The sequence below is a fragment of the Rhipicephalus microplus genome, chromosome 10 (assembly GCF_043290135.1).
Source record: "Rhipicephalus microplus isolate Deutch F79 chromosome 10, USDA_Rmic, whole genome shotgun sequence".
Classification (NCBI taxonomy): domain Eukaryota; kingdom Metazoa; phylum Arthropoda; class Arachnida; order Ixodida; family Ixodidae; genus Rhipicephalus; species Rhipicephalus microplus.
Genome location: NC_134709.1, coordinates 45563977 through 45708155, shown reverse-complemented (window position 1 = coordinate 45708155; position 144179 = coordinate 45563977). Strand labels below are relative to the sequence as shown.

Here is a 144179-nt window from a genome sequence, read left to right as displayed (position 1 = left end):
ACTATCTTCCCTTAAGTGTCATCAATAATTCCAACACAGATAAGTTTAGGAATACCATAGAATCGTTGTGTTATTAACGCTATATTGTTTGAACGCACCCTCATGTAAAGCAATCTGTGGAGGGCCGCTGAGGTATATAAATAAATTAATAAATAAATAAATAAATAAATAAAAAGAAAACCAGAAAACATGGGTGTGGAGAAGACAAGTGACGAAAATCATTGTCTGTGTTCGTGACCGATGCGGCAAATGCTTTGTTCAGGAAGTATGCAAGCAAAGCTTTCATGGTGAGCCCTGCTTAGTCTTCCATTACCTATACATACGTCTTCGGCTGTCATTTAAACGCATCCTTGGTCTAAGCAGACAGCGACGAAGTCGTTCAATGAAATCTTCTTTCTTTTGTCTGTGTTTGCATGCCTTGCATACCAACACGCCCAATTGGCAGTCATCCTGCATGCCTTAGCTTCCTTTGTGACCACTTATTGCATGTTTTATTGAACAATTGTCTCAACGAAGACCGAGTGAAGGTTCTTTCGCAGTAAGAAAAAAAATCTACGAATCTCTGCCACGCCAACCGACGCGAGCCATGTAAAAGTTACGAAAGGCTCGCGCTTCTGTATCGTGGGTGCCGCAATCAGCTTTGCACGTTAGTTCTGGCAATCGAGTTCGGACATTTTTGCGTGGTCTGCGACAGGTTGTTGCTCGACTCTGACTGGTCTACGCCAAGGAAGGACCTAGAATCATCCAAAAGGGCCACGTCAAGCCCTTAAAATTGACGAGCTTCGCTGTTTCATAAGATTTATAATAAAAGCTTCTCTCTCATATTTCTTAATTTTGTTTGATGAGATCGAGGCAAGAAAACGAGAGAGAAAAGTCAAGAAACGGTCGGGAGGTTAACCAGAGATCGAGGCAGTGAATTGAGTGGACTCTGTCTTCTAGGTCAGTGAGCAACTTTTTAGTCTCGCTTATTGTCTGTAAGTGTAGATAGATAGATAGATAGATAGATAGATAGATAGATAGATAGATAGATAGATAGATAGATAGATAGATAGATAGATAGATAGATAGATAGATAGATAGATAGATAGATAGATAGATAGATAGATAGATAGATAGATGGATGGATGGATAGATAGATAGATAGATAGATAGATAGATAGATAGATAGATAGATAGATAGATAGATAGATAGATAGATAGATAGATAGATAGATAGATAGATAGATAGATAGATAGATAGATAGATAGATAGATAGATAGATAGATAGATAGATAGATAGATAGATAGATAGATAGATAGATAGATAGATAGATAGATAGATAGATAGACAGACAGACAGACAGACAGACAGACAGACAGACAGACAGACAGATAGATAGATAGATAGATAGATAGATAGATAGATAGATAGATAGATAGATAGATAGATAGATAGATAGATAGATAGATAGATAGATAGATAGATAGATAGACAGACAGACAGATAGATAGATAGATAGATAGATAGACAGATAGATAGATAGATAGATAGATAGATAGATAGATAGATAGATAGATAGATAGATAGATAGATAGATAGATAGATAGATAGATAGATAGATAGATAGATAGATAGATAGATAGATAGATAGATAGATAGATAGATAGATAGATAGATAGATAGATAGATAGATAGATAGATAGATAGATAGATAGATAGATAGATAGATAGCAGAAATTTTGACTAGGTATGCAGTTCTATTTCAGTCCTCAGCGCTGAAGCGGGGAAGTGTGGTTTAAAAAGCACTGCTCATTTGCAGGGAAACAGATAGCTGGGTGAGTTGGCATATATCTATAATATAACATTTTTAGAGCACACAAATTACAGAACAAGAAAGAGACAAACGAGCGCTAACACTCTCAACTAATTTATTTATTCCTTGGTTACACACACCACGCACGCACGCACAAACACACGCGCGCGCGCGCGTGCGCGTGAACAACTGATTGACATAGTGTTTTCGGTAAGCTCAAACTAGTGTTTATTTGAGGAGCAAATAAATGTTCACAGAAAAACAACAAGAGTGCTAGAAAACTCGGTATAAGTGCATCGCGAGATGCTTCATAAATCTGATTTTCTTAATGTTACAGTCACCTGTCTTCTTTTTCCATGTGTACACATTTTCATTTTCGCTGGGCTTCAATAAGCTTTTTTTCTTTTTTAAAAATGACTAATGATCACGCTCGCCCTTATTTTTTTACACTTCCGAAGCAATGGCTATACCAACGGAAGCCCTTGGTAGCCTTACAAGCGCAAATAAATAAGCGATCGCGTGGGTATTTCAAAGTATTGAAGTAAGCAAGTGAATCCACGGGGTAATAAAACAATGTAACGCTGCCCGTCCGAACTTCTAAAAAAAAAGAATGGCCCGTTGAACGTGCCCCAAGTGAAAAAAAAGGGTGACCTGCCTTCATGCCAAGGCCTTCGACACCATTGTCGTACACGTACACAACACAACCCCAAAAAATTATTGAGTTTCTGGGTTCTGTTTTATTTCGTTGTCAGGCCTGGCCACCTATAGCTGTGAAAAGCGAGAGGGGCGGCGGCACCGTGCGGAGAAGCCCAACTGATGCAGGTCGTCCCGGATGCAGTTGCAAGGGTTTCTCGGAACCGGCTGGAGCTCACGGGCGGGGGGTTGTACGTCCGCGAAGCCGTACAGGACTCGCGCCGCAGCGACGGGTCCCGGCGTCGACGGCGTTTGCTACGATTGCCGGCGGAGGTCGCCAGTAGTGCCCCGCTATACGGCTCCAGCACTTCCTGAACGGGGAGGCTGCTTCGCGCCAATGCGGGTTTGTTTGCTTAGTGCGAGGCCGGGAGAATGACCCTCCCCGTGTCCACCATCAGTTCCAGCTGCTCGCACGACGGGTGGCTACGTTACGTACAAGCGAGCGTGGTGGGGAAGCCCGGACGCTTCGTCTACCATCTACACTGCACAAAAGTACACCGCTAGAAATGCAAATGGTGGGGCGGATCGAAAACGACGCCTCGGCCATGTCACTCAAAGTTTATGTGCGACGAGCGGTATCTGGCTAGAACTTGATCCAGAAATGATTTTTGCCCCGCAAACAAGCAGTGGAATCGTAACGTGTATGAGTGTACAAACAGGGGCAAGTGAAGAAACGTAAAACGCCAGAGCTGCATTACAGTATTTGCCGTGAAACACGTCGGAACGGCCCTGCTTGAAGTCTTAATGCATTTCTTAGCGAATCTAAGGCACTTTCTATCTATCTATCTATCTATCTATCTATCTATCTATTTATATGTCTATCTAATCTGGTCTTCCCTTTTCCCAAATACAAACCACGCAACATATAACGCAGCGTCCCCAAGAGTTGCGCCAAAGGGAAACGTGCAAAATCTCCTTCTGTCTTCCTTTTATAATTCTTCTCTTTCTAGTAGCAATTGCTGAATTTATCTCTTCGAAACTTGCATTTCAAACATATCTGAACCTACATAGCAGTTTAGTTGCAGGGCCGTCGATACTAAAAGTTGCTTACTTACAAACTATTCGTCACGGCCTGCACCATTATACCTACGTCGATGCCCTTTCCATCTGATGCCCGTATGTGGATGCGAACAAGCCACCCTCTTCTGTCGATTGTGGCATTTGTGTTGCTAACGTAACAAGAGCTTTGTGGTAGCGTTCCGTACATTGGGTTACGACATTTTTTTTTCTGTTTTCTCGTCACTAGCATGACAGAAGAGAAAGCTCCCTCCCACGCCCGCTCCCGTTTTTATCCTCGCCCGAGTAACGTTAGAAAGAGCGCCGCAGTTGGTGACGGAGAACAGAGCAAAGACTTCGTGTGACCTTCCAGTCCTTTCATTACAAAGGTTAAATGTAGGTCCACGTGGGAACTGAAGGGACCCTGCTACTCGACACCGACCATGTGAAGGTGGTATTGTGTTTTCCATTTCGTGACGCCTCGTTTATTCCTCGAAATCTGTGGTCAACCCAATCCACCACACACGAGGCGAAAAATGGTACAGCATTGCGCACCATAAAAGCCACGGTGTCACTGATCGCGAACCGCCAGCATTTCGTACTGTTCTTGCTTTTCATTGATATCGTTTGCGCTACCGCGCGAAATATTGTCTGTTTCGGCGCAGACTTTGTTTAATTAAGGCCGCAATTCATTAAAATGAAGCTTTCATTCGCGCTGCTGCGGCTGTTGTTGAGACAGCGCGTCGTCACTGCGCAGGGCGAAGCTCTTGGACGAAGTTCTCAAAACACGTCGTCTATAGCTTAAGGCCTGACCACACGAACGCGTCAGCGCGCGTCTTCTTGACACGGCACCTCTCCTTCGCACAGTTTCGCGTAGCCGCCGCACCCTCTCTGTGCATCAGGACAGCACGCCGGGCCAGAAAGCCACTCTCTGACACGCTGCGACGCGTACATGTAGTCGGGCCTTAACGACCCTGTCACCCTTGTTGGAGTAGCCGGTTGTCACGGCTACTACCACGTGGGTTACACTCACTCACTCGTTGGATTAAAGAACACCCTCTAAAACTCTAGGTGGCGTACGAGCCACAAGCCACCTGCGCACCCGCTGCAGCGTAGACACTTGTCACGCGTTCGAAAAGTGTTGTCAGAGAGCCGCCACAGTAGTCTAGTGGCGGCTGCTCACCCGAAAGCGGCAGGTTCAATGCCGACCACGATTGTCGCACTTGGACGTAGTCGACGTGGTAGAGGCTCGTGCACTGTGCGATTTCAGTGCGCGTTAGGAGAACCCAGATGGCCTGAATACAAACCAACCAACCAACCATACTAGGTTGCTATTTCACAGTGTCAGTGATTGTTTCACGAATCATAGAAAATATTCACTTCAGCAACCACAAGCTCACATCGAGCCTTCCATTTATGTGAACCGACAAGTCATTTCTGGAAGCGGCCCTTCGACGCTTTTTCAGCGTGGTCAGAAAAGGCTGCCAATCGGCAGTCGAATCGCCCAAGAAGACGTCGGCCAAACCCCAAACATTGTGGGGCAACACGTGTCCTGGAATTTCCAGTTCCCAAAGTGAGCTAGAAATTGTTCACTTTTCTCCCGACAAATCATGCCATAAGCCTATAGGCGACGGTACCATAAACCCAATTTCCACGGCCATCGGCTTATTTTAGCAGTGCGAGCTGCATATTTATCCCGGCCAGCGTGAGATGCCGCCACTTACCCGCACGTGCACTTGTGATCACACCGGAAGCCGCACACTCCAGAGGAGAGAGAAAGCACTTAAATTGTGCGGTAAATTCCCACAACTCCGCTCGTGGTTGACGGGTTCTAAAAATTTTTGTGGGTTCCAAGAACGGGGTTTGTGGGCAATATATCCCTTCGTTATGAAGCTATTTGATGATTACTTTGAAAAGTATTACAGGGCCTTTTTGAAAATTTGAAAGTTTGAAAGTTTGAAAATCTATTGCACAAAAGTTCGCTGATTGAACACGTAGAGCTCTCTTTAAAGATTGTTCTTTGAACACGTAGACAGAACTATAGTTTCACCTCGATACAGCTTTGTCGGTGAAATTGGCCATTTGCTTCTTTATATAGAAGACGCTTATCTTCGCGCCATTTTTCCGCGATATTTTGTTTTGCCCTTAGATTACGGTAGCAAACCGAAAGCTTCATTTCCGTCTAAGCTCTCTTCCTATTCCTCCTTCACTCTCTGTCGAAGCAACAGGTCACCCTGTTCAGCAATAATTTGCTGTTCAACACTGTGTGTAGGCTACATTTTACCCCATTGCTATCCAGCCAGAAATGAACCATCACGTAACGTTTTTTTTTTTTCTTATATACCATCTAGTAAATATCGGCGGCTATATTAGCAGCCTTGTTGCTTTGTTTTAGATAGTTCGTGCACTCATTAGTAGCACACGGCAGTCCATGCATACTCGACTGTACGTTTGTCTCGAAGATAAGCGGCACAGCCGACAAGGACAGCGTGTAAGCTGGACGGCGGTCATGTCATATCGTGGTCCGTAAAAAAGAAGAGGCGAGAGAGGTCCGACAAAACACGTTTTCTCTCTTTACGAGCGCGCCGCGGTCAACGCGCGGACGGCGGCGAGACGACCTCTATACAGGACGGGGTGTGGGAAGGGACCCAAAATTAAAGCGCCCGCAGAACCAATACGACATACGCCCGTCGCCGGAACGCTCCAGCGTAGGCACTCCTGGTGACATCAGTGTCGAAGCCAATTGCAGAAGTTGTGGCATGATTGAAGGGGAGAAAGCGACTGCGAAAAATCGCCTCGCGTGCGCGAGGTTGTAAACATTTACGACCTATTCATCTGGCAGGGTTGGCAAAGGCTGACAGCTTGGCGCCAAGTCGATCCTGGCTCTCCATTTCGCTTCTCGTCCAGAGCCATAGCGTTGCTGCGTATGCTGTGAAGGGGAGAGGGGCCACGAGAGGAATGAAGTGGGGGGAGGGAAAGTTTGTAGACGGGGAGTTTGATCTATACGGCGCGTAATATAAGCCACTCGCTTGACTGGCGTAGGTGTTAGCTTATGGCCCTGGAGTCTATATAAGGAAACGCTGTATGGATTGGCGTTTATAACCCGCGCTGTGGTCCGAGAGCCTCGTTCGCTCGATGATGAGCTACTGTAAACCTAATTGGGCGTATACCGGAATATTGCGATAGCTGGCTGCCTCGAGGGGTGGTCTAACTCCCAATATCGCGTTCAAACGCCTAATCTGCACGGTGGTTGCGCCGTGCGACGCGAAGTTTGTGAGGGGACGTATAATGACGCAAATGCGTCTCGTGTTGGCGTGTGATGACATTTGCGGGTGTAGATGCAGGCAACCCAACAAGTCTGGGCAATATAGTACAAAAACTAACGTGGCAACTGCGTTTATTACATGGTAATGTTTCCTATGTGAAACGCAGTTTAAAATATTTGTTCCATTGCATAGTACCGGCAGGTTGCAACCGATCTACTTACACAGAGGAGCGTTTTGAGTGGCATGATCGGTTGTGTGCTTGCTTTGTCTCTCAACTATAGGCAACGCCTCTTTTTCAGAGGGGGGTGAGGTTAAGTGATATTTTCCTATATATACACATTACCACGGTAGGATTATGAAGGATGCCTTAGAGGGTGTCTTCGGAAACTTTCACTATTTAGTAAATTCTTAACGTGCACTGATAGCGCACTCTAAACGAGCCTTTAGCGTTTAGCATCTATCAAAATGTGACTATTGTAGCTGGTAACGAAACCGCGGCCTTCAGGTGCGCAGCCAAATACCATAACCCCTGCACCACCCAGGGAGACAAAACTCCAGTACTGGACTACACTTGTAAACCACGTGTGATCGCTAGTAGACCCGCTGATATTAACCAAGTGGATTCAACGAGCAGTTAAGTGCCTTGGTATTGAGTCGTGCCCACTGCGAGTTTTTTTTTGTATTTGTAGTAGTCGTCCCGAGATTCGGTATTTACAGATGGTATGGAAACGACGTCGTGGTATCTCTTAAGCCGGAGCATCATAGCGCTAAACGTTGAAACGGGGCTGAAATTTTTACCCTCAGTGTGATCTCTGCAGTCGGCACAAGTGAGAACTTCGAAACTGAATAATCATGTGGTATAAGCTTCGTTAAGTAAAAAATTCGTTACTTTGCTTCAACATTTTACTTTTTTTTGTCATAAACGCGAACTCTCCGCCTTTTTAAATCAGGGGGAACATTTCATACTTGCGATTTAGCGTAAGTTAGTTAGCTGCTGGCCATGTGAGCAAAACCACAGCTAGGAACCAGGTTAATTATAATCATGGTTTAGTGAACATTCATAGTTTATTGCAGAAATAAAAGGAAGGAGTATATACAGTAAGAAAGTTATACGGCGCAAACCATATAGGAGAAGAATAAACGAAAAGAAAGAGCGTCAACTGCATGCCTCATTGGGGGCACGCCCACGCTCACTTTCTTCTGCTCGGCAGATCTGTCCAAGGCTATTAACTGCTGTCTGCTGAGCGTAAGTTCAAAACTATACTTTATGAAGGATCTTGGTCATGGGGCTGGGAAGGACTGCACCTCCAAGAATGGTGACTGCGTTGTCGTCGCTGCTTTTTCGTGGTTGTTTGGGTAGCGCGAGCTTGTTGCGTTGCCACAAGTGTTCCGAAGTCTGACCTTCTAGCTTCTTATAGCGGGTAAGCTTTTTGGCGTCTTTATTATGTATTTTTACTTAAAAAATTAGACCATCTCCCGCTAAAAAGAACCATGTGATGAGAAGCCGCGGGCGCTAACGCTTACACCGGCGGTGACGTTGACGCTGGCGCTAATCGCGGCATTTCGCTGGAGAGAAACCTGGGGAGCCGCAAAGCATGCAGTGATGAATCGGCGTTTCCTACTGGAACATGCCTATCGCTACTAATGGGCAATGAGAGACAGAAGACTCCGATTGAACACAAAGACTCACGGTCTGCTTTTAGTTAACGCGCACGCTGCGAATTTTTATTGTTCAGCAACGCACAGGAGAAACTTCCCACCAGCACTACTTTGGAGGGGAAGATCCACTGCCTATATGTATACGGTATGGCCAGTGAACTGTTGCGCAGCGCGAGTAGTTGGTTTTCTTAGTAAAGAAACTCGCTAGCAGACGCTGCCAGCGTCGGCGACGCGAGGTGAGAGAGGGGGAGCGAGCGCAGGAAAAGAGAGAGAGGGGCACGTGGGGGCACGCATGCGAAGTGAGGGTGGTCACGCCGCACACCGGATTTCGACCATACGAAGCTTCGCATCTAAAACAAAACAAGACAGTATGCCAATTGTACACCATGTCAGGGTTGCATAATTCGGTGTCACAACTTTATTGTCTCGCCGTAAAATCCCCTTCTTTTTTTTCTCAAGTTTTTTTCAACGTTTGGCGGTTAGTCACTTCTGGAGGTTCGCGCCGACTCTGTTGAGGTTCCGGACGCACTGGGCGAGGCAGGCGCTATGCACGCTGCGGCATTTAGCGTAGCTGGACTTGTTGTCCGAAGTGCGGCCGCACTCGAACACCAGGGGCACGCAGGTTTCCACGTAGCAGCCTGCAGCGAACGATAACGAAGGAGGTGCTCAAATGATGTATGAATAATAATAACAATAATAATAATAATAATAATAATAATAATAATAATAATAATAATAATAATAATAATATAATAGGCAGTTTCCAAATAGGGGCCCCCCAAAGCCCTTTGCGTGTGCTCTATTAGGGTCAAGCTCAGTAAGTACAAAGCTTACTAAGCACAAGAGAGTACTAGCAAGTAATGTTTACTCTCACATCAGATGGCATTGCTTGGATTGTCGCTGCTCCCCGTTGTTCCCTGAAAATGAAATACTTTCTAGTCACAGGGATCAAGTGACCCGAGAATTCATCGAAGCATTCTACATAGCTAAAAGAAAAAAATACCTGCAATAGCAAATCATCTATTAGTTTAGGCGATTGTGAAGTGTACTTTTGGGAAGATATGCTGTAACTTGATCGTCATCAAAACGCGTGGTACACTACCATGTTGCATATTAACCATGTTCTTTCCGCAAAATAAACTAGTTGCGAACGCAGCGGTGTCCCTTTCGTTCATTTTGTGCTTGTCTTCATGCGTTGCTTCATCAGTAAACATGAACTATCACCAACTTGCCCAACTTTCAACGTTACTCAAGTAATCTGTTATTGCGACGATGATCCACTTGCTTCCCGAGTAAGACAAAGGAAATGACCCATGGAGGTCCACCCCAACTTGGTCAAATGGCTTGCGCGGTGGATCGATGGGTTGTAGGAGGCCTGCAGGCTTTAATGGTGGTGCTGACTTACGACGCTGACTTTTGCGGCCTCCTTTCACGTAGCTCTCGACACAATCTCCCAATTTAGTCAACAAATATAGCTGTCCCACCCGGTCGGGATTCCGTGACTATAGCCCAGGTGGCCAGATGTCGGCTCGTCGTGGCAGGTTCATAGGATGTCATCGCGAAGGTTTTGAGGAACGACTAGAAGATGAGATCTGCAGCTGACACCGGTGTTTGTCTTGCATGTTATGCCGCCTCGTAAGCAAAATGATGGCAAAGTACGCGAAAGTAGACAAGGAATCGACGCGGTGCTGGCTTCTAAATGATCGGTGATGGGCCTTAACTCGGGGTCCGTTCGCCGTTTACAGATTAGGTCAGCCCCACTGAGAGTCCCCAGGAAGGTACTGTCGTCTTGGACAGCTGTACGGTCGGACCCCCAGAGGTTCTTGTGATAGCGGGTTGGCGTTTACATGCTTCCCGCCTGGTGTTGTGAGCCGGCAAGCCTTGGCCAGCCAAAAAGGGCGAAGAGTACAATGACAAAGTGTCGGCTTGCACTTCTTTTTGGCTGGCCACAGCTTTCCGGCTCACAACACCAGGTGGGAATATAATTTTCACAAGATAAACGAATATTTCAGCTGAAGTTTCTCAATTTCCATAACAAGCAAGACATTGCAACACAATAAAAAAACGAAAATTGCAGAAATGAGGGGCTAGGCTGCTATTAACGTATCATTGCAGCCAGAGACAACTTAATCGTTAAAGAAATCACGTTATATGCCGAGATGTTTCTTTTTCTAAATATTTATTGTGCTATCCGCTAAATCAGTGAAGTGCCAGGATGTCTACGTATTACTGCTTTTTTTTCGGCTGTAGTCTGAGGTCTGCACGCGATGACTGGCTTCACGCTTTTTTTGGAATCCGTGGGAAGCCTGCGTTGTTTTTAAGGGGCCAATCAGCTGTTTGACACACTTGTCCGTATTGATCGTCGACAACTGTGCACACGCCGTACTTACCAGCCGCAGAAACCACAAGGGCGCAGAGAGGTAGATCCAGTTCGAAGCTGGGCTCTGCCGACGCCATCAAATGCAGTCACGGTGGCAGCGGGAAAAAGGGACACACATCATGAATCATCTCTAAAATCACCTCAAAATGCATCTCAGACAATTTATTAACAACAGCTCTACTAACTTTTTATTATGCTGAAAACCCCAGATGAACTATCGTAACTTCATTGAGTTCCCTTCTGTATTAATTAATAATGTGTTATTTTATCACCACGGGTCAGCTCAGTCATATCAAGCGTTATCTTATCACGAATGCTACGTTGTGTTTGACACCTCATACGTATTATTCGAGTGGAGATAACCGAATGTGTGGTCGAGTTATAATAACGCTTTTTGATGTTGAGGCGTGATCGTTTCGTACAGGCAGAAAACCTGTTCAATAAATTGTTAAAATACAAATCAACTTCAACTCATAAAACAGTACATTGTTCTGGTGTGTACGATTTTCTTTCGGGAGGGGGGGGGGCAAAAATCGTACTCTAAAGTGTTTTGTTGGCCTTAATTGATGTAAAATAGTGTTGGGCGTCGAATGATTCAGAGATACCTTTAGAAAGAGAAGGCGAATCAGAGAATGAAAATGTCAGCTAGAACGAATAATAAACGGTTTGTCATTCGTTGCTGTTGCGGGAAGCGGGGCTACAGCCTAAACAGTGCAAGGAAAAATAACAAGAGAAGTTAGGCGCACATACAGTGTTATGCATACGAAAGAGATTGGCTTACGAATAGCTTCTAAAAAGCCTGGCCATTTTCACTAGTACGAGTACGTAGCAAACTACTTGCTGACCTTGTCTCTGTTAGATTATTAAGAAAGAACTCCCACGTGCTCTTTAATATCAAAATATTGATTTGGTTATGGAGGGTGTCGTGGTAGTAAGCCCCGCACTGATTTCTGACCGACTTGGCATTTTTCCGTGTGGTACCGGGGCACCGTTTTTCACCATCTTTCCACAACATCCCCGTGAAACTAAACATGGCCGCCACGGCCGGTATGAAATCCATGACCTACTGCACAGGAACGCATTGCCAGTAATCGGTAAGAAATCCCACAGTGGATAACGAAGTCCTCAAAGTTTGCGAAAATGACTTCGCTTGGATGTCGTGTTAACATTTCGTAGCTGCTATTAACCCTGTGAACATTGCGTCAGACACTTTGTACGGTTAATTATGACGCCATTCCCGTCTCCTTGAGGAATCATGTTACCTGTATTCGTCTTTAAAAGCCGCACAATGGCTTCTTCTATGCGACAAACTACGCCCTGCGCCTTCAACTGGGATCCCTCCTCGCTACTGTCCTGCTATTTGATCCTAATTGACTAATTGTTGCAAAAGCACAGATACAAGTGGGATGAGATGTGTCATTCTTGCTTGCGACTTGACTTTTTCGCAGCATATTATGCGTCTTTTTCAGCATGCTCTGTAATTCATTTTTATCCAGACTAATTAACGTATTGTAGCGAGAGAGAATCGGTGTATGGTTCCCTGTATGTCTTGGACAGATGATAAACGCATTTTCGACCGCCCCTTCTAATTCCGCCTCCACATTCAACGAAGCTATTTTACGCCGTGTAATTCTTTCTTTTCTTTTTGTCCACTGTCGCTAGTCACCTGTTTCTAGTGACCTACGGGTGTTTTATTTAAATCTCTTGGGATTTCCTGCTAAGCCAAGTGCGTTTTTTTTTTTTGCGGCAACACAATAAACTTGATCGTTATATGAACCGTAAATTCAAATGAATAAATTGTGAATATTTGTGCGTCTAAACCGCGATATGATAAACACGTGGTTCAGTGAGAGGGTTCCTTAATAAAATTTGAACACTGGAAGTGACCAGGTGCGCCTAAACTAGACGTCATCATTATCACCGTCAGCCTCATTACCCCCCACTTCAGGGCAAAGGCCTCTCCCGTGTCCCGCCGATCAACCTGGTTCCGTGCTTTCCGCATCTATGTTATTATAGTTGCAGACTTCTCGATTTAATTTTCTGTCTCCTACTTACGTGTTTTCTTTTTCTGGGAATCCATTCAGTTACCCCTAATAACCCGCGGTAATCCTCCCTAAACTAAACATGCCCACACCTAAATTGTGCACCTATATGTAAGCCCGGCAGCGCATGCTCGCGGTTCTTTGTCATCGAAATGTCATTCGGAGCTGGAATTGAACCATTTACCTCGCGCTGTACCAGCACTGTGCCATTTACGTTGTGCCGCCACTGCACAAGCAAGCAGCGCATGCGTGGGAGAGATCTGTCTTGTATTTACGGTGTTTTCTATTGTTCTTTTTTTTTCTTGAATCTGTGACAAATGCGTTTTGCCAAGCAAGAACCACTAGCTGACACCAGGCATGACTTTAAACTCTCCTATAAACACGCACTTACTTTCACGCAACGATTCGACAGATTACCAAGCCAACAGAATTATTTGACGTTAGCGAAATCAGTAACCTTAGCCAACACCCTTACTCAAAGCCTGTTGTACGCTAGACCGCACCTTTTTTTTTTTCTGGTGTGATCAAACATAATAACAAGGTCACGCTCCTAGTATTTGTATGGGAACATAGAGGACGAGGACTTTTCTTGTTAACCATGAGACTGCGTGGAATCGAAAGAGCCATTTACCATTGTTCCTCTTACCAGCGTCCTTCGCATTGGCTCGCTTGGACCACCACGCTGAAAAAAAAGCAGGAAATGTTATTAAAAATAAGCAACATAATAGCGTATTTTCTGCTTCGTGCGTGACATAAACAAGCCCCAAAGTTTTCTTTATTTTTTCACTTTTTGAGCGCACTTGCTTACACGTATTTCACACTTTGAGCACTTTATGAATTATGATGTTATCTAGGAAGCCGCAAAGATAGTAGACTTCAGCGATAATGTCGGCGCTAGTAAGCTCGTATGCTGTGACAGCAGCATTGTTGCATGGTGACGACCTCCCCACTAAGTTTAGCACGTGTGCTCGAAGTGAGACATTGCAAGAGAAAAGATCTGGGCATTCACCTGCCAGTGTCCAGACCCTCTTGATTGCGCAAATTTCACTTGCCTGCCCGTTGCGTTCATCGAATAATTGCTCTCGCCAACCTCTATTTCCTAGAACTTTCAGTCGCGGAGAGAAAAAAGATGGGAGACAGGAAATAGCGCTTTGTGGTCTCGCTTCTTTTTATTTATTTTTTCTGATTATGCAGCAAGTCAAGTTTTCAAGTATGAACTAACCAGTCTGCCAAAAAAGTGTTTCACCAGGAAACTTTCGTCCCGCTAGGCATTCTTTTCGTCGCCCCATGGAGACGTCGGACTTCGTGGACGGGTCTTCTTTGAAAATACAGGACGCAATTCTTTCATCCCATATTTTCTTCCGTTTCTATTGTTTTTATTACGTTTTGTGCCGCGATTGTAATACGAGCGTAATACGAGAGCCGCGCGTAACATTGGCGTCGCATGGCCACTTGCGATCGCTATTCAGCTCGATTCAGTTGAATACTACAAAACTCTAGTTGACTACCTTATATGCCTAATGAATGAGCTCAACGTGACGGGAAAATGTTATCCTTAACTTGCTCAATAGGGATCAAAATCGCAAAAATATTTTCATGCCTGTGAATCGGAAAAACTGTGGAAAAGAAGACGATGCTAATTTGTGACCGACTTTAAATATATATCTCACTGGTTCAACGAGTCGATGCACTTTGCTTCATGATTAAATATCAAGAACGTAAGCATAAAATCGAGGCTTCTAAGCGTAACTGGAGCAACTAGGTTTTGCTCGTATTTTCATTTAAAAAAATTGAAATAAAGCGAAAAATAAAGCAACGCCAGTACTCTGAAGAGCGAGCGCTGCTCATATATGCGGGTGGTGAATGGCTTTCCCGCAAGGCTTTTGATCCCAAGATGGCGTACCTTGGCGCAACTCTGCTACCCAAAGGCACCGTATACAGTGACTCTAGGTATCAGCTTCGACGAACCTTCCCACCCGCCCCTCCCCCTGACGGGAAACCCTACGCACATCTGTGCTCTACAATACAAGTGTTTCGCAGACTCAAGGCGAGTAATTAACAGACATGGCCGATTACTCACTGTTTCGTTTCTCGGGTTCCTTCCACGTGGAACCGGAGGAAGAGAGGGCCGCCATTTCGTCCTCCAGAAGAGCTGCGAAAGATTTTTTTTTTCTCTATTTCAGATGCTCATTGGCGGTTGCATTTGTTTGGTTGATCGTGTTTTGTTTCGCCTAGAAGGTTCTTTTTATCGCGTTTTTGCTCGCCTATGTGTTAGTTTGCTCTTTCGTAATTTCTTTCTTGCATCTTTTTTTTTTCTTCTAGCAATTATATTAGACAAAAAATAGAAACACATTAAAATGAGACGGGAATGTGGAATTCCTTTCATGCATCTCTTTTTTTTCTCATAATGAACCAAGTAACTCACCAATCAAGCCTTGCTTGTTTAAAACATACAAATAGAACGTCGATAAGGTCTGGTGCCTAAGTAAGACTGTGGCCACAATATATTCAATACAAGACTCGTTCGTAACGCATAGCACTGAAGCTTCATAGAACTGGGTCAACGACTTAAGTGCTGACGTTTTACAACTCGAAAACACGATAAGAGCCCCGCCGCGGTGGTCTAGTGGCTAAGGTACTCGGCTGCTGACCCGTAGGTCGCGGGATCGAATCCCGGCTGCGGCGGCTGCATTTCCGATGGTAGCGGTAATGGTGTATGCCCGTGTGCTCAGCTTTGGGCGCACGTTAAAAAAACACCAGGTGGTCAAATTTTCCGGAGCCCTCTACTACGGCGTCTCTCATAATCATATGGTAGTTTTGGGACGTGAAACCGCACATATCAATCAATCAAACCACGATAAGATTATGAGGCAAGCCTTTAAGGAAGGCTTCAGAAATTCGGACTACCTGGGGTAACATGCACCAAAATTCAAGTACGTGGGGCCTCTAGAATTTAACCTCCACCTAATGTCACCGCAGTATGTGGGATTGAACCTGCGACCTTTTGATTCTGCCGGCGAGCACTGTAAGCACTGCACCAACGCGGCCGCCTTGTAATAGTTCGACCTGTACGCGCCTTCTTAGCCTATAGCCTCTGAAGTTTTCCATCATTACTACTAACTCTATACTCTTTAGATGTGCGGGTAGTGCTGCTTCGTTCTATTAAAGACGATAGTCTTTCTTGGGGACCTTCGACGCAAAAATTTTGGTCTGTCTGTCTGTCTGTCTGTCTGTATGTATGTATGTATGTATGTATGTATGTATGTATGTATGTATGTATGTATGTATGTATGTATGTATGTATGTATGTATGTATGTATGTATGTATGTATGTATGTATGTACGTACGTACGTATGTATGTATGTATAAATGTATGTATGTATGTATGTATGTATGTACATTTGTCTGCTCGTCCACTCTTAATGGCATCCGCAGCGCCCACCTATGTTGCTCAAGATTGAGCGTTCATGCTTGTGCAATTGTCAATTAAAAAGCAATTATTGCGCATGTCTGGGGCACCATAACAACACGTATATATTTTGCATGTGCGCATCTTACTAGAAAAGGCATACATGGGTAATTTTAAGGACCGTAGCGCTTATCACGCTGCGCTCACCATGCAACGCTTGCACGGAAAGGCGAGTGTTTCCAACGCTTTGCTAAAACGAAACGGTGGTGGCACCTACCCGTCGCCTTGCGTTCTACACCTTATCACCTCTGAGATGGGCGCGCACACCCGTTTCAGAGCCACGCGTTTTCTTTTTTTAAGACAACTGCCAGATCGCACTTATGTCTCACGTGTGACGTGACTCGATGCGCTCGTTCGCCTCCGCTGCACGCTCGAGGCACTCTAACGCAGCGCCTCCAGAATACCATTCACCTATTTTCTTGCGCAGAACATCAAATAAATGTCTTGTTTACTTTCTCGACACGCAAGGCTATCGTCTTTCGACGACATTTTCAGATTACATGCAGATACGGGGCCAATTTATTATTATTATTATTATTATTATTATTATTATTATTATTATTATTATTATTATTATTATTATTATTATTATTATTATTATTATTATTATTATTATTGCGGCAGGCTATTACCATTGGCTAGGATGAATTCCAGGGCCATCAGCACCACGGTCATCGCCTGCAGAGTTTTTCGGCCATTGGCAGGCAGCTGGACGTTTCCCATCGTAGTGGTGGCACCTTCAATAATGCACGAGTACACATAAACAAGCAAACTCCCAACCATTTCCCCGAGGGGGAACATGGTTAAGTGCGAATACACGGGGTGATGCTATGAGGGGTATTTGTTAATTCGCACTATTATATTTATTAATCACACTATGGTGCCTCTATGGTGTAATGGTTCCTCGGAATCGCAATTTGATCACACGGGGGAGTTTACGTTAACTCACTGGCGAATGCCAACGGATTTTAACTTTACTCCCCCTCACGACCCGCTCTCGACGGGAGACTGAGAGAGAAGGCGGGCGCGCGAGAGAGAGGGGTGCGCGCGCAGCTGCAGCGAGCGAGGAGAGCGGAGGAGCGAGCGAAGGGGGAGGGGGTATTATGCGCGTTACTGACACCGATATCAGCGTCGCGTCCGTGGCTTATTCGGTAGAGCGTCGCGCTGGGGCCCGCCAAGTCCTCTTTCTTTTAAAGATAGAGAGAAGACTGCGGACGCCGCCGACGGCGGTGGATGGTTTGGGGTCGCTTATAAAGTGTATTTCACACTTTAAAAATGTATGCGGTTGCGTCCCATATTAAATCTGCAGGAAGTATGGAGCAGCATTTCGCCTGCCCTTCGGCGACGCTCGCGTTCACGAGCAACCAAGCGCTGGAATTCTTAACGTGCATCTGCGTGGCGTCCATGGAAGGAAAGGGAACCTTCATTTGTGACCTGGTAGAGCACTCTCCCCTCCTCCTCTCTTATCTCGCCTCACACCCGCTTCCCTTTGTACCCTTTGTTATACTGTACTGTGTAAGCGTGCGTCATGCTTTACCCTTCCCCTTGTATTCGAATGATTGCGCAGAAAAGGCCGAGCTTGGGAGGGTTGGAGATAATTTTAAAAGTGGAAATTATTAGATATCAAGATTGATGCCTACAATTGTGCAGCGAGTTGTCAAATCGTTTTCTGTTGTGTTAGACGATAATTGGCAAATTACTTAGGAGTGCAATTGACCACAAATATTCGCATCACTAGACTTAACCAAACACGTTACGCGCACCTCTTACAATATTTATCTGAAGCATATCACGCTCCAGTTGAACCCACAAATTTTCTTATTTGTCTTCTAACCTTTGTTCCCCGCTGATCGGCCCTGGCGTGGGCTGTTATTTCCTCGGCTCTCACTTTATTGTTTTTAGGGATTTGGCTCCCGCCTATCCTACATTTATGCGAGGAGACTCACACTTATAACGCTTAGTCTAAATTGTAGTGTTACTTTAACACATATAGCAAGCCCGTGCTGTGTGATAATGACTCTTCTGTAACTTGCCTTTCATCGTTGATAACTTTTTTTTGTGTTTGAATCTTACGGGTCATCACACAGTACTTCTATTTATTTTTTTATTTATGGATTGATTGATTGATTGATTGATTGATTGATTGATTGATTGATTGATTGATTGATTGATTGATTGATTGATTGATTGATTGGAAAATGACATTATGTGTAACTCATTTTGTAGCATAATGTATTAATGCGCGGGAACTGGGGGTCATTTTCGCCACCGATAAGTTGCAAGAGAGATTCTTCCTTTTTTCGTCGAGGTTTATTAGTCTTCGTCGTTATCTGAATTATTTTAGCTTTGCATTCGCCAATTAACCACCAAGTTTAGTCTTGCACGTAGTTAAAACGAGGATCAGTGCATAAAAAACGTATGCAAGTGTTGCAATTTGGGTGCGTGGTCGGCCGTAGAAAAAATTTATGTAACACAAAACGCAATTACTGATCTCTGTGCGTATCATAATTTCCGTGTGAGTCATCGAAAGCCCTGCCATAAATCTAGCTTGGAAATCTAAAACGAAGTCTGAATTTTAAAGTCTGAAATCTGAATGGAATTTGCAGCTTTATGCCCGGTTACATTCAAGCCATACGCCGAACACTAGCGCAGCGTTCTTATAACGCCGCCAACGCTAAACCAGCGCTATCGCTCGGAGTCTGAAGGATGCGATTTATTACAAACGCGGCCTCCGAGATAGTTTACGGCTCGCAGAATCGCGCCTCGGAAAAAAGCGCACGAATTATGAATAAGGTTGGCGGGAACTTATGAGGAGAAAGCAAGCCGAGAGCAAGAATAAATTTGTTAAACAGTGCCTGAGGGTGATAGGCATTTTCTAACGGCGAAGCTTCATGAATTAATCGAGAGTTCGAATGTTTTATGGGACACCTGCTGGTAAAAATGCCTGATATTATCGTTGCCTGATAATCACTGATCGAACACGCCCTGCCTACTTTACTGTATGGGTTGGCAGCATTTACCAGCATTAACGATAAGTGTGAAGAAGTGGTGAAACTCTCAGCTTCAGCAAGGCGTTTGGGCACGGTCCTTACCACGCTGCCGATGATGACGCATAAAGTGCAAGTATCCTTTTAAAACTGTCTATTTTTCATTTGAAAGTCTGGTGTTAACATGTAATTGAAGCAAGAGCTAGTCTGTCTATTCAATCCTGAATATTACGTTACAGCATTACGCCAAACATGATTGCTATGCAGCAGCGCACCTCCTAAATCAGTGCGAAATGGACACGCCACGTAATCTGTCAAAACTATGGCTCTGTACTTCAGAAAGATGAAAGCCATTCACTACATCTTGCATAGCCCAGCCTTGTACTCTACCACGCAAAGTCAACTATAAACCTTTAACGACTTGTGCACCACCCCCTCCTACGCGTACGAACATTACGGCGAGACGCTAATGTCAGGCTGTGATGGTATGCAGCATTTCATTATCATAATTCTCATGCTCGCAAATACCCCTTGCAACAGTTTACCGTTTACTACAGGTCGGCTAATAGTTCGGCATTTCTAAACAAGGCCTTCCCTTTTCCACATACGGCCCATCAACACGCACCACAAAACGACAACGCCTGAAACCTTAAGAAAGGCCAAAATCTCAATATGCCTACACTCTTATCACTTGCTTCTGTGTAGCTTGAAGCAAAATCGTGCACCCGAGGATCTTAAAGCCTAACGTTATATATAACTAAGGCTGTGCAAACTCACCGAAGTGTTTCCCACGAACCTCCCTGAAAGCGGAGACCAGACCTCGCCGCACTTCGACGTCAACTCGTGCAGCTGGTCGACGAGGTTCGTCACACGTTTCTCAAACTACTGTCTGGCCGACCAGAAACCTCGCACCTTATATAACTGTCTTTCGTGAAGCCCTGCTCCCCTCTCTTCTCTCCTATCTGTCTCATCCACGGCGTCCATCCACCTACAGACGGTGACCCTTACGGGATTCCTGGTAAGCTGTATACCAAGAATCAAGAGGCGTATCCAAATCAGCAATGCAGCTCGTTACTCATTCAAGCAGACATCACGCAAGAGAAACAAAGCCGCCATGGCCCCGCGCTATAAAGTCGGACCTTGGCTACTATGCATTGGCGCGACTCCGACTAAGCCGAGCAACGGTCAGCGATAGGCTTAGCGGAGCTTAGGAATGCCTCAACCGTTTCGTGCCCGATACAACAGGACAGCCAAGTGGCTCTTCTACTACGGGGATTGGCGGGCGAAGGGGTCACGAGTTCAGCGCGAAAATGTAGTGCACTGGCGACTTCTGCGTGACACCTTGCAACAACAGCGGTCTAAGCCCTTTTCGTGGGCGTACGCAAAGTGAGTTCGAGCTCGTGGTTTGGTTTCTTTCGGCCCGCGTGAAAGAATGCGTCTGGAGTTGATTCCAAACAGGAGTTTATCTTGTTGGAAGATGCAACGCAACAGACGGGGACAGTCCCCGTCGGTGCCTGGCTTTGAGGTCCCGTGATAAAAGTACTCTTTTAATTGGCTGTGTTGCCCAGTGGCCTACCATGGAACACTTCTAATAGTGTTATAATTAGGAACGTGATTAGACTTCTATCTGAGGGCTATCTTAAGCAACCTCGCCGTAACAGAAGTCTTTCGAAAAAAAAAAGAAAAATGCATCGGAAATAAGTTTCATATGTCAGACACCTGAAAACTGACGGAGGGTGTACACATGTAGATTTTCTTTTATTTGAAACGCTACCCACAGCGACTATACTGACATTATCGCAGGGGGAGAGCGGGGGAGAAATATTATTAAGATGAATCCGCAGTCTTGCAGCCGACCAAGTGTAATGGTGACGAATTCCGTTCGGAAATCACTTTTTTGGGGAGAGTCCTTCGGGTTAACGGCTGAACTTTATTAAATGTTTTCTTCAATGAATGATAATCTGAAGCATTCATTCCAGGCTTCTTATTGTAAATTGAATAAAAAGTTCCACTTTACGGATTCATTCCTGCGTTCGATCGAAGTTCGTCACATTTCGCCTCTCCATGCCTCGAGACAATCATACAAGCTCACAGCGTCCGCATAACGTTCGATATAACTGGTATCTCAAAGGAGAGCCGGAAAGTTTTTTGTGAATGCAACATAGTAAATTTGGCCAACGCCCATATTTTTGCTCTTCTTCTTTTTTCTTAGTTACGCCTGTTGAAAACATTCTACCGCATTCTCAGGCTCACGCAATCACGCTTTTACTCTCACAAAGTTTACCTGGTGCAGTGTTACCCTATTTTTCTCTGTCTCGCCTTTTCTATCTTCCCTTCACATGACGGGTCCTCGGTAAACTTAACACCAGCTTGCCTACTTAAGTAACAAGTTTGACGGAGCCCTAGCTCCTGTTCACATCTGCATCCGACACCTCTAAAAGTTCATTATGTAAGAATGGCAGTAAACTTACTTGTAATGCTCTTATCGGTGACAATTGTTACTCTGCGAACTTTCTATGCATAAAATGTCGCGCTTATGAAGTACGCAAGCGAACTGTAACTATTTTCGGTCTGTTGCTTCGGATAAGAACACCGGTGTCGAGAACCTCAAAGAGAGTATCGTCACAGGTGAGTGCTCGGGAAGGAAGGGGGATTCGAGCAGCCGTCCCCCCCCCCCCCCCCCCCCACTCACCTAAGAATATTCAGCGTGAATTCTGCCCGGTACACTAACTTAGGGAAACGGGGGCGGGGGGGAGCTGATGAATTTCCGCCTCCCCCTCCTCCTGAAGGGTAACCCTGCACACGCTTATGAGTATCACGGTGTCTCGTAATCCATTGAGCATATTTTTTGTAATACTGCTTTTCAAAAAAAAAAAACAGTGGATCTCCACGAAGTCAAGTGTATACGAGTGGGCGAAGCACTGGGGAGTTAAACCACTCGCGCATGTAAATGAATGGCAAGGCGCGCGTACAGTGTACACAATGTCAATAATAATGTCCGGGGTTTCACGTGCCCCAAACTAGCATATGATTATGAGAGACGCCGTAGCGGAGGGCTCCCTAAGTTTTGACTATCTGGTGTCCTTTAACGTGCACCCAAATCTAAGCACACGGGTCTCAAGCGTTTCCGCCTTCACTGAAGATGCGGCCCCCACGGCCGGGATTCGATCCCGCGACCTTCGTGTCGGCAATCGAGCACCGTAACAATTAGACTACAGTGACAGTGTTTTATTGGTTGTAATTCGTATGTCGGATCGAAGTTCTGCATCCCTGCATTCATTATTACTGCTCTGTAGTCCATGAAATGTAAATTTTTTTTGCGGTGGGATCTAGTTGAAGTGTGCAAAGGCGAGGCGTATGCACGTTTTCTCTTTATTTAGGAGTTTCTAAAGAAGTGGGTCTTCTAGGTACTTTAACAATGCGTGAATGTTTCGTTTCCTGACCAGGCCGGACTTGGCAGCTTTAGGCAGAAGTGGCAGCTTTTAGATGCGGAGCATCTAATACTCGAGGCTTGTAGTGCGGCGCCGTCCGCAAGCTTCCTCCTCCTTCTTCCACCATCTGTGCATCCCTTCCTCCTCTACACACCGCGCGCGCTTCACTCCTCCACCATCTGTGCACCCTTCCTCCTCTACACACCGCGTGCGCTTCTCCTCTTCACGAACATTCGCTAGCTGTATAATGTAGCGCGCATGTGCCGTCACGCTTCGAGAACATCGGCAGCTGACGCGCGCGCATGTGCCGTTGCGCTTCTCCCCCTTCTCGAACATTCGACAGCTGACAGTGCATGCGCCGTCGCGCTGTATATATACTCAAGGCCGGCGCTCGCTCGCTCAGTTGCCGCTCGTCGGTTGGTTTGTACGGCGCGTCGACGTCCAAGGTCGCGGTGAAATGAATTCCAACGAATCCACAAACACAATGATGACGTATCTTAGACCAGCGCCGCCCTTTCGCATACGTGTGTACGGGTTCACTCATTTAACACCCCCTCCTACAACCACGTTAACCAATTTAGCCATCGACCCAAGTAAGTCGCAATTTAACACCCCATTTCACAACCACGTTAACCAATTTAGCCATCGACCCAAGTAAGTCGCACTTTAACACCCCGTTAACCAATTATATGCTCCGCCTCCTCCTCAGTGTTCCCCCGAGGGAAGCTGCGGGCAATTTTTTTTTTTTTCGGAGGACGCCGCTTTGCCACTGTTTCCTCAAATCTCGCCTCCGGGCTTTAGTTTGTTTACGGCGTCGGCGTTGCCTTCCGTGGATAAGAGCGCGTTAAAGTTCGTTTTCGCCCGTTGCAGAAGGAGGAATGTGTAGTCTGAAACGCGCTTATTTTTTCTCGTCATTAGCCACAGGCAACAGAACGAACAAACTGTACATAGTGGGCCGATCACCCTTTGTGGGCGAGTGCCAGCAAAGCAAGAAGCTCATCATCATCATTATTACAGATGTGTAGTGAAAACCTCGCTTATGAGCAAAATTATGAATGGCGTAGTCACTTAATGGGTACTTTCCTACTTCACGAAAAGAGAGAGAATAAGTGGTAGAGAAGAGAAGGTGGGGATTTTAACCAGTCCAAGATAACCAGCTTGCTATCCTACGTGTGGGAACGGTATCGGGGAAATTAAAAGAAAGATAGGAAAGAAAGGAAAAAGACGGAAAGTTATCACATCACACAACACGTGCACAAGCGCCGGTGAGATCCCATCAATCTAATGTGGAACGTGCCGCTTTCAAGTCTGTCTTTCGCAACAACTACATACCTACCTAGGTCGCCTTCAGGTGCAATGTCCTTTTTCGACGACATGCAGGACCAGATTCGACTGACATCTGTATATTGTCATGGCGTCCTATAAAGGACGCCAGTGATTGTCTCTGAACATTGTAGAGCAAACAGTCTAAAAGTAGGTGGCCTAGCAATGGCAGCGTATCTGCATGGTTCGCTGCAGATGTCGAAAGGCAATAGTCTTCTCTCTGGAGGCGCTTATTGAGATGTGGACGACATCTGGCCGTAATGTTGGGATACAGAAGCCTGTACAGAACCCAGGTCCACCGGCAGCTGGCAGCACCAGGTCGTCGGAAGTAGAGTCAAATTCCAGTGACTCTAGTCGGCAGTAAAGTCGGCAGAGCGCTTTTTCGCGCATAGTGTCGTATATTCAGGGAAGCGTAAAAAAACACGAGCTTTTTAGGGGCGAAGCTCTTTAAGCCGTGGGTCGTGTGTTCGCGATGTATATGTAGTAGTAGCTATACTAGTCACCATAGTAGTAGTAGGTATCCACCTCTCGTGTAGTCCTTGGAATGTCCGCTTGATGGCAGTACATAATAAATGTATGATGAAAAGATGCGAGATGGCTGTACTTGGAGTGTTCACTAGATGGACGCACGGGTGGACAGACAGACAAGCAGACGCACGGACGAACGCAAGGACGGACGCATGTGCGGACGCACGGTTGGACGCATGGACGGACAAATGGACGCACGGAGATTTGCATGGACGGACGGATGGAAGCAAGAACGAACGAACGGACAGAAGTGCGGATGGACTGATGGACGCTTCACCCCACTAATCATCATTCACTTCGCGGATATGCTGTTATTTTGTGTGTGCGTGTGTGTGTGTAGCGCCACATTTTCAGCGCAGCGTAAAAAAACATTAGAGTCTTTAGAATTGCGTATATATGTTCTTTCTCGTAAAAGAACGCACCGCCTAATTCTTACAAATTTATGTTGTGCCACAGATATGCGGAATGTTTGCTTTTTGATCGGCAATGTTCACAAGTGTCGACGCAGCCACACAGATCGCCATGGCTGGGCGCTGAGGAAGTGCTTAAACTTTCGCTGGAGGCTTGAATCACGTGACAGACAGACAGACAGACAGACAGACAGACAGACAGACAGACAGACAGACAGACAGACAGACAGACAGACAGACAGACAGACAGACAGACAGACAGACAGATATTTCTGCGTTCAAGTATCTCAACAATGGCTATCGTCTTTAAAATCAGTCTCGCCGCAAGAGCGAAGCATTCCAAGTGGTTTCTGATAGCAACCACTTGGAATTTTATTCGAAGTAGGCTAGCAGTTAGTGGTAGGTCGGTTAGGTCGTGGGATCCAAACTCGAGCAACTGAACGAATACAGCTGCTCCTGGATGCGAAAGGGCGAGTGCACAGAAGGTACACGAGCCGTCAACTGATGCTCGTAGAGATAGTACTCGCGCCAGCGCCCTTAGGATGTAAGCTCGCTATACTCGGTGACAACTTTTCCTGACACTGAAGGTAAAGCTATGGAGGCGGAGCTTCTGGACACGCAGCACTACGAGAAGTAGTGCGTTTTGGCGCGCGTCTCGTAACGCTGTGGAAAGTGACGGGGGCGCACCATCAGCGTTTTATGTAGACGCAGACGCCGCTCAGCGTTTGAGGCGCACGTAAGAAGGCGGGACTTTTTCACGCGTTCAGAAACGCGAAGTCACAACAGATAAAATAAATACAAATATCTTACAGGTATGAACTGCGTCCTGTCTCAAATAGCTCCACGTGGAAAATAAAGGAACATTTATATTTCACGTAGAAAATACGGGCGATACTTTTGAACTACCTTCACTGGCGGTAGAGGATGCAGGTGATTTGGCTTCGTAGCTTTCCCTTCAGTGCTAAGAAAAGTTGTCGCCGAGTATATAACAAGGAGATTTAAAAGAAATTACTGGAGTGGAAGCTCCCGCAATGCTTTGCCAGCAGTAGTGAAGCCAGCTTTTGCCCTACAGAGATCTCAGAAACATGCTATTAAATGCGAAGCATTTCTTAGTGAACTTCGGCGACTTTGAGCGTGTCTATCTATCTATCTATCTATCTATCTATCTATCTATCTATCTATCTATCTATCTATCTATCTATCTATCTATCTATCTATCTATCTATCTAGCCGCCTACGACTTTTAGCTCTCCTGGCCGTTTCGATTATGGTATCGATACCAAACTCGGTATGGTATATCATGACTGTATTAAGAATATAGCTAACGTGGTTGCTTGGACGAGTCGGTACGACATGATTCACATATATTTGACTAGTGATAACATGCAAATCATGACATCTATGTCATGATTTACAATTCATGGTCCTGCAGCTGTTGCGGTGGTTTTGTTCACATGGCATGTTGCAAAACTAGTGTGGTATGACATCATTGCATGGCGAACACAAGCGCCAGACCCTAACATGAAAATCATGACATGCGTGTAATGTAACAACATTACTACATGCCACGCCCATGATTCGCTCGTGGCCATTTCGCTGGCGTCACATTTACCAAATTTGGTATTACGGTAAGCGCACGGATGACGACGTTATGTGACTGGTGCAAACATGTTAATCATGAGATGCGTGTCATGTGACAACATGACTACATGCCACGCTCATGATGCGCTGGCGGCCGTTTCGCTAGCTTCACTTATACCAAATTTGGCATTACGGGATGTGAGTGGATGACGAAGGTATGATACTGGTGCAAACATGATAAACATCATATGCGTGCCATGTAACAACATGACCACATGCTACGCTCATGATGTGCTCGCGGCTGTTTCGCTAGTTTCACGTGTACCATACTCGGTATTACGCAGCGCGAACGAACGATATAGGTAAATGACACATACAAACATAATAATCATGACATGCGTGTCGTGTAACAGCATGACTGCATGCCACACTCATTATGCGCTCGCGGCCATGTCGCTAGCTTCACATAGGCTAAATTTGGTATTACGTGACGTCAATGTATGACGAAGGTATGATACTGGTGCAAACATGATAAACATGACATGCGTGTCATGTAACAACATGACTACATGTCACACCGATTATGCGCTCGTAGCCGTTTCGCTAGCCTCACATATGCCAAATTTGGTGTTACGTGACGCCAATGAATGGCGAAGGTATGTAATTGTTGCCAACAAGATACTCATGAGATGCGTGTCATGTGAAAACATGACTACATGCCGCAGTCAAGGCGCCAATACAATTCGTCGTGACGCGGTGTGCGTGCTCGCCGGCGTTCATTTCGGTGCGTCACGCCGTCGTTGCCACGCCAGGCACCGGTCCTGCCATATACTCGCGGGCGCGTTGCGTTGCTTTGACGCATGCGCGTTTGAGCGCATCTGGCGTCCCTCCGTCACGAAAAGAGGTAGACGCAGTGTTGTCTAGCTAACGCATCGGCACGAAATGCAGCATGCCGCATTTTGCACCGGTTGCCGTCGGGCCGCGCTTACGGACGCTGGTCGCGCCTGGCGTCAAACTATAGAGTGCTCGCGTTTTGCTAACGTAGCGTCGCTGTGCCCGGCGTGCGCGCGCGTCAACGCTACATTGGAGTATATCGGGTCCTTCGTGATGCGCTGGCGGCCGTTTTGCTAGCTCCACATATACCATGTTACATGACGTCAATGCATGACGAAATATATGATTGGTGCAAACATGATAATCCTGACATGCATGTGATGTAAGAACAGGAAAACATACCACGCTCATGGCGTGCTCGTGGGCGTTTTGCTAACTCCCATATGCCAAATTTGATTTCACATGCCGTAAATAGATGACGAAGGTAAACGACACGTCCAAACATGATAATCATGACACGGAAGTCATGTACGGCATAATTTACCTCTACCTTGTAACTTTGTGCTGATTTTAAAGTGACATATCAGCATTTCTCATTCGTGCTTCGCATATCATCAATTCCGACTGTACATGGGATCTGCCATTTTTTTTTTCTGGGGGTGCCCACCCAACAATGAAGTGGCTCTGATCTGTTGGTTTGAAGGCTACGTTAATTATAAATTAAAAGGTAGTTCTTTCCGAAGAAATAATCCGCGGATATTAGTACCAATGACCTACTATCCAATGAAATGTGCCTTGAATTTCAGGCTTACAAAAGAACACTAGTAACACAAGGACACACTTTGAGCACTATCCGATTCTAAAAGGTTGCCATGGTAAACTCGTTGAACGTTGACTAAAACGCTCCGTCCCAATCGTCGAACGTCAACAGTTCACCAATCCCCTAGTAAGATGGTGTCACACAGGTCCCGTTAATTAGGGAGGCGATCGCCGGGCTAATTCCAAGGGCCAAAGTATTGGCCCCCCGAACCGCACCACGAAAGCGTGGACAATTTAGAAGTGGTCCTTTTTGGCGCGCCAGCGGACGCCGGCTGTGGCCCAAAGAACAAGTCAGAGCCGAGAGTTGATAAACAAAACAAATATTATATTCTCAAAAATGGCAGACCGAAAACAATACACAAGAATGCACACTCCACAATAGTTACATACAATACGTCACCAATCAAACAACGTACTACACAGTACAATCAGCCACACTCAAAACAACGGACACAGACAACGATACGCACTACAATGCAGTCACATGCATTGAACCACCAAGACACTTAAAGACTAAAGAGATAGAAAACCTATCCAGTCCAAAGTTCTTGGAACAAAAGTCTGGATGATACTCTTCCGAGAATCACTCACTCAAAGTCCAGCGTTGTTGTCGTTCCGCGCCCTCGAAGTTTCTCTTCCAGGAAACCTTGCGTCTTCAATTGGCCACTCTCCAAGCTTCAAACTTCTTCGCCCGAACACGTCGGCTTCACACACGCAGCTGTCGCCACGCGTCTTCGCTCGATAGCGGTAAACACACACTCTTGCCTGTAGCTCGAGTCGTCACCCCTCAGGTAAAAATCCTGTTCCTCTCCTGCTTCGTCTCTACGGACAAAACCGTCGCCGACTACACGGCGGTATACCCTACGCGCTCTGGCGCTAACTTCCGTCTTCTCCTCATCTCTCGTCTCCGCTGCTCGGTTAAATACCTTCCGCACGACATTCCAGAAAGTTCTCGTCACTTCGTCGGCGCGATACGCAGCGAAGGCTGGGTAGGGGGTGAGACGGTTCGAATGCCCTCCGCGATGGATGAGTCAACACGGCGTGACCACGCCTCTTTCGTTCTAGAATTCTCGCGGGCTTGCTCGGCCGCCGATGTGGGGTGAGGAGGTTCGTCGGCGAAGCCACGCTTCCGAGGGGAGAGCGCGCGCCCGGGGAGCCTTTAGATGTTTGTTTTCTTTTTCTTTTGACCTCGCGGCGACACTCCGGCGTTTCGTCGCGACAATTTGGCGGCGCGCCCATTTTTAGCGCTCGTTCTGTGACACTGCCCCCCACTTTAAGAATATTATCTTATAATATTCAAAACCACACAAACGAGCGCGAACAGTCACCACACACTCTCACAGATTGTAACACAATCCGTCGCTCATGACACTTCACCTTCGCAATAGATCGCTCAATACAATCGTACATTGTAGTTCAATTCCACAACACATGAAATATAGCCACAGGTACATGACTACAACACTTCATCACACATTCCAAACAATACAAACGTACAAAGTTCTCTCATCACAACAATTATACAACACTATACATCACAGCACAGACACTTCGACACTTGTGACACAGGAAAACAAGAACATTAACACAACATATGTCACTCAGCACTGCCAAACACATTCAGATTCGACCTCGACACCTTTCCGGTGCATTCCGAGCGGCGCTTGCGCCCTTTCTTGCGGTGCTCGCTCAATCTCTTCTTGTGTTTCCACGTTCTTTTTCGGCGAGCCCTTTCCAACGACGATATCTGAGGCGTCGTCTCAGCCATCGTTGTCACTTCCGACACCATTAACGGGTCATACATTCGACGGGTCCTGTCTGTTTATTTACCAGCTTGATCATGTCCCTACATTTTGCCCGGCTGGCCAACTCCGTCTCCTTTACACTGTCGGTCGGTTGAGGTCGTGCCGACGTAAGTCCAGTTGCTCGGCCCGTGAACTCATTCAACACGATCATCTTCTCATTCGCTGTCTCTTGGGCCGCGGCTTCACCTTGGGCTCTAGTGAGATCCGTCACGGGCTGCTCCTCCACTGTATCTCGCGGTCGCTGGGTTGGCGAGGGCTCTGTCTTAGGGTCTTGTCCCAAACATTCCGGATCATTCGGTCCTCGCGCCCCGTCGATGTTTCCGATGACAAGGTCGTAAAGGGGGGTCGTTATGCATAAAGCAGTAACCTTCGCGCTGAAGTACGGGGTTTCCACCTCAATCTCTGCTTCGGGAAGCATCCGAACCGTACGGTCAATTAGGCAAACCGGTTTCGTTCTGCCTGTCATCTCACTTTCCCGTACCAAATTTCTCCGCACGATAACCGTGGAGCTGCCGGTATCTCTTAACACCGTAATCTCTTTGTCTGCAACTTTTCCAGGCAGCGTTGGCATTCCCTTCGAAACACCGGTTGGCTGTTTTGCCATTACCGCACCCACAATAGGAATTTTCTCCCCACTTTTCAACTCTACGAATCCATCTGTGACGGCGTTATCATCGGATTTCGGTGCTGCTAGCACACAGGACACCTGGTGAGTTTGATTCGCTCCGTTTCGACATGCGTCTGCTTTGTGCCCAGTCTGACCACACTTGAAACATATTTCAACCGTAGGGCTCGTAAAGATCGTTCGACAGTTTTTCGCGCGATGACCCAGTCGGTTACACAGAAAACATCGCGGAATGTTCTTGGTGCACGCTTCTTTTCTTCGGGAGCCAATTTCTTCGACTCCTCGGGACAATCCTTCTTGACCTTGGCCAAATTAGTGCCACCTTGCGCTTCCAAGAATTGATCAGCCAATTCAAGCATGTCTTCAAGTGAGTTAGCTCTCCTCTCTTTTAAGTACAGCGACAGGCAACTAGTAAGAAACTGTTCTCTAATTAGGAGCTCTCTAAGTTCATCGTACTCCTGCGCTGTCCCTGAAAGTTCAATCCATCTGTCGAAATAATGGCTAAGTCGGGCGGCATACTGCGTAGCCGTCTCCCCATCAGCTGGCTTTCCTGTCCGAAATCTGTCCCGGAATCCTTCCACAGTAAATCTAAATCGCTTCAGCAAAGCAGCTTTCACCTTTGCATAGTTGGCTGCATCGGTCGGCGTCAGCCTACCGTACACACTGAGCGCTTCACCACTCAAGCAAGTACTCAAAGCAGTTGCCCATTGATGTTCCGGCCAATTCTGGCTCTTCGCAATCGTCTCGAATCGGTGAAGGTACGCGTCAAGGTCGTCCTTCCTTTCATCAAACGCCACGAGCAGCTTGCTTGGGTTCAAGCGGAAGCCATGATCTTCCCGTTCGCTGCTTTCAACTCTAGGTTGGACGGGAGGTTCACTTTGCTGTTGCAAACGGAGCCGCTCGAATTCCATCTCGTGCTGCCGCTGCCGTTCCCTTTCAGCCATCTCCGCTTCTCTTTCTTCTTTCAGCTGTCGCTCCCTCGCTTCTCTTTCTTCTCTCGCCCTTTCTGCTGCTAACTTCTCTCTCTCCAACTCCAACTTCAATTGTTGCTCTCTTTCTTCCTTCGCCCTTTCAGCGGCCAGCCTTTCTCTCTCCAACTCAGCTGCTTTTTCTTCCCTGGCCCTCTCAGCTGCCAACCTCTCTCGTTCCACCGCCTCTTTCTCCTTCTGGCTTACCCACTTCCGTAGTTCGGCGCCAGAAAGACCCATCTTCTCACCAAGAGCTACTAACTTTTCGAGATCCATTTTGTCTCGCAAATAAAACCTTGCCGTGTGTAAAAGGTATCTGCCTAAATCACTCTATCGGAACACTCCCCTGCACTGGGTCACGAGAACACTGAACAACACACAAAATCTTTCCGATAGCACTATCACAACTCGAGGCTCTTTCTTACTACTTTGGACACACTGTGCACCAAAAGGTCCTGTCGCGGACGCCAGATTAATTGTCACACAGGTCCCGTTAATTAGGGAGGCGATCGCCGGGATAATTCCAAGGGCCGAAGTATTGGCCCCCCGAACCGCACCACGAAAGCGTGGACAATTTAGAAGTGGTCCTTTTTGGCGCGCCAGCGGACGCCGGCTGTGGCCCAAAGAACAAGTCAGAGCCGAGAGTTGATAAACAAAACAAATATTATATTCTCAAAAATGGCAGACCGAAAACAATACACAAGAATGCACACTCCACAATAGTTACATACAATACGTCACCAATCAAACAACGTACTACACAGTACAATCAGCCACACTCAAAACAACGGACACAGACAACGATACGCACTACAATGCAGTCGCATGCATTGAACCACCAAGACACTTAAAGACTGAAGAGATAGAAAACCTATCCAGTCCAAAGTTCTTGGAACAAAAGTCTGGATGATACTCTTCCGAGAATCACTCACTGAAAGTCCAGGGTTGTTGTCGTTCCGCGCCCTCGAAGTTTCTCTTCCAGGAAACCTCGCGTCTTCAATTGGCCACTCTCCAAGCTTCAAACTTCTTCGCCCGAACACGTCGGCTTCACACACGCAGCTGTCGCCACGCGTCTTCGCTCGATAGCGGTAAACACACACTCTTGCCTGTAGCTCGAGTCGTCACCCCTCAGGTAAAAATCCTCTTCCTCTCCTGCTTCGTCTCTACGGACAAAACCTTCGCCGACTACGCGGCGGTATACCCTACGCGCTCTGGCGCTAACTTCCGTCTTCTCCTCATCTCTCGTCTCCGCTGCTCGGTTAAATACCTTCCGCACGACATTCCAGAAAGTTCTCGTCACTTCGTCGGCGCGATACGCAGCGAAGGCTGGGTAGAAGGTGAGACGGTTCGAATGCCCTCCGCGATGGATGAGTCAACACGGCGTGACCACGCCTCTTTCGTTCTAGAATTCTCGCGGGCTTGCTCGGCCGCCCATGTGGGGTGAGGAGGTTCGTCGGCGAAGCCACGCTTTCGAGGGGAGAGCGCGCGCCCGGGGAGCCTTTAGATGTTTGTTCTCTTTTTCTTTTGACCTCGCGGCGTCACTCCGGCGTTTCGTCGCGACAATTTGGCGGCGCGCCCATTTTTAGCGCTCGTTCTGTGACAGATGGCTACCATGGCCGCCGTCTTGCCGTTGGCATGGTTTCACTTGTGGGCGAGAATTTCCCCCTCTTGGCCGTAGATAATCGAGAGACGCCACTCTCTCCCTACACCTTCACCTCCCCAACAGGGGCCCTTTCAAGTTTTTAGATGCGGAGCATCTAATACTCGAGGCTTGTAGTGCGGCGCCGTCCGCAAGCTTCCGCCTCCTTCTTCCACCATCTGTGCATCCCTTCCTCCTCTACACACCGCGCGCGCTTTACTCCTCCACCATCTGTGCACCCTTCCTCCTCTACACACCGCGTGCGCTTCTCCTCTTCACGAACATTCGCTAGCTGTATAATGTAGCGCGCATGCGCCGTCACGCTTCGAGAACATCGGCAGCTGACGCGCGCGCATGCGCCGTCGCGCTTCGAGAACATCGGCAGCTGACGCGCGCGCATGCGCCGTTGCGCTTCTCCCCCTTCTCGAACATTCGACAGCTGACAGTGCATGCGCCGTCGCGCTGTATATATACTCAAGGTCGGCGCTCGCTCGCTCAGTTGCCGCTCGTCGGTTGGTTTGTACGGCGCGTCGACGTCCAAGGTCGCGGTGAAATGAATTCCAACGAATGCACAAACACAAGGATCGACGTCCCTTCGACCAGCGCCGCCCTTTCGCATACGTGTGTACGTGTTCACTCATTTAACACCCCCTCTTACAACCACGTTAACCAATTTAGCCATCGACCCAAGTAAGTCGCAATTTAACACCCCATTTCACAACCACGTTAACCAATTTAGCCATCGACCCAAGTAAGTCGCACTTTAACACCCCGTTAACCAATTATATGCTCCGCATCCTCCTCAGTGTTCCCCCGAGGGAAGCTGCGGGCAATTTTTTTCCCATTGGCCGACAAACGATTGAAAGATCTGTTCAAAAGATCGCTCCACAGTGGATGTCACTCAGTACAACGTAAGTCTTATATAGTTTTCTAATATTAAATTTTAGCTTAAAGAATATGAAGGCTGGTCAAAAACCATCATTCCTCAAATTTATATTGTTATTTATTGTAAGGGCAACAATCTATGTGAGAAGAAAAAATGCACTGTCTTACCAGAGCAAACATGGCGTTCTTTAGATATGTCAGAATTAAACAGTTTGAACTTGTCTTGTTCCCAAGGCAGGCAATGTACGAAACATTCATCTGACTACTGCAGGAGTGGTTTCCTATGCTTCACAGAGACGGCACACAGCTATCCCATAGTAGAGCATCTAGTGTTCTAAATCGTTTACTTTTTCTAAACACACAAATCTGTACCGCTTTATGCTCTGTTGTAGAAGAGTATCAGGTATTCGAAATGGTTAACCACTTTTTCTAAGCTCAAAGCGTAAAGAAACTTTTCTATACGTTTGTACATGCATGCCACGTCTGTCATGTATATTGGAGTAATGATGTGTTCACTACAACAAAGGGATGTTCGTCATAGAACATAGATCAGCCGATGTCTTTGTACCCTTGTTACTAGAATGTTATAGAATTTGTTTGTACATAGTGGGAATAAACTTTTTCTAAACATTTCTGTGTGTAGGGGCGCCATTCTGTCAAACCACCACACTTTCGTGGTTGGGCTGGGACTCCTTTCTGCTCTCTCCTAGTAGAGTACCAAGAACTTAAAATAGTTCAACACTTTCTGAACACACATATTGTCTCCTTTGTGGAAGTGCGACAGCCTAATTCTCTCCCATAGGAGAGTACATTGTAATCTAAATCGTCGAACGTTTGTTCTAAAAACGTCGTAGGCGGTTAGATATATCGACAGACAGACAGACAGACAGACAGACAGACAGACAGACAGACAGACAGACAGACAGACAGACAGATAGATAGATAGATAGATAGATAGATAGATAGATAGATAGATAGATAGATAGATAGATAGATAGATAGATAGACAGACAGACAGACAGACAGACAGACAGACAGACAGACAGACAGACAGACAGACAGACAGACAGATAGATAGATAGATAGATAGATAGATAGATAGATAGATAGATAGATAGATAGATAGATAGATAGATAGATAGATAGATAGATAGATAGATAGATAGATAGATAGACAGACAGACAGACAGACAGACAGACAGACAGACAGACAGACAGACAGACAGACAGACAGACAGACAGATAGATAGATAGATAGATAGATAGATAGATAGATAGATAGATAGATAGATAGATAGATAGATAGATAGATAGATAGATAGATAGATAGATAGATAGATAGATAGATAGATAGATAGATAGACAGATAGACAGACAGACAGACAGACAGACAGACAGACAGATAGATAGATAGATAGATAGATAGATAGATAGACAGACAGATAGATAGATAGATAGATAGATAGATAGATAGATAGATAGATAGATAGATAGATAGATAGATAGATAGATAGATAGATAGATAGATAGATAGATAGATAGATAGATAGATAGATAGATAGATAGATAGATAGATAGATAGATAGATAGATAGATAGATAGATAGATAGATAGATAGATAGATAGATAGATAGATAGATAGATAGATAGATAGATAGATAGATAGATAGATAGATAGATAGATAGATAGATAGATAGATAGATAGATAGATAGATAGATAGATAGATAGATAGATAGATAGATAGATAGATAGATAGATAGATAGATAGATAGATAGATAGATAGATAGATAGATAGATAGATAGATAGATAGATAGATAGATACGTTCACAGTCGCTGAAGTTCGCTAAGAAATACTTCGCATTTAAAACACAGATTACTGTGCTCTGTCGTTCAAGTTTACGACATTAGGCCTCGCCGCTTCTCGAGAAAATCGTGCCGGTTCGAGGGTGCACGTGTTCCACACATTTGAATCAAACTGGTGTCTAACTAGAAAGCCGGACATTTTACCGTGAAGGTAACATGGTAAATTTCACCTCCGCGCATCGTTTTGCCCTTTATCTTTTTTTGGTTACGCCTGCTGAAAACGCTAAGAAATCGAAAACTGTCCCTTTTGAGGTGCCCCAAATTCGTGCCAGTACGGCTTCGATTTACGCAATCTTAGCATTACTGATCTTCATGGGGTGCTAGGTTTGGTTCAATTTGGTAGGTGCATTAAGTTTTTGTTTCAGTTAACTGGCGCAACAACATATACAGTTTTCGCATTTCCAGACAAGAAAAAGCACAAAATATATGCTTGGAAGAGTCTACCACCCTAAATAAATTAACCTTGGCGTCATGGGGAAGTAGCAGCATTTATACCAACACTGCACATGTGACCAGTATACATATACGAAGTGTAAACAATCTATGTCAGACAAGTAGAGGGGGGATTGGCAGCGTATCTGTGAGCTTCGCTGCAAATGTCGAAAGGCGATGTAGTCTTCTGTCTGCATTCGGAATGGCCGTGAAACATTTGTAATCAGAATTCTTTTTATCTGCAACGAATATAAAGTCGCACACCCACATGCTGCAAACAATGAGCGCGACAGTGGTTCATCGCACCGCGACGTTATGCTTTTTAGTTGATTGACGATGTCACAAACATTTGAAGCGTTTGTTTCACTAGGAGCGACTGGAGAGTAGGCCGCTTCCAGTGTCCCGACCCTTTCGTTTAAACTCTTGATTTCAAGGTCAGTCGCAACCTGTTTTTCCTTTACGCCCTGAAGTTCCCGCAGTATAGCGCTCTGACCTTCCTCGATTCTGCGAACTGTTTCCCGAAACGAAGCCATGGAGCGCGAAAGATCGGCAATAGCGGGACCTGCGTTCTGCTCTACGTCTCCAGCGACTAAAAGTAGCAGATCAACTATACTAGAATACGTCAAGGCAGGAAGGAACAACAATTTCTCAGTGACGTCAAAAACATGAGGTGGGCACGACACCGCAATGAAGTAACGGTCAGAGGTCCTAACGCAGTAGGCATGATTCAAATAACGAACCTGCGTTAGCAGTACCGGTAAGTGAACCATCGTGGCAGCGGTGTCGTGCCCAACTGCGAGAGTCAGGGGTAGGTGGTTATATCCCACGTCGTTATCTTCGATGATGGCCGTTGTCGACCCACGTGACCAAGCCTGATCAGAAAGACCAGCAGCGCCAAGCGAGATAATGCCCACCGAGGCAGACAGTGTCGACCCGTACAGCTGAGTGCAGGAATGGCTCGCGGAAAGCCCCGATCCAGATCCGAGAAGGAATGTAACCTGCGTTAGCAGTACCGGTAAGTGAACCATCGTGGCAGCGGTGTCGTGCCCAACTGCGAGAGTCAGGGGTAGGTGGTTATATCCCACGTCGTTATCTTCGATGATGGCCGTTGTCGACCCACGTGACCAAGCCTGATCACAAAGACCAGCAGCGCCAAGCGAGATAATGCCCACCGAGGCAGACATTGTCGACCCGTACAGCTGAGTGCAGGAATGGCGCGCGGAAAGCCATGATCCAGATCCGAAAAGGAATGCAACCTGCGTTAGCAGTACCGGTAAGTGAACCATCGTGGCAGCGGTGTCGTGCCTGTGTTTCTCCCTTAATAACTGTGTTCACGCGTGGTGATTTACTGAGCATGCGCGCTCTCCGTGCGCATGCGCCACGGCTTGGCTTGGTCCAATGGCGGCCGTGACGGCAGCGCCGCTCCTCACCGTGCAACTCCTTTTACGTCGTAAGCACCTTAGAATTGAGCCGGGCTGGATAATAGTATACGTACTTTGAGGGTTGGTGTCCATGAGCATCAGGCTACTCGACTACGTACCGCAAAGTGATCTACTCCATGCTTCGTAATCCAGCTTCGATTCTCTTCCGCTAGGCTGCGCCACAGGATGGTTTTGTTACGTTTCAGTACGATTCAAAAATATAAATCCTACTCGCAATGCAAAAAGAATGCTTGAATATGCGACTATATTTTATGCTCTTTCCGTATTTTATAGGACCGAATCACAACTTCTGGCCAGTTGTCGGTCCCTCTATATTCGATAAACCGTGAATCCTCCATACGCCCGCTCTCTTATCATTCAAGGGCGTGACAAGGGAAGCCTGTCGACGAGCCCGTGCTGCTTCGGCTGCACTAGCCCTCGCCGCTGTTGCCGCATGGGTGCTGGTGCTAGATTTTGCGTGCAGCTGGCGCTGGCATCTCGTTTCTGTCTCACGAGCTCTCACCGCAAGGTATGGACGGCGAGCCCAAGCTGCAGCCGTATTGCGATCCCTCCGCACCACTGCCTTGGCTTATTCGGTGTTCATAGTGGAAGCTAAGTAGCAGTATCGAAGCGCACTAAGTGATGACCGGCAAGTGAAATAGGAAGCACTCCGAGAGCGTGCGCTATATATAGCCGTGACCCTCTAGTGGTGTCTTATCAAACTAGAGCACGCACCGAGAGTGGAACTGGACTGCCGCCTGAGCACCACCGCGCGATCTAGTGAGCACTCTTGAAATCAACGGATAGCACAGCAGCAGATCTACCGATATCAATGAGAACTATAGCGTACTCGGTGCAACGGTGAGAGACAACACCCCAGCATAAAGAGAAATCTCATGAAATTGGGTTCTTTGTTCACCATCGACGGCAGGCCTCGCACACGGTGTAGTGACATCACATTTTGTGAGATAGAGATGGCCGACTTGTCTCATCACTGCGTCACCCGCGTCCTCGGCACTCGCACTATTTTACTAGCACGTAAAACACACAATGCGCTAGGCAATCTTACTTATTTGAACCTCGTACAGAACAAGACTGCTAAGTGACAGAAACACACCGCGAGTGTCCATACGATTGCGGTCTCAATAAGAAAAACGCCAGGCCTGCGCCCAAGGCGCAGCACAGTCACATCCAAAGCTAGAATAGTGGCCTTTGAGAGCCTTTTCTAAGCACTCATTAACTTCTGCATGGGTAACTTCCGCAAGAACACTTATTGGGTACCCACCATGGCGTTAATAATCATAATTTCTGGGCAATGAAGCCAGCATTCACTATACTATCCTTCGTCATTCTTGTGAGAAGCGCAGTGTCCCCTAAACACTTGCAAGCAATTTTGTGCCAATCGTTCATGCAGTGGCTGACGACGATGAGGAATTATGCCTGATGTGAGTATGTGCCAAAGTTAATAGGTGATCAAGAACAAGCTTTTGTAATGGGTTGGAGTATTGGACGACCTACTTGTTACGCTATTCGCAATGTGTGACGCCTGGTTGTTCCTTTGCTGATGTAAAACGGTTTATTACTCATTATAACGCGATTCATTTTCCGACATCAAGCCTGCCTAAGGCAAGTTTGCGAGCGAGCCGCTAGCACCGGTCAGTGGCACGCAGTGAACCCAGGTTCGAGCCCCACTGCGCCGTTATTGTACTACTTACGGACACCAGCGGCGACGACCGACAACTATATACGGCGCCGCGCCGGACCCACGTTCTGATCTCATAACAGCCACTGTGAAAAATACGCGCCTCTCCATGAAGTGAATCATAGTGAGGGGGTGAGGTACCAGAACAGCAGCTTGTTTTCGGAGGTTGCCACTTTTCTGCTGTTTCCCGAACTCTCCTCCGGACGAGCTTGTTTTCTGCGTGGGCGTTCCCTGTCGTGGGTGAAAGTGCATTCACGTTCGTTTTTCATCCGGGACAAAAAGGAAATCTGGGGTCAGTAAGGCTCTTATTCTTCATCGTCATCTGCCACAGCTCAAGCAATGTGCGCATATTAATGTCTTACAGACGTGTAGCGGTTAGTTACCTCGCTTATCAGCAGAATGACGAGTGGCATAGTGGCCTACTTCATGAAAGTTACGGTGGGCGTGTTGTGGGTACCTTACATGCACTGTGTTGGACAACGGACAACACACAACGGACAAGCCTCTGCTGACTCGCAAGTGGCGGGTTCGAATCCCGGCTGCGGAGGCTGTATTTCCGATGGAGGCGGAAATGCTGTGCGCCCATGTGCTAAGATTTGGGTGCACGTTGAAAAACCCCCGGTGGTCGAAATTTCCGGAGCCCTCCACTATGGCGTCTCTCATAACCATGTGGTAGCTTTGTGACGTTAAGCCCTACATATCAATCAAATCAACAACGGACAAGCCTAGAGCCCAATGCGCTTCACCCCTAAAACGAAACCGTGGGAAAGCAAGTGCACAATACGGAAAGAAAAGCGAAACACAGATTCATCTTATTAACAAAAAAATGGCAGATCCCACGTATTGTGAGAATCGATGATATGCGAAGCACGAATGAAAAAAGTCATGTCATGATTATCATGTTTGGATGTGTCGCTTACCTTCGTCATCTATTCACGTCACGTGATACCAAATGTAGTATATGTGGAGCTAGCGAAATGGCCGCGAGCATGCTATGAGCGTAGTATGTTGTCATGTTCTTAAATGACACGCTTGTCAGCATTATCATGTTTGCACCAGTCATATACTTTCGTCATTCATTGACGTCACGTAACACCGAATTTGGTATATGTGGAGTTAGCTGGGCACAGCGACGCTACGTTAGCAAAACGCGAGCACGCTATATATCCTGACGCCAGGCGTGACCGGCGCAACCATGCAGCGACCGTCCGCGTGGCCCGACGGCAACCGGCGCTAAATTCAACATGCTGCATTTTGCGCTGGTGCGTTACCTAGACAACACTGCGTCTCCCTCTTTTCATGACGGGGGTACGCCGGACGCCCTGAAACGCGCATGCGTCAAAGCAACGCAGCGCGGCGCGGGCCTGCGAGTATATGGCAAGACCGGCGCCTGGCGTGGCAACGCCGGCATGACGCGACGAAATGAACGCTGACGAGTTCACACACCGCATCACCGCATCACGTCGGTCAGCTGCGATCACACGACTTCTGACATTTGCCCCCCCCCCCCCTTTCTTTTTGGAACTCATGGCTTAGTACACAAGAACACAGGGTTTTCGGTAGAAGGTCACGAAGTTTTGGTGTTATTGTTAGCGAAAATATAAATTTGCTCCGCTTCTTGTCTTTTTGGAGTTTTAAACGCTCACGTAAATGTCTCACGTTTTATTTATTTATTTTTCACCATCTCCGTCCAATTGCGACCTCCATGGGGCAGTCAACAATACTGGTGGCAAAATCAAAGTTATGAAAACTTATAAAAGTAAACATTTAAAAGTTTATATTTCCGAGTCGAGTAAAAGAACAGCTTGATCCGGCCACCCCGATTTCCCGTGTGACCCGACTCAGGCGATTCCCGCAAAAAATGGCCTCCCACAGCTCGTAATAGTCTTAAATGCGGTGCACTTTTTAGCCGCACGGTGTCACGCTTCGGCGTCGACGACGGCGCCGTCCACATCCCACTGCTCATGCTCGCGTCTCGTGCCGGCACAGCAAGACACCCGCGAAACTGTCGCTCCCCTCCCCCCTTTTTCGCCTCGCAAGGCCGACGAAGGCTGCGTCTGCTAGTAAATAAACCGACTGCTCACGCTGCACAACCGTTCCCTGGCCACCCCGTATATGTAGGCACTGTATCGCGCGTTCAAAATTCAGTCAAGAAAGTATTTACTTGGCTTTCGCTTGACGTTGAAGGCAACGCTTCTCTTTTATTCAATAAACAAGAATAAAACTACGAAATAACAATCAAGCATTCCCAAATCATATCCAATTACGCAACATTCACGCAGTACCCCCCCCCCCCCCCTCTGCATCGCATTCACTTAAGTTTGCCCCGTGGGAAGATGATTGTACGGTATCTGCCATGAAAAGTAACAAAAAATGGGGGGAGGGGGGGGTATCATATAGTCATATAGTTTGATCCGAGGCATTAACTCAACCGAATTCTGTTGATATTGTTGATGAATTTCACAAAAAGCATGTTATCTACTATGCCCGTCGCAAACGGAAAAGTTACAATAATGCCTAATTGCAGTGTTGTCAAAATGACGCAGTACTCACATAAGTTGGTGAATATTTTAGTTCATTTATGCTATTTTATTACGCTGATTGCCTCGAGTACCAGCTTTCAGATTCGAAGTTACCTAAACTGCACATCTAAGCTAAATTATCGGATTATTTTTTCCGGTGACGCTTGCCAACATTGTAATCGTTGGCTCCACAAACAGTTCACAGAAGTTATTAATCATTTAAAACAACCATAATTGTCCCATTATAGAAGTTTGTGTATGCGTCAGCAACTTATCTCAGTGACTACGCGTTAATGTGCAATATTAAACTGTGGTACATTCACAGGCACTGTGAGTGAGTAACCAACTCTCGCACGGTTGGAGCCAATGCTTAAATATTGTAATTTTTACACTTGTAATACTTTTATAACATATTTCCTTTAGACCGGGGCCAGTGAGACTATCTAAAAGAAAGAAAATAATTCAGAATTACATACGTGATGAGAGGTGTACGAAACATCACTGTGGCTGAGCCTTTTTTTTTGTTCTGTGCAAAAGGTTTATCGATGATATCAAGAAAAATAATGAAAGATATGACCAAGCATACGAAATACACAAGTTAAATAATGATTCTTTTAATGTGCAGTGTAAATATGCTTTGCCGACTTAAAACAAAAGCAGTAAATAAGCAAAAAGAGTTTATATATGCAGTCATCATATTGTTTCAGCTGATTTGAATTCTTTGCCCGAATAATCGCGTCGCAAGCCAATGCTGGAACTTCAGTGCCTAAATTACGCATTATTTGATCACGTATCTTTAGAGAGTTGTACGAATATAAGCGACAAAAGGCCTAACCATTACTCTTGTAACAGTGTTTATTTTGTCCGAAATACTTTGTAACTTGTAATGCTTAAATTTCTTCACAAATATGGTCTAGTATAACTAATGTCTGTTTTTGCAAGAGTTCTTCAGCATCCCAAATAAAGCTTATGTAAAGATGCATTTAGCTGATTTAGTCACTGACAAGCATATCTTGGCTATTTCAGATATCTTGACCTCAGTCAAATTTTATCCATGTAGACAGCTAGATCACACTTATCAACATTACCAGTGATATTATTCATATTAACGGCAATATGCTGTGACGAATTGGCTGATTACGCGAACGGCTACCACGTAAACCTCCCAGCAACCATTATCATTTAATTAGGCACAAGCGCATAACTTAGACAGACAACGATACACGCTCGTCACCCGAGCACCTTCCACTGTTCGAGTCTGTCCAACTTTATACCGCGCATGCGCGCTGCCAGAGAAGCCGACGGCCCCATCTTGGTGACGTCATCAGCGGGAGTGCTTGCAACGCTGCCAGTGTCGCCGCCAGGGGCGTTCCTTGGCGCTCATGGCGCGGATGGTGCGGCACAGCGTGCATCCGCTGCCGGCCTTTGTGGCCTCGTTCAGCGCCACGCTGGACTCGTGCGTGGACGAGTAATAGCTGCTGGACACGACGTCCGAGTCTTCCGTGATGCGGCGTGGCTGACGGCGCTGGGTGGAGGAAACGCAGCCGCACTGCTGCCTGCGGATGGCGCCTTCCCTCACGCTGTCCTGCACGACAGGCCAGCGGTGTCCAGACAAAACCCGCAAGGTCCCCTTACACAATTGCCGATGACGACACGATGGTAAAATTCATGATGGCAGCACAGGCTAAGCACAAGGATATAAGTAAAGGACGTACTGTTTGTTTTTCGCATGAATTGGACAGTCTATAGGTGTTCCCTTCAATGCAGAAACATGGAGGCATACAAAGAGTATATGGCTTTAATTGAGGATGACCCAGTGCGCGATGGAAAGGAAAATCATAGGTGTGACCTTATGAGACAGGAACAGGGCGCTGTGGGTCAGGGAACAAACGCAGGTTAAGTTTATCGTAGTTGAACTCAAGAAGAACAAATGAACGTGATCCGGGCGCCTAGGCGGATAACAGCAAGTCGTTTAATGTAACTGACTGGATTCCAAAAGAAGACAAACGCGTGAGCGAAGTGAGGAAGAACAACGAAAGAGAAGGCAGGGAGGTTAACCAGGCAAACGTCAGGTTTGTTACCCTACAATGAGGGAAGGGGAAAGGGGAGTATATATATGAAAGAGGGAGAGGAAATAGAAAGAAAAGAGACAGAACGATTTCTTTCCAGTTAATTGGCTGACTCGTTTGCAGCGGTGACACTACACAAAAAGTTAAAGGCGTTCACAAAGGCCTGTAGTCCTCAAAAAGCGCAAGAGAGCTTTGAAGAGAGAGATATTGGGGTAGGCAGGTGAGATTGAGAAATTCGTAGTTATAGACGGCTGCAAACGCACAGGAGTGGTTTTTTTTTTTCAATCAATCTGATGTTTATTGACAAACCAAAGAAAAAATTACAAGATATCTGGACCGTTAGCCTACATTGGCTAGTGATCGGTTCATATCGGAGTACATAAAAGCAGCTTAGCAGAGCATATTTGGCAATAAACACATATATACACAATTATTTATACATATAACTATTCACATATGCACATACATGCTACATACATAAACGCGTGTACATATATGCATTTTCACAACATACCCTTATATAGTTTGTTTCATCATCATCGTCATATATAAGTGACTGGCTAAAAGCACTAATTACCGCAGTAGAAAGTGAGAAAAAAACCCTATTTATATGTCTTGATGCTGCAAGCAAAATAATTTCACACTGTGCTTAAAATTTCTTGCCACTTTAACTTCTAAGGGTAGTCGGTTCCAAATTTTAGTCCCACGAAATTCCAATAAGCGTTTTCCAATAAGCTTGTAGGTAAGTTAAAATTGCCATTCGATGCGTGTCTAGTGTTTCGCGATGGTATTGTAAATAGAGTGGAGGAGAGGGGAAAGCTAGTGCCTATAAATTTCTGAACAAAAAGGGCAACCTTAAAATCGTGAAGTGCTCAAACTGATAAGATTTGTTGTTCCTGAAATGTAGTTTTATATGAATTTCCATGGTTTCCACCTATTATGCTTAGGGCTCTCTTTTGTAGACGTAGTAATGTCTCTAGGTATGTCGTATACGTTACACCCCATGATTCAATACAGTAGCTAATATGTAAATGACAGAAGGAAAAATACAATGTTCGAAGCACGCTGGGGGGAAAGCATTCGCGTGCTTTATTAAGGTATAACAACCGTAAGCCACCTTTCTACAAACACTATGAATTTGTTCTTCCCAGTGAAGGTGCTGGTCAAAAAACACTCCTAAATATTTAAAAGAAACTACTTGTTCGATAGGACTGTTGTTCCGGTAAAGTTGCATAGACGCCGTGTCAATATCCTTTCGCCTTGATCGAAAAACAACATACTTCGTTTTCCCCGAATGTAGTGTCAATTTATTCTGTATAAACCAGTTGCTTACGTGTGTCAATTCAGACATTATGTTGGCTTGCAGTGTTGCGAGACTATCTCCTATGAATACTATAGCGGTATCGTCCGCGTACATTAATGCTTTAGAGTACACTAGTGTTTTGGGGAAATCATTTATGTAGAGAGAAAAAAGTACCGGGCCTAATACGGATCCCTGGGGCACTCCACACACTATTGTGCTGTATGCAGATTCGTTATTGTTAATCACCACTTTTTGTTTGCGCGAGGACAAGTAGCCTGAGAAGAACTGGAGTGAACTGTCACTGAAGCCATATCTTTCAAGGTTTTGTAATAGTATGTCGTGGGGAACTGTATCGAATGCCTTTTTAATATCTAGGAAGACTGCTATTGCGATTTCACCGTTGTGGAGCGCGGTGATTATATTGGGCGAGAGGGTTAGAATGGCTGATGCAGTAGACCTAGCGGGAACGAATCCGTGCTGTTGTGGGCATATGTTGTCGTTGTCAACCAAAAAGCGTTTTAATTGAAGGACAATTATCTTCTCGAAAAGTGTATTAAGACAGCTTAGAACCGAGATCGGTCTGTAGTTTTTATGGTTGTTTGAGTCCCCTGATTTGTATACAGGAACTACTTTGGCGGTTTTTAAGCTAGATGGATATATACGACAGGTAAATGCGTGGTTGAAAATATGACATATCGGAATGCAAAGAAGGTTAATGTTATCTTTAATAACCTTAACTGGTATTCTATCATCGCCAGTGGCCTTATTGACCGGCATCTTAGCCACGACAGATTTGATTTCATCTGTTGTGACAGCTGCAAGGTTGAAATCATTATCAATTATTTGGGGAGAGAAGGAGCAGATATCGACGAGCAAAACTTTGAAGCAAAGTTAGCGCCAATACTAGTGAAATATGCATTGAAATCTTCTGCAACCTTTCAGGAGATGTTATCTGGAAGAATGCGTTTTGTCTGGCCTATGCCTGTAACATATCTGACTACTTGCCACACCTTCTTTGCATTGCTCCCGTTCCATGTAATACTGTTCGTATAATACTCCCTCTTCAATTTACGTTTCATAGTAACTGATTTATTCCTATAGAACTTGAAGCTTTCGCGGTAATATCTGTTGCTTCTATTGTTTTTACACTGATTATAATATGAATCCTTTAATTTCAATATTTCTGAGAGGTCGTTAGTCATCCATGGACAAATGGCGTGATTGTGTAGTTACGACGCGTACGTTCATGTGTCAACCGCCTAATCAAATTGCTTATCGACTCCAGAAAGTTTGCACATCCCTTTTCTATGTCATTATCATATATGCTCTCAAAGTCAACATCCTGAAGCTATCGCTTCAATTGAACATAATCCACATATGCCGAACGCTGCAATCGTGATGCACCGACCTTCGATAGGTATTTACATGGAATAAACAGAAATGTTGGGTTATGATCGGTAACGCTTACGTCATAAACCCCAGCACTCACGTCCCATTCGGCGTGACATAACATGTGATCAATAATGGATTCAGATTGGTCAGTGACACGAGTAGCAGTTGAAATGACATTTTTAAGGTTAAGTGACTCGACTAAAAATAAATAATCAGATCTATCTTTCAGCAAATTAATATTGAAGTCCCCGCATGCAACAACTGGAACTTGAGAGGCTATCAGAGATGTCATCAGATATTCCATAGCGCAGATAAATTCATTGACCGCAGACGAAGGTGGGCGATAGACGACGCCCACTGTGATTTTAATCTGAACAAATATCGTTTCGGCTCAGGGAGTCGATTCAGAGTTTTTAGGAAGAATGTCAAAATCAATTTCATTTTTAATAAACAGCGCAACGCCTCCGCCACGGGATGAACTCGGGCGAGGCATAGATGCCACAGTGTAACCAGGTAAAGTAGCGGTCTCGCCTTCTTTCAACCATGTTTCCGTTACGGCTATTATATCGTATGTGAATTTGTGTTGGGTCAAATATACTGGTAGGTTATCAAAGTTCTTTCTAATGCTACGAAGATTGCAATGTAAAATTGAGAAATTATCTTGCTCTTGCCATGCCGTTTCAACTTGGGGGATAGTCAGAGCCATTGTAAATAATTAGGTAGTGCGTGGTTGAGGTCACTCAACAATATTTTAGATAACTTTAGCAAGGTCATTAGCGCACGTGATATGGATTACGCGCGAGTTCTCTGTCTTTCTCATCAAAATTTTTTCCTGTGACACCCAAGTGTACTTCCACTTTTTTTCACGTTTATTCTTCAGTGCGTATCCCAGAAGTACCTTGTTGGCAGGGCTTAGGTGCTCATTGATGTAAACTCGGCTGTTTTCGCCTTCAAAACCCAACACAGAAGTGTTAAGTCTCAATTTTCTTGCCGCCTTCAAGACATTCTCCCTTACAGTCCTTGTAGCAAATTTCACTACTATAATCTGCGTCTGCTCACGTCTTGAAGGTACGCGGTGAATGACATCAATGTCCGATTCTTTTACGTCTACTTTTACACAGCTACATATTGTTTTCATTGTTGAAACTAGGTTTTCTGATGAGGTCATCGGGATTCCCTTCATTTCAAGGTTATTACGTCGACTGTACTGTTCTAACGTAATCAGTTCCTTTTTCACCTCGTTTAACTCCTTTGAGAGGCGGTCATTATAATTTTTTATCTCAGTATTCTCAGCCCTCACAGTGGTAAGTTCCTTCTTCACTGTTAGTAGCTCGGTGTTGAATTCCTCGAACCTCTTATTTATAAAATCCATTCCCTATTTGACAGGTTCAATTTCCTGCTCAATTATTTTCTTCGGGTCCTTCTTTAGATCGTCATGGTTGTCACTAATTCTAGCACTTAAATCAGCAAGAGCCCTTGCCAGTTCCTGCACAGTCGAAGGCTGTTTTTCGGACATGTTAAAAATGATCACACTTCTTCACAGAGCAGTCTAGGAGCCTAATTTTAAAAATTCAAAGTGGCCAAGGCCAGAGCAGGTTGACAGGTGGAAGGTGCGAGAGTCCATTGCCCTGCAGTAAGTGTAGTCGGGCTGATTATGATGATAACGTGTCACTCGACACTATTCGTGTTGATGTATAACGTGGCTCTTTGCGAGGCAATCGTAGACCGTGTGCGTGTATACGAATGCGGACCGAAGACGCGGAGGTGGTTCCGAGTTGGGAAACAGTCTTAGTGCGTGTCGTGTTCTTTGGCGATGTTACCTCGTGGCTGTCGTGCATTTTCTAGCATCTCTACTCACTCTTCGGCTTCATGATCTGGCCAACACAAACATCACACTGACAAAAAAGTTTGCGACTGCGACATACTGGATTATGATACCTTTTCATGAAGGTACTAAATATAGATGTTGAGAATATTCAAACGTACGTCGTTATTCTTTCCTGGTGTTATGCTAATGGAGCCAAAGCACTTTTCGCCTTGCATGCACCTACGTATTACGATTGGCATCAACATTTTAGAGACCACTAGGTCTGAGAAAGCTTTGAATTTCCTAGAAATTCGTGGTAGCACTCGATCTAATCTTTCAGGGCAACTGGAAATTGAGTGCTTCTAAATTCAAGGCTGCCTGCTGAAGCAGTGGGTACATTCTGCTTTTTATTGTCTCGTGGCCCATGAACTTTTGACGATGTATGTATGTATGTATGTATGTATGTATGTATGTATGTATGTATGTATGTATGTATGTATGTATGTATGTATGTATGTATGTATGTATGTATGTATGTATGTATGTATGTATGTATGTATGTATGTATGTATGTATGTATGTATGTATGTATGTATGTATGTATGTATGTATGTATGTATGTATGTATGTATGTATGTATGTATCTAAACCTCTGCATGTCTTGTTCTGACGCATCCTGGTGCGAATCTGTCAGCGTAACTCACAGCATCAGCTGCGGTGCCGTCTTCGTCAGCCTTCCGAGTGACGTCCACCTGATGCGGGCGACGGGTGGGGCGTTCGCAGGAGCCACCGCTGCCCTTCTTCCGCGCTGGCAGCGCGCGGCTCGAACCCTGCCTCTCTTCCTGACTGGCGCTAGAACCTTGCTGCAGTATGCAGCGCAGCTCCGTGTTCAAGCGCGAGTCGGTGAACACGATGCGCACGGTGTTGTCCGCTCCTTCATCTCCTCCGCGGTCGCCAGGCGTCTCCTCCAAGGCGCTGTCTGCGGATGATGCCTGCAAGGAGGTTCCGTGCGTTCCACCTTGTAAGGGTTCAGTCTTTTGTTTTGGGCTACATGTATTATTTGTTCGATAAAGAAGTAGCAATGTAGCGAAAAAACACTAAGCAGCCCTTGCCCTATGGGGAAAATGGGGGCAAGCAAAGCTTGGCGAGTGAGTGCAGGAATTAATAGTTCTTTTTATTTATTTATTTATTTATTTATTTATTTATTTATTTCACATTTCTCAATGCTTCCTTCTAAGTGCTTTTTCATCCATGCTATAAACTGGCCTTCATTCACGTGCTTATGAGCTCGACACTTCAGTTTTAATACAGACAAAAACTACGGACATGTCTTTATATCCAGGCCACAATGCAATGTGGCAATGTGCAATGACAAGTCAACTGAATAACAGATCAGATTGCCATATAGAAAACGTCTGATCCCTAATTACCTCGCGATTGAGAACATAACAATTAAGAGAAAACGGTGCATACTAACCGGGTTGATTGGCGAATCATGGGAGAGGTCTTTGTCCTGCAGTGGACGTAGTCAGGCTGATAATGATGGTGATTACGAATGCTGTAATCATTCTAGTGGCGAACGACATGGAAAGTACACACAACGCCAGTCTTCAACTGAACTGTTCAATTAAAATAGACATACAGCTCAAGTCTGGCATTATGTATCTTCTTCCTACGCTATCCATGTCTCTCTGCACCAGTGGAACGTGTCGGCACAGTTGGCGCACTCGCTGGAACTACGTTTCGCGTACAATGCCGGAATATGCCGGTTACAAAAGCTTGGCTTAAAAATTCTGACGCCACCCTGGCTTGTCAACGTGCCAAGGTCCCGCGGCACGCAAATTCTAAAACTTATCATTTTACCGTGGCGACACGTCAGGCAGCCTGTTAAGCTTTTTGTGTGCCCAAAGCAGCTATGGCAGAAAAGGCTCACCATCAGTACTCATGAACAGCACAGCCGTTTAAAAGTAACCTTTAGACGCTTCGCGCAGTGAATGTCACCTTGCCTTGCTCGATCGCTTCGTCCTTCTCTGGGCCGAGGACCTCTTCTGGCCAGTGCCACTGGCGTAGTCGCCGGACTTGACCTTGGGTATGGTCAGCCGCAGCTCCCGTTGCCTGCTGGGGCCACCGCCCGCAATCTCCTCACGGCCCGCTGCTCGACTGTGCCATGAGCTCTTGGCGACGGCTGGTCGCACCACAACTTCTTCCGTGCCCTTCTCCTTGCTGTACGTGACGTCATTGGCATCGTCGTCTTCGCTCGAATCGCTACTGGAGGACGAGCACGGATGTAGGGCCTTCGAAGGTGCCAAGATGTCTTGGCGAACGTGAGGCACCTTCAGCCGCCGCGTGTGCCTGAGGGAGGAGGAGCACGACGCGTTTAGTGCATAACAACTACATTAACGCGAACAGCTCAGCCTAAGTCTTAACTCTTTCTTGAGCTCAGTTTGTGTGCTGCTTATGAGTAATTATCAAACCACTAGCCCAGCCTTTACCAGCCCAATCTCGGTAATCAATGTGCAGAAATCACTATATGGGAATATGCACATTGAATGAAAGAAAAATAATATGTTTTTATATGGTCCACACCACCTTAGATTTGAGATTACCGTGAGAAGAAACAACTCAAGCTGTTCTTTATAAATATAACAAATGTATTTAAGTTTGATGTAAACGACGGGGTTGGCGCTACAGCGGACAACGTACATTAGTCAGTACTGTCACTTATGCGGCCAATCACAATACTACCTGGCGTTTACCAATAGCAGGCCAGACAGGCTTAGCCAACGCCGCCAATAGTGCGTCCATGTTCACTATACTTGATTCTTGCTGATGAGACATTGAGATCGTGAAAAGAGGATAATGCGGTGAAGCACAGTCTCTCGTAGCTCTACAATATTCTGGCGTAAGAGAATGTGGCCGCTCCAGGCAGCGAAGGAGTACCTGTGCTGTCTCTCACATCAATGTGAAATAAGCGATGACAATACGGCACGTGCTAGGCTAGCAGCCGTCAACTAATGTCTGTCCAGAAAACTCGCGTGCGCGTTACCATGGCTTTTCGGTCAAAGTTCACAGTTGCTGCTCGAGTGACGCCCCCTCCCCCCCCCTACTCTGTATCGGCACCCATTCGTGCCCCATCACTCGACGGAACTGATTGGCACGTTTCATTATCTTTGCGCTACGCTCGTCGGGAGCCCCCGCAAGCTTTCAAACTCGCAGTTGGGACGCATGCAGCTCTGTCATCAGTTTTGATTTTATACAGAACATGACGCCGACGGCAAAAGTGCACCTCGAGTGACAATATCGGTCCTATAGTACAATATCGGTCCTATATCGGTCCTATAGTCTTATAAAAGCATACATGTAAAATCTAAGCATCAGCTTGGCCGAGGTCTTCCCTTAGAACATATTTAGCAAACAATATCCTCGGCAAAACTAGCCACCATATACATTACGCGATCATTCGCCCACCTCTGCCGACGGCCTATGGTTCAACATTCGTGGCGCAACACCAGCTCCAGCGGACGTAATTTGAACGCGACCTAAAGCAGCGGTGGGGAACTAACCTGACGTAACTATGCTTGCGGCGAATTCTGGGAACGTCGGGTATGGTTCCTTCGCAGCGAGCACCTTTCTTATCGATCGGACGTTTCTCGCGATCGCGTTCTGCACAGACTTGCTTGTAATCGTCCAGGTGACGCGACTTGCAGCGCTCCTCCTGGACCAGGCAACTAGAACTTCGGATCACGTGCTCCACTGTCAACTTGTGGGGCTCCGGCAGCGAGACCAGAACCACCTGTGAAAGGGAAAAAATGCACCCTGCTAGAAGCTCGGGTTGTAGTGACATTTTATCAAAATTACGTGGTCGAAAGTTCCGGAGTCTTATGTTACGTAAAAGTGTGGTGGCTTGAGCAATTGGGTGTGTCATGGTTGTTATAGCGTGAATTCCGGATACGGAAAAAAGACACATGAAGACGAGCGCTAACTTCCATCTAGGTTTATTGTGCAGAACACAAAAATAATATAGGTGACAAACTCGTGACAAAGGATGGTGTGTGTGTGTGTGTGTGTGTGTGTGTGTGTGTGTGTGTGTGTGTGTGTGTGTGTGTGTGTGTGTGTGTGTGTGTGTGTGTGTGTGTGTGTGTGTGCGTGCGTGCGTGCGTGCGTGCCAGCTACTCAGTGCTCAAGCAGAATCCTGTAAAGCGTGCTCTGCCTTTCGTTGTGTAACAGTGAGGCAAAGTAAAAAGCGCAGGAGTAGAAAGAGGTGGTTAGATTGGTCAGCGAGTGACTGCAGTGGAGAAAAAGATTCCCCTAACGAGTGCACAAAAATTACGGCGGAAATTCACCGACATCAATTATAATTTTAGATGCGAACATCCCCCACTTTGTCAGCGTTGTTAAAAGCCAAGCGTCAAAGTGCTGGCACTTTCACGAACGAAATTCGTGAGGAAGCCTTCGGCGTCGTGGAAGACGCTCCAGGAAGCCTATATGTAAGCATTTTGTCACAAAACAGAGGCGTTAGTGGAACGAAACGTCACGAGGAGACGACGAAGAGCTCCGCAGAATTGGGCGAAGCTTGTCTGTCAGTCAGTGGGAGAATAGCGACCAGAAACGGCAGTGCTGTCAATCATTTTGGCACGAAATGGACCAAATTTGCCAGGTTTTACAACTTTCTGGCTAAGTTTTGAGGCTTGTGGCGGTAAAAAATATTATTTTCGATAACTGCCTATACTTTTTGGCTACTCTGTTGTTCCTTCGATTGGAACCAACAGATTTGGGCGCACGTTAAGGAACCCGAGGTGGTCAACATTTCCGGGGCCCTCCACTACAGCGTCTCTCATACTCATGCGGTGGTTATGGGACGTTAAACCCCACATATCAATCAATCAAGCGATTGGTACCTAACTAGGGTAACCAATTTATCAATAGCTGGTGACACCTCAGCCTCTCTAATTCGAGTATACGGCGTCAAAACATGGCATGTAATGTATTTTTCCAGCACGCAGAACTGAATTTGGCACTAAAATTACACGAACAACATTACTTTTGGTTATGTTCTTCCATACTCTGGGAAAACTGTTGGATGGCAACTCCCTTTGAGGACAACTTGCAGAACGCGGATTTAAAACTGCAATTGGAAGTGAACGGGACACTCGAAAGCGCACAGCATCCAGGGTACTCTGCGCTCATCGATATAAGAAATCGGCTATCTCGTAAACCACTCCTGTCATTTCTTAGGATCAGCTGCAATCTACGACTGATGCCTTTAAACTTCTCGCAATTCATCCCGCAATAAATGGTTGAGAAAGTAATACAATTTATTCTTAAATACCGAAACCTGTAATTTTGAGACTGCTCAGTATAGCATGCCGCACTCGTTTTTAATGTTGTCACAATGCTGGCACTTCTAATTCTTTAAAGGAAAGTGACGCTGAACGCGTGAAGGTGGTGCCATTTGCGTAAGCGCAAGAAACCATCACCATACATAAAGTTATCGCTTATGTCAAGAGCTTATGCTTGAACCTCAGCATAACTAATACCGAAGGCGTTATGTTGTACATATTTACATTTTAAATTGCGAGAAGGTTTTTGCATTTCGTCATTAAATAAAAATGCCACACTTGTTTTCTTACAAGCATTAATTTTTGTCTACATTTAGTGCCCTTGCCCCAAGTTTGTCTCTTTTTGTCAAGCTTTTCTAAATTTCTGACTATTTTCGGTCATTTTGGCCCGGAAACTTTGAAACAGACAAAGAATTGACGGAAGCCCCGTTCTGTTCAACAGAACGGACACAAAACGGTCTCCACACGACTTGTACTGGATCGAAATGTAAGCTCCGGGGCCGGAAAGTCGAATTAGTCCGTGTCTAGCTTACCCAATCCCGCGCCAATAGTTCGCGAAAATCGTAATTTGTCCGTAGCGATGCACGTAGCCTGTCAAGTGCAGTTTTCTAGATCCATACTTCCAGTAAAATAGCGCCAGTTGATGGTGAACGCGCCATGTGTCGCATTTTTTTTTTTTTACTACTATAGGCAAATTAGAAGAGATAAGTTTTGCGCTAAGCGCTTAACTCGGTCTGGTAATGACTCAGAGTGCCCACGCTAATGGCTGGGTGGGATTTTGTGCAATAGAAGGAACCGTTTGACATTTGAGATTTGAGCTTTTGTTCATTTCACAATGATCGATACGTAATTATCTGTAAAATTTAACAAAGGTTGATTAGAAAAACGAAAAAGTATTATTCGTGGTGAGGATATATTAAGGTAAAAGCAGCAATATCTGCAGCTTGACAAGCCCCGCCACCCCGACACAATGGCAGCAACGTGCGGTACAGAGAGAGGTTTACTTGAGGCGAACATTTGAACTGCTGAAGATTCCACAGCCTTACCTGACTGTCTCCCTGTAGCTCGCAAGTCTGGCCCAGCCTCATGCGATGCACGAAGCGCTCGGCGTTGGCGTCGTTCTTCTCCTCGTCATCGTCGTCCTCGTTGTCGTCCTCGACTTCCTTATCCTCCACATTGTCCTCGCAAGGACAGTGTAGCTTCAGGAGGTTCGATATGCTTCGCATCAGCGGCGAAGCCGGGAAGTTGAGCTCCAGGACGTGCTTCTCGACGGTTGATTCGACGGGCCCGTCGATGCAGCGCCTCTGGGAGTTGCTGCGGCTCCTGGTTCGGCTAGAGTGGACTTCTTGTCCGTGGCGCGCAGGAGAGGATGACCCCCTCGTCTGCGTGAAGGTGAACGTCCTCGAGCCGTCGCCCTCGTGCTTGCAGCTCGCGATGGCGACCTGTTCACCGCAGTCGTCTTCCGAAGACGACGACGAAGACGTGGAGCTGCCCGTCTCCGCCGAGCGGTAATTGGTGCGGTACCGGCTGAAGACGTTACCGCACTTGTCGCCTCGCTTCGTAGCGCCGCTATCGCCGAGAGTGTCGCCCCTCCTGCCACTTTTGCGGCGGGTTTGTTTGGCTCCGTTTTCTCTTTGGTCACCGACCTCATCTGGGCGCGCAACCTGGTGATCGTCGCCGCCTGAGGCGCGCTTCGTGGGTGCCTGGAATTAAAATTGCTAATGTCGCTTTACAGAAATACAAACCAGAAGAAGAAATTTTGTTGGCTGTGGTAAAAAGAGCACAGGCTGACGTTATTGCATTGGCAGTGCGTTAAGAGGGGTCATGCCTATTTGCCACAGCCACGAGGGTATTATGGCAGTTCCAAGCGAACCTTCTGTGAAAAAAAAAGTGTAAACACATCTACAGTGATAGCTCTACACCTCCCGGTACAAAGCCAGGTAACGGCTCTGCGCATGTGTTTCGCGCGGAAGCTCAGCCAATGTCAATTTCCTCCTCGCGTGTACGTCGTCATAGCACTTATCAATTGATAAGTTGCTTAGTAACAGGACGTCGTATCAAGGCAGAAACCTCAGACGTCTGATCAAACGACGTCATTGACCGGCATTGATGACCCCACATGACATCATCAATTGGCCAAGTGTCGGTTGATCCCGAAGGAACGTGAGGTGCCGGAAGCTTGGAACACTTCCGATCTTGGAGGCAGTGCTCCAAGCTCCAACATTAGGTTACAGAGCTTTCGGAAGGGGGGGGGGGGGGCAGATTCACTGAGAATAAAAAGAATATAGATTTCACCTTCGAGTCGTCTTAGGCTAATGCATGAAGAACCTAGTGGTCTTTCTTTCTTTCTTTTTACAATATTATGGCAATTTAAGCCTACGTCAACTGCGAGTTGCTTAAGTGAGGCGAAGGGTTTGTCACGCTGGACATGTTTCCAGTAACAATCTTTCGCGCAACCTGTTCCATCAGCCACTGGTAATGAGGCCTAACGGTGACGTAGGCGTGTTACGCAGCTCCCTCACCCTAAAAAAGCAGCAGTCACTGGCCGCCGCACTTCGGCAGCAGTGCCTGGGTTTTTGAGGAGCCGTGGGCGGAGTCTGGACACAGCCATCGCTGAAATCGCCGTCGCGCATCCGTCGCTGATGCCTGTAGTGGTGGTGCCTCTGACGGCGATGAGCGATTGGCGCTTCTTGCGGGTGCTTGTGAGCCTCCGAACGCGCCCCACCGCGCGACTGCCGGGCGGCCGACGAGGCGGAGCAGTGACGTCGACGGTGACAGCTGCTCGACCGAGACTTGGAGGTGCAGCGTCCGTCATCGTGAACCCTACCTGCTGCCCTCTGCGTGTAGTGAGTGATAGAGGGGGATAGTTCTTTGAACGGTTGAGAGCGTGGACCGTGGAGAAATGAAAATCTTTATAAAAGCAAAAAAAAATACACACACAACTGGAACACATACACACTAGTATAGTGCTAAAGCTATGGAAACAGCAGATGCGGTGGGCTACTACCTCCACTGACCCTTGCATCCCTTTCTCAGACTTTTTTATACTATACGAGCTATACAAGACTATAAGCTATGCTTTACCCTTTCGCTCGCCTCACCCTCGATTCCTTTTGAAGGTGTTCCTTGCTAGGACGTAACAAGCTTTACCCTCTTCCATCTTTGTTTCCTTCCTCCTCACATTTGCGTTCCTATCCCATACTTCGCTATACTACGCTGAGCATGGCCAGGTGCGTAGCCAGAAATGTTTTTTTTTCTGGGGGGGGGGGGGCACCACCTTGATTTCGGGAGGGGCACCCCTTTAAACCAGCCATTTCTCACTTTCTATGCCATGGCGAAAAAAAATTTCCGAAGGAGGGAGGTGGGGCAAGGCATTCATATCCCAGACTTCGCTATACTATGCTGCGCATGGCCAGGTGCGTAGCCAGAAATGTTTTTTTTGGGGGGGGGGGGCACCACTTTGATTTCGGGAGGGGCACCCCCTTAAACCAGCCATTTCTCGCTTTCTATGCCATGGCGAAAAAAAATTTCTGAAGGAGGGAGGCGGGCCAAGGCATTCATATCCCAGACTTCGCTATACTACGCTGCGCATGGCCAGGTGCGTAGCCAGAAATGTTTTTTTTTTGGGGGGGGGGAGGGGCGGGCACCACCTTGATTTTGCGAGGGGCACCCCCTTAAACCAGCCATTTCTCGCTTTCTATGCGATGGCGAAAAAAAATTTCTGAAGGAGGGAGGCGGAGCAAGGCATTCATATCCCAGACTTCGCTATACTACGCTGCGCATGGCCAGGTGCGTAGCCAGAAATGTTTTTTTTTTTGGGGGGGGGGCACCACTTTGATTTCGGGAGGGGCACCCCCTTAAACCAGCCATTTCTCGCTTTCTATGCCATGGCGAAAAAAAATTTCTGAAGGAGGGAGGCGGGGCAAGGCATTCATATCCCAGTCTTCGCTATACTACGTTGCGCATGGCCAGGTGCGTAGCCAGAAATGTTTTTTTTTTTTTGGGGGGGGGCACCACTTTGATTTCGGGAGGGGCACCCCCTTAAACCAGCCATTTCTCGCTTTCTATGCCATGGCGAAAAAAATTTCTGAAGGAGGGAGGCGGGGCAAGGCATTCATATCCCAGTCTTCGCTATACTACGCTGCGCATGGCCAGGTGCGTAGCCAGAAATGTTTTTTTTGGGGGGGGGGGGCACCACTTTGATTTCGGGAGGGGCACCCCCTTAAACCAGCCATTTCTCGCTTTCTATGCCATGGCGAAAAAAAATTTCTGAAGGAGGGAGGCGGGGCAAGGCATTCATATCCCAGTCTTCGCTATACTACGCTGCGCATGGCCAGGTGCGTAGCCAGAAATGTTTTTTTTTTGGGGGGGGGGGGGCACCACTTTGATTTCGGGAGGGGCACCCCCTTAAACCAGCCATTTCTCGCTTTCTATGCCATGGCGAAAAAAAATTCTGAAGGAGGGAGGCGGGGCAAGGCATTCATATCCCAGTCTTCGCTATACTACGCTGCGCATGGCCAGGTGCGTAGCCAGAAATGTTTTTTTTTGGGGGGGGGGGGGCACCACTTTGATTTCGGGAGGGGCACCCCCTTAAACCAGCCATTTCTCGCTTTCTATGCCATGGCGAAAAAAAATTTCTGAAGGAGGGAGGCGGGGCAAGGCATTCATATCCCAGTCTTCGCTCTACTACGCTGCGCATGGCCAGGTGCGTAGCCAGAAATGTTTTTTTTTGGGGGGGGGGGGGCACCACTTTGATTTCGGGAGGGGCACCCCCTTAAACCAGCCATTTCTCGCTTTCTATGCCATGGCGAAAAAAAATTTCTGAAGGAGGGAGGCGGGGCAAGGCATTCATATCCCAGTCTTCGCTATACTACGCTGCGCATGGCCAGGTGCGTAGCCAGAAATGTTTTTTTTTTGGGGGGGGGGGGGGGCACCACTTTGATTTCGGGAGGGGCACCCCCTTAAACCAGCCATTTCTCGCTTTCTATGCCATGGCGAAAAAAAATTTCTGAAGGAGGGAGGCGGGGCAAGGCATTCATATCCCAGTCTTCGCTATACTACGCTGCGCATGGCCAGGTGCGTAGCCAGAAATGTTTTTTTTTGGGAGGGGGGGGGGCACCACTTTGATTTCGGGAGGGGCACCCCCTTAAACCAGCCATTTCTCGCTTTCTATGCCATGGCGAAAAAAATTTCTGAAGGAGGGAGGCGGGGCAAGTGTTTGGGGGGCCACCCCCTGGCTACGCCGCTGCGCATGGCTATGCTACAATTCTCCCTATTACCTCCTCCTTTTCCTCTTCCTCACCCTTGCATCACATCACTCTTTCTTGGCTTTGCGTGCCTAGACCACGCCTTTAATACGCATAGCTCGGCTCGTATACTCAGCAAGTTCATGATATGGGACAAGCAAGTTTTTTCCCAAGCTTAAATACCTCCGCTGTAGATGAAAACCTACTGCGCGTGAGTTATTCAATCGTACTAGTTTCCGAACTGCGTTGCAAAAGCCGTCACGCAAATGGCCGATCTTACGGGGGGTTAGCAGACTGTCGCGCCATCTGAGGGAGACAACGCAAAACGTAAAACCTTGCGTTTACTAGTTCGTTTCTTAGTCGACAAGAGGAGCGACAATTTGCACACTCCCGCTACTTCGGCCAATGGCGCGTCCGGATTTTGATACCTGTAGCCTATAGGAAATTTTTCGCAACTCGCACGATTAAATAACTCATACTGCACCCTTAATAATCAATAGATTAACATATACAATCTAGTTTCAGACTTTCTGCAACAAATCACGAGCTGCTATGTGGGAGACGCTCACTAAAGCATTGAAGAATCGGCAATTGTGCTAGTTTGGGCGACTTGAAAAAATGATGAGAAAATAAATATGGCAGCCTGTTGGTGTGGAGTCCGAAGGAAGTGCGATCGCTGAACAGCCTTCCTTGTTTCTTTTCAGTTTTTCTCTCTCTTTTTTTTCTTCTTCCTCGTTTTTTTTCTGTCTGTTTTTTTTTTTTTTTTTTACTTTTGTGAACCATTCCAGGCTTCGAATACAAACTGCTCCCACGCTCCCTATTCGCAGCGTGCGCTGTCGCGCGTGTGACTTCATACTCGCCGCAGATTTAAATGTTTCGATTACGAACGTTTCACGGCGTTTTCCCGCGCTACCGGTCCATGATTAGACACTGTGACCGGTAAGCTTTCTGTAGCGCCAAAAAAAAATAAAATAGAAATATCTGGGTTGTTACGTCCCAAAAGTACGATATGATCATGAGTCACGTCGTAGTGGAGAGCTTCGGAAATGTTCTACCATCTCGCGTTTTTTAACGTGTAGTGACATATATTCCATGAACACGGGCCTCTGCCATTGTGCCTCCATTTAAATGTGACCATTGCGGCCGGGGGTCAAATCCGTAGCGCTAAATGAAAAAAAAAGTGTCATAAAAATTGGTTGTTGGTCTAGCCGAGCTTTCCACGATTATTGTGTATCTCCTGCGATTTCCCTTACACGATGTGTTCAACACTGTGCTCTGAAACAACGTTCAACTGTTGCGAGCTTCAACGTAAGATGTCTGTAGAATATTCAGAGCTATACGTGGTCAACCACCTTGTTTCTGCACTGCTTCTTCCGGCAGCCGCAATGACCGTGTCCTGCAGTGCTTCGACTCTTGGCCGCAGCAGCCGGTGGCGCCGAGATTTGGAACTTGAGCAACCTGTTGGACTCCTCCTTGCCGCCTTTCTCGCCATTGTTGGGTGCCACCTGGGTGTTGTTTTTGTTGTTTTTTTTTTCGTTACTGACACGTTATCATTGTATAATGATGCATGGTCAGAGAGTGACAAGATCGTGTCTGCTGCATCCCTCGATAAGCGCACCACGTTGTCACTGCATAGACTCTGTAAACTTCCCTAATGTGTCATTTCATTGTACCTGCTTAAAACCTAAGACTAAAATATCAGGTCCACTCACAGGGCCCCGGGGCCGGCCCTTCACCTGTGAAGTATACATTCGGGCTAACTGGGTTCCGTTCAAACTGTTAGTACTTTTCTTGGTTAATATAAACACTACGCATATTAAGAACTAAAGCGCGGGAGTGTATTGTGTACGTTAGACTATAAGGTAAGTTGCAGGCTGGGCAAGATGGCGCGTCTTGATATTGTACTGCCATAGCGCAGCTCGACTTGAAAATGTAGAAAGCACTAACGGAAAGGTTTGGACCACCTCCACAAACCTGTCTGCGCCAGTGTCCTGTTTTTGCACATTAAACCAAGTACGGCAATCATTATTTTTTAATCATTATAACGCTCCAATCAGCGAAGTCGTAGCAAACAAAAAAATTCCCAGTAATCAAGGTTCCGCCATTCAACAGTAAGTAACAATATTATTTATCCGCACATGTTTCATGTTGGGCTTAACACAACCTAGAAGCGTTATTTTGTTTGCGTTTCGTTGGTTTATTAGTTTGATATAAAGCCCGCATAGGACAAGACGCCGAGCTGAGCTCACCTCGGCCGCCTTGTCGCCACCGATGTCCTTGGCGTCGTCCTCCAGCATGTTCTTTCGACCACCGGACTGCTCGAAAGACTTTTCAATATTCCTCAGCTCCTGAAAAAGTGGGACACGAAAATACCAAACTCGCGCACGCTGAATATGGCGTGCAGTTTACGGTTGCCTATGTAACTACCTGATAAGTTGGTCACCGTGGTTTGTTTTGGGCTAGTTGGTTATATGCCTCAAAATTTGTAAGTGATTGTTTATCTTCAAAAGTAACAGTATTGTAGCATTGATATATGACACAGGAAGGAGCGCCAGTGAAAGAAGAGAAGGAAGAGTGTTGTTGTTGTTGCTCGCGCCCCTTTGTGGGTGTGCGCCAGAGTAACAAGGATCATCATCATCTCCATCATCATCATCATCATCATCATCTCGCTTCGCTTGACAGCTGGTTGGCTTTACCTCTGCGTTTGCCCCAATAAACATGTCTTCGGCTCACTGCTAAAGGCGCCCTAACAAGTGGTGGGGAGTGCTGGATCCATTTCCCATCCTGGAACTCCGCAACCGAACTCTACCTCAGTCACCGTCAACAATGTCCACCGGTGTTGCACAGCAGACCATTCTTACATCCCCACCTGCCCGCTGTCCCGTCGTCCCGAGAGAGCGAGACCCAGTCACCTTCAGCGGCACCGATGAGCAGGACGTCGAGGACTGGCTCTCTTCGTACAGGACGTCGAGGACTGGCTCTAGAAAGTAAGCGTCAATAATAGGAGGGACGAAAACGACAAACTTGGCCGCGTCCACTTTTACCTCAGAGCAGTAGCGGAGTTCTGGTTAAACAACAATAAAGCTGAGCTTACTGACTGGGCCGCTTTCATGACCACCTTCGTGGACGTGTTTGGCCGACCAACAGTGTGCAAGCGCCGCGCAGAACAGCGCTTGCGAGATCACGCCCAACTGTCTGGAGAGCGTTTCACGTCCTACATCGAGGACGTTGTGGGCCTCTGCCGTCGCTACAATCTCGACATGTCCCAAACAGCCAAGGTGAAACATATTACGAAGGGCATCGAAGACGATGCCTTCCACATGCTGGTGGCGAAAGACCAGCGAACAGTTGCGGAAGCTATTCAACACTGCCAAAACTCGCGTTTCTTCATCTGCTCCTGGTCTTTCCACCAAGCTACTGCCGAAGTACGAAGGCCCCTACCGAGTCCTACGTCAGTCCTCACCGGTTAACTATATTGTCGAGACTGTTCATGACGATCAATTGAAACCACCCTTCATAGATCGCCAGGATGGCTCCTTTTCTGGGGGGGGGGGGGGGGGTGATTTGTAGCATTGATATATGGCACAGGCAGGAGCGCCAGTGAAAGAAGAGAAGGAAAAGTTTGTTGCTGCTCGCACTCGTTCCGCTTGAAAGCTGGTCGGCTTGACCTCTGCGTTTCCCCCAACAAACGTGTCTTCGGCTCAGTGCTAAAGGCGCACTAAATTTATAAATAGATCCGTACACAAAATGTCCTGTCGGTATGGAGTGCAAAATGGGCATATGCCCCCCTTAAGCCCCACTAGCATCTACCCAACCAGCATTTGCCCCACCCAAGACAAGCTGTACCAATGCCCCCCCCCCCCCCTCCCCGTCTCACAGCCATGGTGCAACAGGGTCATGCACCCCCTTAAACAAAATCCTGTCGACGTCTATATACGTACATACATATCCATACGCTGAGTGCATGGAGCGTACCTTAAAAAACTCCTCGCTCACAGACGACGTCGAGAAGCCGCCAGAGGCCACAGGACGCGCGCCGATCAGAGTGGGACGCAAGTCGTCTTCGTTTTCGCGCTTCGAGTCGCCCGCCTCCTGTTTCTGCGACGTCTGATACTTCGCTGCCGTTGCGTAGGTCGAACCGTCACTGTCTTGGTTCATGGCCGCAATCCACTACGGAGTGTCAAAGGCATCGGCGACGTCCTGGTAGCTCCCATTGGTTTCGAGAGGCACTGTACACAGCTACGGAACCTAGTGAGAGACCTGATGCGGCACCCTCGTACACTATGCCATGAATTTGGGCCGAAAGGCTCGATTCCCAGGTCCGGACCCTGAGCTTCGCACAGCCCAGGGTCGTCGTCTTCCTTCTTCTCTGGCTGTGAGGCGCCAGAGAGAAAGAGAGGTCTACTTGCAGAGAGGCAGATCAACATATACAGATGGGTCGGCCTTAGGTACAAGTTGCTTTGGCAATTGTCAGTCGTTGAAACAAAAACAGTGAAAAGCTACATGCTCTGACGATAACGGGGTCCTAAAGCAATCACGAGGGTTAATACCTCTTGCATATTTTGGGCTATTAGAGATAGATGGTTGCACAACTTGTAGCGCACCTGAACATTATGAAAATCAGTTTCACTGCGAGAGCTTTGATTGATTGGATTGATTGATCGATCGATCGATCGATCGATTGATTGATTGATTGATTGATTGATTGATTGATTGATTGATTGATTGATTGATTGATTGATTGATTGATTGATTGATTGGTCTATGAGGTTTAACGTCCCAAAACCACCGTATGATTGTGAGGGACGCCGTAGAGGAGGGCTCAGGAAATTTCGACCACCTGGGGTTCTTTAACGTGCACCCAAATCTGAGCACACGGGCCTAGAGCATTTTCACCTCCATCAAAAGTGTAGCCACCGCAACCGGGATTCGACCCCGTGACCTGTGGGTCAGCAGCTGAGTACCTTAGCCACTAGACCCACGCGGCGGGGCACTGCGAGAGCTCACCAATGAATGGGAGAGCAACAAATATACAAAATAATTCTGATCTAGCCGTGAGTCTGAGTGAGAAATATTTTGGCGAGTTCGAGAACAAGTGAGTCTGATTGAGAAAAAAAAAATTTAGTGAACGTGACCCCGAGTGAGTCCTAAGCGCGACGTATATTTCATGCCCAGTAAGCCTGAGTGAACTCCGCATTGTTTTGCCCGCCTCTCGGTCTATGCCGACTAAGCTTCAGCAATACAATCACGTTATGTCAGATCACGTTTACACCAATTATGTCTATTCACACATCAACGCCGTAGCGTTAATACGCCAGCTCAATATTAATTGAACTGATGCGTGTGAGTATACAGAGCTGCCTTGACCCTCTCCTTCTTTCTTTCTCGAAAAGAAGTTTTTGCTAAAAAAAACATCTCGTGTCAGTCGTCACTTCGAATAAAAATGTCCTTAGTAGATTGCAAGCACTGATAACTCGTATTTTAAAAATGCGAGTTCAAAGGCGCCATTTAGGCCACCGATTATGCGAAATTTGGGTGTTAAAAAGCATTGACACCTTCGGTAAAATAGCTAATAGCTCGCTAACGGACTCGCGAGTCGACTCACCTTGACTCAGAACCGTGAGTCTGAGTCTGAGTTAGACGAAGGGAGTGAGTCGAATGTTTTGGGGAGCTAAAGTGTGAGTGAGTCCGATCGAGGAAGACATCGGTGAGTGTTAGTCCGAGTGAGCCGTAAGTGGGGAGGTATGTTTCTAGCCATTATTGTCAAATAGCTAGAATTCCAATTATTTGAACCTTCAAATACTACAGTTATTCGAAAGTCGAGTCGAATTAGGTCGTTAGACATTATTCAATTCGAGTATGGAACTCGAACATTGTCACATCTCTATTTGTTTTTAATTGCTAAAAACTGTTTTATAATTATATTTTAATGTACATCTCATCATGCACAAAAAAGTTTCCTGTACAATTTTATCACATTGCTACTCTATAAATGACCCTAATGTGTGTTTTATGAAGATTTATGAAAACACCCCATTCTTGGCCAACCCCCCGCAGTGGGCATGAGCCACAGAAGGTAAACAAGAACAAGATCAGGTCCCGTGGTCCATGCACATGGTCCGTGGCTCACAGTTCATGGCTCTCGGCTGACTGACGTGTGCAGACGTTCGGCGCAGAAGAAGAAAAAGAAGCGGGTCGAGAAGCAACTTTTGTTCAGAATCAGAAACAATATAGCACTATTTTTTATCATGTCGCCGATGCAAATTGCTCGGGAAAACACTCTTAGTCCTCCCATTCGCTAGCCTGGGGCTGAACTTCACTATAGAAAATACACTTTCCTTCGGTGCTCCCGATCTGGGCTTCAGCCACGAGAACGTTTTCTGTGCTGTTTGCAAGTATTTTAATGAAAGTAAAAGAATTAAGCTTTTAATTGCGTGATTATTATTCCTGCAAAAATATTCTAACATACACGAGAGCTTTGTTTAACCATGCTGACTCCTATTCAAGGTAATGAATGATTGTCTGATCTGAACGAGTGACAGACAACTATTGTACTCCTTTCATTCTGCCTAGGGTGTGTTTTCTTTTTTTTTCTTTTTTCTCAGGAGGGTGGTTTCGATATTGAATTTAAAAAATCTTACTGAATTAAGTCATCGATTCTTGGCCGATCCCCCTGAGTGTGTACGAGCCATGGCTGTGGAATCATCATCATCATCATTATCATCATCATCATCAGTAATTTTTGAAATGTAGATAAATCTGAGACATACATACCAAATTAATTGGGTTTGACAAACTCAGCTGTCTGTTCGGCTCCCAAAATCCAGGTATAGTTATTATATAAGTGTTTGCATTCTTGTTGTTTTTACTCTCACTCTCTTAATCTTTGTTTTTTTTTTCTTTTCTTCAATATACTGTCTTCCTTTACCTTTTTTTTTTTTTGTAAGCAATAGTGCAGTTATCGTCCATACGAGACTATATGTTTTCTTGGCCAATCCTCCAGAGTGGGTATGAGCCGCAGATTCTAGGTTACAAACAAACAATTTGGAGCAGGGACACGTCGACTAAGCGAACAAGAACAAAGAAAAACGTCTGGTAGTTCCCTGCTTCTATGTCGCCTCTAGTTTGTCCCATTCACTGCGTCCTTAATTGCATCTTGCGCGCACTGAAATTTTGCGACGCATCCTGTGAGAGCTGCAGCTGACCACTGCTACGATGTGAGGGTCCCCGAGCCTACGCTCGGCCTTCGTAACGTGAAAACGGCTCATTTCTCGTAGGTGGACGTCACGTTTTTATCTTTTCGGTTGGGTTTCCGCGAGACGTTTCGAGTTTTGACATGTTGGCAGTGATCACGGGGATATTATGTGTTTCCGTTACCTTATCTTATGCCCAAGTCGTGGTTTGTGCACACTTTTGGCTTGGATAACGAAACCCGGCCAGCCCTTCTGAGCGAAACGCTCGAAAGGTAACGTTCAAGTTTCCTGCCTTCAGTACTGCAGATCTCGAGATCGCTTCTAAAAAGTTATTAAAGTTCATATAAGTACTTATCTGGAATTCCCGAAATTTCATTCAATTGTGTTGCAAATTATAGCAGGCCGAAACTGGGTTAGTCACAAAAAAGGGGGGTAAAAAAATTTGTTTGAATTTTGCGCTGCAACTCAACGTCACTCAACGTCACAATCTTGTTTTTTTTTTTATTTTAATTGCTCGTACACAGTTTGTTCGCCTTTGAACAAAATGTAAAAAGTTTTTCAACAAAAATGTTATGTAGCTTGTAGTACACAACAGTAAAATTAACAGTAAAAATAGTAACTGACGTAGGAACTTAAAAGTGACGTCAACTCTTGTTTTTATTGCACTTGGTAATTGATTTAAACGTGTATAATTATTTTTTAGTTGTATGGTTGATTTTCTTGACAAAATTAAGCAAGAATTTTAAAACGGGGGTTGTTTGGGTAATACGAAACTGACGTGGTTGAGCTTGAGAGAAGCAGTGGCCAATACTCATTCATCCACAACCCAAGAGAAAGATGGCGGCAACGCCGTACCGGCTGCGATGCTCCTTGCTGGGTCATTCGATGGACGTGAGGGCTGTTGCGGCCGCGCACAAACCCGAAGGTGCCATCGTCACTGGCTCGCGAGACCGGACGACGCGGATATGGCTGCCAAACGAGTGCGTACCCACCAACGTCATTGACAACGATACGAACTCGCCGTCGTTGCCGGCTCCTGGGAGCTTTGTAAACCGGCGGCGACAGTTTTTCGCTCTTTTTTAACGTGTTCGCGCAACTGTACTAGTTTACTTTTTAGTTTACGCGGATACTGCAATAAAAAAGACAGACATGTAGTTTATCGCAATCGCCTTTGTTTTGGTTCGTTTATCCATCTTACTACTAGTCATTCGTACTTAATCGTTGCTGACGTCTGAGCGCGAGTAGCCACGAAAAACTCTATAATTGGTCAAAAACTCCGGCCAGTTCCGCCTATGATATCGAAGCTTATGTTCTTGCGAAAGCGAGTGGCTACATATTCTAGCCATGCTTCGTTAAGGACGATTAGATTTCACGTTCTAAGCGGTGTAGCGGGGTACGAGTTTTTTTTAACACCCCCAGGGGAAAGTTTATAATAGGTGCCGTTCGCGTAAGAAACACCTAAAATGACCCAAACTCTCGGGGTGTCATGTGTAAAGTAGGTGTTAAAAGGCTCCTCTGACATGCGCGAACCATGCCATTCCACGCAGCGCGTCGGTTTTTATCGACTTTCGCATTCTATTCCTGGCGGAGCCCAGATCCGTCGGCCTTGATGACGGCCGTGAGCGCATTGACCCACTATTGAATGTCGGGTTGCTCTTGAGCTAGAAAACACGCCTTCTTTGCAAATGCTGGCGCACAGTCCCGAAAAAAAAAAAAAAAACTTAGGAGACTGGTAGAAAACGTATATTAAAAAAACTAGCGTGGCAATCATCATTCCTTTGAAAACCGTCCTTTATTTTGCCCGAGCTTGCCGTCTCTTGTTTACTCTAGCAGTGATCAACAACACATCGATTTTTCATAGCCAGTTTTGTTCTTTTGCATTGAACAGTATTGCTTCAATGGCATTGGATGTTCTTTGTTTTTGCACGGTCACAGTTGACTCAGTTTTCTGGGGAACACGAGTTGTCCAACTGATTTGGAGTAAGTGGCTGCACCAAATGATGCAACAAAAAGTATATATATATATATATATATATATATATATATACTGCGCAATTCACATTAAGTCACGGTACTGAGGGAGGCGGCGAAAATACTGTAGGCCCCTGTGCTCAGATTTGAGTGCACGTTAAAGAACCCGTTGTGGTCGAAATTTCCGGAGCCCTTCACCACGGCGTCTCTCATAATCATATGGTGGTTTTGGGGCCCCACATATCAATCAATCAAATTTTAGTCATGGTACGACATTTCCTGATATGATGCATTGTGGCATATCCTTCAGCTGTTGACAGCCTTAGCTTCGACAGCCTGAGAAATTTAAACTAAAATTTTATCATTCATTCAGTCTGTTCGGAGATTTTTTGCACTGCTATGTTCCGAGTGGCTGTGTGTGAAATGCTCGCGATATAGAATTCAAAACGTTAATGTTGTGACGACAGTTATAGCGCGAAAGCAGAACGATAACAAAGGGACAAGAAGGGCTATCGACATGTCATAGCAACTAGCCCGAACCACCACACTGCTAATGTTGTATTACAAAGAACATTTCTTTGTAGAGAACTCCATTGTACTCTGGAATGTGTGTATTCGGCTCTATGCTCACATTATTGGTATGACCACTTTGTCTCCGTGTGAGATGGGGAATATCGAAAGCAAATAAAAAATATCTACGCATTTTGTGTAGGGCTGGATGTTTGAAATCACTGTGGCAGCTAAACGGCTGAGGTGCTGTGCAGCTAAGCTTGAGGATTCGGTTTCGATTCCCGGTCGCGTCAGCCATGTTTCAATGTCCACTAATGCGTGCCTCGTAATACTGTGCTTTCGTTTCATAGAATTTCTCTTATTGCAAATTTTCCGGCACTGTGGCCTGCATGAAATATGTGCTGCCTATTATTGTGCAAGACAGCTTTGCGGATCTCAGCACACAGACACAGGAAATGCACGAGACAACAGACCATGTGTGCATTTCCTGCACGCAGGTGCCTGTTGCATTGTCCTTGTTGCGTATCGTAACCAGATTGCCAAGCTAGATGCCTATGTCCCACTCCAGTCATAACAACAGATGTTGTGAGCACTAGGCTACTACTATACATGAATTATACATTACAGTTGATAGTTATGCACTTGCTAGCTAGCCTTTGGATTGATATCAAAATTCACTCTGGGTTGGGGATTACATATTGCTTGGCTTTTGTATTACATGCAACCGGCTTCAGCAGTCAAATAAATTCTCACTTCAAAAGTGTTTGTTTAAAATAGTTGCGAATTCGGTGCTCATGTGCACACGGTTTTGTGTACTCACATAGCCAGCACTGTTTACATAACAATCGCTCTCATAAAAATTACATTAAAAAACACGGCATCACTAGGCTCTCTGTTCAAGTGCTCCAATGAATGGAAAAACATCTTCATATATGACTGGTTTCGAGCTTCTATTCTGCACCCCTGTTGATCCTTTGGTAAATACAACTTATGCAAGCAGAACACATTTTACCGTTTGCTATGGTGGATCAGGGGTTACAGTAATCGGCTGCCAACTCAAAGGTCACGGGCTCGATCTCACTATTGCGGTTGCGTGTCAGATGAGGCGACATGGTATTGGCCCATATAGTGTGCATTGTCAGTGTACTATCAGTGTCAAATGAAACCCGAATAGCGACAAGTCTTCACGATGGTACAGTGCACACCGTCCAGTTAACACTATTGACAGGGACACGCATCCCGTTTGGCAGCTCTGCACATATATGCGTATTTGTCCATGGTGATAAGTGGATGGCACGGACTATACCATCGCGAAGGCTTGCCGCTGTTTGAGTTTCATTTGACGCCGATAGTACATACCGAGGATGCAGTGTACACTCGAGCTCATAATCGTATCATGGTTTTTGGACCAATTATTATTATTAGCCTTTACAAAATTTGAAAACCATCAGGGTACTTTTAAGTGTGTGTGTAAGCAAATGCCTGTCCATGTTGCCTAGTTAGGTCAGGGGCATAGCTGGCATCTCCGCACTAAGGTATGAAAGATGTCAGATATATAAAACATTTCATTCAGCCAATGCGCTGTGTTCTACGTCAAGTGATTTTACTTAATTCATACGATCTTCTTTAACTTCATCGCCCCACCAAACTATCGGCCAATATTTACTGCTTTTTTTTTCATACCCTGGTAACCATTTCGTTGCTCAGATTAACCATAGGTTGTCTCCTACATACTACGTGTTTGGCCCAGGTTCTTTTTTTTTTTCTGCTTAATGTGAATCCGCTACTGCTGTTTGTTCTCTGGCCCATTCTACTGCCTTTCAGTTGTAGTTAATGAAACTCGTCAAGGCGAGACACTGAAGGCCATGTTTCGCTTGATGATCTTTGTAGCAAACTCCTTGGCCAAGCCTAGTTGCACCGAGAGTATTGTGGTTGGCTCGTTCAGAGTTGCGCAAACACTGTGAACCAGCCGTACGAGACTGTCAGGGGCTCTATTTTCTCGCAGGGGCCGCTACGACTATTACGAAAGCCAGTGCCTGATGGGGCCGAGCAATTTTGTGTCCAGCGTGTGCACGGTGCCACCCTCGGACCAATACCCGTCCGGCCTCATCTTGGTGGGCAGCAATGACTGCGGCATCTACTGTTTTAGCCCCGATTCCCCGCAGCCCTTGTACAAGCTGCTGGGACATAGCGGAGCTGGTATGTAGTTTAGGCCTCCGTTACCCCATATCCTAAAAGGCCGCTAAGCCACGGTTGCGTATAATTAACTAGAGGGGATGCTAGCATTAGGATCGTTCAGCGACCATGAGAATGCTCGGTAGTGCATGCATTTGCCTAGTTTTCGTGCTTGCGGGCTGTGAACACACTTGTGGCTTTGTTTATTGCAGTGTTTTGGTATTGTTTCGAGCAAGACAAACTATTTTGAACTTCCCGACTCAATTCGAATTGGTGAGCGTGAAAGGTTAAGGTGGCGAGCAATTGCTAAACATTTGTCAATTGTCGTCTTGTGACAAAGCAGCTCCAAGACACGCAAAGCCAAACTGAGCCGGAAGTACAAAGATTAGACAAATCCACGTACTACCCATTATTCTCATGCTCGCCTAAGTACCGTGCGTTGCAGCTCCCATAGAAACTAGCGCCAGGGTTCCATCTAGTATATTTCTAGAAAATTATGCACTAAACTACACAGAGTACAAAGGCGACAGATTAGATTGTCTCACCTTAGCTATCGATCCCACAAGTGCTATTTTCTCCTCCCCACTTATTTCTCAGAAAACACGCGGAATGCCAGCGGTAAGCGTTTAGCCAGTTGTGATTTTGCGCTCTTCGACTGCATGCTGCCATTTACGCTTGCACAGTTGCAAACGCAGAAAATGAAGTGAATCGGCTTATCGCTCGTGATGGTCATGCGAGACGACGCAGAACGGGCGTGCAACTAGATGGTAGAACCAGGTAGGCAGTAATTCACAACAAATATCTCTCGTATATCAATCAATCGAGAGCTTATTTCATCCTGACGCCGGGTGAACAAGCAGCCGACATCGCGAATTTCGCTGCAAAGATGGGAGGTGCTGGGAGAGAATAATGCACTTGTTCTACGTATTAACAGAGGCTGTTTATGGGCCCTCTAAATTTTTTGTGCCTTGCATGCCCCCGTATATTAAATGCCATATTTAAAGTGCTTGCATCAGACTGTTACTGAGAGTGCATGCATATACATCTTCTTTTGTTTGTCGCGCTATGTTTTGTGGCACATGGTCTTTTATAACATTTACCATAGTGTTAGGTATTTAATTCTTGATGTTTCTGCATCCACTGACAATATATGCATCCACTCACAATATTTATTTCTCTTCTGGATGGGAGTCCAGCCATAATGATGTCATTTTGATAACCGCCCCTCACATGTTTACATTGCTTTCTTGAAACTTTGGTATGAATGGTTAAGGAGATAAAGCTGATACAGCAGTTTAAAAGAAAATTTAGACTATGTAATTGTTTTGATATTAGTGGGTGCTGCGAAAGACCCATAGACTGGCATTGTTTCCTTTGACTCTGAGATGGTCTTTTGCCGGAACACTAGGATTTTGCAGCGGCTCATTTTTGCCACATCCCAAATACTTAGTGGAAATTGTGTGGTATAAATTTTCATTGAACCTCTGTGGTCTCACATTGCTCTTGGCGCGAAATATTCCACCAATGGCTAATCATCGAAGCTCCAGCGTAATACTTGTGTTAGCATAAATATCTTGCAATTTCACGTTGCTGAAGGGGCTCAAGCTTTCCAGTGGGCTTGTTAGGCTAAATTTCTCTTTTTTTTTCTGCATTCTCGTGGCAAGCGTCTTGATATTGAAATCATGAAAGTGTAGTTTACAGATACTATGAGAAAAATTGTTTTTCTGTTTGGTGTCCCTTTAGCCATGTTATAGCAGAAGGAATCCAGTTGAAAAACTTGGCATCAGTTATGTACCAAGTACACTTGTATTTGCTTGCATGTGTGTGTTCAGTGCACATGCCACATTGCAAGAAAGCGATCGCCTGCCATTACGTACTGCTGTGTTATGTTACTTCATTTTATTTATTGTACCCTAAGGGCCAAAGCAATAACTACACATGGGAGTGGTTACAAACTGTATTATACAGATAAAAAAAAAATTAATGAACACCAATAACAACAAGTTGTCCACCTTTGCAGTCTGTGCTCTGGCAGCAGGGCAGTTTGGCACGCTTCTCAGCGGATCCTGGGACAAGACGGCACGTGTCTGGTACGGCCAGAAGTGCGTGATGACCCTCGAGGGCCACCAGGACACAGTATGGGCAGTCCAAATTTTCCCCAAGCAGGGGATCATGCTCACCGGATCGGCTGACAAGACCGTGAGACTGTGGAGGGCTGGAAAATGCGAGCGGATCTTCACCGGTAAGTTGTTTTGTCGCATCACCAATGGGAAAAGTCTGCCTTTGGCACTGAGAGGCCACAAGAATCTGGCAAGTACACTCAAACCTCGAGATAACGAATCTGGATATGATAAAATATTGGTTATAACGAAGTAAATGAAAAATAGTCTTGCAATATAACATTAAAAATATTCCTTTATAACGAACTTATTTTCATGTAAGATTCAATTATGTTTTAATGGGGTTTGAGTTTAGTTGTGGCAAGGGACGGAGCTTGTAGTAGAGCAGAAGCATCTAAGCTCTCTTCCGTGTGTTGCTCCTCTGTAACTACTGCATGCCTCCAAATGTCACTGTTGTGTCGCCACTGTAGTGTGGTAAACCAAGAATTGAACTTTTTAACAGATTGCTGCTAGGAGATTTCTCCTTGTTCACTGATAACTTAATGGATTCCCACTAGTTATGTTTGCTAATTATTCCATCTTGTGTAAATCTTGTCCTCTTCATTCGTGTGAAGTCACAGGGTAAAAAATTTTGCGGACGTCAACATTTCCATAAGTAGGCTTGTCAAGGGCGGCAACTGCTTGTTTTAGCAGTGTTCTTATCAGGGGTGTGGGACTACTATTCGGGTTTTCGAATTTAGAGTGAATAGTACCTAATCGGATAATTTGATTCGACCTTGGAATAACTTGTATTGAAAGTTTCTAACATGACGTGAACTGAAGTGTATGAATGCATCATAAAAAAAATGCAAAGAAAAAAAGCTATTGGGATGCTGTACTCTTCTTGTGAGTGCTTCATTAATACTAATTTGATAGGTCAAATATTGAAAACACAACAAAGGCTTAGGGTGCACTTGGTTAAGTTGGAATGGCTAGAACTAACAATAACATGGTTACAGTATGCGTTTTCGTTAAAACTGACACCAATTTTGTATCTGACACCAATTTTGTATGTATCGCACACATAAAGGACACCGGAAAAAACTGTCAACCCCGCCACAAACTCACTTTTGAAACGAAGGCATGGACCTCTTTCGTAGTTAAGTCGCATGTGCTGCAAGCGCCGTAAAATCTCCATACTATGGCCTGCAGGACAGTCAGTGATTGGTTTCGCATATGAAAATTGGTCACGCTATGCAGCCACCTCAGCCACACCGTACCGCTTGTTCAGAAATTCCCATCGTTCCAAGGTGTGGTCAAAACGATACTGGGTGCAGGCACCCTAAGAATTTCGGTCCAGAGCACTCTTGACCATGAAGTACAATATTACTGTCTTTCTTTCAATTTTCAACAAAATATTTACATGATAGCGTTTAAAAAACTCGTCTCACGAGAATTTCGACGTCAGTGTCGTCATTGGCATCGTTGATTGTGAGCGAAAAATCATATTGTCTGTGACCGAAAAATTGAGTAAAATGCTAATAGAATAATAAAAACTATTGGGTTCGAGCAATGATTGAAACTGGGCCGTTTGGGTGGCAAGCCGGTGTTCTACCACACAGCCACGTGTTTGCTTGGAAATATTTTAAAAATCTGCCTGAAAATGAAGATAACATTCATGCCGTACAAACACACCCGTCCTTTACACAGGCTTCACAATACATGTAATATAGCAGTAATACTGCGTGGTACAAGTGTACCTTGCTATCTAGCGTCAGGACAGGCTATTATTATAACTATCTCGTGGTTTAGGGCCGGCCACCTTTTACAACAGGCACACACGTTACTGAGCGTATTCCCTTATAAATGGTGCTTAACAAGTTCGAAAACATTTCACGTGCATAATTACTCGTGGTTTATAAAGCACGTTACCCATTACGCAGAATGTAGCCGTATGCAAAAATTTCGCTTACACAACCCACTTTCAGTTTTATTAATTACATTGTAGTAATCCACAATTTAAATTTCTGGAGTAACAGCATATAATAAAATGTAGGCACCAAGTGGTTCAAGTATGCACTAAGGACAGGATATCACTAATGCATTCAACTCTTGAAGGCGAAGCTTGAACGGGTACTGACAAAAAATTTCGCGGCCGAGATAGCCTGCAGAATCTATTCCTGTGGGCATTAGTATGTCATCTGCAAAGTATGGTTGGTATAGATCTTCTCAGTTTTTTTCCCCCGAGTCGAAATCGGGCAACAGGTGTGTCGTCGTTGCTATAGACTATGCGACTATGTGTGCCATGACTCGAGCGCTCCCCACCAGCACCTCTAGAGACGTTGCGTACTTTTCGCTCCACAATGTCATCCTACACCGTGGCGCTCCTTGCTAGCCGCTCACGGGTTGCGGCCACACGTTTTTGTCACGAGTAATCGACGTTCTTCTGCACTCTTCCTCGACACAGCACAAGTTGACCACTTCCTACAATCCCAAAACAAGTGGCCTCACCGGGCGCCTAAATCGCACTCTCGCGGACATGCTTGCAATGTACCTATGTGTCCTTCGACCACCATGCCTGGGACCCGGCGCTACCTCACGTGACCGTCACATACGATCCTTCGTACCATGACACCACTGGTTATTTTTACATAATATCATCAGCGAATATAGCTCGGAAGGTATTTTAAATTTTGAAGTTTCCGTGAGCAATTGAATTCATCACTCTTATTGCATCTTCAAAGGGGATCCTTGGGGACCCCCCACTTCCCTCACGGGACTACGCTGGAGCAGGTTATGACGACATCGTAGCCATTCTTCATTGGCTGCATTTGCTCCAGCAGACTATTACTCGGCAGCTGCTCGTGAGTCCGTGGCCGTAACACGAGTTGAAAGTCATGTTTGATGACACTGCTGTCCCGTTTCCTGTTCAAAAAAACTTCTTTATGCGAACTGGGCGAAAGTCCGTGATAGGCCTGTGTGTTGACATCGTCGAGCGTTACACACGCTAGGCGGTGATAATTGCGCCTGGTGGCTTGTTCGTTTTTAAAACTGAAAGCTGAATCGGCTTGACAATAAGCCTGTAATTAATGATCTGTCACACACTGCAGAAAACTGTGTGTCATGTTGTGAGTAAACAGGCTCCCAAAAAAACAGGAGGCCGAAATTTTTGTGTCATTACCCCTTTAAGGGTCCCCCAATTTTTCATGTGTTTCATACTCGATATTTTTTGCCACTATTTGGCACTCTTCGACTCTAGTTTGATTCAAGATGAAATTTCATTATTTGCAGGCCCCTAGTTTTTACGTATTGTGAGAGATGAGATGGAGTAAGAAGTGTCCAGGTGTTGGGCGCAGCTCTCAAAGGTTGTGTGTGGTTGACAGTGGAGGGACAAGACAGTGAGAGTGTAGATTGAACAGAAGGGGGTGCACGTGCGCGTGCGGGAATATGGGAGGGGAGAGACGAGGGTATGGAGAAGTCGGACATGTTGGGCATGTGGTGCGGAGAATAAAGAATGTGCAGAGTGTCTAGTGAACGTGTAGGTCGTGAAGTACATCATCGAGTCTGAAAGTAAACCTAGCTCAATAACTCTTACCATGTTCAACGCCGAGTAAGCTTGAGGCAATTCAACTTGAGTGAAACTCCTTGCTTGACCACTTCTCATTTCTTCCACCCCCCACCTGCTCCTGAACATCCTTCTTTTTCCTCTTTCTGCGTTGTCGCAGGTCACGAAGACTGCGTCCGCGGTCTAGCCATCCTTTCCAATATGGAGTTCCTCTCCACCTCCAACGACCAGACCATACGGCACTGGACGGCCACCGGAGAGTGCCTGCGCGTGTACGCGGGACACGGAAACTACATTTACTCGATATGTGCACTTCCCGACTCTCCCGGTGGCACGGAGGAGTTTGTCACGGGTGGCGAAGACCGGACTGTGCGTGTCTGGGCTTGTGGTGGTGACTGCATTCAGACGATATCATTTCCAGCGCATTCGGTGTGGTCGGTGGCGTGCCTGGCCAATGGTGACATCATTGCTGGCACAAGGTGAGAATGCTTTTGAAACGTGCATAAAGATATTTGTATTTTTTAATTTATGTGTATGTTTCAGTTTTCAAAGAATTTTAAAGGCGAGAGTCTTTCTTGGGTACCTTCGACGCCAAAATTTTTGTCTGTCTATCTCTCTGTCTGTTTGTTCACTCTTAACAGTACTGGGCACTTTAAACGGCTCCAGCGGATACCCCAAAGGGCCGACCCATCTGCAGCGCCCACCAATGTTGCTCAAGATTCAGCATTCATACTTGTGCGATTGTCAATTAAAAAGCAATTATTGCGCATATCTGAGGCAACATAACAACACGTATATATTCTGTATGTGCGTCTTTTACTAGAAAAGGCACGTATGAGTTATTCTAAAGACCGTAGCGTTTTTCACGCTGTGCTGACCATGCAACGCTTGTACGAAAAGGCAAGTGCTCCCAATGCTTTGCTAAGACAAGACGGTGGTGGCACCTACCCGTCGCCTTGCGTTCTACACATTATCACCTCTGAGACAAGCGCACACGCCCATCTCAAGGCCGCGCGTTTCGTTTTCCAAGATAACTGCCAGATAGCACTCATGTATCACGTGTGACGTGACTTGGTGCGCGCGTTCACCTCCGCTGCAAGCTCGAGGCACTCTAACGCAGCGCCTCCAGAATATCATTCACCGATTTTTCTGCGCAGAACATCAAATAAATGTTTTGTTCGATCTCTCCAGGCGCAAGACTATTGTCTTTCGACGACATTTGCAGATTAACATGCAGATACGGGGCCAATTTTTTTCATTGATATGTCAGGAAACTTGCTGAATTTGTGTATATTTTTGTACTGGCTTTAATGTATGCAATTTTTTTTTTCTATTACAACATGTGGTTTATATAATATGAAATATTTCGATGGCATTTTAGGGTGAATATTTTTCATAAACTGAGAAAGTTGTAAAAGTAAATCAACATGCCACAATAATTGGCAATCATAATCGTGTGCAGTGCAACAAAAAGATATGCTCTATACCAATTCAAACAAAGTTATGGCACGTTGAACATTTGTGAGCAAATTCGCAGCTTAACATTCACTAAGTTGCCGAGTTTTCAACATAACCATAACCATTGCTCAAATTGGTTTAGAAAACCCATTGCTTTAAACCAAGTCGGTGCCCAGAAAAAAAAACAACACTTGAACTGGGAACACTGCAACACCTGTGCTTAAAAATGTGAACTCTGTGATCGTCTATGGAGATGCTTAAGCAATCGATCTAACCTTGTTATAACGAGGTAGTATTGCGACCAAAAGTTTGTTTGCTGTATCTGACATGCATTGTATAACAGTATAATTGCCGACTTCTTCTTTGGACGCTAAAAACTGGGACGTGCTTTTTTATTCGGACAACTTCGCAGCATCACCATTTAAGCCATTAAAGGAACATAATCTCGTGACCGAACACTCGTATGTCCCCCGTGACTAAGCCTTATCTGCATCTTACGCTGGCTGTCTTGCTCTTGTTCGTCGCTTGGAATAGGAGGCCTGATCTGCTGAAATGACTCCGACACCACCCATTCCGTCTGTGTCATTTAGACCAAAAAAATGTGGCAACTGCGGGATGCTGATGGTGGCAAAAAAAAAGCGATTATTTACCAGATGGAAGGCAGTAAACCTTAATCCGAAGTTGTCCGCAAGTTTCTGCCTAGTTGAGCGATGAGTTCTTTGGTCGAGGACTCGAACATGCGTAGGTGGACAGTGACTGCGGTGGTGTGCTGCGCAGTCACTGTCCACCTGTGCACGTTCGCCTTTTTATGGCTTTTAGCAGCATTTTATGGCTGTGGTGTGCTGCGCACACCACAGCTATAAAATGTTGCTGTATGCAGTGTCAACAATGGTCGTTCATAGGCGCACATGTGTGAAAATGTGCATTGACAAGTTCTGGCCACTGGGCCAATAAGGGTGCTTTTTTTTAATATATATCTATTGGTGACTTTTTTTTTTAATGGCTGGTGACTACTTGATAATTTTCTATCTGTGATACAGGGCAGACCTCGACCATAATGGCTGTAAAACAGGCTTGTGTTCACACTTATTTGAAGGATGATGCGCTTTGCAGCTGCACTTAGAAAACATGGTTGTGAATCGTATTTCAATATTTACATTACTTTTTGTGTTACCTTTCGTGCCTCGTGTGAAGAAATCTCATCCTTACAGAGAAATGCGTCAGCTTTGACATTTTTGGTTTCACTATAGATTGTCACTTATATGAAGCGTGACCAACCAAAGTTTGTATGATATACCACACAAAGCCGATAACTGGTAAATTGCTATACCAATGTTTGTTACAATGAGCTACAGCTCTACTCGGATTTGCAGTGTATTCAGATATCTTGTGTGCGTTTGCTTACAGTGACGGCGTCGCTCGAGTGTTCACGAGGCACAAAGAGCTCCAGGCGCCGCCTGAAGAGCAGGCGGCATTTGCGGAGGCGGTCGCCAAGTTCGCACTGCCAGCTCAGGAGATTGGTGACCTCAAAATCAACGAACTGCCCGGCAAGGAAGCCCTCTTTGAAAAAGGTGATGCTCTTTCTGGCATCATTTTCGGATCGGCTATTTGCGTGCGCTGTCCAGATTCCTTGGTTCCCTCTCTTCAATTGAGCCTTAAATAGTCTCTGATGTGGTTGTTTCAAATAATATATATATCTTTCTTGTCTGCTGACCCAAAAGGCTTAGGTCTTGTGTTATTTTAAGGAGGGCTATATGCGGGAGGCCAGTGTTCTGCGCGCTCTTTGTAGTGCTGTCTTTCTTTCCTCCCCTGACAGCCTTTTACTTTTGTAGTCTCACACTGTTATATGAGGTTCAGTAAGTACCAACTTGCCCTAGGATAAGTTGTACTGTATAATGTCAACGGTTAAAAAGCGGCAAAAGATTAAAATTGCCTAGAGCCCTCTTCTCTGGCTGCTTGAGACAAGGCCAGGAAGCACTCCAGGCCCGTCCCAGGCTCCTCTAGCCCGTGCACCATTAGCAGGGCAACCAAATAGGCGCTAGCCAAGGCTCGTTTGAGGTCGGCGGCGAAAGCGCAGACCCATCCTGGCAACTTGCTGCACAGCCAGTCAGGTAGATGACAAGGGAATAACCGACCACCCACCTAGGCAAGAACTCAAGTGAACTCAAGCTTGTAGTGCTGGGGCAGGAACCAGGCTTCCCGCTCCATCAGCAGTCATCCACCGTCTTTGTCACGCTGTTCTCTTCTGCACGCGCCCGCCTTCTAATATGGTGTGCCCGCACACACCTCCAGTTAATTCGGCTTCTCTGCTTTGCTGGCATTTCACTCACTTTTTCTCTAGTATTTTCTTTTTTCATTTTGCTTGTCATCTTTGACATGGTGTTTTGATGGTCCTTTCAAAAGTGCCTGTGTGACTGAGATATAAATGCTTTTGAAGTAAACTTACACATTACACGCCTTCGTAAAAACCAATACATGGACGTTGAATTAACATGCCTAATAACCCAATTAACGGCACTAAAACACAGGCGATGTAACAGGAGCAATGTATGACGAATTGCGACTTGCCGACGTTCAACATACCCCGGGAACCCATGGGGATGAGCTGTGGTGTTGCAATGTTGATGAGCCCCGGACCTGCAATTAAGCTTACTGTTCACGAGTGCACCGATCCCCCCAAAGAACCACAACATATTCACGGAGTGAATGATGATGACTGGGGCGAAGCTTCAGACGGTTTTATCGATAAACCAAGAATCCGTCTGTCTGTCCGTCTGTCTGTCCGTCTGTCTGTCACTCACACTAACGCCACCTGCTGAGTCATCCATCAACTAGACTGTCACGAACAAGTTATAGTAAAAGGACAAACTTGTGACTTCAGGAGCTCCGCCCCTAAAAGGACTAGGTGCTCATATTCTTGCACCCAAGTAACCTTGCTCCCGCGAGGCAACACCTGTTGGGTGCGTGAACACAGCACTGCGAGAACACAGGGCCCATCTCTTGCTCCGCAGAAATTAAGCTAAGTACAACAGCTGGGCACTGTGACTTGAAAACGACCTTACAGCATGTATGAGCACCCTCACGCACTGCATCACTCTTTTTCTTTCCACACAACGACCCACCACAGTATTCTAGTAACTAAGGCACTCGACTGCAGACCCGCAGGTCGCGGAAACGAATGTCGACCACGGCGACCACATTTTCGACAGAGGCGAAAATGCTTGAGGCGCATGTACCTACGTTTCAGTGCACGCTAAAGAACCCCAGGTGCTCGAAATTTCCGGAGCCCTCCACTACGGCGTCTCTCATAATCACATGGTGGTTTTGGGACTTTAAACCCCAACAATTATTATTATCTTTCCACACGAGGAAATGCATGTTATTGCCACGCAAATGATCAGAATGTGTTGTTACCATGTTTCTTGGTTAACCTCCTGGCCTTCCTTTTTCTCTATCCCTCTCTCTGCCATGCTTCTCTACCTGCTTATTCCTGCCATATTCAGGCTGACGGGGGCACTGTTGCACTGATGTCCGTTTGTTGCGCTGTCTCGGCAGGTCATAGAGACGGCCACACAAGACTGATACGAGAGGGAGACCTGGTCTCGGCATACCAGTGGGTCGAAGCCGACAATACGTGGCAGAAAATTGGTGACGTCGTGGGCACACCAAACGCAGATGCTCCCGCTGGCAAGATCATGTACGAGGGAAAGGTCAGTGGTCCACTTTGCTTTGTTTGCGCATGCACATTCGGAGGTTGGATCAGTCGGAGGTCTTCAACCACCTTACAAGGACACTCGAACCTCAATGTAATGAACCCAGATATAACGAAATATTGGTTATAACGAAGTGAATTGAGAACAGTCTTGTAATATAGTGTTCGGAATATACTTTTATAACAAGTTTTCGAATATAACAAACTTATTTTGCTGTAAGATGCAACTTTGTTTTAATGAGACTTCAGTGTAACCATTGAATGCGTTTAGTATCAGAGATTATTAACTCACAAGTTGATTGCTGTAAAAATTTCTTCATTCTGTGGAGAAAGAGCAGAGTTACAGGCGTCTGTCAAACAGATGTACTCTTTTTTCTTCTTTTTTTTTTTCTTTTCTTGTAAGCACTGTGGAAGCTACGCTGGCAAAAATGGTAGAGGGAAAAAAGTTACTTCGGGGTGTGTCACGACCTTTGGCACCTGTGATAAATCGCAATTGCTCGTTCCTGTTATTTTTCCTGCACTAGTGGAGCCCACTAAGCAATGTTTGCCGACTATAGAGAGTACAGCATTGGCTTGTGGTGGCAGTCTGTGGCAAGAAGGGCGCCTGATCCAAATGCCACACTTGATTTATGTCAGCTATCGACCAATAGCATGCTACCTGCGGTTCGACATCTAACTGTGGGAACTGGCAGCTTGGTAGAGAGTGAGCTTGGGCCTCTGCGTGAAAAGACTGCCCGAGAAAATGGTGTCGTGAGTAGCATGCTATTTACTCGCCAATAGCCAACGTAAATCGAGTGGGTCATTTTCATCAGATGCACTTCTTGCCACAAAGTGCCACCACATGCCCGAGCTGTACCCCCTAGTCTGCAAACATTGCACAATGAGCCACACTCGCGCAAGATCAATAAATAACAGGAATGAGCAGTTGTGCTGAAGGTCATGACACTCATCAAAGTCAGTTACAAGGTCTCTCTATTATGCACTACTGCAAGATCCGAGATGTGCATAGCATTGTCTGCTACCCACTGGATGTGTGTTTTTTTCATCGGGTGTGAGGGAGTTCATGACCACCCTGAAGATCCCATATCCTAGAGGTTGAATGGAATGGTGTTGTCATAGTGTGTTTGATAATGCAGAAGAGGCCCTTGCTCACTTTGAGTTTCTTCGCCACGCTCTGTACGTTGGCTTGTGTCTCCTCCTGGTTGAGTGCTCCTCCTTAACGTGTGAGGAGAAATAGCAGCGAGCTGCAGACAGACGAATGGGTTCTTATTCTGGATGATGAGGAGAGGAGGATGTTGATGTCGCGGTGAATCCCCCGAGGATCGCTAAAAAGCCTGGAGGGGGATTGTTTCTCGGATTGTGTAGGGCACCCGCGGCTCGTGGCACTCCTGCGTTCGGCATTGTTGATTGTCCGACTTTTCTGAACTCAATATGTTCATTTGAAGTGAAAAAAAAAAATTACTGGAGGTGTTCTGGGGGTCATTAAAAACTTGACAGTTGATTCAGCTTCATAGGGGATATTCAAAATGCTTGGTGCTCAGGAAGTATTGGCCGCGTCCGCTAGGTTTTTGTTGGGTGCACTTAGTAATCGTTTGCTAGCATCTCCATATGAAGGCACAGAGATTAGCCGCAGTCATTAGTGAAGCTTTCAGACAAAAAAATATTTGACTTTCCTTGATTGATACTCCGCCAAACAGTTGGCAAACCTCACTGCTGCCACAAATTGCTGAGAAAACAGAAATGCTAAGAGTCCTGCGCGCTTAAAACTTCCTCCAGACAACAGCCGCAAGAGGCGCGCTGCTTTTTGTAGTCGGGCTAGCATTCTCTGGTGGCATGCTCTTTTAATCCGTAGTAGGTGTTCACGAAAAGTGTTCGTTGCAGAGGATATGTGGCTGTCAAACTTCTAAGTTGACCTTGCAACATAATGCGTCCGTTGTATTTCCCACTACAATTGTATACACACCTCATGAATACTCGTCAGTTATCAACATCACATTGTTTCTGTGCAACCTGTGAACGCTGTGCTGTGCGCAACAGTTCGCTGCTTTCTCCTGCTCGTTTTTTTGGCCATGTGTATCTCTACCCTCTCGGCAATAGCTTGTGTTCAGTTTATTTAAATAAAGAAGGCGTAGGAATGCATTGACTGGTGCGCCGCAAACCAAACCAAAATACTTATGAACACGCATTTTTGATTGTGTGGCTTGTACTTGCTGACGAAACAAGTTCGCGTTGGTACTTTTTTTTCACTTGGGTGACTCTGATAGGTTTGATTAAAATAAGTGTTACCTTGTTCCCAAAATTGTCTGGGCTTTTGAAGTTCATGACGAGTCATTCTTCTATTTGAAATAAAAGCCAGAACAACAAACAAAACCACAAGTGTTTTTGAAATCGTAAGCACGAAGAGCAATCAAATCTTTGCATCATTCCCATGGTTGGCTGAATGCATAGAGTTTCATACAAAAATACCTAGAGTGGAATCTGGCGCTAGTGTCTATGCGGGCTCCTTCAGCGGCGCTTGTACCCGCATGGGAATGATGGCAAGTGCAGGCTTTGGATCTGCTTCGGATGGATAAGGTTCTTGAAATTTGCAACGCTTCTTTTCCGAGTGTAAAACAAAATGATGTGAAGTAATATTAAATTAAAACTTGCTTCATTCTTTTATACGCAAATTTTATTGCAAAAATTTTTTGTGACCATGGCGTAGAAATGAAACATGGAAAAATATAACCATCAGGGTATGCATTGCTCTGCCGTTGCGTTCCAGATTTGGCATCAAGATTTAATGAATTATTTTTTACAACTCTTGAAAAGAAACATGCTTGTTTTTCTCTCAAAGGTACGCATTATCTATTAATGCAAATAAGAGTACAGTATTAAGTGAAAAACACGTATCGTTTCGTCTTCTGCGATGCTAGGTGCGTCTGTCCCAGTGGTCTGCCCACAACGCACCTCTGGTTTTCTTGTGAATTCGAGTCAGCGAAGCATGATGGTGCGTCTACTTAGCTTCGTCATTGCTTTGCAGTCAATTTACAATGAGTTTAGGCAAGAGGCACCCGGGAAAAACATCAACGCGAGGCAATACCCAGCACTGGCATGAGACGCTACATCTAGGCGCAGCGGTGAGTGGACGACACTGCGTTTAAACTGTGAAATGCGACTCACAAAGCTCCTATGTCGCAGCAAATCAGGCGATCTAGTGGTCGTTAGCCTCTTCGAGCAAGAAAGGCACTGCTTCAGCCTGTTCTGCCGCACTCGACTGTCTGCGCTCCGCGAAGAACGAAACTGAAACTGTAGCAAAAGGTCTGTAGACATTTCACTTGCTTACTCTACCTAATCCGAAGCCTGTACTTCCCATCATTCTCATGGGGGTACACGATCGCAGCGCCAGATTCCTCTCTAGGTATTCAGTTCAGTTCAGTTCAGTTTATTACCTTAAAGGCCCCCCTTTCTAGGAGGGGCATTACATAAGGGGTGGGGTTTTATTTATGTTAACAATAAGCAGTAAGAGTTGTTTTAGCATTGAAGATGATCAATAATACGGTCTTGAAAGGCAGATGATGAGGTGATGTTGGCGATGTCCCGGGGGAGGCCGTTCCAGTCCGTGGCTGCTCGAAAAAAGAACGAGGCAGAAAAAGCAGTGGTGCGCGAAGATGGGCGGGAAACCTGAAATGGATGACTGGTTCGATGAGATATGTGTGCTGCGGCTACTATACAAGGTGGCTGATTGAGGGAAGAATGAAATAATTTGTGATAAAGCACGAGAGTTGCAGTGCGGCGGCGCAAAGAAAGGAGTGGCAGTCCAGATTTCGCTTTCAAAGATGAAATACTGATATCGTATGAGTAAGATGAGTGAATGAATCTGGCAGCACGGTTTTGTACCGCTTCTAATGCTTTGATTAAATACGCTTGATGTGGGCTCCATATGGCAGATGCATATTCTAATTTTGGTCTGATTAAAGATTTGTACGCAAGTAATTTTACATGTAGAGGGGCTAGGCGGAGATGGCGTTTGAGGAAACCAAGTGCTTTATTAGAGGCTGAAACTACATTAGCGATGTGGGTACGCCATGATAAATCATAAGACAAGGTTATTCCAAGATATTTATAAGATGGTACTGATTCAATTGCGGTGTTAACAATAGAATAGTGGAAACGATATGGGCTATGACGACGAGAAAAGGACAGGAGTTTACATTTAGAAGGATTAAGGGTCATTAACCATGTGTTACACCAATTAAACACATTGTTAAGATTGGTTTGGAGATACAGTTGATCATGCTGGTTACTAATAGTGTGATAAATGGCACAGTCGTCCGCGAACATGCGAATGCTGCAGGATACATGGTCGGGCAAGTCGTTAATATATATTAGGAAAAGAAGGGGACCAAGGACAGATCCTTGGGGAACGCCTGATGTGACTGGGAGAGAGTTAGATAGGTGGCCATTAACAAAGACTGACTGAGAACGGTTAGTGAGAAACTGTTCAATCCAACGAAGAATGTTAGGGTCTAGGTGCAGTTGTGAAATTATTGTATGAAACTCTATAGCTGAATGATTTTAGCACTGTAGCACTGCAGTTTCCTCCAGTTAAGAAGGCTCTGTGCTTTCAATGCAGGAGTACGACTATGTCTTTGACGTTGACTTGGACACCGGCGGGAAGATGAAGCTGCCGTACAATGTGACCGAGGACCCGTGGCACGCCGCGCAGAAGTTCATTCACCGCCACGAACTGAACCAGTATTACCTCGACCAAATTGCGAACTTCATTATTCAGAACACCAAGGGCATGGTAATCGGAAATGCTGTTCCTAGCACATATCAGGATCCCTTCACAGGCAAGTGTCCATCTGCTGGAGAACCTCTGTTGCAACGGTTTTCCCTTAGGGGGCCATGTCACGTCACCTGACAATTTGTGGTTTTCAGTGATAGAAGTAAAAGGTCTCTCACGCCTATTGATATGGAAAGGAAGCTCGTAAAAGAATATTTTGGTGCAAGACAAGCCCTTGAAGTCACCGGCCATAAACCCCGCCTATTGCCGGCGACTGCTGTTTTGTCATGATGCATGTGACGTCGTGTCTGGAAGGAGCGAAGCCACCGTCTTCTGCTATAGTTTGTCGTTTCAGATCGGTCACTTTCAGCGCCGAGCTGGAGAGATAAATCGTCACGATTTCACTCGCAGCCGATTGTGGTGACTTATCAACTTAAACAGTCATATCACTACTAAAGCAATATTTCATTTTTTTGTAATGTTGCCATAAGGCTTCTGTTATGGCACTTTTAGCAAAAAAAAAATATGTGCAGGCATTCATTACACTAAGGCAAATCTGTTCACGCCTAAGAAAGTCTCAAGTACCAACAAAAAGTATAGTATATGAAAGATACTAAAAAAAAAACTCCACGCCTGTGCAGAAGAGTGGCCTTTCAGAGAGTTTTCAAAACACTCATTGGATAACTACTGCAAGCACACTTGCTTGATACCCACTAAGGCATTAATAAATTTTTTGGGTAGTAGGCCGGCATTCACTATGCTATTTTTCGTCATTCTTCTGAGAAGTGTGGTATCCGCTAAACACTTGCAAGGAATTTTGTGTGAATTGTTCATGCAGTGGCTGACGACGATGATGAATTATGCCTGAAGTTAATAGGTTAACAAGCGTTTGTAATGGGTTGGAGCACTGGACGACCCACTCGTTACACTATTCGTATTGTGTGACATGTCGTTGTTCTTTTGCTTTCTAAAATGCTTTGTCACTCATATTAACGCAATTCCTTTCCCGACATAAAGCCTGCCCATGGCGAGTTTGCGAACAATTCTCAAGCACCAGCGTGGCTCAGGGCTAGAATACTGGGCTGGCACGCAGTGCACCTGGGTTTGAGCCCCACTGTGTCCTTGGTACTAGGTTTTTTTTTCTTATTTCGCAATAGTGGTTACAGACACCGGCAGCCGCGGCAGAAAACTACTGCATCGCGCGTTACCAGGGTTTTGATCTCGTAACACCTTTCGCTGTAATTAAATGAAAATGTGCCCAAACATGCAATATTTGGACAATACAGCTTTAGCCCCTGCTGGCAGCAAGTTATCTTTCCCTTTGCTTTACTTTCTCTATATTTATCATTATTGTTTGTGCTTATCAATATTTTTCACATGTGATTATCTTTTAACTTTTCGTTGGTACTTGAGAATTTAATAAGCATGAAGAGATTTACCTTTGTGAAACAAATTATTTATTTATTTATTTATTTATTTATTGCCATAATCACCGTAAAAGAACTTCTATGGCAACATTATGAAAGAACTGAAATATTGTTTTAGTAGGCACCGTGGTGGTGGCTGATCGCAGCCACCACAATCTGCCGAAAAGCTAAGTGCACCAGCTGAATGAGAAAATCATTTCTCTTAATAAATATGAGACTTAAACATCGTTCAATTTTTTTTAATTAGCACAGTGCCGTAATAAATCTTAGGCTTGAGCAAATGGTTCAGTGAGCATGCATATTATTTGATTTGTACTGCTATGAGCAACCTCTTAGGATTTCGATCGTAGCCCGCAGTGGCAGAATGAATACATTGACTTCATTCACATGGAGCAGTACTACAGTACATTGGATGTGCGTTCTCTTTGAAGTTTCATCTTATGCGCATTGTCGGAATAGCATCGAAATATATGTGGTTGCTCGCTTTCAGGGTCAACAAAATCGATTTTCAAATTAACGGGCAAGAGCGAGTATTTGAGTGCTTCAAAGACTCAAATGATTGTTATAGCATTTGAAACAAACAAACATGTTCTTTTTACCTCATGCAACTGCCCTGAAAAGATGCTTTCACTGTAGTGTTCAGCTGTTAGACTGTGAGACCCCTTTTTCACGTGATTATGATTGCATATCGTAATCAGCAGCCTGATTTTATGTTTAATGCATGTTTTACGGGCTCGTATGCACTAAGTAAAGCAAACGCTTACGACTTGTATCCTACATCTATTCACATCCTGCTTCTGTTCAAAGTTTATTCCACTTTGCTTTGAAACAAGAACTTGATGTTTACTCTAGCATGTTAATTGTATTGTGTATATAGCTTGCGTCATGACAAATATCCATATTTTCTTCATAACTTTGGATATTTACTATTCAAACTATTTAGCTTGAAATTTTTCGACCAACTGTCCATTTGCTTCGAATCCACTTTTTAACCTCAAATTTGCCATTTCCCCATCCCTAGAAAATTGGCTTTTATATTACTGTTTCATTCAAATTTATTGTCATTTATACTGGGCATAATAATATACAATTTCTGTTTTATTGACTTGAGGGAGTTAATTGTAGATTTCTTCAGCCTTATTAAATTTGGATTTTAAGCGAATCAAGCTATTGCGGAAACCCCTTTGAGTTTTATGCACCATTGAGAATCGATTATGTTTGAGCAAGTCACTTGAAGCCACTTATTGAGTCACCACTTTGGCATAGCGTACTAGTGTTTTATATTAAAGGGGAATTGGCAATAAAAAGTATCTTCGTTATTCATGAAAATGACAAATTTTGGAATTTGTTGTGCTGATACAACTAAAATCAGTTTTAAGCTGTGTGCTTTAGTTCTTTAGTTACTACATTTAATGGACTCTCATCATCATCACAAAATTAATAAATAACAACAAGTTTGTCAACATTATCAGATAAGAATATTCACAAGGGCCCATTATCTTCTGTAAAGCTGTCAGTTTATGTTCAAATGAGCACAAAAAAAAAGTTTTGAAATGCCCTCTACATACTGTCTTAATTGCTACTTTCACATAAGGCTCATTATGAAAAAAAATCTGTGACGTCCAGACAAATATGGACAGCTTTATCACACTCTCCAATGTCTCTGGATCTAAGCGCAGAAAACACAGTGGTTAAATCTTTTTTCTTATGCGAAGGCATAGGGATACCTGACAGCAACTGCTCAAACAGTGAATGCTGAGAAAATAGAGCCATTAATAAATGGAGCTCAAAGCTAAGAAAATGGAAGGGAACTGGTTTTATTTTTTATTAGAGAAATTCAGGTTTGCGGCTGTCTCGAGCTCCAATCTGTCCTCTTTATGATGATGCCAAGATGGTGGCACTGTGCCAAAGGAAGCTCGCAAGAATTTCAAATTTCTAAGAACACAATTTTCTCAGTTCTTGATTACTGTACAAAGCAAAATGCTGTTTTTTGACCTTCTACTACCTATTTTGGTTTAATACTTCACCATGACATAAAAAGAATGTCTCAGGATTGCAAAAAAAAAAAGTTGAACTTATCTACCAAATTAATCATTTTCATTGCCATCTAATGGCTAAGGTAATTGGCTGCTGACCCACAAATCGCGGGATCAAGTCCCGGCTGCGGCGGCTGCATTTTCGATGGAGGCGAATGCTGTTTGGAATCGGGTGCATGATAAAGAACCCCAGGTGGTCGAAATTTCCTCAGCCCTCTATTGCGGCGTCCCTCATAAATATATGGTGATTTTGGAACATTAAACCCCACATACCAATCAATCAGTCAATCAATCCCATTTCCATGTCCCCCCTCAAATGCTATCAAACAGAAGAAATGTCGACAACAATAAAAGCTCAACAAACATTTACATACATTGCATTTGTCAATATTTCAAATTTATTGTGAACAAGGTTCCTGTGGTGCAGGATGTATTAAAGCTTCAATCAACTTTTGATCAAGTTTGATCAAGTTTTGATAGAGTTTGTGTGAATTCTTGGGACGAAATGTATTTCACGAGTGGGTCTGAGCGAGCTACACATTTTCGTGCCGACCTAAAGGCATGAAGCATTAGACTTTATTTCGAAATTTTCAGGTGGCTCAAGGTATATTCCAGGAACTTCAGCGAAGCCCCAGCCTGCGCAACAAGCATCACGGCAACCAGGTTAGCACAAATGAGCATTTGTTTTCATAACGCCCTTCTGCTAGCGTAAAGAACTGAAAAGTTTTTAAATAAATGACAAGCTAGTACTTGGAAAGGTTTGCCATTAACTTAATGCTTGTCATGTGTTTGTGCTTCATTAAAGCAATAAAGTTGGACTACTGACAGGTGTTTACTTCATGGTAATTTTAGGACATTTAAATCTCAGTATAATGAACTCCAGCATAAAAGAATTGTCGATGCGACAAAATGGTCAATTTTGACCTTCTGCCCTTAGAACTAGGCATGGGCGAATATTTTGAACGTTTCAAATATTCATGTGAATATTACAGGATTCAAATCCACTTCATATTGAATTTAGAAAATTTGAAATTTAATGTATTTGAAATGAACTAATAGATTATGTATTTGAAATGAACTAATAGATTATGAATTACTTCAAGTAAAAAAAAAAAGCCGAAATGACTTGGTGAAGTGGCTTCGCTGTATAGTGGAATTGTGCTGTGAAACCATCTTTTTAGGAGAAGTCTGAACTGTCGTGAAGCCACACTGTAAAATAAAATGTGCATAATCTGCACTCAAATTATTTTTGTCAAAGTTTGAAGTCGTCTTATGCTAGCTTATATTCGCTGATTGTAGTGAATCAATGGGTCTAGCTGCTTGCACCCTACCGTTCTTCAAATCCTCCTTCTATTCTAAGCTGTTTGCTTAATTCATGCGAGTGTGGTTCTAATTCTTTAAATTATTGTGCAGGTTTGTTGGGCAATGACAAAAATTCACTTCATCTCACTTCAAGTTTGGCTTGAACCTCAAGTTTAAGGGGAAATGCGAGTCGAAAAACGGGAGTTTTTTTTTTTTTTTTTCAAAATACTGATTTTTTTATTTTTGCCTGTTTTGATAAGATTAATACCTCTACTGTTATGAAAAAAATAATACAGGTCCAGACTTAACTGGAAACGCTTTAAAATTGCATCTAAGGAGCACAAGGTGCCTGTTAAAAGGTTCAAAGTGTGCAGTCTTCGAGCACCTTGCCGCCGATAATGCGCCGCCGCTAGCCATGGTTGATCGCATGAGTCGAAGAGTCAAACCTCACTCTTCAAATAACAACAGTTTCTCTCGCTGATGCAGCACAAGAAATAATAAAACGAAGCACTCTTCTGTGCGTTTATCGAGCGCCGCGACTGGCTTATCACACGGTACGAATCAGGGACTGCCATTGGCCACTGCGAACCTGTATGTACTGTGAAACCTATTTGCGGGGTCCATGTCTTCTCGAGAAATGCAGCTGAACAATGCTTTTCTCGTGTAATGATCTCCATTATGAATGAAAAAAGGCATTGCTCGCAAGTGAAAGCCGTTGGGCGGCGCGCTCTGTAGCAATAGGCTATGAGCAGCTGGTCCGATTTGCGGCAGTTGTTGGCTTGCAAAAGCCAATGCATCAAAACTCATTCACACCCATCAGCCGGAAAGTTCGTGATGCGGCAATGGATGACGTCAGCGCCAATCTTGAGAGCTCAAAAGAGCTCGCAGTGAGAGAACTTAGCAGGGACGACATTGCCATTATGTACACAAACATGGCTGCAAAATGGCATGACACTGGACTTAGTTTGTATTTCGCAGTCCTGTCGAACTTCTTCCTAGCTTGCAGTTGGCACAAGGCTCTGCCAGATGGAGTGGAAGTTTGGCAAGCGTTTTATGGCCCTGTCTGTGACCGAAATGTCTGTGAGGAGTCGGCTCAAAAAAGCCGAGAGGGGCTAACTCATGGTGCTGGCGTATTTTAGTCGCAGTGGCCACTACAAGAAGGATTGTTCTTTTTGGTGTGCGAATTTCATCTGATTTAATGATGTCTTTCATAAATAAAAAGTCCATTTTAACTTTAAAACTGGTTTTTTCTCAAAACACAAATTCTGCCATTTTTTCCAATGTGCCCCTCCTTTTTCTGGCACTTATAGTGCTCGGATCTGCATGAAATTTCGCCCGAACTTTTTCCAAAGTATCATAAATGCAATTGTCTAGTTTAAATTTCAATATTTTATTGTATAATAAAAAAACTTGTATGTATACCTTTACCTTTACTAGGGTAGGTGAAATATTGACTTTCTACGTCTATTATTTTTCATGTGTATTACATATTTTGTATGCGCTTCCTAATTAGTTATTTGCTTTCTACGTTTTATTTGAAGAATTATGAACTATGAATGGTAAAAAATTACAGAAGTTTAGGGATGAAAAAAAGGGGGGCAAAATGGGTAAGGTTTCTACTTTGTCATGTTGCAGAGCTAAAAGTGTGTAACTTGCAAGAAAACTAATTATATATTTGAAATCAGCAATAAAAGTTCTATAAACAGCTCAAGTTTCATTGCTCTAGGGTGAATATTAAAAAAAAGTGTCTTCGAGTAGCATCTCCCCTTAATACTTGGCCGTTTGTACATAGAGCACCATGAGTTTTTTTCCTTACCTGAATGTAATGAACCGTGTTTATCCGCAATTTCACTGTTACAGCAAAGAAAACCCATGCGGAAAATTTCAACTTCTCCTGGTCGTTGTGGGCTGAACTGCGCGGGGGTTTTCGGAATGCATTTTCAATACTCGTCCAATGCCAGCGAGTGGTCGCCAAAGGGGTGCTGCACATCTCCAGGCAGTAGGGAAACAGCAGGGGAGAGGGTGCACCTCGATGCCTTTCTCACCTTAGGAGCAGCAGAGAGGGGAGAGCACATGGCTGGTTGATGGTGCACATGTAGCTGGCGAACAAAAGTCTGATGTAGTTAGCAAACTAAAGTCTCATGTCAGCAGCCAAAAGTCACGTGTAGTCAGTCGACAATAGCCCACTGACTACATTTGGCATCTATTGTCAAGTCGGCGGAATAAAGTCCACAGACTACGTGTGGCGTCCCTTCTCAAGTCACCGCGCAAAAGTACACCAATTACTTGTTGCATCTTTTGTCAAGTCAGCGGACGAAAGTCCGCTGACTGCATGTGGCATCCTTTGTCAGGTTAGGGGACACGGAGTCCACAGACTACATGTGGCATTTGTCAAGTCAGCGGACAAAAGTTCACTGTAGTCAGCAGACAAATGTCTGCTGACTGCACGTGGCAACCTTTGTCAACTAGGCAGACAAAAGTCCCGCTGACTATATGTGACGTCCTTTGTCTAGTCATCGGTCAAAAGTTCCCTGACTCGATAAAGGTTTAGCCCAGACGTCCATGCCACAAACAGTCAATGGCCATTGGCCGATTTGATCGCGACCTGCGTACAGTTACCGTGACCGCCGCAGGATGCCGCGACGTGTACACTGTCATAATCACTCTGCGAGCAATGTGTGCATTTGAAGATAAAAATTAGAATGAGCTGAAGGTCACAATGCGTGCTGACAAACGTACATGGCTTATTGCCCCCCTGTCGTACCTCCCTGCACAACTTTCAGCACACTTAATACAAAAGGAGGATATGACTAAAGAGTGCAACAAAGCCATGTAACTCCACTTGCACGTAAACTCCTTTAGTGGGGCCAACTGTTGATTAGTAGCAAAAGCATTACAGGGCCCAGTTTACTCTTTCATTACCAGGGAGGACGTGCCTTTCGAAACAAACTTTTTTGTGTCTTGCTAGATGTTGATGAAAATTGGCGCGTACACTAAAAATGGCCTCGCTGTGCTTCCATAAAAGTTTCGGGGTGATAGCATAAAAACTTAATGAGATACAATTTATTTTTTCATTGAACCTCGTGGAGGGGCTGGTGGATTTATAAAGTGACAAAAATAGTTGGTAATTATGAAGCGTACAGCCAAATGCATGCTGAAGGGGGCTGCGTTTTCAAAATAATTTTTTTGCAACATTAAATTTTGTAGTTAACATTTTCTCGAGCGACACTGCAATGAGCACACTACCATTACAAACAAGAAACACTACGAAAACTTCTTCAGAGAGCAAAATGAAAAACTAAGATTGCAGCCCCCTGAAGCACTGTTGAAGGAGCGTTGCAAAAGAAACGGAATCAAAATCTGTGCAGTGGTTGCAGAGATATCTGCTCCACGAGCTGAGCATAATGCCAAAAAAACAGTATTGCGAAAACTGCGTTTGAAGTTTCACCTTCTCTTCACGTCTCTAAAACACCTAAAAATTGTGATCTTAGGTTTGTCTTGTGATATTTGACTTCTCAGGCATGTGGCTTCTGCCCAGTGTGCCTTTGTTGCCTATATAATTTTTTTCATAACCTTTTTTATCTACAAAGAAGAAGTATGGATTTTACACCAAGTTCGCTGTATGAAGGAGTGGTGTGATAGTAGCCATGACAGAATAGATTGTAATTGAATAAGGCCATATACTGAAAGTATTGGACGTTTTTCTTGTGTTCAAGCTGTCATTAGCATAATTAGGTACCTCTTGATTACAAATAATCACTGAACATTTTTTTATCGAGAGAAGTTTATTGCATAAGAAAAATGGCTCACACCATGACAGCCTACTCCTCCTTTCCAAATGAGTAACAGTTATGGGCAGAAAACTGATGGCACAATTTTTAGCAGCTTATTTATTGACGCGAGTCGGGCATATAAAAAACTGGTGCCCCTGCTTCATGCATGCTCTTTTGCCACTCTAGCTGTTAAACGCATCATCACACTGCCGGTCGCGGAAACTCTAATCTACAAGGCTTTTATTGTCTCAGAACATTCATAAACGCTTGCGGCGATACCAGGAAAGGCTCCAAGCACATCTAAATTGCATCACAAAAGCTTATTGACGCCCTCCATATGACCATGAAGTGTGCGGCCGCGTGGACAGCGCAGCTGGTGCGTGATGCACTTGCCGGTGGTGTTCGGTAACGATGTGCGAAATGTGTACCTAAAATTACAAAAAACTGGCGCGCACTGCACCTGTTATCGCATTTTCGATTGCCGACACGCGAAAATGCTAGCCGCTGTTCCGAGCGAGCAATCCTTGGCAGTGGAAGAGGGTGGGGGGGGGGGGGGGGGGGCAAGTTGATGAGCTTGACAGTGGGGTCTGCTGCAGAGATGCGTAAAACGCTTTTCTGTGGTTCTGAGGAGCTAGCAAGTGATGTGCTTCGCTGCTTGCGAAAAAGCACATTGCCGCGAGTGCTCTAGCGCAGCATTCTTGCCCGCAAAGTTCGTCTCGTCGTAAGCGGAGTTAGGCCTAAAACGGCTCCGATGACGCCCCGCGCTCGTAGATCCCCCGCCCGCTTCTAGTAATATGATCGTGCATCCCCTTACAGCTCCTAACTACAGCGTAATTATATCCTAAGTGATCGTCGAGCCGTGAACACGTCACGAGGTAGCGATTTTCGACAGCCATGTCTTCGCGACGCACAAGCAGCAGACGACGATCTCCCGGAGCGAGCATCGGACCAACGTCTAGGCGAGCTGGGGCAACATGGTGGCCACAGCCAATCAAGGGCTTCGAAACGACCTTCAAATACTTGCTTTTTGTGCACTTGTTTTTGAAGAAAGGAGCCAGCTGAGGTGGTAAATTCGAACATGGAAAAACGCTCTTTCCGATGAGCCCAGGAAGACGGCTACTGGCCGCGTCCTCGCGAAGCTATAATTTTTTTTAGATCGATATTTTCTCGTCATTTCCAGAAAAACTTTCGTTACAGAGGAGGGTGAAGCGAATTTTACAAAGCACTTGTGCGCGGTTTTCAGTGTAGATATTTTGGAATCGGATAGAAAAAGGGTTCCAGAAACTGAAAACATGATTTTAAAAAGGAATAAATTTTTTTGCCATTTTTTGCGATACCAAAGCCCCCCCTTAAACCTTGCAGACGCCACCTATGAAAAACTGTCTGTAAATGTGTCAAATCACTACAACGTAACTTCAGGGCACTCATTACTCTATTGCAGTAATAATGACGTAATTGTTGAAATTGTGTTACAATAACTCGTTCTGATTAAGTTATAATTAAATATTTTTTTATACTGAACTCGTCGATGACTATTATTGGCATAAACAGTATCAAACCTCAGGCTAGTAATACAGTGCAAATTCATTTTAGGTTATGTCAATCTTGGACAGGGACCAATTCCGCTTTTCACATTGCTTGCAGGAAGGGCTACATCACGCGACTCTTTGAACGTGGTTGCCCCGCCGCGGTGGTCTAGTGGCTAAGGTACTCGGCTGCTGACCCGCAGGGCGCGGGTTCGAATACCGGCTGCGGCAGCTGCATTTCCGATGGTGGCGGAAATGTTGTAGGCCCGTGTGCTCAGATTTGGGTGCACGTTAAAGAACCCCAGGTGGTCTAAATTTCCGGAGCCCTCCACTACGGCGTCTCTCATAATCATATAGTGGTTTTGGGACGTTAAACCCCACATATCAATCTTTTAACGTGGTTGTAGTGCCTTCAGAAAAGTGATCATATGTATCAGTACACTGCAAAATGAAGTTAAATGAAGGCAAGTTTATTATGTGGGAGGTTCGATTCATCCAAAGTACAATATATCTTGTCGTTTCTTAGCCTCTACTTGATGCAAACAACAAAAAAATGTGTGGTGTATGCAATTGTGTACATAGGGTTTCAAAGGGTTAAAACAGGTCACCGGTGATCGATGGCTTTCAATTTCCAATTTCGGCATGTTGAATTTGTAGTGCACTCGGCCTAGTGGTTAGTCCTGCCACTGCACTTGACATAACAAACTGCCACCAGCGGCAACACACGACGTATAGCCCTTAGTACCAGCATGCGCTGCCCACGGGAAGGGCTTCTCATCAATGCCATCACTTCGCACGAGCCTTGTTGTGGTCATCTACTGTGGCCACGCTACAGGAAACTTGGTTACTCAGCAAGCGCATGTTTACTACAATTAATGTTGCTCCTAAATATGCTAGCCTTGGTTCGTAAAACATTCGAATATGTTGCTATCGCATTCATTACTTTGCCCTTTTGGTGAAACTGTGACTTTTTTTCCAGGTGACTCTACAGATGTTGACAATGCAGCGGGCGACATGACTATCGGCGGCCACTTCTTTCCCCACACGTCGTTCGTCCGCTTTGACATCGCCAACATTCAGGGGATCCAGACCAAGTTGCAGGAATTCAACACTCAGGTTCCGCCCGCTCACACGGTGGACGACAACGACTTGGCTAGCCTCATAGAGCTGGCTACTAGCACGTCAGCAGTGCCCGGTGATGCCCAGCTAGGCGCCCTTGACAGGGTGGTGCATTGGCCGGAAGGTATGCAGAATGTCTGCCACACTTTCTCTGCTTGCTGATTTGCTTCCAATGCAATAGTGTTAGAAAGCTCGTTTAACAGAAATTCCAGTGTCTGTGTTTGTGAACGAAAAATCATTTTGTGCATGACTGAAAAATCTAGAAAGATGTAAATAAAATAAACAATAAAAATTCTGGCTCTGAGTGGGGGTCAAACGCAAGCAGTTTGTGAGGCAAGCTGATGTTCTACCACACATCTGCACGTGCGCTTGTGAATACGGTGAAAATAACTTCCTCTTCTTGGAAATGCCGTGAAAGCAACATTCATGGTCTACATGCATGCTTCACAATACAGCTTGAAATGAAGCAGTAATAATGCGTGGTATAAGCGCACATTGTCATAGGGCGCTAGTACGTGTGATTATCATTATGGCTTCATGGTTCAAAACCGGTCATCCATAACAAATGCACACATATTGCTGCGCCTATTCTCTGAAGGCCACGCATTGGGTGCTTAGCAAGTTCAAAAGGTTTTCATGCACTAAGTGTTTGAAGTACACTCTGAGGACGCGATATTGCTATCGCATTCAACTCTTCAAGGCGAAACTTAATGGGTCCCTTAATGTTTTTGTTCCTACAATAAATCTGTCTTAGCCTGCCTTAAGCTGCTACTGTTGTCATCGTAGTTGTACTAGTAGTAGTAGTAGTAGTAGTAGTAGTAGTAGTAGTAGTAGTAGTAGTAGTAGTAATCATAGTAGCAGTAGCAGCAGTTCTAGTTGTGGTTGGAGGCTCTATTTTGTTGCAGTTTCAGACATCCTGGGAATGAGACATATGTACAAAAATTATTGCTTTTCCAGAACACTCGTAAGCAGCAGTATTTCTTTTTCGTATCATTGTTTAAACTCACCTTAGAAATTGTTTCTCCTTACCTCAGAAATGATGACCTATTAGCTTCAAACTACTACAACGTGCATTAGTAGTGGCATTTTCCCTTGCTGTCATAACTCCCTTAAAGGTGTACTGACACAAAAACTTTGGCCTCGCGTTTTTCTGTTGGAATGTGTTGCTGCGGGCCTGTGAGTCATAACAGGACACATCGTTTGCTGCAGCACACAACGAATAATTGATTACAGGCCCCTCATTATCAACCAGTTTCAGTTTCGGTTTGAGAGAGCTCCAAAATTGAGAAGCCGTCAGGTGAAGTTTTGCCCCTTAGCTTGTGCAGCTCTAGACCACGTCAGCACACAGAATTGTGACACACTACCGCACAGCCCACATCAAGAATCACTTTCGACTGGGAAATGGGACTCCAGTGTTGCCACACACAAAACTTTTTAGGCGTGCGCCACGGCCACGCACTCGTGACCAGCCACCGAGAAGTACAGACTGCGGGAAAAAACGCGGAAAAAAAAAAGGTGGCTATTACATCATCGTAACTTGCTTTTTTGACTGCAGCATCGTGACATGAGAGTAGTAGGGGGTCCCGAAAGGGTCCCCTTCAAGGGTGTCAATGGCGTGAGGGAGTCGAGCACTCACGCAAACTTCAAAATTAATTTAAAGTACCACCCAAGCTATACTCGCTGTTCCTATTTTGCAGATTATACTATACGTATGTTCACTGAAATAGACCCCGCAGGCTATCTCGGCCACGAAATTTTGTGTCGGTACTCCTTTAACATAGTGCAGTCAACCTTAAATATAAACATCAGTTCTGAACTCCCCCTCCCCCTTCAAGTGGCATAATAGTGTGCGCAAACCAGCTATGTAAACATGTTTTTTGTGTGAACAGAACTCAAGACGTAAGGAAACGCTGCTGTGCATCTTCTTTCTGTTCTTGTCTAATCTGCACCAAAATTCTTATCTAGTTGATATACCTCATTGGCCCATTAAAATATGAAAATTTATGAGAAAAGGGAAAACAAAATTGTGCATTGTCCATAATATTTGAGCCCGATGTATAACATAATTATACATACTGAATACATAGTTATACATTCACTACAAATTGAAAAGTGAGCTTTAAACGATGCAACACGCGGGTGTTTCCCAGATTACGTCTTCCCGGCACTGGACCTACTGAGGCTCGCTCTGCGAATCCAGGCGGTGAACAGCCGCGTCTGCCAGATGAGCGGCGCACAGCTGTGCAGCCTCCTGATTGGCCTGCTGTCGTCCACGGGCCGCAACGCGGCGGCCAACCAAATGCTAGTCCTTCGTTGCCTGTGCAACCTCTTCTCCCAGCCGAGCGGCGAGGCGCTGGCGCTGCAGGAGCGCGAGCGTATACTGGGCGCGCTCCAGCGACGAGCCGGGGCAGGCGGGGCCAACAAGAACACGCAGATCGCCATGTCCACGCTACTGCTGAACTTTGCCGTGGCGCACCTGCGCGAAGGGGCCGTCTGCGACCCGCAGGCCACGGAACGCATGGTGCAGCTGCTCACCACAATGGTCGCCGTTGCGGCGGAGTTGACCGATGGCGAGGCGCAATTTCGGCTGCTCGTAGCGGCTGGGACACTGTGCAATGTAGAAGGAACGGGAACCGCCGAGATCCGCGACCTGGCAGTGGCGCTCGAACTCCCGCAGATTGTCGAGAAGTGGGTGGCGACAGACTGCCCCGTTAAGGTGAAGCTGTGCGCTCAGCAGTTCCTGGAGTCCCTGAGGTGAAGGAAGCACAAGCTGACCAGCCGTTTAGGCTCGAGGTGTTCTAAACGATCTGTCGGTTGTGCATGCTTGTGGCAAATTCCCGCCTATCGTTCTCCTTGAGTCGGTGCACAGGTTGTCCAAATTCTGGAAAAACGATTTCGCTTTCCCTTCTTGTGATGCATCAAAGCACGATGCCTTTTTTTCTAACGGTGTGAAAAAGGCCAAGTTAACATCATTTAATAAATTCTCATCATATGTATCCTTTTCATTACAGCAGTTGCGAGGGAACATGTTGCACTGAATTACTGTGTTTGACCAAAAAGGTGCACAACCACCTTCGCGCAAAAGGTCTAAGGCTTCATAATATATCTTCTCAGTTTGCAAAGCAATGCCGTGCACAAGTTTCCGTTGTATGTCGTTTCTTTGTCTCCATTTTCTTCAAGCGATGTGAGATTTCTTGTACAGAGCTATTCAAGAAATACCCCTAGGTTTAAAGCAAGCTTTGAAATTGCTGTGCAACTGTCTGTGACACTTTCCTGTCACATGAATGTCCCTCTATTCAAAGTTCTTTACATGGTCAGTGCACCCTAAGCCTAACAAAAACGCAGTATGCATTCTCTCTCTTTTTCCCACTACTCCTGTGTCGTACTTGTGCATCCACCCGCCACTTCTCCGATGCCTGTTGTAAATGTTAGCTTAGCTGTCCACTGGTCCCGGTGCAATTCCAACAGCCACAACACATTTTTTTCTCCCGAGCGCCTGCGTCATTCCAAACTTGCATGCATTTAGGATAGTTGCAAACTTCTATGAAAGGAATAGGTTTTTCATGCTTGAGACAGATGCATCATTTCGTGCACCAAAATGAAGCTGCCTCTATAAGACATTGCTGAAAAATTGTTGTTTTACCATGAACCAGCTAACCGGTGGTAGTCAAAAATTACCAGTCTTGCACAGCCAAACAAGGCCGTGAACATTCGCTGGAATGTTGAAAAAGTAAATTTGTGTCACTTGGTCGGAACATTGGCTGCGGCGGCTGCATTTTCGATGGAGACAAAAATGCTGTAGGCCTGCGTGCTCAGATTTGGGCGCATTGCCCCGCCGCGGTGGTCTAGTGGCTAAGGTACTTGGCTGCTGACCCGCAGGGCGCGGGTTCGAATCCCGGCTGCGGCGGCTGCATTTCCGATGGAGGCGGAAATGTTGTAGGCCCGTGTGCTCAGATTTGGGTGCACGTTAAAGAACCCCAGGTGGTCTAAATTTCCGGAGCCCTCCACTACGGCGTCTCTCATAATCATATAGTGGTTTTGGGACGTTAAACCCCACATATCAATCAATCAATCAATCAGATTTGGGCGCACGTTAAAGAACCCTAGGTGATGAAAATTTCCGGAGCCCTTCACTACGACGTCTCTCATAATCATATGGTGGTTTTGGAGCGTTAAGCCTCACATATCAATCAATCTGACGGGAATATTGTTTTGAAATTGCAAGTTCCATTAGTGCAGTTCAGCAAGAGAGTTTGGTGGTTTGAGAAGAAGTGTGCACTAGATTCTCACTACATTCTGTAGAGCGTATGGCATAGTTGTGTGCTCACTGAGAACCTTTGATGCTTCAGTGCAGGCATTGTTTATTGTTGCGGAAAATTGTACCTTTTCTGCCAACTTAGCCTCGCAGCAGCAACTGAAAGATGGTGCTATTCGTGAGAACAAAGATTGCTCTACAAAGGCAGACGGCACCACACTTTTGGGCTGGTTTTGCGAGATTTTAAGCCCACATTTTTCCTTTGTCAAGCGTCAAAGCCGACTGTCTGGCATTAGACTGCACATGTCGACTGAAAGCACATGTTAATCTGGCAACTCATCTTAGGTTTTGCTTAGGCCTATATTAAGCTTAGCTCGGGCCTATGTTAGGCCTAGCTCATTCTGCACATCGCATTTGTTTGGCCAAGCTCAACTATCGGGGCAAATATGCACTGCATAGTGCCTCATGTAAGGTATCTACGGCCTTATGGGGTGCAAAAAAAATTCCCCAAAGTGCTTTGCTTTTGTGCCACACCTCATTGTTGCAAGCCAAACAGTGCCTCTGCTGTTGGAAAAATATCTATTTTTTTCTGAAGTGTATGATAAAGAATGAATGCGAGCCTTATGGTACTTTGCATAATAACATCTCTTGTTGTGGTTTTATTACGATGTTGAAGAAGCGAAGCAGAGGGCTAACATCAATATCTCACACAAGCTGGAACAGAATGCACTTCATGTTACTGCAATAGGTTTCAATCAATGAAGTATTCGGAAATGTTACGTGCTGTTGACAGTATGCACCCCGTTTTGACTTCGTGAATGCGTTAGCTCCTTGCACAGGTACTAGAACCTCATAACTTGTGTTAAACCTGCTACAGTAGCATGACTGGCATTTTTGTAAAAATAAATAAATCCTTTACTGGGCATATTGTATTCGAACAAAGGTTCACATCATGAATATGTTTAGGCTGCACTGCGAAAACTGTCACATATCGTAAGCAATTATTACAGCTTAGCTCATAAAAAAGTGGGTACCATTTATGCAGCACTCAAAGCCACTTGCCAAACTATGAAATCGCTTAAAGGGGCCTCCTGTGGTGCCCTTATGTTGCCTTATCAAGCTTGATGTATCCCTAGCATCGAAGAACTAGAGCTAACACCAGGTCTGACACAACGTGACATTGTTGCTCATCTACTTGTTCATTCACATAGCTTGGTTTTCTCTCTTTGGCATGCTTGTGATTAAACTAACTTGACTTCCCTCAGTTGGCTATGTTTAATAGCAGGCACTAGACATTAATGATAGCACTTGCAATTTTTAAATAAAATTTACCAGTTTGTCATTCTTCTTTAAAGAAACTTTTGTGAAAAAACTTTGACAGCATGTACATGTGATATATTTCAAGAACATTGAATTAAGGTTGTGCTTTTTTTATGAGAATATTAGCCCAAAAACATGCCACAAATAGGTGCGTCGCAGCGCTGGTAATCCCGGTGGCATCGAAGAGTTTCGAGGAACAATGCTTAGTTTTCACCGAGCGAGTTTTTGCAACCAAAGAAATAAAACCGTGTACTTAAAGAAAACGTTGCTTCGCCTCTTAATTGCACAGTCATGCTCCAACCACTTGAACTACTAGCAATATTGACTTGCCGTGCCGGTAATTTGTGAGGAAAAGGATGCTGCGTACGCGGGGAAATGCAAGTTACCCGACAAGTGTCCGTAACCTGTGAAATTATCAGTGCAAATTATGAGTAAGTATTGCAGATAATTCTGTAATATAAATAGCTATTACGTGTGCACATAGAAAAATGAGCCATAGACCGTATCCTTTCTTCACTTTTGGCAATGCAATTGGTGCGACACTTCGAAATTTGATATAGACACATTGCCATTTTCTACATAACGGCATCCTTGGCTCTGTGAAAAGACTGCTTGCTTGGCTCTGTGCCAAGGACACTCTTAGCTCTACACAGAGTACTCATACGAGAATAACTTCCTGGTTCGTCCTGCTGTTTGGATGATCCATATTCCAGTTTGAGTGGCATCACACGTAGTTACTGAGGTGGGAGCGTAACTCTGAAACCTTGCTAGGCGCATGAGCGTTCATTCGCGTACGGGCAGCGCTTGGCGACAGCATTGATAGAGCCCCTTTATGCGTTTTCAGGACGTAGCTGTTACCCCATTAGCATAGTGGTGCACGAGCCATTTGTCCAAACAATAGCACTGCCGTCGCGAGAGGGTCCACACTGCTCCTGTTCTGCCGAACTTGCTGGGCTGGAAAGAGAGCCTCTATTAATATTTGGTCAGCCATAAAGTCTAGAATGAGGTAACATGATGCCACTATCTGTCATCGTTGAAAGATGAAGAAAAACAATGTTGAGTGATAGCATTCTGACAGAGTATAAAAGGTATACAGGATAGAACACATTCATATATGTGCGAAAGTGCCCACATAATTTTCATATTTAGTGTGTATACTGTTAGTACATATATTTTACTTGTCTAAAAATTTGTGAGGCATGCGCATTAATGTGTTCCCTACAGTCTTAAATTTCTCACGGCTGTGACATCAACTAGATAAACTGGCATGTCTGCGTCATGGAATCACTGGAACTAAAAAATCTTTTATAGCTCCAGAAATGTTTCTGTGGTCTGTTTTCATGGCAACACTTTGAGAAAGATTGTGAGCATATGATGAGAGTCTATCATCATATATATGAGCATCTGATGTCCTTACGCATATGCTGTTACAGGGTTGAAGTTAGCCCAGTTTCGGAAGGCACACTAAAGTGAAATAGTGAATTGGTTTAGATTGATAAGTTGCACTCTGATAAGTTTAATGTCACTAATTTTATCATCACAGTTTTGTTAATAGAGGACAAAATAAAGGTTATTTTCATTCATAAATTCCACGCCTAAACCTCTGCACATGACATCATAGATTTCCATGTGAATTTTCATATTTTTGTGACATCGAGCACAATTTTTGGAAACTTAGGCATGTCGCGTCAGAGAACAAAGTACTTTATTTACAATGATTTTTAACTGTACAACCTAGTAGATGCTGTCAAAATCTACAATGTCGTGGCATTATGTGTGGAAATTTCGAGCTCGTGCCGCCACCTGCATTTTCTTTTCGTACGTTTTCACACTTGCCAGACATTTCTCCGCAATAAGCTAGGCGATTGCGTAATTGTGAAAGCATGACAAAAATCTTTTTTTCAGTGTCCCTTTAAAAAAATTGTATAGATTTCCTTGCGTGTTTCACCCAACTGTATTTTAAACATAAATCTTGTCTATGCTAAAACATGTCTTTCTTCATATGAAATTTTGCCAGTTGCTGCATTTTGCTTGGAGGAAAGAGACTTGGAATTATATCTGTAGATGGGTACGACTTTACAGAAAGCAGTGTTTCTGCTGCGTTCCCTCTTTAAAGATTGATGAATATGAGGGCACCCCATACTAGTATCCTGAGCTGAACGGCTGATGCTTTCACTGTCTGCACATGGGTCCAAGAACGTGAAAGGGCTAATTCTTTATACAAATAAGCTGTTGGCTTCGTAAAGGGACCCTAAAGAAAAAAGATTTTTTCTCATTACAACCGTTTCATAATTCCAAAATCTCTGCACCTGCTGCAAGAAGATACTTGGCAAACAAGGAAAGACGCAAAAAAAAAAAAAAAAGGTTTGCGAGTAGTAAAGCCAACCTGAAATCCTTGCATTAAACACCATGATTTCATTGATTTTGACGGGATCTACTTTTTCCTACATAGCTCCTAATCGATAACAAGTAACTACATTGTTCTCTGAGGGGGCCATATGCTCAACATAGCAAGTTTCAGGAAATTTTGTTGAACCAATGTTAATGATACTCAAAAAACACGTTTTGTCACCGACATCGTGTGGAGGATTCGACATGAAATTTAAGAAAAACTAAGACTGACAGTTCAGCAGTGAACTGTATTGCATCCTGAGAAGTTACTAACCCCTTAATGGGAGTGCCCGTTGTAACCTATGGAACAAATAACGGCCTTAAAGTTTTTCTTATATATTAATAAACCTATAATGGTGTAATTTATCGACCTAAACATATCTATTTCTTCGCTGTTGTGTGGATCAGCACACCTATTCTACTTCTTCATATTGTTAGTGCCAGTTCTATACTGAAGTAGTATGTTTTGTACCGACTTCACCTGAGCCGAATTTTTTTTCTAATGCTAATATTTCACTTGGCTTTGTTTGTTACTAATTTGTAGAGCTGTATTTTTGTTTCACTTACCTGAACTGCCATGCTGTCTTTGTTGCCTCTTGTATAAATTGAAATTCCTATGCAGTACAGTTCGCCGCAAAAGTTTTTTGTGACACGAGACTTGCGAGAAAAACGGAAGGGTTTGGTGAGCTAAAGCCATGTGTTCTCGAATTCGGTATTTTGATCACTGTTTTTTTTTTTGCATTTGTCACCGCTTTTTTATGAAATCAAAAGCTTTCCATAACATAACGGGGCATAGATCCACACTTGTCAAGTCTCGTTAATTTTGCAGTCAACTGTACATCGCAAGGGCAGCTGTGTAAAAAAAAAACTTCATTGACATATGTGTGCTTTCTCTTCTGTCATTTTCCTTGCATAACTGTATTTATTGCATAAAACAGTGTCTAATCAGTTTTTACAACTGCATTCTTGTTCATTTTAGGGGTCATTAGAGAGAGACAAGTTTTCAATGATATGGCATTCTTTTAAAACTCTCATGCAGATTTTCTGCTAAACAACTGTTACTGGTAAGAAGATAAAATGAAACATACGTGTTGACTTTTTGAAAAATTTGTGCCCATACTTTAAAGGGGCCCTGAAACACGTTTTTGAGTAACCATGGAATTAATGCAGTGGAGAAGCGTATTGCTTCACAAATTCATCGCTGCAAAAATTTTAAGAATCCGTCCAGTGCGAGCGGAGTTACCAAGATTTGTCACATGCTGCAATCGCGTTCTCTCTTCTCTCGTCCCCACGAAAGCGGTGGAAGCTAAACAGGGAGAGATGGGAGGGGCAAACAAAAAGCGTCACGCGTACCTTGTGACCTTGAGAATTATTTTTTCATTGAATACGTAACTTTTTCAGTGCAATCGCGCGCGCGTGGACAAGTGACGGCCTTTTGTGACGATCTCTGTAACGACTAAGGGTACGCTATGTTCAAATCGGCCAATGGCTGATAGATGGGCTTGCTACAAGTGATTTTGGGGCTTATTGGGTGATTTGTCGAGGGAAGAAAAAGCAATTTTTAGCTTACTTTGATAATTTATTGTGAATTCCAGGCCGTGTGCTGCACTACGATATTTGGCTCGTGTGTTGTTGAGAGCCTCTACTACCGATCGGCAGCATTTTGTAACTATGCTCAAAAAGTGCTGCAGGGCCCCTTTAAGCACTTGTTTTTCAATGATGTGGCCCACCAAAAGTTTTTAAACTCGAGTTACTAGTTTTTCTTTTCCAGCATACAACATAATCTACATAATCTTTATTAATATATGGCTAACAAGGCCTTAAAAAAAATCCTATGCTTTGCCGCCAGCTGTTGCGGGAACATTGAGGCAGTGACATTATCCATTGTTTCTTGCTTTGCCAAGTTTTTTTTCATTATGATGGGCATTGTGGAAGAGTGATTTAGAGATAAAACTCAAATTGTGATACTTCTTTGTGGGGCACATAAAATTGTAAATGAAATTTGTGGCAGTCTTGTTTGCATTCAAAATAAACACAGGTGAATGTGGTGAATGGTAACTGCCGAACATTTGCCGATTTTTGTTTCGTGACAAAGCAACTTCAAGCCAGAATGAACGCAAAGTACGAAGACTAGGCAAATCCATGTCATACCGATAATTCCCATGCTCGCGTAAGCACTATGTGTTGCAGCGCCTATAGGCACTAGTGCCAGAGTTCCCTCTAGTGTAAATTTAGGAAAGTATGCACACGCAGTCTGGCAACAGAAGCGAAGATCGCGGAGTGGTTAATATCTGCTCCGACAGGTGTCGCAACCTACCAGCCGATCTTACTTTTTCGCATTCTACAGCCCATGGCAGCCAATCAGATCAGCAGCCACAGTAACATCAAGTGGCCAGAGCATGTCGCTCTGTTAATGGGCGGTTGAAAACGCGTTCGGCCAGGTCTCAACGATCTGCACCGATACGCAGTTTTAAAGCGTTGTAATGCACGGTTTACGCAGAGAGCTCAAATGGGTCTCTAAATAACCCTTGGGACTTGGTCAACCAGCCCAATGTATCTGTAAAAAATTGTCGAAACTGTTTCAGGGCCCCTTTAATTGTGGCAGCTTGGGCTAGTTGGTGTGGCATGACGATAGTTATAGCACGAGAACGAAACGACGACACAGAGACAAAAGGACACGTTATAGCGCTCGTGTCTTTCGTGTCCTTCTTGTCTCTGTGTCGTCGTTTTGTTCTCGCGCTACAACTATCGTCATGCCCTTTAATTGGTTTAAGCTAAGGTAAACAGGGGCAACGAAGGCAGCTCGTCGTGGCTATCACAGATTACCTACACGGCACGTGATCAGTGCTTTAACATAATTATTTTCTTGAGGTTTTGCGAAATTCAATGGCACCTAATATTATTTTTTTCAGATACTTATTACATGCTGTGTAAACTTTCTTTTTTCTTTCCACATAAGCATAGTACAAGTACTTTAAGTTTCCTGGTATCAACCTTGATAGTTCTTGAGATCTATTGTTTAAACGGCATACTGTCACCTGTTAAAAATTTGTGAATCTAAGTTTAGAGCGGTGTCGAGCTTTTCAATTGTTTTCCAGTAAAAAAAGGAGCGGGGGAGGGGGGCAACAATTGTTTCTGAGGTGTGCAAAGTTGTGTACATGTGATCAATAAACTAAACTTGTTTCCATGTTCTGCCTAAAACAAGGTTGTTGCGTTGCCTGCATAAAAAAGTGCAACTTGATGCTTTTAAGCACAAAATTTTCTACAATTAACTCGCCACAAGTAATCTACTGATTGCATGTTCCATACTGACTATTGCAAGACTGTGAATTGTCTATTTGTTTGGGATTATATCTTTTTTCATTCTGTCAAAATCTGCAATATTCAGATCTAGATTTAACAACAGATAAGCCTGGTATTAATTGTAGAGCTTTTAATGTGGTTTATTGACTAACCACAAGAGTGCACAGAATATTGGCCACCGTTTACCAACAGCAAAAGAAAAGCTTTTTAGTATGTTATATGCGTGTTCATGTACAGACATGCCTAAAGCTTACTAGTGATGAGCACACACTGTCTAGATGTAAATGTTTACTTTTTTGTGCACGTGTGTGGCAACATTATCGATTCAATGCTTGCAACTACAAGTGAATCACTAAGTGTGGTTATTCAATTGAGAGTATTAAGCGAGAGAGCTAAATTTCACCAACCGTATGAAGCATGCACCCCGGTCTGGTAATTTAAGTTTCAAGTTGAAAAATCCTAGCTGCATGAAGCATGTCTTATACATATTGCAGCTCTCTCAGGCCATCAACTTGACAGAATATGAAAAAAAAAAATTGCCTCCAAAGTGCTTCGTAAGGATTGTTAACCAGTGGAGCTGCTAATACCCACAATTCGTTAGTCTTTGTATTTCTTGATGAGGTTACACAGGCATCTGACTTGCATTTATCACAGTTTGCATATTTCACATACTGTACACTGTGCTTTGCACAATCATCATCATGGAGAAGTACAGTAAGTGTTTCTTAGTGTTTATAATGCATTATTAGGATTGGTTAGTGCTTTCACGGTTGTTACCTAGTCCTGCACCGGTTCTGGATGTTTCGGCTTCACTGGTTAACGATCGGTATACAGTGCTTATGTGGTGATTTCATTGTTTTTTCACTCTATCTGCATTCATGTGTGATCTTCATTTTCAGTGGACTGGCTGCGAGCAGAGAGACTCGCGCATTTTCTATATGGCACTAAGTTTTTTGCGTTCATATTGTTGCGAGAACGCACACGGGAAACCAGGCATTTTGAGATGTATTGACACAGCGCCAATGCGCAAGCCAGGATGGAGAACAAGAGTACGCCCCATACACCAAAATCGCGGCTTTCTCTGTGCCTATCTCGCTGCTTAATGCAACATTGTCTCATGACAATATGCTAGACAAATTTTAGTTCCACCTAACCGTACATAGCTCGGGTTTTAAAAGTACAGTGCGATCATCAAGAGCCCGAAAGGCGCGTTTGAGGGTACACTTTAGTGTAGCCCAAATGGTAGATGCCCGTGCACTGCAAGATGTTGGTGCACATTGGATTCTGAATAGTCGAGATTATCCTCTTTTGGTGCGACTCCTGATGCACTGTCTGCGAATATGAGAAATATGCGTGGCATGATTCCGAGGCATTACAAGAAAAAAAAAATTGACCAATGTGTTGTTTTGTGTGAGCTTTAGTCATTAATTTTAATTATTATATAGTTAAATATTTAATTTTTGAACAGTCAGTCACATTCTATTTTGACATGAAAAGATTGAAATAATAAGCTGCAAAAGTATGCACAAGTAGTTTTTGATTGTACTTACTTATTTCGGGAACAGAATAGTACTTCCGACTCGTTTTAAAGGGCAGTACATTGAACGACCTGAGGATGCAACTCTTCTTACGCCTCTTGTTAACTCCCTTGGTGCGAATACCACAAATACAGCTTTAAGGCACCCACTACGTAATAAATCACAATTTCGAGAAGTAAGGTAACCATTGAACATTTACTATGAAGAATTACGTTCATCTTACTGATGCTGATGATAAAGAATAATGGCCAAACCCTTTGCTATGGGTGGGAAGTTTAAAACCACGTATTCCTTAAGCAGTTCACGCTGTGGTATGTCTGGTGCTACTTTACTCTTCTGTTAGCCTACATCTATGGGCGTGATTCCTAAATGGCTCCCGTAAGGGATTTTAGCAAAGGAGTTTCAAGCACCGGCGCAGCTCTGTAGTAGAATACTAGACTGCCTCACAGAGGGCCTAAATTCAAATCCCACTTCATCCCGTTTTTCCTGGATTTTTCTTTCCCCTCTCACCAAGCATTAGCAGTTACAAACAGCAGTGCCAGCGTACAACTACACCACTAAATTAGCTTCTGAATGTGATCTCAAACGCAAAAACTTGATATAACGAACATGGCTATAATAGGCACAGTAGTTCGAATGAACGCTCATAACAAATATAGCAAAGTTATTTTCATGTCAAATTTTTCTGTGTTATAATGAGGTTTAGGTGTGATAGCTTTCGCGTAAACACACACTGACAACAGAAGCACCATCCCAGCCTAAAACAGATTTAATTACTTCCCCAACCGTTGAACAAATACAACAGAAACCGCAGCACATCGACAGACGCGTGCTTGTGAACTTTTCCTTGAAGATGCGCACAACACAGAGGGCGAAGGGAAGTGGGTGATGGTTGCTTGTGGTCCACACACCGCTCGGTGGGACGACGACAACATGACACAGAGATGGAAGGCTCTTTGCACACACATGCAGCCGAATGAATGCGCTCCGATGACACTCCTTTCCACCAGCGATTTCTATTGACAATATGTACATATGAAGGAGAGGCCGATATTTCTTGCCCCCTCCTCACTGGTTTGCGCTCTCGCACGCGTCGATCCAGTCGCTGTAGACGTCAATGGCTTCGGAAAGATCTGTTGGCGTAGAGTCCCAGTTAAGGAAAATGGCTACTGAACAGAGGCGTTGGAGAAAATGGCGGGAAGGTCAACTAAGCAAAAAGAAACATTGAGTACGCCTCCCTACACTGAAAAAGATGGGTCAGTTGAAACGTAATGAGCGAAAGGCATAGCACACTCCATCACAGTGCATCGCTACCAACAACTACGACTGTGTAATACTGTTGCTCCTACCATGTTGCAGCACATCGATTTCAGCTATAGCTGTCACTCATACACATATGCCACTGAACTCTACAAATAAATCTCAAAAACAGCAGAGAGGTTTTCAGAACATGCACTTTTATCAAAGTCATAGATTCATTACTTACAAGACATGGACAGATGTATGTTTTAAAGGTTTTGCACTGCGAGACCAGCAATGATATGCCACGGGTTCCCTTGTGTTCTCACATTTCGGCCATAGTGGCAGAGTACAAGTCAAGTGTGTGGAGTTCAGTATTTAATATCGCTAAATCACAATTTCTTCAGTGTCACTTAATAAAAGAAAGGTGAATACAGCAACACTGAATTTTTAAGGCAGTAATAACATTTTTAAACTCTCCGTAAACTTTTATGAAGGTATGTCCAATGGCAATCGAGTGGACTTTTAGTGGCACGATCAAAGCACTTGAAAAACACTGCTGTTAACGAGAAGCAACAGCTGGAAACAAGAAAAGGATACAGTTTATAGCTGTCTGAAAATCTTCCAGACAGACTCGACAGGTGATACGACCTGTATTCCGTTGCCGGTCCCTGAAAAACGTATGGAAGACTTCAGTAAAGCCCAGAATGGTAAATATCTCAAACTTTGAATTTGCAATTACTGAAATACCATGTTATTCGAAGGTCGCAAGTCTGGATCCTGCCGGTCGCACGTTACCTTTTCATGCACTTTTGTTTCTTCTCATTTACATTATTACAGTTACTTATAATAACATCCCCTATACTTTGCGTGACATGCTTGTTGGTTAGTTGTCATTAACCTTGTGTCTAGCAAAGAAAACGAGCCCTCAAATTCATACCTTCGGTAACGTTGAATTGTGTAACTTTTTTTTTTACTGCAAAAGCTGTTATAAGATCACAACACGGACTGAGCGCAGCGCCGTAGTTGTGCGCCGCCGCTGTCCGTAACCACTATCAAGAAAGAAAAAAAAACTCCGTAAATAAAAAAACATCCAGGACACAATGGTATTCGAAGCCACACCAGTGCTTGGAATTATTTGCAAACTGGCCTTAAGCAGACTTGATGTCAAGAGAGGAATAGCGTTAATGTAAGTAATAAAGCATCTTAGAACAGCAAAGGATTGATTGATTTGTGGGGTTTAACGTCCCAAAATTACTATTTGATTATGAGAGGCACCGTAGTGGAGGGCTCCGGAAATTTTGACCACCTGGGGTTCTTTAACGTGCACCCGAATCTGAGTACACGGGCTTGCAACATTTCCGCCTCTATCGGAAATGCAGCCGCCACAGCCGGGATTCGATCCTGCGACCTGCGGGTCAGCAGCCGAGTACCTTAGCCACTAGACGACCGTGGCGGGGCAGAACAGCAAAGGAACCACTAGGCATCACACAATGCAAATTGAAGAACGAGTGGGTCATCCAATGTTTGAACCCGTTGCATAAGCTTGTTCTTGATCACTTATTAGCTACGGCGCATACCCGCTTCAGGCATAATTATTTGTTGACAGCCACAGCATAAAAAATTTGCACGAATTCCTTGCAAGTCTACAGCGGATACCACGTTTCTACAAAGAACGAAGACGGACAACATAATAAATGCCTGCCTACTACACACAAATTATGATTATTTATGGCATAGTGGATGATACCCAGCAAGTGTGCTTGCAACAGTTACCCAAACAGTGTTCAAAAAAGGCTCCGAAAGACCGCTCTTCCAGCTTTAGCTGTGACTGCGCCAAACCCACGTTTTGGCGGAGTCTTCTCCGCCAAAACGTGGGTTTGGTCGCCTTCAGTCGGGGCTGTTTCAGACGCTAACAGATGCCAGCAAGATGACAGACTGTGTGCCAATGCCATCCAACAAAAAACGTCCCGGGGAGGAAGTTCCCTACAATACAACATTTTGCAACATAGGCAACACAAAAAGGAGATTTCGCACGAAGTGTTTTGTTTGTTTTCTTTTAGTCTAATTGACGCTTGTCGCGTGGGACAGCTGGGATTATAGTACTGGCGTAGCCAGAGGGGCGGCATTTTAACGCACCCGAAAATTTTCCAATTTTGCATGTTACAGTAACGCACGCATGAGCATATATAATGTATGGTTGAACCACCTTCCGAAAAGAAATTTCCGGCAGCGCTACTGAACAATAGTATAGATACAGATTTCACCTGAACAAACATTACACTGAAGCTACGTCGCATCTTGGCCGTCGCCTGTAGGTCGCCGAGCGTTGAAACTTAACCAGTCCGCCCAGCTTGCCACAACGTTACGAACACGAAGCACCCGAAAATAAAGTGCCTGTCGGGAACGTACTCACATTTTGACTTCGCAAGAGCGCTCGTGGTTGCAGAAAGGACAGTTGAACTGCGTCTCCAGTGGTTCAATGTTCTTGCGCTTCGGCGGCGGCTTTCGCTTGCTCCTGCGTCGTCCCATCCTATCAGGCTGCTCGGCACGGAACGGTTCCCCAAGGAAAGACCTGTGGGATTGATTGGAGCAACTAACACCAAAAAGGGCCTCGGGAAGCAGCCACTTAGATGCGTCGATCCGATACGCGCAGTCAATCAAAAGGAGGCTCGCCGTCAGCTGTTTCCTAGCAGGCGTGACAGGGGATAACTCGATCTACCGCGCGTTCGCCATCACTTTTGAACGCGTCACTTAACACATCATCAAAGCGCAGCTGCACGCATTAAAGGTCAAGGCGGCAGAGCGCAGTAAAGATCAGGCTCGAATGTCTCGGAATTTTTATTTCGTTCTCTCCCGACACGCTCGTATCTGGCAGCCAAAGTAAGGTAACCTGCGAGCAAAACGTTGCCTGCGAGGGACTTGTCGGTTTGCCGTGATAATTCGGGGTGCGTCCTGCGAGCTCCTACACTCACGATCGCCTGAAAGGACGCGCTGAAACCGTAGACTCTTTGGTTAAGCGAGACCAAAAAAAGAAACCACAAAATGCAGCGCGTTGATCGCTTACCTCAAAATACAGCAGCGCAGGCCTTTCTATTGCTTTTCACCGCGGCGCGACGACGTGCTTGAAAACGCTATCGCCAGGTGTCGTCACTGACGTAAAACTAGTATGACGTTTTTTTTATTTTTTGTAATTTAGGTAATTATTTAGCAATAACAATTTTAGTTGTATGTAAGTTTTTTTAATAAAAGTATTGTGGCCTAGTTTTTGTTTGTTTTGTTATGATTGCTGATATACGAAACTCGGCCGGCTAAGTTGGATGCTATTATCCAGGTCGCGCTTTGTTGCTCTTTTTTTTGTCTGTGGTATTTTGTTTTCAACGTTGTGGTGTTCACCGGTTGCGTGCGTTTTGATTTCGCATGCGAGTCGTGTCGTTGTGCGGTTATAGCGGTTGTGCGCGTGCTACGGTCGGACAAAACGCCGATGGCTTAGGCGAGCGGAGCTTTCTTCTTCGACGCTCGCCTCGACACACTACAACGAGCCATGTCCCGCATCCCCAAGGCACAGCAGCCCGGACACAGGTTTAAGTGGTCCAACCCGCAAGCATGCTTCGACTCGCAAAAGAAGCCACCCGCGCTCAGCTTAAATGTGATCAAGCTGGCGCGCAAGAGCGGAGAGCTCAACTTGACTGGAGTCGGCCTGGCTGACGGTAAGCGGTCGTCATTCGCATCCTTTTCTTGCCACGTTTTGTTGTCAGTGCAGGGAACTGGCTTCGAGTTCTTCCCCTGTCTTACCACTTCGTAAATGCATTTTGTTTCCGAGCAGATGAAAAATTCATGTGCTACTCCGTTGTCTAACGTTCTACCGCAGTGTTCATAAATAAACGAAACCACGAAACCGGCCCTGCGAAAACAGCCCCGACTGAAGCCATGCGGCTTGGGAAATAAATCCGTGAAATTTAATGGCAGAGCAATCCGACGCGATGACAAATTATACATCTCGAAAGATTTGAGTGTTGCTGCAGTTCTAGACATCTCCTTAGCGCGTTGTGCGTTTTCATTTTTTTTCTCTTTTTTTTCTTGCTGCAGTTACGAATTTATATCGTGGTTTCGTTTAAGATGGCGTGGTGCTAAATTTAAATTTACTGGATCGCGTTTCCCCTCACAACCTCGCCGTTTTCAGGCTGCGGTCTCTTTCAGTAGTTCGTCTTAGAAGCTTAGTTACTGACGCCACGTAAGTGGAGACGAACTCGGATTGTTGACAGCTGTCGCGGCCCACTTGCATTGAATTTTGACGCGACTCGTCTGAGGGGACGGCGCCAACTTGAGCTGGGAGGGAGAGGTAAGGGCACTGACTTTCCGCCTGAAGTTTGCACATGTCCACTATTGACACATGCCCCCCCACCCCCCTCATGAAAGCAGGCAGGTTCAAAACAAATCTCCAGTAAAAGAATCCTGGCTCCACCTAGGCTGGCTCTTTTGAACTAATCAGGCGTTTATATCTGGGAACCAATTTGCCATGTGCTGGGCAGCTCACCTGGCTTAACCTTATATGTAACCCGAGGGCTTTCCTGTTGCTGCACCGTATAATGTACAGGTTGCTGTGTTACCTAGCAACGGGAGGATATAGGCTCGCTAGCGATATCCGCAACCTATCGGTGCTTGCTTGTAGGGTTATTCTATGCACTGAGAAACTGAATCCTGAAGTTTGTTGCAAAGACTTAATCGTCGCAGGCATTTTTTTTGTATGGAATGGTACGACATATCCAGTGCGTGCTCATTCTCTTCTGTAGGAACCTGTTACAGCTCGCATGTCTGATGTCTGGCTGTTGCAAATTTAATTGCTCTCACAGCTGCCTGCAAATGGTACCTGGTCATTTAATGAAAATGCTTCCACAAGTGGTTTAATCTAGCGTAATGTGTTTGGTTGCCTGGGTTGAGAAGCTAGGAAATTGAGCGTGTTGCAACAACCACACATATCTGAGTTTAACTTATTCCGTTGTTGTAAATCACTTCTTACTTTTTTTTCCCGGGCTTTCCCACCAGCTTTGGAACGTACTGTTGTTTTTAGTGAGAATCAGTAGCAGCTTGCATGCCTGGCATCCTGTCACTGCAAACTTATATTGCTCTCACAACAGCTGCCTGCAAATAGTATGTGGTCATTTAATGAAAATGCTTCTACAAGCTGTCTTATCTTGCATAATGTGTTTGGTTGCCTGGGTTTAGGAGATTGAATTGAATTTATATATATCGACATAAATTAGTTTACAACAGTACCAAAATGCATCTTAATCCCTAGCCAAAGGCTAGTTTGGATACATTAAAATTTAATCATGAGAAAAGACATGTCACTTATCAAAAAAATTTTGGGCATGTTGTGACAACTACAACTATCAGAGTTTAGCTAATTTCATTACTGTTACGTCTTACTCTCCTCTCGCAGTTCCAGACCAGCTTTGGAACATAAACAACTTGACGGAGGATGAGAGGCGGGAACTTTCAATTTCGCTCGACGAGTGCGATGGCGACCGGTGGTGGGACCAAGCAGATTTGACGAAGCTGTATTTATCGTCCAATAGCCTGTCCAGGCTCTCACCTGACATAGAGAAATTTCATGCTCTCCTCATTCTCGAGGTAGAAACCCTAATAATGTTATTATTGCTGCATGCAAAGCACCAAGCTTTGACGTAATCAATTGTCAATTTGCTGACACGGCTGTGATTGCATGCTATTAGGGTCTCTGCAGAACTGATTTGCATGCTATGAAGAATTCACTTATATTTAATACTGCATCCCACTGTAGAGGCAAGTTCAGTATAGTGTAAAAGCTAGTAAACATACAAGACATAATCATTGAAGTCTAAGAAAAGGCTTATTAGGAAGATTAAAATAAAAAACCATGTAAACATTGCTAACAAATTAATATGCAATAAAGTGTCATGCTATACAACCAATGAACTCCTTGAACCATTTTATGCTGCCAGATATAAATTTACGGAAACTCTTGATGTACGAGTTTATAGCATGTAGAGATCAGGCAATTCCTTCTTGCTTGCAAACATTGGATATTCTATTGCATTAAAAGATTGACTTTCGGAAAGGCGGTGCAGCAGTATTTGAAAAGCCATCGTTTAAAACCTGTTTAATAATGTGTATATTGGCAAGAGGGTGTATCGTAGCAGTATTAACATATTTCAACAATGCCTGTATAGTTTCGCTAATACGGTGAACGAGGCAATACTGCTACATTCGGTATATGTTTGATAGTGCTTTGTCTCACAAAATAGCAACTGTGGCAAAAACACTTGAGTGATGTATTTGTTCTTGTAAGAACATCGCTGCTCCTTCGTCAGCCATCTATGTCTGCTGGATGAAGAGCTTTATCAACATTCTCCAATTTATTTTGTCCTGAGCAAGCTTATTCTGTTCGGTGCCTGATGATTCCCCAGTTTTATCTCTCCAGCTGACACTCTACCATCATATGTAGCCCATCTCTTGGTGTCCATTCCGTCAATTTTAACTGACCGCCGGTTATACATCGTTCGCATTGCGTCACCTGCCCAGGTGCAGTGCTTTTATTTAACACGAACAATAGCATCGGCTCCTCTTTTTGATTCTTCGTGGTCTCTTTGGCTCTCTTCTTATCTCTTAATGTGACCCTTGTTTGTTTTTTTTGTTAGCACTGGCCCTAGATAACGGTTACATGCATTCCTCTTGAGGGACAGTGACAAGCCATCAGGCATAAGTGGGAATGCCTGTTACATGTGCGTTCCTTGCTGTTTGTATTATTGGGATATATATTTGTTCAGCGTAAAGGCCCTCGGTAACACAGTAATTTTACACAGGGAAAGATCTTGTAACGCCTATGGGAAACAGTTCAGTTTTCACAAAAGCAAAATGTAAGTGAAATCATAATACCATAGCACCAACAAAGTAAGACACTCTTGAAAACATAAATAGTCAACGCATACAACAGATAGCAATGAAAAAGATTTGTTAGAGGCCCTTTTATTTCGAGTTCATTACATGTACTTTGTTACCTGTTGCTTATTGAGGGAGGCAAGCTTCTAAATGTTCGTTGGAGGTTACATGATCGTCGCAATATTTTGTACACCTCGATAAACTGGTTCGACAAACGGGTTATGGTTGTATGGAATTTTTTCATCATTGCTGGTTGAGAAAATTTTTTCATTGGCAAACATCACCTTTTGTTGATAAATGGTACAGCGAGTGTGCATGATGTTCCGAGTTTTATTTTTCTCTCCCCCTCTGTCTCTTCTCATGGATCACTGAGTATGAAAAGTTATGGCCCTGCGTAAAACACTCTCGATTTGAGTGAGCAAGAAGTATATTGTTTCAAAAAGCTGAATTGTACTTGTAGCAATCTCCAGGAGCAAACATTTCCACACCCTGTTTATCTTGGCTCGAACACCTCATTGTCTCTGATACAAGTAGACACTCACAGCGCTCCGCCCAGGAACGGGTTTAGCGCTGCTGCTTTTCCGCCTGGCTTGGCAATAATCCTCATCGCTCCCAGCATACGGTGGACCCAGCATACGACGGAAGCGAAGGCACACCGTTTATCTCTGCCGTCGCGACATCCTTTTTTATTTTGTTCCGCTCGGTTGACCCCAGCCACGAGCATCCATATGTATGCCTTTCCTGGCACGATGCCTGCATTTTGATTTGAGGGATTGCGCGGCGCGAGACCAGACTATTGTGGGGGGGAGCTCTGCTTTGCTAACCTACATCCTGTTCTTTCTTCCTCGGCTGCCCCTCGACCTGACTTTTCCTTTTTTGTAATTTTTATATCTCTTTCTACTGCAGCTGAATGACAATGCTCTCACTTCACTGCCAGACACCATTGGAAACCTCCACCACCTCACAAAGCTGAATATTAGGCAAGCCCTCCACTTATGCATTCTGTGTGGTGTGCTTGTAGTTGGTGCAAATCGCTGGCACATGAAGTCTCTTTGATAAAGGGGTCCCGAAAAAACCTTCCTTGAAGCTGTACTTACTTGTTATCTGGTACTTATCTTTTAATTTTTTTTTCTGTAGGGCTGCATTTGTGGACTTTCGAAGTGGTATACGGGGTTAAACCCTGTTCGAGCACATATACTGTAAGGGATGTCCCAGCTGTCACATAATTAAGATCAACTAATCAGTCATAATTATATTTGTAACTCAGGAAGTACTGACCTAATTGTCAAACTGTCAATGAGCCATGTGTAGGCATGTTCAAATGACACCTAACTGAGTTATTTTAAATAGTGTTCTAATAGCATGCTCATTTTTTTCTTGTTGATGAAGAAAGCCCTTGAGACTGGGAAAGTTACTCGTGACTAGACTGCAGCGTGCTTTAGAAAGCAGCGCTCTCAAATAGTCTCACTGTCAAATGGCTACTATCAAGGAAAAAGTATGGATCGCCTTACTCCTCAGCAAAAAAATACATGAAAATTTGGTTTTACAAAGGCAGCTGAGATAACATTGCTCCTGTCATGTTATTAATAAGAACAGTCACTTTTGAGATATGGATGATGATAGTGGCATACAATTAAGCAGAAAAAATCCCCCAAAAAATTGAGGTGCATGTTGTTGGCACTCGTTCTGCACCTTTACTGCAAGGGGTTGTTTATTTTTATTCATATCACCTGCTCAACATTCAATGTGATCAGTAGTACATGCACGGGCACGTCGCAAAGATTTTGTGGTGTGCATGGTAACTATGCAGCTTGCCATGCTCAAATCAGTGAATGCCCACGCACTTTGTGTTTCGGGCGTGATCCTTTTAGTTTGCGGCATCATTTGTCGAGAAAAGAGTAAGCAATGTCTACCCGACATTTCAAAATAATGGTACATTTGAGGCCCTCTACTGTGCTGTATGACTCGCATGTTCTCAGGAGCCATGACTGCCGATCGCAGTGTTTTTGAACCATGCTGAAATAGTGTTTCAGAAGGTCAGACAGCAAGCTACACAAATAGAGCAGTTGACGAAAAATGAATGTGCAGTTCCTTGTTTTATCCACTGTTCTTTTAATAATATTTTTTTTTATATTGTCATCTTAACAATCTTCAATGAGAGTGATAAGGAATTACATCATTCTGAGAAGTTAAATTTCGAACAAGTGGTGCAGCCAAAATAAAGTTATAATGTGAAGCGTAAGCAGTTGAAAGCTCGCACGTGTCAATACAGAGCTTCAATACTAGTGTCGAAAATGCAGGTGGTTAGTTAAAGTACCGAAAACAATCTGTGGTAGCTAATTAAAGCGATGTTTATAAGAGGTTTGTCCGAGTCAGTATAAAACAAAAGAAAATATAATTGCCCCCACCTCTCCGAAAAGAATCGTGAGGAAATTCGAATGCATTGCGTAGCGTCCATAACAGTGTTTCGCATTTGAGAAGCCAGCGTTAGAAGAATAATGTTTTTTTTTTTCTTACACCGTGCAGCCAATAGCGCCATTCGCCGCACATGGTGTTTTTCTGTCGTGAGAAACGCACTATGCGTTTCCAGCTCTAATAGCTAGCGTACACAGTTTAAAAAACTCTACACAAACGCTGGCAGCACAAGCGCTACAAGTGTGTTTCAGATGCATTGCATTGAGGTGGTAGCAAGTCACGTTCAAGTCAAGGAGGTGTGGGCTCCGGTTGCTAGGGGTGACGATAAGCGTGCGAGCCCGCAGCTGTTGCTGATGGCTGCCGAAGCGGTAGCGTAACATGGTGGGGGCTCCAGTTACTAGAGACATGCATGTCCGCAGCTGTTTCTATGGGAGAGGGCGGTAGACGGATCCCGACAGACGCCTGACATAGCCCGACTAAGAAATGCATTTAATAAAAAACCTAGACCATCTCCCGCTAATGGGAACCATGTGTAGATGTGAAGCAGTGTCGCTGACATTTACACTGGCGGCCATGTTTACGCTGGGGCTCTTCAAGCGAAAACCAAGTAAAGGCGCCCTTGACTGAATTCCGAATGCGCGATCCAGCACCTATATAAACGGGGTGGCCAGCGAATGGTTGTGCAGTGTGAGCAGTCTGCTTTTTACTAGCAGACGCTGCCTGTGTCGCCCTTGCAAGGGAGAGGGGCGACAGTGTTGTGGGTGTCTTCCTGGGCCAGCACGAGACGCGAGCATGCGCAGTGGGGGTGTACAGAGGGACACCGTTACACAGGCTAGTCGCATCTAATAAAAATGAAAAGAAACATGGTGATGTCTTCATTTGCACGTGTAGATAGCCAATACTCTGAATGTGTTTTCGATGCAATTAGACAGGGCTAAGATGAAAGGCATGGCAGTTAGTCTTAAGTGATGCATAGTACAATTTGTGGGACAGTGGAAAACTAGGAATGCAGCAGCATAAGATAAAAACATGAGAGGCCTGCTGTTTTGGTTATGTAACTTGTGCAATACAAAAATTCGATTAGATGAAGCTTATGGCATGGCCTCATCATTGTTGTTAGGAGTGCCTAGTATCATCAGATAACAAGCTCGGGTAATTTGAGTGGATTGTTGAACTCTTTTTAGGAATAACCATGGCATGACTGACTGCATAATAATTAGATATTTGTCATTTTGTAATTACAAGCAATTGTTATAAAATGTAAAATACACTCAAACCTTATTATAACAAAGCTACATCTTATGCGAAAATCAGTTTGTTATATCCGAAAATTGGTTATAAAGCCATATTTCTAGCATCATGTCTATTGCAAGACTATTTTTATTTACTTCGTTAGAACTGATATTTAATTATATCTTGGTTTGTTATATCGAGGTTTAAGTGTACTTTATTCCAACACTCCCACTCTCTCTTTATATGTTCTCAAGAACATTAGCATCAAATTATGTAAATGTCATGCATTCGCAAACTGATCACCGTGTGTGTCACAAAAGGCTAAGTGAATTTCCTGGCACTGAAGTGGTGTGACCTAAGCACATTTGTTTTCGATACCACAAAAACACAGCAATAACTTTTTTTGTGTAATTAAACTTTTCTTTCAGCCGCAACAAGCTACAAGGACTGCCTGATTCCTTCTATCAGCTGAAGGAGCTGAGGCAGCTGCTTGCACACCATAATGAGATGGCCGAGCTGGGCGACGATGTTGGCAACCTCTCGCTTTTGGAACTGGTGGTACGACATTTTCAACGCTTAGCGTTCTTTTTCTTTTGTGCATGCAGCACAGAATATTAGCTTTCCTAGTTGTAATGCTTTGCTGTGCACATGGATGTTACCAGTGTGTAACATCCGCGAGAGCATTGCCTTAGCTATTGTCGATAGATTCCAAAACATCTCACTAGCGTAACGACTTTTCAAGTTTGTTACTATTTCCGAATGGTACGGAAGGAACGTGATACTCATTCTTTGTTTGGATATTGAAACGGCTAGCTGTTTTACTTTGTGGCCGCTTTCGGCATCATCTATTGGCTAACAAAATAGCAAGTGATGGCCAGTGGACGAGCCTTGCTTGGTAACGCACCCGCTCCAGTCTTGCAACGAGTGATGCGGTTAGTAGTGGACATGCTTTCTTTAGCTGTCTCTTTATGGTGCTGTAGGCAGCTGCCGCGAAGCGCAGGCCACAGGCTGACATGTTCCCTTTCGTAAAGGGCAGTGGTGTGAGAAATAATTTGTAGCAAATGCTTTGGTTGATATCGCATCTTCAATGTTAAAGATGCATGAAAAGAAGCTGTTTTTATATATATATATAAGCTCTTTTTAGGTAGCAATAAACGAAAAAGCACATTTGTGTAACAAGTGGGAACACCAACATAGTGCTGATGATTGGTTCCTGTGAAAAGCGCTAGGGCGAGATCAGTCAAGCAGCCAGGAGTCTGAGCTGCAATGTTATGTATGTAACATACTTGTGCATTCCTGAATAAGTCATCTGTTATGTGTGTTTCAAGATAACCATAACAAGACCTTTGTTCTGGAGTAGTTTGTTTTGGCACTTTTGCATTCTTCTTGGTGTATTTTGTATCAGCACATTGGTTGCAAGCCGTGATGCTAAACATGTTCTCAAATGCACACTGGTAACTGCACGCAATTTTTTTGTGCACACGGTGATCTTTTTTTCTTTCGTCTTTTCCAATTATGTGCTGCAGGACTTGAGCCACAACAAGCTGAGCTCGTTACCAGCCATGATAGGATTCCTGTCTCGGGCAGCTAACGTTAATCTCTCGCACAACTCGCTTACCGAGCTTCCTCCTGAAATTGGCAGCATGAACGGTAAGATACGCTACAGTTCAGAAATTGTTGTCCGAGTGTTAAAGACGTGCATTTGAACTTGCACCTTCCAACCATCTTTGCCTTCCAAGTGTAGAGCACTTTAGGGCCCTAGCTTGTCATGCTTACATCTCAAGTGGTGTGATCAAGCCCACAGTAAAGCACTTAAGAGGGCTAGCTAACAATGCTCAAACCTGGGTTAAAATGAACGAACAAGGCCTAAAATTATATAATTAACAGAAGTGCCACATTTACCCAATTCCAACGCACACCTCACTTACATGATCCAAAAACAAAAATAGAGTTATGAGACAGTTTGAACATCTTTACCAGAATCTAACTCGCATGCAATTTTAAGATGTATATTATATAAAATTATATATATATATATATATATATATATATATATATATATATATATATATATATATATATATATATATATATATATATATATATATTAAAGGTGTGCATTGCAATTAAGTAAATATGGTAGCCAAAAAGTAATCTCGACTTAATTTAGCAAGAACATTTTGGAAACATAGGGCTGACTCTAGCGGCGCACAAGAGACGGGGCCACCGCCTCGCCAAGCAAGTAAATGCCTTCTTAGCATAAACATGCCTTCTTGGCATATAGCTTTTATATTTGGGTAATTGCTGTTACTTTTTTTAATTTGGGATGAAAATTGAAGGTGTGCCCATTAGACAGAGAAGGAGACATTTTTTTTCAATGAATATTTTCAGCGGTATGTGCCATTTTTGAACTGCACCATTTGCTTGTACTGTGAGAAATGAAAAAAAAAACTATAAAAAAGAACAAACTTCTGAACATGGGATGCTACTGGAGCCAGAAGCAGTCTTTCCTTCAAGGGCGCCACTGCCTAGCTTAAAAAGCACATGTTCCTTCTCCGTACCTCCTTCTCCTACCTTAGCAGAAGAGGAGAATTGGCGAGACGTTAAACCCCAACAGAAAAAAAAAAGAGAGAGAAATAAAGAATAGAAGTGCCAGTTTCCCGCAAATTTTTCATCTCTTAGCTTTAAGCTTCCTACTACTCTTGAGGTTATGCCTTTTTGGAGGAACGACCTACGTCACTTTCACGAGATTTCAAGAATGTTGCTCCTCCTTCTCTTTTTCCTCTGAACTCATCATTAGAGGGAAGGGATGTTTTTTTGGCTCCATGAAACACCGTATCCATCCACTGCAGGATGGATCCAGGGTATAGGTGAGAAATGTAGAGGTGGGTTATTGGGGAACTTGCTTGGGCGAGTTGGTAGCCGTTCATCGTTACCTTATTGCGCACTGCTTAAAAGACGAACACTTGGGATGAAAGACCAAATGGACTAGACTGTCCGTCTAGTCTTTCATCCCAAGTGTTCCTGTTTTAAGCAGTGCGCAGTAAGGTAATAATGTTGAAATGGGCTTCTGCTGTAATTGACATCGCATGAGCGCCAACTCTTCACAGCATAGCTTTCATTTTTTTTTTTTCTCTTTTTTTATCAACAGCCTTGCAGATTCTTGATGTGTCGTCGAACCGACTACGAAGCTTGCCAGAATCCATCGGTTCGCTCTGCCACTTGGAGCAGCTGTTTGCGCAACAGAATGAGCTCACAGCGCTGCCACCTTTCACTGCCTGCGCACGCCTGATGGCAAGTTCGAAGTTTTGCTCGATGTTTCTGCATCTGCACTATCGTGTGCCTTGCAGCCAGTGCTTGTTATTTCCGGCCAGCGCTGTAGAATTTGCCTTGTATGAATCGGTTTCATGGTATGCTCAAGTCACACTCTGGAGGTTCTTTTCACAACCGAAGGCTTTTTTTTTTCCTCATTCCTCTTTTTTTTTTTCCCCTCATTCGCCCAAGCCTCATTCATCCTCATTCACACAAGCCTAAATAGGCATGTGTGAATGAGGATGATGATGATGAAAACTTTATTTGGGTCCAGAGAAGACGCAAGGGAGACCCCGGCTAGTCCTACATACCGCCGAGCCAAACATGGCGGCCCATTCGCGGGCACTCTGGAAGGCCAGAGTTTGGTCTGTCGAATAGAATGATTTCAAAGAGAACTTGGGTGATGAGAAAGTTGGGATAGTGGTAGGGTGCAATTGATAATTGGCGAAATTGATTTTATTTTTAATTTGCTACACTTGGATTATGTAAAATATGTAACATGCTTTAAATTTTACTTAAACAAAAAAAACTATGCCATCTACCAGTTAAGGAAACCATGTGTAGATGCAAAGCAATCTGCGCTAACGCTTACACTGGTGGTGGCGTTGACGCTGGTACTCGTTGCGGCGTTGTGCAGAAAAGAAACTAGGGGAGGTGCAAAGCAGGCAGTGATGAACCGGTGTTTCCTATTGGAACATGCCAATCGCTGCTAATGGGCAGTAAGAGACAAGATACTCCAATTGGACACAGAGACCCGCAGGCCGCTTTCAGCTAACGCACACACTGCTAATTTCTATTGTTCAACAACGCACAGGAGAAATCCCAAATCGGTGCTACCTTGAAGGTCAAGATCCAGTGCATATATATACTTGGCTTGGTGACATCAAGTTCGCTTGGCAACTGGGGACCGCCGCTCAATGTCGCACGAGTTGAGAAATATCCGGAAAATGCAAGAGTTCCACAACTTAATTATAATACAGTAATATGGTAAATGGAAATTACTGCTTTAATTGAAGCAACCGCCTATGATATAATTCATTATGTGAGTACTTCGGCCCTGTTCATGCCTCAGTAAACAAAACTTCTGTTGCTTGGAGCTTGCTTTTCTGGTGCCTTCAGGTTCTGCTTAATGAGTCTACTATACATGCAAAACTAGAAACGAAAGGGAGTGTATAGGACGAAACTTGACCGTCTCGGCTTCCAAAAACACCAGCCACAGTGGTGTGGTGGTTGCAGTACTTGACTACTGACCCGAAGGTCGCAGGATGGAATCCTGGATGTGTCAGCCGCATCGCAATGGAGACGAAATGCTGCCTAGATTTAGGTGCATGTTCGAAAACCCCAGGTGACTGAAGTCCAGGGCCCTCCACTACATCGTTCCTTATAATCCTATTGGAATTTTGGGATGTATAACCGCAACAGTTATATTATATTCATATATGTTATGGGGGTGTGGGGAGTTTTCATGGCCTTAATTGCACACATTGGTATAAAAGCAGCAAGGCTTAAATTTCCGAAACCCTTCGCTGTCAACTTGAAAGTAAACGAGGGCCCCTCGTTGCATTTCAGGAGCTTCACGTCGGCAACAACGCCATAGAGGAATTCCCCATTGAGGTGATAGAGACGCTGCTGAGTCTCAAGACGCTGGACCTGAAGTCCAACAAGCTCTCGGCCCTGTCGCCGGACATCACCATGATCCAAGGCCTGGAGCGGCTCGACTTGTCCAACAACAATCTCGCATCCCTACCCTATGAACTGGGAACCCTGGCACACCTCAAGGGTCTCGGTGTGGAGGGGAATCCCCTCAGGGCCATTCGCAGGGATATCGTCAAGGTGGGTTCGCCGGCATCAATGTACAGGGTTGCCGCTTCACGCTTCTGCTGTTACTCGCGCCCGAGTATCCTTGAACCCTTGTGTGCTTAAATGTTGTATGTATCAAACATTTGCCACATTTCTGTGGAAAATGTGTTTAGAAGCACAGCATACTGTATTTTATGTGTGTGGAAGGATGAAATAACGAGAATTTTTTCGCGTTGTTTTCTTTTTCAGACAAAACCAAATTAATGCAATGAGTAAGTGGGCAAAAGAAAGCATAATTTTCCTTTTAGGCCATGGAAAGAATAGCCGTATGCTTCTTTTTGTCTAACTGATTGTATGTTGAATTCATTTCGCTGTGTAAATGTAAATGGTCATTATTTCATATGGTTCACTGTGCTGCGTGCATTACTGCGAGGGACAAGCTGTTCCATCACAACTCCATAAACAGTCCTTTAGCAAGTTATGGAGATACGGTGTGCAGATATGGTACAATAAAATGGTACCACTCATCATTTCTCAGTCCTGTTTTTGCCAGTGAAGGCACCCACTGGCAACACTGCAAAAGCTTTTCCAAACATTTCTGCAGGGTTGTCACATGACATTGTTGCCTGTGAGCCTATGCTTTTTTTTTTTATGAGGAACCTGTCATTAAAGGTGTGCACTGTCACTGGAACTGGGAGTGGCAAAAGCACGGTTTGGAAAAAAAAAAAAGAGGAGTGCTTTTGTACAGCCTTACTGTGTCTGCGAATCTTACATCCATAACTTGCTAAAACTCCAATAGATTTGCTGTAGTGACCTTCCCTGCAACACATTTGTGTCATGAGGCAAAGCATAACAATTATAGAATTGTGCAATTGTGCAATGAAGCGAGCTGCCTGAGGGCTTTAAATACAAATTGTAAAATTATCAATACGTCAAAATTGTTTGGGATGTTCTTTAGGTTCATTTTATCTGGGTTAGTCTTTAATGCCAGGAATCGTAACATAATGTCCATATTTACATGCATGGGTCCCAAAGTGTATGTCCGAAATTTTTGCATACCGTAGGTCTTACACGGGGCAAACTTACAACTGCTTAATATAATCCAAATTTCAAAAATGCCTGTTTTGCTGAAATTTATTCCGTGTAGTCAAAATTGATTCCAACCATCCCACTGCCACATGTGTCTGTCATATTTATTTTATTTTTTTAGTTCCCTGCATCGCCCTGTAGGATTCCACGTGGTCAAAATTAGAGACATCCCGCTACTTCATGCGTCTTAGTCATATCTATTTTATTTATTAGTTACCTGCATCTCCCTTTAGAGAAACAGCAGGGTGGTTTCAGATTTGGTTATGTACATGAACAAATCGTATAAATGCATGGAAAAAGGCATTGTTTATTTTCATATCTCCCATGCTCGATCACAGACTGTTTATTCCCTGACCTTCAAACAATGTTACTATCGCTTTGATATTTGGTGTGTTGCCTTTGCATATTGTTCAGTTTAGAGCATAATGCCCTAGAAAATAATCAATTCTCTTCAACAACTGCAGAGGGGTACAGTGCACCTATTGAAGTGGCTGCAAGATCGGCTGGGTGAGTCGCCGGAAGGTGCTGCCCGCAAGCGGCTGTCCGGAGGGGCGTGCCTCAACGATGGCTCAGACCTGATCGAGTCCATCGAGAAGTTTGCCCTCAAGACAACCCATGCACTGGAACTAAGGTCGGTGTGTACCGAGGTCCTTTTGTGGTACTTTGCCGGCTGTAGACCAGTATGGCATGTCTGCATGGTTCGCATGACCACTATCATAGATTTTCCGAGATGGTCCTTGGCAAACTGTCCAAGTTTATCTTACCGAGACGGTAAAAACTAGGCAGTGCGTCGAGTTATTCTTTTTCCCACACAAAATGTGCTACAGTACCGCAGTAATATTTTTAACTGTGCGCTTACTTTTTCATTGATTAGGCTCCATCCACCAGAACTGTTAGCACCTCTCTGCACAGGCCATCTCGCATTGTTTGATAAACATTGTGATGTTTATCCCTATAGTATAGCGTGCACAATGCAAGTAGTCGAGTTTATTCTGGAGCTAACACGAGCACCAGCGTTAACACTGGAATGTTTGATCACCTTTTTATAAAAGACATGCTCCGCCAACATTATCATCAACCTTTGTCTGCTCTCGCTGTGATTTGAGTGTTTCATCTTGGCACGAGGTCGCCCAGTAAAAAGTCCCATCTTTACCAGATTGAGTTATGTTTTCTTCGTGGTTATAGTAGCCACGAGACAATACTGCTAGGAAAATTGACTGCAAGCCTTGAAGGGAAGCCAACTTTTTTTCATAGTAGTTACCTATCAATTTCTTTATGTTCTTGAGGAAAAATGTTCTCTTCAATGCATTTATTGAGTTTACTACATGTGCCGATTCCAGAGAGCTCTGAAAAGAAAAATGCATAGTTTGGACATGAGCTTTTCTGCTTTCTTTTTTTGTTATTTTTAAGACTTTGACAGTAAAGAGATAATTCATGTGTTAGATAATACTGTATCATGGTGCACTGGGCTGCACAATTTATTGGTAGTTACTAGCTAGGCACTATATTTCACTTTTTGTTAGTGTTTATTGGTAGTTACTGGCTAGGCACTATATTTTACGTGTTGTTAGTGTAAAGCCCATAGTGTACAGGGCAGTATATAGTGATGTGGACCTTTGTTTTCTTCTTTTTCTTGCAGCAAGCGATCTCTGCATGATGTCCCCGAGGAGATTTTCAAGATGGCGGCTGAGTGTGAGGCCAACACGATCGACCTCAGCAAGAACGCCCTTGAATCTGTTCCAAAAGGGTATGCTCGTATTCCTTCCTTTCAAATATATAAAAGATGGTCGCAGCGTTGAAGTAGTCTTTAGGTACTCTAAATTGCATTTAGCTGAACAATTAACATTCAGTTTTAATAAACTAGTACAAAAAGCCGTAACGAGTTTGAACTCATCATGCACTGTCCCACATCACCATTACGAACATAGCTGCACTTGAATGATGTGTAAGCAGAAGGACTACTTACGGCCTGGTTAAGTTCCTTCTTTTGTGTGTAATGGGAATGCCTTTGCAGCAAAGACCGATATGAATGATATGAACTTGCATGTACAACTTAGCTCGGTGGTCCTTGGGTGAATGAAAACAGCAGGGTGGTTGCATGTTTGGTTAGGTAAATGAACAAATGATTTAAATGCATGGAAAAAGGCATTGTTTGATTTCGTATCTAAATTGCTAGATCACAGACTGTTTCGTATCTACATTGCTGATCACAGAACAGCAACTGGAACGTGCAAGGCTATCAATAATTTTATGGTCTGTTAGGCAAAGAGCACAGAGCAGACAAAGATGCGTTTCCGTCAGATTGAACGAATACAAAATTGGGGGCCCTTAAACTTCGCCTTTGAAAGTTGAACACTATAGCAAAATATGGCCCTTAGTGCACCCTTCAACCGCTAAGTGCATACTTATTCAAATGTTTTGTTACATGCACGCACACAAATATGCACACAGCATATTGAACCAGCGCACGCTATTATCGCTGAATAAGCTCATTTTTGTCGTGACACCTGCCGAACAAAATGCGTTAAAGGGGCCCTGAAACACTTTTTCAAGTAACCATGGAATGAATTCACTAGAAGAGCTTATTGCCTTATGAATTCAACGCCGCAAAAATTTTAAGAATCCGTCCAGTGCGAGTGGAGTTACAAAGGTTTATCGCATGCAGCAATTGCATTATCTCTTCTCTCGTCTCAACGAAAGGGCTGAAAGCTAAGCAGCGAGGAATGGCAGGGGCAATCAAAAAACGTCACACGCACCTTGTGACCTTAAGCACCCTTTTCTTTCTTTTTTTTCGAATACTTAACTTTTTCAGTGCGATCGCACGCACACGCGTGAACAAGTAACGGCCTCCCGCGGCTATCTCGGTAACTTGGTTTTTCAGTCACAGACGCACAGATGATTTTTTCGCTCACTACCAGCGGGGCCGGCGCTGGCGGCGGGTTTTCGGCGACACGAGCTCTTTAACGCTATCGTGTTAAAATGGTCTCCACATTATTCGGACTAGATCAAAACGTAAGCGTTCCGGCTAAAGAAGCACACGTCCCTTGTGGAACTGCGACACTACCTAGCACCCAGTGAAGACATTAACACAAATAGCTTGTTAGTCATACGGCTCTTCAGTTTCAAATTTTGAAAAACAACGCCCCCTGATGTTTAGTAATAATAATTCTATATTTCTTCATACGTTGAAAATATTTCTGAACGTGTTAGACAGTCTCCCAGTGCAGAATAAAAATGTGCTGCATATTTCTAGGACGCTTCCTCTTTGCCTGTTGGCTGTTTGCTTCCTCCTGATCATTCATGATGTTGCATTCTGTTCTATTAGAGTGTGCAAGATTGCGCCTCTGAGCACCGATTTCTCGGTCACGCATGTGTCAGTGATGCTCTCCTTTGTAGCCACTGTGCAACTGGGGTGCATTGAGGGAGCTTGAGTTAATCTCAAAACACTAAGCTGGCAATGTTGCATGAACAGTGCTCTTAGTGAAATGGCCTTATCTTCAGTGGTCACTAACCTGCACCGCTTTTTCCCGTAGTATATTGTACATGTGCAAACATTTTCCTGCCGGCTGTTCTGTTAGCGCTGGAGTGGCTTGCAACATTTTTAAGGAAAGCTGGAAAAGTGAGACTCGTAAATTCACTGGATAAAAGTACCGTAAAAACCGGAATATAGGTCGAATTTTTTTTCAAAGAGACGCGATGAAAAGTCGACCCCCGTCTTATATACCGGTCATTGGCAGAAAACTTATGGAAGTCTTGCAACAATGGGTTGACAAAAGTCGGTAGGCTCCATTGCCATCGTGAGCATCAGCAACAGCATCGTTGGGCGGCCGCGACGCCCATTTTGCGTTTTGTTTGTCCCGATTGCGAAGCAAGGGTGGCTGCGGTGGTTTTGCGCTGTTTCATTATCCCCATCTGAGGCTATCTCCTTCAATATGAGTGGCAGCCGACGTCAGTTCACGATGTGCTTCAAGAAAAAAGTCATCGAATATGCGGAAGCCCACGGCAACCTGGCGGCACAACGAGAATTCGGCCCGACGGAGAAGAGCATCCGATACTGGAGGAGCCAGAAACAGCGCATCATAAGTTGCAGCAACCAGAAGAAAACGTCGTTTCGTGGACGGACTGCAGTTCACCCCGAACTGGAAACGGCACTCGTCGAGTTCGTACGGGAGCTGCGCGCAAGGTCGCTACCCGTGACAACGGAGTGCATCCGCGTGAAAGCGCTCGAGATTGCGCGCGACTCGGGGCTCACGAGGGCGCAATTCAAGGGCTCGCCATCGTGGGTGCGCCGATTCATGAAGCGGAAGGGCCTTGTTCTGCGGCGGCGTACTTCAGTGTGCCAAAAACTACCCGCAGAGTTCGAGCACAAGCTTGTGGAGTATCAGCGCTTCGTCATCGAGCTTCGTCGACAGCGTTGCTACATGATGGGCCACATGGGCAACGCTGACGAAACTCCGGTCTGGTTCGATATGCCATCGAACACGACTGTGACCGAGAAAGCAGCGAAGCAAGTGAAGCTATTGACAACGGGCAACGAGCATTCGCGGTTTACCGTGATGCTCGCGTGTACAGCAGACGGAAAGAAGCTGCCTCCTTATATTATTTTTAAAAGGAAAACGCTACCGAAGGAGGACTTCCCTCGGGATGTGATCGTGAGGGCAAGCGAGAAGGGGTTCATGAACGAATCCCTCATGCTTGAATGGATCCGGCTCGTGTGGAACCGGCGACCCGGTGCCCTTTTTCAACGACCGAGCATGCTGGTGCTCGACTCTTATCGCGGTCACCTCACGGCCGATGTGAAGCGATCGCTGTCCGATGGCAAGACGGATCTTGTTGTCATCCCCGGGGGACTGACATCTATACTCCAGCCACTGGACGTTGTGCTGAACAAGCCGTTTAAAGGTCGCGTGCGCGAGCTCTACAGTGAGTGGATGCTGGGAGACAATCCCAAGACCCCCGCTGGCCGCCTACGGCGTCCACCGCTCGCAACCGTTTGTGGCTGGGTGTCGTCAGCCTGGAAATCCCTCCCGGAAGAGATGGTTCGCAAATCCTTCCGCAAATGCTGCATCAGCAACGCGTTAGACGGCACAGAGGACGATGCACTCTGGGACATCGCTAGTGAAAAACAAACATCATCCGACTCGAGTTCGGATGAGTCCGAGTAACTTCGTGACCTCCTAGCATTGAACAGTGTCTAAATAAAAATGAATGTTACCACAGTGCAGCTAGTTGCGTTGCGTTTTTATCAAGGTAAGGGTGTGCCGCGATACTTTGCGATTTTTTTAAATTTCTTTTTTTACGATTCGAAGTTTTGGGGGGTCGTCCTATATTGCGGTCCGACCTATAGTCCGGTTTTTACGGTAGCTTCACTCCTGGGAACATGCTGATGTGCCTGTAAACACTGAGGCCACTAGGTCAGCAGAAGCTCTACATGCCATCACCCTTGTTCTGCTGATAAAAATTTACGACTTCTCTCGCAACACACTCTTGTATTCGCATTAACGTAAGCTTCTTTTTGGTGAACATGTTTAGTGTTCTTTAATCTGAGCGGTATGGTGCTTGACCTCAATGAAGTTAAGGATTTTGGAGGTACCAAATCCTTCATTTTGAAGACGCTCTCTGGTAATTTTCATTTTTGAATTGATCTGCTGTTTTCACCAAGCACTTCTATTTAGTTTAGGGAGGGAGGAAGAAAGAAGAAAGAAGAGGAAGTTAGTTCTGTTTGTATAGAAAAACTGTTTTGCTCTACGGAGCCTTGGATAGCTCTGTTCAAACACAGAGTCGGTAGTGTGGAGCTGAAGTTCCTTTCGTTGATTCCGCTAGTCTATATGTGCACTGCAATGCAGGTCATACAAATAGGTTGAGAACTAAACATTTCTTTTTGCCTATCTGTTTTTATATTGAAAATATGCACCTATTTTTGTTGTCAGTTTATTCTTATTTACCAAATATTTCCAATGAATTTTTCTCTCTTTCACTCACTCCCAGACTTGAAGCCGCCTGTCCCGTGATGACAGAGCTGAACCTCAGCTTTAACAAGTTGACTGCACTTCCGGGCTTCTTGTGCCTTGCTACAAGACTCACATTCCTGGATTTGAGGTAAGTAAAATATCGACGGATTTTTGCAGAATCGTTGGCGCCTGACTGCAGGTCACCTATGATTGAGTTGGAACAGTTGCAGGATTTACGTAAAGTCTCGGTCTAATGCCTCAGAGCTGAGATTCATGAAGATAATAATGGCAGACGTGCTTACTTTCACTGATAAGAACAGTTATATCCTCGTGGAGATGCACAGTCTTGAAAGCTGCATACTCTTGATGCTAATTATCAAAAACCTTGGCCACTGCCGGAGTTCTCAACCCTCTTAATTTCTTCCAGGAACAACCAGTTAAACGACCTGCCTGGTGAGATGTCCATGCTCTCCCATGTACGGGAGGTCAACCTGTCGTTTAACAGGTGAGCTCTGATTGCATATGATAAGTGACTGCACTCATGCATCAGTATACGAAGCCAAGCCTGTTGTGAGATTGTCGTTTCTGTACTTCAGAGCAGCGCTCACTCGCCCACTAGCTTGGCTGCTTAATTATGCTATGTTGTTGCGCCGATCACAACATCAGGTGGTTCTTTTTGAGTCTTCAGAAAAATGGGGAAAAACACTAGCAAGGACTTTCATGCATTTGCCCATGGTGATTCAAATGTGAAAGCCACCTCTTCCCCCCCCCCCTCATTTTTCTCCCCTGTCGACGTATTGATCTGTGCCCACCCTCCTGTGAAAGCTTTCTCCATTGGTTTTGCAATGTCTTCAAGATCAAAGGCATTTGCGAGCTTTCTGCAGGCTCGCCTGGTTTCCCATTGAATCTGTAATCCGCTTGTGTTTGTCAATGACTGTGCCATGTGATTACGTGATCACGAAATGTCACGTTGTGTGACTTTATTATGAAGTCACAAATTCAATGTGATGTCACAATAGCATCATAACGTGATTATGCATATTTGGGTGCATGCTGAACACACCAGGTGGTCGAAATTTCCGCAGCCCTCCAGTGCGGCGTCTCTCATAATCATGTTGTGGTTTTGGGACATTAAGCCCCACAAATCAATCAATCATAACATGATGACTGCGTTGTGTTGGCATTCCACTGTGCGTTGATTGACTATGCTATAGAGTTCGGCTTCCTGCTTGAATTTCCTGCACAAAACGAATCAGCTCCGCGGGGCATTCAGATTTGTTACGAACGGGCGTTGCCGTGGCGAATCAATATGCAGGTTCTCGCGCATTCCCGAAGTTGTGATGAGCTGGGAGTCGTTGGAGATACTGTTTGCGGCTGACAACAAGATTGAGGAGCTGGACATGACGCAGCTGCAGAAGCTGAAGCAGCTTGCCGTGCTCGATCTCAGAAACAACAATATCCGGCAGGTGCCACCTGAACTGGGCAACATGCGGCAGCTCCGGTGAGTCTTTGGCTTTATACCCTTGTCTACTTTAAGTCAGGCAGCTGCTCCACTCAGTGTGTTTAGATGAAACTGCCGTTGGCATTTCATCGATGATAAAGGTGTCTTGCTATGTGCATCTTTAACCCATTGGCTTCCGCGCTTTCTGCGGGCTGTTTCCACCTGGTATTCTGCCGAAACATTTTGCCGGCTCGCCGAGTCAATACACTAAATTGACTCGTGCCGCTGGCATGAGTTTGCTGCCACAGCAGTAGTGGTTCTTAATGTTTACGCTGATTGTCCCAGCTTTCAGTTTTGCAATATTCAGTCTTTCTCGGGACTTCAAGGCACGAGAGCACGACATCGTTTCCTGTCAAGACCGGATCTAGCTGGCTGACACCTAGCTGCTAGCGAGATGCTAGGAGTACAAAAAATGACGAGTCCTTCTGTTTCTTTAGAAATAAATGTTTTTACTCCTTGCACTCCAATATGCTCTTGTCAGCCTCAATATTTACTGGATTCAAATCCTATGTTTTTCCGGATCTTCCATTAATTTTCAAGATTTTTTTTCCCTAGAAAAGTATTAATGAGGTTGTACTGTACATCAGAGGTCAGGGGTGCAACAGCAACACCAATTGCGCCAATTTGATACCATTCGACACTCTTGTGCCGAGCGTTGCCGAAACTATGAAATCTGCTGAAATTGCGCCAAAATGCCCAGCCAGTTTCGAAGTTTTCTCAGCTGCGCTAATTTCGGCAAGAAACAACGGCCACCTTGACTATCTGCTAGTAGTTTGTGTCATCAATCAATCCAAGCACGCAGATCCTAGCCCTAAGCTACGGTATATATATATCCCCATTAGGTCAGGGCACTCGGGACACGCGATAGACCAGATAAAGTAACAAAGCCCCACGCCATCGATACGCTCACCACTGCGAATACTTATCGACAGGACGACACAACTTGAAAACAAAAAGCATTGCTGTAGCCACCAACGTTTTGCGGGAAAGATGAACTTCCTTGTCAGCAAACATGGCTATGGTATGTTAGCAACTAAAGCGTATGCTGCGTTTCTAGCACGCGAACAGACTCTATGTGCTGCGAAAATCGGCATTGCTGGCGACCACGTTGGTTGCCTTAGCAACGGCACATAAAACATTTTTCTGTCTTGAAGTTGCGTCGTCTCGGCGATAGATATCCGGTGCCATCACCGGGCCAACAAGTTCGCACCGTTGTTACTTTGTCTCGTAGAATCGGCATTGCAAGCGAGACAAGAAGTTGTGTCCTTAACCTGATCCCATTGCAAAAAGAAAAAAAAAGAGGGGGGGAGTACATAGCGGTGTTTCATGACTTGTTCCAACTCGTGCAGAACGCTGCTTAATCCACCTTTGCCGCAGTACACTGACGCTCTGTGGAAAAGCGCGTTTTGATTTTGAAGGGGCTGTTATTATTAATCATGGGACATAGCACATTTTGTCCAACTACTAATGCGTGTATATGGCGCATAATTGTGAGTACTAGTAGGATCGATGACGTCTGAAAAAGTTACTGGCAATTATTTGAAGCAGTGTATGACATTTCTGGTGCCCTAAAAAATACTGTATGCCAGTTTTTATTTTTTCGATACCCCTACGAACCCCTGTATTCAGAGGTCGCGCTTGGCAGATCTACATTTAAACTTGCAGTCAAGTGCGGCAAATGCTACTGTGAACCATATAATTATTTGCTTAGTGAGGTGGTTCATAATACTAATTTTATTGAAATAACAGTGCTCTTACTCGCACTGCACGATTTAGGGCATGTTAAATGATTCGTACATATTTTTTTTCAAAATGTAAGACTCATTTTTTATACTGCTTCAAATTTGGTCTTTAAGTTTGGTGATAAAAAATTAATATTTTGTTTTTCGTAACGTGCTCCAAATTTGGATTTTTGTGTTCCAAAAGTAACGTTTTGCTGATTCGAAAATTGTTTCAAATAATATTTTCGCCGTTGCACCCCTTGAAGGACCTGAGCGTATAGTTGCTTGAACTTCTGACCTCATTATGGCCAAAAGAAGAAAGGTTCAGATTAGAACCTTCTGCTGCATCCGCACTAGAAGCCACTTGAAAATTCATCCTGAGTCGCCTTCATGTCTGATTTTTTCTCTTTTCTGCAGATCTCTGCAGTTGGAAGGGAATCCATTCCGTAATCCACGGCCAGCCATACTTTCCAAGGGCACCCCAGCTCTGCTGGAATTCCTGAGAGACCGCATCCCTCGATGAGCTCACAAGCTTTTTTTTTTTTCAGAGAAGTATTTTATTTTATTGACGTATTTATTACTTTGTTGTACCTCACTTCAAGAGTTTCGATGTGCTGCATTTCCGTGTATTGTCACATTTTTCTTTGGTTGCTCAAAGGAATATTTTTTTCTTTTCTTGCTACAGTCGGTTGTGAACATAATATGCAATCGTCTTAGCAAAAAGTTTGTTCATTATAACAGGGCACACAAGTTAGAAATTCTTGGCTATGGTGATTGTGAAATAATGGGCGAGGGGGTCAGATGATACTAGCCTTTTATTGCTGTGATTTGTTTTAAGGTAGACTTTTCGGCTAAAATTTTGGTGTGTGAACTGAAATGTGTTCGTATAAAATACCCCTAACACTGCCAGAAGTGGTTGCACTGGGCAGTTCCTGCAGCGCGTTGGGAATCATCGGTGCAGTGTGCGAAGATTTCTATTGAAATCTGCTGATCACCATGTTGCCAACACTGACGAAAACCGTGCGGCTTACGAGAACTGAAAACTCTGCAAGTTTAAATGGATGCAATATCGGCAGAAGAGGGTAACTAACGCTGCATCGAGATGAAGATGGAAAGACAATGCAGGTCTTCTATCGCCAGAGATGCTTCTTGCGTATGCTGTTAGCTAATTCGTGTACGACTGTTGTAGTGTTGCTTTTTGGTGCTTGGTTAAGCTCTCATACAGTGTTTAGCGGATTCGCGTGACGAGGAGGGGCACTAAGTCGAAAAGGGCAGTTCTGTTTTTATGGTGACTAAAGCATCGCCAAATTTAGTGACTGGTTCCTTAAATAACTAACATTGCATTGTAGGTTGCACTTCAGACTACGGCGAATTGGTCGATGTTTTTATGTTTGGGTACTTAAGGAGAGATGCTACTTGGAAAAAAAAGTTTTTAATCTGTAGCTTAGGGCAATTAAGTTTTATCTATTTACGTAACTTTTTATGCTGATGGTATGTAATCAGTTGCAGTTCTTCTCTCGTACCATGACAATGTATAAAATTTAGCTCTCTTTAAACACATTTTTTTTTTATTAAACTTATGGTTATGAGCCGTTAGTGGCCTATGTTGCTCCACATTAACTATAGAATGCAAATAACTTACTGGAATGTGTGTATAAGACATTTTAATGAACAAGAAAAATTATAATATCAGAAGTCTTAAAATGCTCCGCCAATACTAATTGCTTACTTTAAGTTGCTAATACTTACATAAGTGATATCAGGTTTTCAAAGATATATGCACTGTTCAGATGCTAAGTAATGTGTCGAAAAAGTTTTGTTGTGACCTGGCCATCAGAAATACCTAAAACATGATGTCCAAACTCTGCACCTTGCCCAGTGAATTTTAAGGGTAAAAAAGAAAAAGTATCTTAGAGGTACAAATGAGAGCTCATCTATGTGGCAAAGGCATGCTTTTTGAAGTTATTTCTTCCATCATGAGAGCTCGATAATCACGGTTATTTTGAGCATATGGCCTTAGTGACCTCCTCATGTGAAATGAAATGGCAAGCAGCCAAGTGACATTTCTGGGGGACATCCAGAGAACGAGCTATTTTTAGTTTTTGATAGCCACATTGTGTCTTTTGAAAGTCGTTTGATCCAACTTTGGTTTGAACCCCTTCGCTTCTGCACACTCTGCAGCTGCTCTTGCCTGATATTCATTCCGGGGTAAATTTTTCAGGCCTCCGAGTAGCAAGAATTTGTGGATATAAATTGAGAAAAAAATACACAAAAATCAAGATCGAAAGATCATTTTTGTTGTATTCTGTTAGCAATGTTTTGCTGTATCAACTGTTCCAGTACGATTTTCATGTGTAAAAAAAAAAACATTTAAGCACACCAGCATGGAAAGAGCAACTTCGCATTTTTTTGCAGTCCCATTGACTCTCGGGCTTTTCGCCGTGTGCCTTGCAAACTTGAGGGATTCTTTTTTATTTTGTTTGGCAGGGTCTGACGAGGAACGTGGGTTTACTCTGTACTTGTAGTTGTATCGGCGAGTCCTGGACAGGCAGGTTTGTTGCTCGACGCTATGTCAAAAGAAAAAAAAAAAAAGCCAGGAACATGCATCTGTCGCTGCTAGAAAACATGCACTTACAAACAGCTTTAATAGAGGGCATTTATTTCTATTTAGCAGAGAACGTATTAAGGAAACGGCAAACATCAAATTCTTTGCTGCCACTTATGAGACATTGTCAAAAACTTTTTTCTCAGCGGCCACCGGTTCGCTGGTCAAAGTTTTTTGTTTGCCATCACAGCCGACGGATTGCCGGCTGTGAAAAGTAAAGAGTTAAATACATCAATTTTTCTTTGTTTTTTTATTTCATTGTTTTTATTTAATTAAAGTAGAGAAACTAAGCTTGCTACGAGTAAAAAACAAAAGAAATACATATGTAAATTTGGAAAAACAATTCATTTTTCAAATTAGCATCTCCCCTAAAAGCAACCTAGATTGTAGTTGCGGCTTCTCTTATACCATTAATGTTCATTATTGTGTTGTAACTGATTTATTGATTGTGTATACAACTAAATATACCCTGTTGAAAACACTTTTCATGAAGCTGGACTTCTTGGTCATGATGAGACCATCGTCATGGTTGAATGCCAGTACTCGCATACCTCCAATGCATCCTCAGTGAAATTTTTTTATTGTATGTATTCATTATAAGCTTTATTTGAGGCTTTTGCTTGATTATTTTTTAAAAGATAAGCCTCACTGATTGCGCTCGTGGCCCATGGTATATGGTAGTGTGTGTTGTGAACCAGTGTTGTTAATCAACTGTTCACTGGTGATCTTGTTCATGCTTCCGTAGGTATAATCGTACATGAAGTTCCTGTTGCTGTTTACCAAAGGAACAGTTCTGTGTGCTAATGTTCGCGTGTTGAGGCTCCGTGTACTAAATGACCAGTTCCGTGTGTCCCTGTTTCCCGCATTGAGGCAGATATATTTGTCATGTTGCGGGCTTGATTCAGAGTAGAGCGGAAAAAGTTACAGAGAATTCCCTAAGCATGTTCTTGTGTGAAGAGAACACAAGAGCATTTCACCTGGCTTGGGTGTTGTTGCGGAGGGGTGCTGCAAAGTCCGCAGCGGGGATTCCGCTCTTGTACATCGCATCTTAGGACGGTTGCTGAGACAGTTGTTGGTACCGGCAGGAGTTCCGGTGGAAGAAGGCACGTGCTTTCCGGACGTGGCTTTCGCATATGCCTTTAGTGCATGCTCTTTTGCCAACCTAGCCCTGGCTGTCACGGTAACATAACGTACTGGAGTGCTGTTTACTGTACTTGGTTTCGTAAGTGAGATGAAGCACTATGGAAGCTAGCGAGGCTGCCAATAGATTGTTCTGGATCACATATCTCCACCCCGCCCCCCCCTTTCCACGGTTAGTTTTAGCGGGGCACATTTGGAGTCAATGACTGCAGCCTCATTTGTCACAATGAAATCCAAACAAAAGACATACAAAATTATGTATTTTGCTGGCTTCATGTGTAGCTTCCACGATGTTACACCTGCTGTATGAGATGAAATATAAACACGTTTTTAAGTGTGGTATTGCGCTGGATGCCAAAGCTGCGTTTTGAACGGAGCACTGGCTTGATGAACGCCAGAAAATTGCACCACTTGGTGAAGAGTGTTGGACGGGTTAGAAGAAGAGTCACGCGCATATTACTTTCATCTCTGTTCTCACTCTTCCACGCCCTGCAACCTGACTCTTCGTGTGTTGTGTGTTGTATTCAGCTGACTGCTTTTTGCACGTGCAGCCAGCAGCAAAATATTTTAATGTAGCTCTAATGTTAACTGCAGAGCATGCCAATTTTCGCTTTTACTATTTACACTGAAGCATCTTAATACTGCTTCTGAATGGCCTGTGTAAAACAAAACAAAAATTAAAATCACTGTGAATGTTTGTAGCGCAGTGAAGCACTCGGGTGGCAGCTGGGAAGGAAGTCGCATTTGTCCTGTGGGCCTTCTTCATCCTGTCTCAAGCTGTTTCGCGTTCCTCTTCTTGGTCGTGTACCAAAAAGTGATCCGACAGCTTGTTCTCCTATGAAGGCAGCGTTTCTACTGTTTCGATTTTGTGCTGGCGGTTGTCCAAAGTTCTTTCCTGCAAAAACTTTAACGTTGTCGAGTTATTCGAGAGAATTCTTCACAAGAACACCAAATAATAACAACATTTGTTTATTTTCTTGTAGGCTTACATACATATGTCGTTGTATGTGTACATACAGGCAGAGACATTATACTCCCGAAAATAGCATTAGTATCACTTCATAAAAGGTGCAGTTACGTGTACTGATACTGTTTAGGCATTTAGATGCGAATGGCATTAAGTTAAGTAGCAACTATTAGGCTGTCAATTGACCCCCCGTGTCTGTGTGGTTTTCTTTATCTGTGTTTCATGTGTGGTTTTTTTTTTGCGCCGTTTATAACTGTTTCAATTAACCATTTACAAATTTTTACTGGCTGTTATTTATTCATGAATATGAAAAAGACTGCACCCTTTCATCGATGCTTGCTTTTATTTTAGTACTAGGCTGCTTGAACTAATCTTGATAGCATAGCAAAACTAGCATTTATATGTTGTACATACGCTTTTTACCGCATTCTCGAAGTACATCAGAACTTTTCTCCCTACACCGCAACGAAGGCTCACAACGTTTTAGTACTCCAAACTATGTCTACATTTCTACAAAATAGCCTTCGATTATTCTGCGCTACTTCTGTCAACGACGGTCTCCAAGCAACAATGCCTAAATATGCTTTTGCTCTTGTACAAGCTTTAGCAGCAGTATTGCTGTCAACAAATTTTTTTCAACTTTTGGCAAGGTGCTTGGTAAAGCAACCACTGGAAAATTTTCACATTCCGTTGTATGAAATGTCAGCTTCAGCTTTCAGAAAACTAATAATTCTTGCAGAACGCAACAATGCTTGAACCTTGATGTTTGGCCGAAGACCTGAAATATGCCGAGATGGCATTATCAAAATACGTTTACAGACAGCTTCACGTTCATGACTTTGTAGGAATTATCTACTAATGGCAACATATTGGAATTGTATTAAGGTTAGGAGCAACAATAATTTTTTTTTAATGTGTCCAGGAATTTCTTCTCATTTACCAGTAGTCAGCAGAGACATTTAAAATTGTTTAAATGAACATACAATCGAGCAAGATGATTTAAGTTCATAGTATGGGGGCAAAGTGTGCCAGCGGCATTGCAAAAACTTCATTCCTTTTAAGCACAGACGTATTGAAGCACCAGTCACGCAAAATCTTGCTACAGTACTTTCGAAACTGATCATTCGAAAGTATGGCACAACTTTAAAACTGAAATTTTCTCGTTATATGGTAATCAAACTTTTGTACAATAATTCTTTAAGGTACTGAGTGTGTCGAATGCAGCATAGCACGGTTATCACATCATGAAACTTTAGGACCTTCCTTAAATGAACGCTGCTGCATTGTACTTTGAACGTGATAGAAGATCACATTGAAAGAGCTAGTGGGGGACCATTGAGCCAAATCTGCTAAGCTTCTAATGTTAGGCACTTTTTATTCTGTTTGATAAATCATGCCAGCTATAATTTGGCAAATATTGCCAAACAGCCAATATATCGCTAGGTATCCACTAGAACACATATATACATAGTGTGCACGTGCATCACGCAGCGCCCTTTCGTCACTTCCGAAATGCGCCACCGACATGCCTGGGTACCTTCCGACTCCGTCGCCTACCACTGCCGTGTTGTCTCCTCGTGCTTGCACCCGTTAAGTTTTGCCTCACGAT

The 144179-nt window shown here is 44.6% G+C and overlaps 5 protein-coding genes across 5 annotated transcripts; 2 read left to right on the top strand and 3 right to left on the bottom strand.

Moving 5' to 3' along the window:
- Positions 1–8797: 8797 nt before the first annotated feature.
- Positions 8798–20161, bottom strand: LOC119181085 (uncharacterized). The gene is made up of 6 exons (XM_075874753.1): positions 20065–20161; positions 16933–17037; positions 14911–14982; positions 13462–13512; positions 10799–10852; positions 8798–9046 (listed from the first exon to the last, which is right to left on the bottom strand). Exons 2-6 carry the CDS (start codon positions 17021–17023, stop codon positions 8892–8894), a joined length of 423 nt encoding a protein of 140 aa, XP_075730868.1. The 5' UTR covers positions 17024–17037; positions 20065–20161; the 3' UTR covers positions 8798–8891.
- Positions 20162–43318: 23157 nt separating this feature from the next.
- Positions 43319–63607, bottom strand: LOC142774369 (uncharacterized). Its single transcript, XM_075874752.1, has 9 exons — positions 63211–63607; positions 61485–61583; positions 60588–60740; positions 56512–56826; positions 55036–55692; positions 52214–52443; positions 50657–51002; positions 49355–49642; positions 43319–43664 (listed from the first exon to the last, which is right to left on the bottom strand). The coding sequence occupies exons 1-9, from the start codon at positions 63391–63393 to the stop codon at positions 43404–43406; spliced, it is 2532 nt and encodes an 843-aa protein (XP_075730867.1). The 5' UTR covers positions 63394–63607; the 3' UTR covers positions 43319–43403.
- A 3637-nt stretch (positions 63608–67244) lies between these two features.
- Plap (phospholipase A2 activator protein) lies at positions 67245–100865 on the top strand. The gene is made up of 10 exons (XM_037431792.2): positions 67245–67408; positions 70915–71108; positions 73105–73326; positions 76909–77227; positions 79614–79777; positions 81762–81916; positions 86534–86753; positions 90744–90812; positions 97730–97993; positions 100020–100865. The coding sequence occupies exons 1-10, from the start codon at positions 67266–67268 to the stop codon at positions 100625–100627; spliced, it is 2358 nt and encodes a 785-aa protein (XP_037287689.2). The 5' UTR covers positions 67245–67265; the 3' UTR covers positions 100628–100865.
- A 10562-nt stretch (positions 100866–111427) lies between these two features.
- Positions 111428–115065, bottom strand: LOC119180945 (transcription elongation factor 1 homolog). Its single transcript, XM_037432089.2, has 4 exons — positions 114983–115065; positions 114332–114490; positions 112516–112586; positions 111428–111809 (listed from the first exon to the last, which is right to left on the bottom strand). Exons 2-4 carry the CDS (start codon positions 114445–114447, stop codon positions 111745–111747), a joined length of 252 nt encoding a protein of 83 aa, XP_037287986.1. The 5' UTR covers positions 114448–114490; positions 114983–115065; the 3' UTR covers positions 111428–111744.
- Positions 115066–115309: 244 nt separating this feature from the next.
- Positions 115310–138752, top strand: LOC119180905 (leucine-rich repeat-containing protein 40-like). Its single transcript, XM_037432042.2, has 13 exons — positions 115310–115625; positions 117359–117549; positions 119743–119816; positions 122913–123042; positions 124011–124134; positions 125636–125778; positions 127366–127629; positions 129150–129316; positions 130325–130432; positions 134674–134784; positions 135064–135141; positions 135952–136137; positions 138276–138752. Exons 1-13 carry the CDS (start codon positions 115460–115462, stop codon positions 138379–138381), a joined length of 1848 nt encoding a protein of 615 aa, XP_037287939.2. The 5' UTR covers positions 115310–115459; the 3' UTR covers positions 138382–138752.
- The last annotated feature ends 5427 nt before the right edge of the window (positions 138753–144179 follow it).

Bases quoted from the DNA above. Each gene is read 5' to 3' on its own strand.
- LOC119181085 (XM_075874753.1), bottom strand. From the start codon at position 17,023: ATGGGAAACGTCCAGCTGCCTGCCAATGGCCGAAAAACTCTGCAGGCG. The intron at 10,853-13,461 runs GTAAATGGCTCT...TGGCGTCGGCAG, and splicing joins CGCTGGTAAGAGGAACAATG to AGCCCAGCTTCGAACTGGAT. The intron at 9,047-10,798 runs GTAAGTACGGCG...CGTTCGCTGCAG, and splicing joins CCTTGTGGTTTCTGCGGCTG to GCTGCTACGTGGAAACCTGC.
- LOC142774369 (XM_075874752.1), bottom strand. From the start codon at position 63,393: ATGAACCAAGACAGTGACGGTTCGACCTACGCAACGGCAGCGAAGTAT. The intron at 55,693-56,511 runs GTGAGGGAGCTG...TTTTAATTCCAG, and splicing joins GTGACTGCTGCTTTTTTAGG to GCACCCACGAAGCGCGCCTC. The intron at 49,643-50,656 runs GCAAGGTGACAT...ACCTCCTTGCAG, and splicing joins GGACGAAGCGATCGAGCAAG to GCATCATCCGCAGACAGCGC.
- LOC119180945 (XM_037432089.2), bottom strand. From the start codon at position 114,447: ATGGGACGACGCAGGAGCAAGCGAAAGCCGCCGCCGAAGCGCAAGAAC. The intron at 112,587-114,331 runs GTGAGTACGTTC...TACGTTTTTCAG, and splicing joins CGCTCTTGCGAAGTCAAAAT to GGACCGGCAACGGAATACAG. The intron at 111,810-112,515 runs GTATCCTTTTCT...CTACGCCAACAG, and splicing joins TTTTCAGACAGCTATAAACT to ATCTTTCCGAAGCCATTGAC.
- LOC119180905 (XM_037432042.2), top strand. From the start codon at position 115,460: ATGTCCCGCATCCCCAAGGCACAGCAGCCCGGACACAGGTTTAAGTGG. The intron at 125,779-127,365 runs GCAAGTTCGAAG...GTTGCATTTCAG, and splicing joins CTGCCTGCGCACGCCTGATG to GAGCTTCACGTCGGCAACAA. The intron at 134,785-135,063 runs GTAAGTAAAATA...AATTTCTTCCAG, and splicing joins CTCACATTCCTGGATTTGAG to GAACAACCAGTTAAACGACC.
- Plap (XM_037431792.2), top strand. From the start codon at position 67,266: ATGGCGGCAACGCCGTACCGGCTGCGATGCTCCTTGCTGGGTCATTCG. The intron at 81,917-86,533 runs GTCAGTGGTCCA...CTTTCAATGCAG, and splicing joins AGATCATGTACGAGGGAAAG to GAGTACGACTATGTCTTTGA. The intron at 90,813-97,729 runs GTTAGCACAAAT...CTTTTTTTCCAG, and splicing joins ACAAGCATCACGGCAACCAG to GTGACTCTACAGATGTTGAC.